Raw genomic sequence first — 124,824 nt, forward strand, 5'->3', positions numbered from 1 at the left:
CAATTACACAAGGTGTGAATGCCAGGAGATGGGGGTCATTGGAAGCATCTGAAAGCTAGCATGTCACACCTCAGACCTAGAGTGACAGATAAAATCAAGGTTCAAAACAACCTTCAGAGTGGGGTCCAATCACTCAGGAGCAGGGCTCTATTAAGACTGACTGTGGCCAAGAGGTGAACTGGGTACAACAAAAGGCCTCTTAGACAACCTCCACTAATCTGACTAGCTGAACTCACAGATACTTTCCAGCCTCTGTGGATGTGCTCACTAATGCCTGAATTGTCGCCTACAGGAGTCACCTGCCTGTGGAAGGCTTCCCACCGGTCAACCCTGAGCACTCCCACCTCATCCACTGGGGTGGTATACCTTCCACAAGTCAGTTCAGTCTGTCCCTCTTTTGGATCATTCAGGCTGCTATAACAAAATATCACAGATTGGGTGGCTTATAAACAATGAATTTTTCCTCACACTTCTGGAAATTGGAAGTCCAATGTGAATGAGCCAGAACAGTCTCATTCTATTGAAGGCCCTTTTCTAGGTTGCAGACTGCTAGCTTCTCACTGTATCCTCACATGGTGAAAGGGGTGAGTGAGCTCTCTGGAGCTCCTTGTGAGTGAAAGTCACTCAGTTGTGTCCAACTCTTTGAGACCCCATGGACTATATAGTCCATGGAATTCTCTAGGCCAGAATACTGGAGTGGGAGCTCCTTGTATAAGAGCACTAATTTCATTCAAGAGGGTTCCAACCTCATGACATAGTCACCTCCTAATATCATCACCTTAGGGGTAAGAATGTCAATACATGAATTTTGGAGGGACAGATTCAGACCAAAGCAGTCCCCTAACCCCTAATAACACTATTTATTGTAATTATAACTAAATATTACATAAATTGAATAGATATGGCTGTAAAAACATTTTATAAAAGCTAAGTTTAATGATTATAGAAACTGTTAAAAGACTCAAATAGCTAAAATATCATTGTCAGTTTAGTTGTGGTTGAGATATCAGTAAAGATGGGAAAACATATGAAAATCTAGAAATATTCTGCTCTCAGATTTCACTACCCATATCTCTAAGTCCTTTATTTATTTTGCTGCATAAATGTGCTGTTTAAACAAGAAGGATCAGGAGAAAAGCCCATCAGCATATTCATGTTCGGGGGAAAAAATATTGGCCTTAAATCAATAGATTGGTGAGCAAGTGTACAGGTTTTAAGATAGGATAAAATGTTCATGTATCTTTTTTCCTTTTTTGGAATGATTTTGTAGTTAGCATATATTGATCTCTATCAGAACTGGCTGTTGACAGTCTCCTCGTGTATTCCATGGGCATCTCAAGGGAGAGCTGGCTTCCCACCCACCTTCTGTTGTGTTCTTCTTCCAAGTGGTACTTGCTTGGGCCTCTGACTTCCATTTCCCCCAAGTGGCTGGTGTTCCCTGCCATATAAGTGATTACATTCACGCATAGGCATAGGTAGCTGGAGATCCGGCTAACTGCTATGCAGATCAAGAATCCTGCTTCTCTCAGCTCATGATGTTTCTCTAGGTCTGTGACTGATTGGAGCCTTTCAGGTGCTTGGCAAACCACAGCTGTGGCTCCTTCCAAAACCCAAGAGTCTGAGAACAGAAACTCGAGGGACTTCACATCTAGTTGTGTTCACCTGAATCTGCCAGGGAGACCTGCTACCCTCCCCTTATCTGTCCTAATTGCTGCTTTCTTTTTTGTTGACAGTTTTATTCATATAACTTTCCAATACATATAATTCGCTCATTTAATATGTACAATCCAGTGATTTTTACTATATTCATAGGCTTGTGCAAACACCAGTTCAGTTCAGTTCAGTCGCTCAGTCATGTCTGACTCTTTGCGACCCCATGAATCGCAGCACGCCAGGCCTCCCTGTCCATCACCAACTCCCGGAGTTTACTCAAACTCATGTCCACTGAGTCGGTGATGCCATCCAGCCATCTCATCCTCTGTCGTCCCCTTCTCCTCCTGCCCCTAATCCCTCCCAGCATCAGGGTCTTTTCCAGTGAGTCAACTCTTTGCATGAGGTGGCCAAAGTATTGGAGTTTCAGCTTCAGCATCAGTCCTTTCAATGAACACCTAGGACTGATCTCCTTTAGGATGGACTGATCGGATCTCCTTGCAGTCCATCACCACCATCTAATTTTAGAACATTTTCATCATCCCAAAAGCAAAACTTGTACTGATTAAGCAGTAGTTTTCCATTTCCCTATCCCCTACCTCCAAGCAAATACCAATCTTCTTTGTCTCTACTGATTTGCCTATTCTGGATATGTTATGTCAATGGAAACATTGTTTTCTTTCACTGCACATGTTTTCGAGGCTCATCTAGATTGTAGCATGTATTAGTACTTCATTCTTTTTATGGCTGAGTAATATCTCCAGTGTATGGATATATCACTTTTTGTTCATCTGTTCATCTGTTGTGAACATTGTATAGTTTCCACTTTTTTGGCTATTATGAATAATGCTGCTATGAACATTCATGTACAGGTTTCTATGAGGACGTATGCTCTCGTTTCTCTAGAAGGAGAATTGCTAGGTCATGTGGCAACTCTAACTTGTCGAGGAACTGAGGATGTGTTTCATAGAAAATTGATTATTAACTCTCAGCATGTAAATTTTTTACTTCATGGATTAGTCACCAGCCAGTTTAATCTCACACTTGCATCTCTGTTATTCATATGTTCCATGATCATTTGGTGTCTTCTCAGGGAATAAAAGTAAATTTAATTATTGGTCTAATCACAAATAGAATTAGGCAACTGAAAACAACAGAAAATATATATGAATTTTGGTTAATTAGTCACCATTACTACTTAATTTATCCACTGTCCTTTTTGTATTTAGGTCAAACATTTTTACTCTAATCAATTTGAAAAATGATGAAAAATTGAGTACACTACTTATATCTCACTAATTGTATTCCTGTTGTTATTTTAGAAAGATGGTGAAAGGAAGTAGTTGAATTTGAAATTTAACATTGGGTAGATGCACCATAATTTAACCAAGCCCTTACTGATGGACACTTAGACTCTTTTTAATCTTTTAAATGATTTAGAATGTTTTGAATAGAAGACCATGAGACCTGGAAACTTTGGGGATATGACTTTGGCCATTTACTTTTAAAAAATTGCTTTCAGGAAGAGACAAAGGGAGTAAGGAACTCCCAGACAGAAGTTAACCAGATATACCTGGTACGATCTAAGATTTCTCCCGTAAACCTCTTCAGGAGTAGTTTTGAGATCCATGAATTTGCCGTGTGATACAGGGAGCTCAAATCCAGTGCTCTGTGACAACCTAAAGGTTTGGGATGGGGTGGGACTGGGAGGGAGGTTCAAGAGGGAGGGGACATATGTGTACCTGTGGCTGATTCATGTTGACATATGGCAGAAACCAGCACAATATTGTAAAGCAATTATTGTCCAAAAAATAAATTTAAATTAAATAAGACATAATGGAAAAAACAAAAGAAAATTCTTAAGATTTTTTAAAGAGTAAACTCATTTCAAAATGGCCTATATGTGAATGGAATCTAAAAAAAGTGCATATATGTATAAGTGATGTACTTGGCTGTACAGCAGAAACTAATACATTATTAATAAACTACACTCCAGTAAAAATTAATTTTAAAAAGCTTGATAACATATTTGAAAAGTTGCTTGCATTTTGAAAACAGGAGAAGAAATAGAAACCAGGTAAAATACTCAAAAATATTTTTTGAAAACAAGAGGAGTCAGAAGAACCAAGGGGCCTATAATAGTTAATATATTGAAGAGTTTATCAATTTCATTCAAAACAAGGCTTCATTTGTTGGGTTTTTTAAAATATGTCATTTGGGGTGCTGTTTTCATTTTCAAAAGACCACCACTTTCAAAATATTTAAACAAATCTTGACTGTATTTACCATGATATTTCCAAATAATATTATATGCATATTATTGCTTCTTGATTTGTCCATTTGAGACATTATCTATTCTCTTTTCTTTTTTTGGTAAAAGTATATATTGAAAGTCTATTATATTCATTGTGCTAGAGCTTAAATGTAACATAAAAAAGAAACCATGGTTTATCAAGGTTTTTATAGTTTCAAGGTCTTTATAATTTAGGAGCTGAGTCAAGAATACAAAAGTTAATACATTAAAAATACAATTATTATAATTGAATGTGAGGCATATACATGTTTGCTAGCACTATTCCCTAAGTACCTCTTGCATTATCTTGATTTTTTTTTTTAACAAGGTCTTTGTTTTGGCTGTGCTGGGTCTTTGTCCCTGCATGGGGTTTTCTCTAGTTCTGTCAAGTGGTGGCCATTCTCTAGTTGCAGTGCATAGGCTTTTCATTGCAGTGGCTTCTCTTGTTGTGAAGCACAGGACCTAGGTGCTCGAATTTCAGTAATTGTAGTATGTGGGCTCAGTAGTTGTGGCTCTCGGGCTCTAGAGCACAAGCTCAAAAGTTGCTCTGAGGCATGTGGAGTCTTCCTGGATCAAGAATTGAACCTGTGTCTCCTGCATTGGTAGGCAGATTCTTTACCACTAAACTACCAGGGAAGCCCTGCTTTCTGTTTTTTAAAATAGACTTTATATTTTAGATCCATTTTATGTTCACAGCAATACTAAGCAGTAGGTACAGAGGTTTCCCATATACCTCCTACCTCCATGTATGCATATCTTCTCCCATTATTTACTTCCCCCACCAGAGTGGTACATTTGTTACAAATGATGAACTGACACTGAAATAGAATCATCCAAATACATAGTTTATATTACCATTCACTCTTGATATTGTACATTTTATGAGTTTAGATAAATGGATAATATGTGTCCACCATTATAGAATGATACAGAGTATTTGTGCCTGGGTGCTCAGTTGTTTCAGTTACGTCCAGCTCTTTGCAACCCTATGGACTATATAGTCCACCAGGCTCCTCTGTCCATGGGGTTCTCCAAGCAAGAATACTGGAGTGAGGTTGTCATGCCCTCCCCCAGGGGATCTTCCCGATTCAGGGATCGAACCTGGGTCTCTTGCCTTGCAGGTGGATTCTTTACCCACTGAGCCACCTGAGAAGCCCACAGAGTATTTTCACTGCCCTAAAACTCCACTGTACTCTGCCTGTTCATCTATCTTCCTCTCACCCCTGCCCCAATCCCTGGCAACTACTGATGTTTTTTACTGTCACCTTTTCCAAAATGTCAGATAGTTGCAATTATACATTATGTAACCTCTTAACATTGACTTCTTTCACTTGGTAATATGTATTTAAGCTTCCTTCATATCTAATAATGTTGTTACTCATTAGCGAAATGCAAATCAAAACCACAGTGAAATACCACTTCACACCCACTAAGATGGCAATAAACAAAAAGAAGGATGATAACAAGTATTGGTAAGGATATGGAGAAAATTTGAAACCTCATACATTGCTGGTGTGAAGCAAAATGGTGCAGCTCATTTGGAAAACCATTTGACAGTTCCTCAAAAAGTTAAACATATTTACTATATGACCTAGCAATTCCACTTCTAGGTATGCATCCAAGAGAAATAAAATATACAATCTCACAAGACTTGTCTATGAATGTTCATAGTAACATTATGTATAATAGCCAAAATGTGGAAATAATCTGTGTCCATTGATACATTGATAAAGTGTAGTATATCAGTAAAATGGAATATCAATCAGCCATAAAAGGAATGCAGTACTGATCCATACCACAACATAGATGAACCTTGAAAAAATGATGTTAAATCAAAGAAGCCAGACACAAAAGGCCCCATATGGATAATTCCATTCATTTGAAATATCCAGGATAGACAAATCCATAGAGACAGAAAGTTAATTAGAGGTCAAGGTTGCACAACTTTGTGAATACACTAAAAAGCAATGAACTGTACATTTAAAAATGGTATGTGGCATGTGAATTATATCTTGGGCGGGGGGGGAAGAGGAAGAAAAGGAGGAGGGAAAAAATACCACTACCAAGCAAATGAAATTGCTGATGTTGTCACAGATTCTCCTAAGGTGCCAATTATTTTCTCTATGAAGGGAAGGGGCAGGTTTCTGATAAAGGCAACATCTAATTGGGAATGGCTGTGCTCCAGGACCCTGCAGGACACATTTTAATAACACTCCTCTAATAGTTACTCTGGTAATTTCTCCAGAAATGTGTGCAGTACATTTTCCTTTCCCCAACAATTTCTGTTAAAAGCACAGTGATGTTTTCTGTTCTATGTTTATCCAAAACTTAGATGCACAGGTTGTTCTTGAAAGACATTTTCTTCTCCAGCTGAGCTATGGACATGCCAGGCAGCTGATCATGTCTGATGAGAAGCTGTCTCACTTACACACATTGCTGGCCTATGAAAGAGGACTAATGCAGTGTCAGTTAAGTGACACGCTCTTGTTTGTAGTTTAAATCCCATAAATTTGTGATCAAGGCATTTGTTTTTATACTGAAATGGGAGAATATAAATACTTAGGCTTGTGTGTATTGATTTTGCCACCTAGTTTGCCAGTGAAAAGTTTTTTTTCACTTGTTTGTTGTTAATGCTGCTTGGTTTCCTGCCAGTCCAATAACAATTACCCCACATTGTCATCTTGTCTGAAAGAATTCTACAATAGTAGATTCTGCACAAATGTCTAATGAATGAATGAATGATGTGTTTTTCTTGTTTATTTTTCATGGGGGGGTACAGAATCATAAATAAATGCTTTATGTTGTGAGTCAGCCATAAAGAAATTAGATCCAACTTCATTTAAACGAAAAGTCAAGGGCCAGGAAGCAGATAGACAGTAGTGTGATGGGATCTGTTATGAACGTGGATCACTCTGTCCCCAGCCAATAGCATGATTCCTAGGAGTCCAGGAAAGAGCCAGGAAAGAGTGAGGGTTAGGCCATAAAAGAAGGTAGGTCTCCCTGTGCACAGTCTCTTTACTTCCTCTTCCAAGCAATTGATCTCCCCTTAACTCTAGTTACTGAATGAAGGTTTCATATTGGCATGGAGTGCAGTTTCTTAAAAGACCCCCAAAGATTGGGTTTGTTGAGCCTAAAGTGAAAAAAAGTGAAAGTTAGTCACACAGTCATGTCCGACTCTGCGATTCCATGGACTGCAGCCTGTCCCACTCTTCTGTCCATGGAATTCTCCAGGCAAGAGTACTGGAGTGGGTTGCAATTTCCTTCTCCAGGGGATCTTCCCAACCCGAGGATCGAACCCCTGTCTCCCACATTGCAGGCAGGTTCTTTACCAGTTGAACCACTCGGGAAGCCCTTGGGAACACTTAATGCTCTCTGTTGCCCCTTGTGGGTGCTCGAAAGGCTTACAACCTGATAAACTGATAACAAGGAACAGATAGCTTCATCATGGAAGATTAAATAATCAGAAGTTATGAAATAATCAGAAAAGTCTTAGCCAACAGTTGTCAATGATTAAGGACAACCCCTGTGTTAAGGTTGAAAGTCGCTTTGACTGCTCACTTACGGATGATAACGCTCAGGTCACAGAAGTCCTTGCTCGCCCTGTTCCTAAACCATTCGCCAGCCCTGTTTTTCTCCCCTTCTTTGAAAGTGTCTTAAAAGGTCTGTAAGCTCCAACCTGAACACCACCCACACTTAGACAACAGTGGTATCCCTGGTAATTACTCAGGGAATTACTGAATTAACTGGCAAGTCCAAATTCCTTTCTTGCTGCAAAAGTCTTCCTGCTGTCTCAATTTCTCAACTGAATTTGGAAGTTTGCATGGACTTTTATCATTACAATTTGGTCCCAGACCCCTACTGCTACCAAGCTCATATGTAACTTTTATCCCTATCTTTCAGACCTAGTCCACCTCTATGCCTACTTTTCACCAATCCTTTCTGAACATGTCTTGTTTCTGTCAAAAGGTGTGTTCTAAGCACTGGGGTCACATCATTTCCATGCTGGCCAGCATACAACTTTGAACATAGGAAATATTTAAGAAATTTATCTGAAGAAAATGAAAACACTAATTCGAAAAGATACAAGCACCCTTTTGTTCATTGCAACATTTTTTGCAATAACCAAGATAGGAAAACAACCTAAGTGTCCATCAATGATTAAATTGGTAAAGAAATTGTGGTATATATATGCAATGGAATATTATTCAGTCATTGGGTAGATTCTTATTTTCCACAACATGGATGGACCTTAAAGGCATTATGCTAAGTGAAATAAGTCGAACAGAGAAAGAAAACTACTGTATGATCTCTCTCTCTCCCTCTCTCTCTTTTTTTCTTTTTTGGCCATTTACCATGGCATGCAGGAACTTAGTTCTCTGCATAAGGATGAAACCTCACCCCCTGCAGTGGAAATGCAGAGTCTTAATCACTAGACTGCCAGGGAAGTCCCTGTATGATCTCTCTTATATGTGGAATCTAAGGGAAAAAAGCCAAGTTCATAAATACAGTTCATATGATACAAGTTCATAGGTACAGAGAACAGATTGGTAGTTGTAAGAGACAGGGAGTAGAGGGTGGGAGAAATGGGTGAACTGTTTTGGCAGATGTTTTTCATTAGATAAATTGAATGATTTTTTTTTTAATTTAAAAAGGTAGGGATTAGGGGATAGTAGACACAATCCTGGGGCTTCCCTGGCTCAGAAGTAAAGAATCTGCCTCCAATGTAGGAGACCTGGGTTCAGTCCCTGAGTTGGTAAGATCCCCTGGAGGAGGGCATGGCAACCCACTCTAGTATTCTTGCCTGGAGAATTCCAAGAGCAGAGGAGCTGGGCAGGCTACAACCCATAGGGTTGCACAGAGTCAGACACAACTGAAGCGACTAAGCAGCAGCAGCAGACACAATCCTAGCACCTTTCCTCTGCCTGTCTTTGCAAGACAGCTATCTCCATACTTTGAACTGAAGAAACCTCTACACTTAACAGTAATAACAAAAAGAACAATGGCCCAAAAAAGAAGAAGAAGAACAACGGCTAGCATTTACTGAATGGGCACTAGGGGCTAAGTATTTGAGGGAGGACTCATCAGCCTGATTTTAATGTTGAAGGACACGAAGCTCAAAGAGGATACAATGCTTGGGTCAGCTCACACAGCCAGCTGGCTTGTGGCCGAGCAGGGATTCAAAGCTAGGTCTACCTGACTCAAGGAGCCTATGTTCCTTTAACCATAGCGTACTGCGTCATTTTTGGTGCTAATATAAGGAAGAGGTGAGGGGAACTGATTGAGGGGAAAGGGATGTAATTTGACCCTTAGAATATACATTTTACTTACTTTGATTATCCTTCTTATGATCAACTATATAGTCAGGAAATATGTCCCACCCACTAGATCTGTATTATACTTCTGGGAAAAGGTATTTTTATACAAATTCAAATCGTAGAAAATAACAAAACATGGTTTTCTTTCTCTCCCTATTCTCTCTTGGATTCCATTTACCTTCATGAGAATTTTCAAAGGCAAACTTTCGGGTTAATTTTCTTTTTTTTTTTAAATTTTCTTTTGAAGTAAAATCTATATACTACATAAAGTACATAGATCTTAAGTGCATAGCCCAGTGAATTGTCACAAAGTGAACACAGTCGTGTCCTCATCACCCAGATGAAAATGAAGAACAGGGACTTCCCTGTTGGTCCAGTGGCTAAGACTCGGTGCTTCCAATGCAAGGGATGAGTTTGGTCCCTGGTTGGGGAACTGGGATCTCACATGGTACACTGTGCAGCCAAAAATTGTTTTTAATTAAAAAAAAAGAATATGTCTGATATCACAGAAGCCTGCCTCATGCCCTTTTCCAAGTCACTAACTGGCTATCAATAATTATGACTTTCAGTTCTACTATTATTGATTACCTATGACTGTTTTTGAACTTTATGTAAATAGAGTAATAGAGTATACTCTTTTGTGTTAGCCTTCTTTGTTTCAACCTTGTATCTTTGAAGTCAATCCACATTATTATTTGAGCATAACTTTAAAAAACACATAAAGGTGTATATATACACATATATATTATTTATGTGTATATACATATATGTATATAAATTTATATATTTGTAATTTATACTTATGTTTTTATAAAATTCTTTTGTATAAATATCAAATATATTTATTCATTCTACAGTTGAGAGATATTTGGGTGGTTTCAAGTTTGGGGAAATTCTGAATAATACTGCTGTGAAAATTCTTACAGATGTATTTTGGTGGACATATTTCCTTAATTCCCTTGGGTATTTATTGATTCATTTATTATTAAAATTTATTTTATTGAAGTAGAGCTGATTTACAATGTTGTATTAATTTTTGTATTGGGTATATATTTGGAACCCTGATTACTAGGTTATAGGAAAAACATGGTCAGCTCGGCAGATACTGTCAAACAGTTTTCCCAAATGGTTCTATCAATTTTTACTACAATGAATAGAGTATAAGAATTACTCCACAAACTTGCCAAATCTTCCATCATCAGGCTTTTAAATTTTAGATTTTTCAGATAGATTTGCTATCACATTATGGATTTAATTTGATAATATGTTAAGCACTTTTGTATGTGGTAATTGGCCATCTGTAGATAATATTTTTGAAATATCAGTTAAGCCCTTTTATTCATTAAAAAAATGAACTTTCTTTTTCTTGATATGTAACAATTCTTTATATAGTCATAGAACCCACCTGCCAATGCAGGTGACATAAAAGACACAGGTTCAATCCCTGGCTTGGGAAGATCCCCTGGAGATGGCCTTGGCAACCCATTCCAGTAATCTTGCCTGGAGAACCCCATGGACAGAGAAGCCTGGTGGGCTATAGTCCATAGGGTCGCAAAGAGTCAGACATGACTGAAGCAACTTAGCATGCACACCACACAGAAGTCTTTCACTGGATAAATGGATTTCAAATCTTATCTATCTCTTGCCTTTCCACTTTTTAAATGGTATCTTTTGGTGTACAGAAATTCTTCACTTTAAGGAAGATCGATTTATTAATCTTTATCTTTTCTGTTGCTGTTGTTTAGTCGCTAACTCATTTTCTACTCCTTGTGACCCCATGGACTGTAGCCCACCAGGCTTCTCTGTCTATAGGATTTCCCAGGCAAGAATACTGGAGTGTGCTGCCATTTCCTTTTCCAGAGAATCTTCCCGACCCAGGGATCGAACCTGTGTCTCCTGCTTTGACAGGCAGGTTCTTTACCACTGAGCCACCTTGCAAGCACAATATGGGTCCTGTAACCAGAATATATAAAGCACTTTTTATTTTTTTATTTTTTAAAGCACTTTTTAAACTCAGCAACAGAAAGACAAATGATCCAATTTAAAAATGGAAAAAGGATCTGAATAGACATTTCTCCAAAGATGTACTAATGGACAAGAAGCATAAGAAAAGATGCTCAGCAAGATTAGGCATCAGAGACATGCAATTCAAATTCACAATGGGATACAGCTCATATACATTTCAAACCCACTAGGATGATTATTTTAAAAAAGCATTTAAAAAAGTGTAGGCGAGGATGTGGAGAAACTAAAACTTTTAAACAGTTCTGGTGGATTTGTAAACGGGGCAACCACATTAGAAACAGTCTGAAAGTTTCTAAAAACAATAAATATAGAATCACTAAATGACTCAGCAAGTCCACTCCTAGGGAGATATGCAAAAGAATTGAAAATAGGTATGAAAATGTTCTAGTCACCAATTGCAATGTGTATATGTGTTGGGGGTGGTTGGCTTCACACACCACCAAACAATTCTTTGAGTGTCCTATGATTCAGCTCAATTCTGACACTATCTACCTGGAAATAGTTGTGAGTCCACCAATTAAGGTCTCAGTCCCACAAGACTGACCCCTCCCCACCAAGACACACTTTAAGTACAGATGTTATCTTTTCTTCTTATCTACTGGCTAAAAATCAGACATCTATTTTTACTTGTTTAAGTATTTAAGACTTGTACACAAAATGTTCATAACAGCACTATTCCCAATTGCTGATAGTTTGAAATAACTCAAATACATAAATTCATGCATGAATGAGTAAAATGTGATACATCCATATAATGGAACATTATTGAGTTATAAAAAGGAATGAAGTAGTAATACATAATGCATTCTGGGTGAAACTTAGAAACATGCGAAGTAAAAAAAGTCAGACATAAAAGGCCACATTCATATGAAGTACCCAGAACAGGCAAATCCACAGAAACAGGAAGTAAAATACTGGTTGTCAAGGTCTGAGGGGAGGAGGGAATGAGGAATGACTGCTTAAAGGGTGCAGGATTTCTTTTTGTAGTAATGAAACTGTTTTGAAACTAGATAGAGGTATACAATATTATGAATGTGCCACTAAATTGTATAATTTAAAATTGTTAACTTTATATGAATTCTACTTCAATAAAAAAGAGAAAATGAACAATGAGAAATAAGTAACAAAATGGAAACCATAAGCCTTAATATGGCAATATTTCATTAAAAGTAAATGTAAGCACATTTGTTGAAAAACAGTGACTGGAAGAGTGGATAAACGAATACGGTTCAATTAGATGCTGTCTACACAAACTCACTTCAAATATAACGATATAAGGAAGTTGAAAGCAAAAGAATGAAAATACATATAAACTGTAAACATTAATCAAAAGAAAGTGTTGCAGGAAGGGGCACCCCTTCCAGGGCCCCAGAGTGGGCTCCTGTCTAACATTCAGAAATGAATTGTCTGAGGAGACACGCGTGCTGACAAAGCAAGAGACTTTATTGCGAAGGGGCACCTGGGTAGCCAGCAGCAGGGTGAGGGAACCCAGGGGAACTGCTCTGCCATGTGCCTCACAGTCTCAGGTTTTATCGTAATGGGCTTACGTTCTGGGTTGTCTCTGGTCAGTCATCATGCTTGTGCCCACATTTGGTCTGACTCACGGTCCTTCCTGGTGGTGCGTACATCTCACAGCCAAGATGGATTCCAGTGAAAAGGATTCTGGGAGGTTGGCAGGATAATATTATGGGATGGCATCTCCTACCTCCTTTTAACCCCTCCCAAATACTTCCGGTTAGTTGTTGTTGTTGTTTTTCCCGGTTAGTTTTATAAGACATATTATGGGCCGGTGTCTCCTCCCTCTTTTTGGCCCCTCCCAAATTCTCATAATTAGCTTTTGGTGGCAGCACCATGTTCCTTATTGGGACCTACTGTTGTAAGACAACTCATGCAAGTGGTTATCATTGTGCCTGGCGAAGGTGGATGGTTTGGGAATTAAGGCCAGTGCTGTCAAATGAATTTTGGGGGGATGTAAACATTCAGTTCATAAAATTGATGATAAAAACTCTTTCCCAACTAAGGATAGAGGGGAACTTGATCAACTTAATAAAGATCATCCTACTAAAAAGCCCTATAACTAACATTATAATTAATGGTGCAATAGTGAATGCTTTCCCCAGAAAACAAGCAAAAGGCAAGGATGCCTCCTACTCTCTCTACTCTTATTCATCATGGTACTAAAACTCCTAAACAGTACAAGAAGGCAAGAAAAAGATATGCAAATTAGAAAGGAGGAAATAAAACTGTCCTTATTTGCAGATGTCATTTTGTCTAAGTAGAAAATCCCAATAATCTACCAGAAAGCACTAAAATAAGTGAATTCAGCAAGGCCAAAGGTCACTGGGTCCAGGATAACATACAGATATCAACTGTATTTTTATATGCTGGCATTGAACAGGTGAAAACCAGAATTAAAAACAATACTGTTTTCAATCATGAAATAAAATAATTAGGTAAAATGTTAAAACATGTACAAGATCTAAGTGCTGAAAGACTACAAATAAGCACATGAAAAGATGTTCAACATCATTAGCCACTAGAGAAATGTAAATGGAAACCACAATGAGATATTAATACACACCTGGGCTTCCCCAGTGGCTCAGACGGTTAAGAATCTGCCAGAAAAAGCAGGAGACCAAGGTTTGATCCCTGGGTTGGGAAAATCCCCTGGAGAAAGGAATAGCAACCCCCTCCAGTATTCTTGCCTGGAGAATGCCACGGACAGAGGAGCCTGGTGGGCTACAGTCCATGAAGTGGTAAAGAGTCAGACACAACTGAGCAACTAACACTTTCACTTTCACCAAAATAGCTAAAATTAAAAATACTGATGCTAGCAAATGCTGGTGAAGATGTGGAGAAACTGGATCTCTCATACATTGCTGGTGGCAATCTAAAATGGTACAGACATTCTAGAAATAGTTTGTCAGTTTCTTGCCATGCATTCCAGCAACTGTATGCCTGGTATTTATTCCAGAGAAATAAAACTTTATGTTCACACAAAAACCCATATGCAAATGTTTATAGAGGCTTCAATCACAATCTCTAAAAACTAGAAACTACCCAAGAGACCTTCAGTGGATGAATGGATAAGCAAACTGCTATATTCATGCCATGAAACACTACATAGCAATATAAAGGAAAGAACTTCTCATATACACAATGACTTGAATGGGTCTGAAAGACATTATGTTGAGTGATAAAAATCCAGTCTCAGAAGGTTACATACTGTATGATTCAATTTATTTAACATGATAAAAATGACAAAATTATAAAGATGGAGAATAGATCAGTGTTTTTTAACTTTTTTTTCATTTTTGGCCCTCCTGAGAAGAGTTTTTAGACATTTTTTTCTAATAGCTTCCTTCCAAATGAAATACCAAGGAAGAAGATTTTATCAGGTAGGACTAAGGTTTGGAAAGCGACAAATTATTGTTATGGCTAAGGTTCTTTTTCATGGAGGAGTGGGCAGGGGCATGTTGAAAAGGATGGAGAGGGAGTCACACTTCTCTGAGGATACCTTTTTGCAGTTTTAGCTTTTGAAATTGGGCCAATGTTCTACATTTTCAAAAATAAAATTGAATCAACAGGAGGGGAGAAGAAACTTAAAACTGAATGCAAACAGAAACAAATGAACCCAACTGTATTTCAAATGAATAACATCACCACATGGAAAATAACTAATCCAAATAACTTTCAAACAAAGTATTCCCCAGTGGTCCAGTGCTTAAGACCCCTTTTCCAATGCAGGAAGTGAGAGTTTGATCCCTGGTCAGGGAAGTAAGATCCCATATGCCACAAGGTGTGCCAAAAACAATTGTTTTTAATGAAATGATCCCAGATTGGGATTGACATATACACATTACTATATTTGAAACAGATAACTGAATAAGGACTTACTGTATAGCACAGGGAACTCTACTCAATAGTCTATAAAGGCCCAAATGGAAAAAGAATCTAAAAAAGAGTGTGTATATGTTTATGTATAACTGATTCACTTTGCAGTACACCTAAAACTAACATAAAATTGTAAATTAACTATATACTCCAATAAAAATTAAAAGAACTGATCTTAAAAAGTTTTCAAAGTAACCCGGAATTTGTGTTCCTGCTTTCATTCTTTTTTTTAACCTTTAAAATATCCTTTTCTTTTTGAAGTCATATACGATTTCATACTTCTTTTATGTTAGAAGTAATGTAGTTCTGATTAATAGAATGAGGTTTGAAGTCAGAGCATCTGTGTTTAAATCCCAGCTTTTTCAGTTATTAACTATGTGATCTCAATCAAGTTATTTAATCTCTGTGAAACTTGGATACTCAATCTCTAAACTGAGAGTAATAGATATGTTACTCATGGGGTTGTGTACATAGACTGCCCAGTACACTGTAGATACCCAATATCTGAGTGACCCAAGCAATACAGTTCTGGTATATTGCTTCTTTACAAGTAAGAAAAATAAACAGAGTTTTGTGTCTAATTCAGGTACCCAGATGAAACAGTCACATAACTTATCTATTCTGATATTACATATTCATACACTTTCTTGGAAGTCTCGACATTGTCAGAATACTTAAAACTTGTAACACTTGCTGTAATTCTTCCCAAAGGAGAGAAACAACATAAGAAATGCTTTTAATCAGAGTGGTTTAGTTACTAACGGAGCAACAAGTTGTCACTTCTAGGCTGAATGTATCCTTCAGGAGATAAAGGATGACTGCTTTGGAGCACAGAGCCAGCCATCCTGAGTTTGAATTCTAGAACTGCCTTTCTCATTGTAAGACCTTGAGCAAATCAATTACAGTCTTTAAATATCAGTTTCCTCATCTGCAAGATTTGGATAATATTGTCTATTCATAAAACTGTTATGAATTTACTCAAATGAGAAGGGGTGTGAACATGCTTTTGTACACAGTGAGGTGCTACACAAGTGTATCAGATGGTATTAGATATTTTGTGGCACAGTTCTAGTGCCACAAAATAGTTCTAGTGTACCTTGACTTGGTTTTATAAGCTATGATTTTATTACTGACTGAATTCCAATAGTTATTCTCTGTAGCTATTTGAAAATAGATTTATGAGATATCAATGTAGTTCATGAACTGTAGAGTGCTTTTGACACCTACTATGGTATGTGTTCTATTTTTAACTTTTCCCTGAGTAGCCTCTTGAAAATGAATTATCTTTGGGTAAGACAATAATTACTGTGACAAAAAAAGTCCCACAAACAAAATCTACTAAGATGTTTGTTGTCACTTGAAAAGCAATTAACTTACAAATAAAGATGAGTGTAGCCAAACCAGTATATATTTCTATGGGCTCCAGAATTATTGATACTATCCATTACTGTCTAATCCAGAAATGGAAATAAAGTCTGTATTGTTGGCTTACATTTCAAATTTTTCTTTGTATATTTTAAGACACTATCTCAAAGTGCCAACAAAACTGGCTGTGAAGTTTTTAAATGCACTTATCAACCTCTTTTTTTAATGTATGTCAGATGAATCATGTCACAGATTCATGTAAATTGTCTGGTCATTTATGTATTTTGTGGATAAATGCTAGCTGTCTCCTCTAAATAACAAAGTCTTCTTATAATTTATTCATTTATTTAGTAGATTTACCTAGTGCCTTTTTTCTCTAGCTCATCCTTATCTATTTAGGAGGTAATGAAAAATAATGCATAATACATTTTTCTATGTAACTTTCTGTTTTAGTTCATCCTGTTTCACATTTTAATTTAGATGACAAATAAAGAGCATGTTTGAGCCACTTGCTAAGTCAAACTTCCCTGATTCAAATTTTCTTATGACAACAGTTATGGTTTATGAATTCCTAAACTCTAGTCTATAAAAATAACAAGCTTTATTTTTCATTCTCAACTCTTCAGAAAACTCTACCAAACCTCAGTTGTTCTCAGATGATATTCCTGAATCTATGGTTGAAATTTTAAATATACATCTTCCCCACACTTCCACCAAATAACACTTATTCTAGTAAACACTTAGGAACATTTCAATTGTTTCATTAAAAATTCGTCAGACATCCCTCAGCCTCTGTATCCCAGGAGTCTGGACTACCATTTTTCTCCGTAATTCCAAACAGGAGTTGGGGTAGTGGTTGGGGGCTCTGAGTGATGTGGTTCCAAAAGAATCACTTGTAAACTAGAAACCACTAAAATTTCCCAGGTCGACCTGCATTTGACTTCAAGTCATTCTGTCTAGGTCCAAATGTGATTTGACAAAAAAATTGGAAGCAGGTAGAAGGTGTGCAGACCTTATACAATCCCACAGTCAAGAAAGAGCAAAAGTGTTTTCATATCATCATAGACTCTTCAGATCTGGAAGGATTAATGGACATCAAAGGTCATATACTCAAATCACCCATGTGATACTAGAATCTCCTTTACAGTACCTTGCCAAATCTTTGTCTAGCTTCTGCTTGGATATTTGCAATGACAGTTAACTCATTATCTCAGAAGGCAGAGAATTCCATCTTCCTTACATTGATCCAAAATCTGTAGCTTCCACCCACTGGTTTTAGTTCTACTCCAGGAGGCCATTCAAAAAAAAGTCTAATGCCTCTTCCACGTGACAGTCCTTCAAAGATTTAAAGACAGCTCTCATACCCCCCATGTTATGTCTTCTCTAGGCTGAACATCCCTAGTTTCTTCAAGTGTTCCTCCTATAACCATGCAGGAGCTTAATAAATATTTGTGGATTGAAAAGTAAGTGATTCCTTTTCTTTGACTATATTAATACTCTGTTTTGACCACATCATTTTAAACATTAATATTTATGGAGTACTTACTATGTGTCACTTCATTTAATTTTCACAATATCCTCATTATTACCTCTATCTGACAGTTGAAGAAACACAGAAGTTAAGTGACTTGCTCAACGTCACACAACTAAAAATAAATGAAAAGTGACAAGTGGAATTAAAAGTGACAAAACTGGAATGTGGGATAGGGCAGTTGTGACAGTAAAGCCCACATCACACTATTCTGCATTCTTAAGAGTGTTGCTCACAAATGAACACCAATACCTTAGGTGTGGCACAAAGTAAGTATGGCTATGATTGCCTTTTTAGATATTATATTTTCTTGAATGTAGCCTAGCATCAGTTGAATGTTTGGAGGGGACAATTTATATTATTGGCACACATTAAGTTTATGCTTTCAAAGTGACAGCATACCTAAACTGTACTCATGCAGTTGGTTTTTTGAACTCAAATATATGACCTTATATTTTGCCCCTGTAAACTTTCATCTTTCTTAATTCATTCAGTGTCTGTAACTTGCCAATATCTCTTTGAGTTCTAATCTTTCTATATGATATGGTTATCATTCCCCCAAGTTTGTATTTACTGCAACACAAGGAGCCAGTCTTATGTTCTATATTTTTTTGAAAAGACTGATGAACAGAGGAAAGCTGCAGAAAAGAACCCTGTGGCAAACCACTAGAAACTTCCTTCAAGGGTGCCATCACTTAGCAGCATCCTTTGAGTACAACTGTATCAACCAGTCGCTAATTCATCAAATTGTTTAAACAGCTTATTCACAGCAGCATTGTTCACAATAGCCAAAAGTTGGAAACAATAAGAATGTCCATGAATAGATGAATGGATAAGCAAAACATGGTATATACATGAAATGGAATATAATTTAGGGCTTCTCTGGTGCTCCAGTGGTTAATAATCTGCCTGCCAATGCAGGGGACATCTGTTTGATCCCTGGTCCAGGAAGATCCCACATGCCATGAGGCAACTAAGCCTGTGCACCACAATTGCTGAGCCCACGTGCCATAAATAAACAAATCTTTTTAAAAAAATGGAATATAATTTAGCCTTGAAATGAAATTCTGATACTGTCAACAGGGAACCTTAAAAACATTATGCTGAATGAAATAAGCCAGACACAGAAGGACAAATATTATGACTCCACTTATAACAAGTATCTAGAGTGGTCAAATTTATAAAGACAGAAAAAGAAGAAAAATTAGCAGGAGCTCAGAGGAGGGGAAAAGTGAGTGATTATTTAACAGATAAAGAATTTCTATTTAGGAGGCTAAAAAAAAGTTCTGGAAATGGATAGAGGTGATGAATTTACGACATTATGAATATAGTCAAGGTCACTGAATTACACACTTAAAATGGTTAAAATGGTAAATTTCATGTTATGTATGTAATTTGAATTCCTGGACACAATTTCCAGCATGTGGAGTGGAGACTCACCCACATATCCACCAAATGATTCTTGAATGCCACCAGGTGAATCGTTCCAGTAAACTGTCTTGTGCTATGCTGTGCCATGCTCAGGCGCTTCAGTCACATCTGACTCTTTGCTGCCCCATGGACTGCAGCCTGGTAGGCTCCTCTGTCTGTGGAATTTTCCAGACAAGAATACTGGAGTGGGTTGCCATTTCCTCCTCCAGGGAAGAACTTCTTTTTCCAGGCAAGAATACTAGAGTGGGTTGCCATTTCCTACTTCCTGACCCAGGGATTGAACCCTGGTCTCCTATGTCTCCTGCATTGCAGGATTCTTTACCACTGAGCCACCTGGGAAGCCTCCAAGTTGTCCTATAGTTCAACTCAATTTTGATGCTATCTACCCTGAGATAGCATGAGATTCCACAGGTGAAGGGTTAAGTTCTACAAGATTGTCCCCCAGCTTCCACCCCCAGTCCCACTTCAGATACCAGTCACAAGCCAAGTTATCACCTGCGCTTCTGACAGAGCAGCTATAGATCAGAGGTTCCTACAACTCTCCTGATTAATTTGTTAGAGCAGCTCATGAACTCAGAAACATTTTACTTACTAGATCTCCAGTGTATTATAAAAGGATAGACCTCAGGAACAGCAGATGGAAGAGATGCAGAGGGCAAGGTATAGGGTAAGGGCACAGAATGTCCATGCTCTGTCCCAGCCCTCCACAGGTTCACCAGCTTATGCTTAGTCACTCAGTCATGTCTGACTCTTTGTGACCCCATGGACTGTAGCCCTCCAGGCTCCTCTGTCCATGGGATTCTTCAGGCAAGAATACTGGAGTGGATTGCCATGCCCTCCTCCGGGGGATCTTCCCAACCCAGGAATCAAACGCAGATTTCCCACATTGCAGGTAGATTCTTTACCGTCCGCACCACCAGGGAAGCCCATGAATACTGGAGCCCATGAATACCCTATCCCTTCCCCCGGGGATCTTCCCGACCCAGGAATTGAACCAGGATCTCCTGCGTTGAAGGCAGATTCTTTACCAGCTGAGTTACCAGGAAAGCCCATTATAAAAGGATAGACTTAGGGAACAGCGATGGAAGAGATGCAGAGGGCAAGGTATGGGGTGAGGGCATGGAGCATCCATGCTCTGTCCCAGCCCTCCACAGGTTCACCAACCTGGAAGCTCCCTGAACACTATCCTTTTGGATTGTTATGACAGTTTCATTATGTATGCATGACTGATTAAATCATTAAATCATTAGCTGTTGCTGACTTATTCAACCTCCAGCCCCTTTTAATTTCATGGCTGCAGTCACTATATGCAGTGATTTTTGGAGCCCAAGAAAATAAAGTCTGTCACTGTTTCCATTGTTTCCCCTCTATTTGCATTGAAGTGATGGGACCAAATGTCATGATCTTAGTTTTCTGAATGTTGAGTTTTAAGCCAGCTCTTTCACTCTCTCACTTTCATCAAGAGGCTCTTTAGTTCCTCTTTACTTTCTGACATAAGGTTGGTGTCAGCTGCACATCTGAGGTTATTGATTAACATACAAAAGATACCTTTATGGTTCTTATCACTTAGGAAATACAAAAGGTTTTAGGAGCTCTGTGCTAGAGATGGAGATGAAGACCAAATATATATTTCTTATTATTAATCACAATATCACAGAATATTTTACCATAATTTAAAAAACTGTCCACCTGTATTTCTGCACTTAAAGAACCCTTTTCAAATGCCTTGCTGAATTCTGGAGAGGCTGTATGTCATTTTATGATCAATTTGGTAATCCAATTCAACCTTTCTAAATTACTCTATCAAAGAAAGAAATCAAGTTAGTTTAATATCTGTATCTCTAACTATGTAGAAGTATGTACATATATCCTCTTGGTCTCCAAAATCACTGTGGATGGTGACTGCAATCATGAAATTAAAAGATGCTTGCTCCTTGGAAGAAAAGCTATGACCATCCTAGACAGCACATTAAAAAGCCGAGACATTACTTTGCTGACAAAGGTCCGTCTAGTCAAAGCTATGGCTTTTCCAGTAGCCACATTTGGATGTGAGAGGTGGACCATAAGGAAAGCTGAACATCGAAGAATTGATGCTTTTGAACTGTGGTGTTGGAGAAGACTCTTGAGAGTCCCTTGGACTGCAAGGAGATCAAACCAGTCAGTCCTAAAGGAAATCAGTCCTAAATATTCATTGGAAGCACTGATGCTAAAACTGAAGCTCCAATACTCTGGCCACCTGATGGGAAGAACTGACTCATTGGAAAAGATCCTGATGCTGGGAAAGATTGAAGGCGGGAGGAGAACGGGATGACAGAGGATGAGATGGTTGGATGGCATCACCGAATCAATGGACATTAGTTTGAGCAAGCTCTGGGAATTGGTGATGGACAGGAAAGCCTGGTATGCTGCAGTCCACGGGGTCACAGAGTAGGACACGACTGAGCTACTGAACTGAACTGAACTGATCCTCTTCTCCTCCCCTATATATAAATATAATTAGATCATATATAAACATATCATGTCAGTTGGTCTCTTCTTTATCCAAATACTCCAGAACATTCTCCTTTAATAATCCTTGCCAGAGTTAACTGTTATATTAATAACAAGTAATTTTTAAGGAATCTACCTTCTCTTTGAGGAGAAAGCTCTATGGTATATTAAGCATTAAAGATATAACATTTACTATTCAAATCCTTACCTTGTCCAATAATTATAACTTCATTTTACATATGGGAAAAACTGAGGCTCTGAGAATTATTTATGTGATTTAACCAAGGCTAATGCCAGAGCCAGAATTCATTGCACTGTTGTCTAGTTCTAATGTCCACATCTATTCCTCTAAGCTCCTTTGCCTACTTCCACTCTTGCAGAACATCTCTTTTCTCCAACAATTCCTCAATCAAAGCAGAAATAAACACAGTGAGAGTTGGAGTTATTCATTTTCTGTGTCATCCATCAAATTTAATCATTAGCCCTAAGCATCAGGTATATACCTTTCTTAATCTTCCCTCTCCTTCTCTGAATATAAGTTCCCTAAGAGGTCTTTTTGTTATTGTTTGTTTTAGCTTTGGGCTTTTTGTGTATTTTCTTCATTTTCAACATTTACTGCAAGTCTCAGTTCCTTCTTGTTAATAGTTCATTAATAATCAATAAACTAATTAACATAATTAATGTAATTATGTGACAAAGTTAATTGGTTAATTAATTCATAATTAACTAGTTAATCAACTAATCCATAATAGTTAATTCATAGTTAACTATGACACCCTCTTGTGTATTTTTCCTTGCATGTGTGTCCCCTTGCCTTCTTGTTTTCATCCACTCACTCATTCAATTAGTAAACATTAACTGAGTACCATATGGGTTAAACTTTGAGACTATGGTGGTAAACATGATGGGCAGGGTTCTTTTCCTCGTGGAGTTTATAGTCAAATGAGAAAGACAGTTGGGGGACTTCCCTGGTCATCCAGTGATCAAGATTCCACACCTCCAGTGCAGGGGCCCAGGTTTGATCCCAGGTTAAGGAAGTAGATCCCACATGCCACAACTGAGACCTGGTGCAGTCAAATAAATAAATAAACATTTTAAAAAATAAATAAATATCAAAGGCATACAAACAGAGATCAAATTGATGGTTACCAGGGCTGGGGTGGTAGAGAAATGGGAAGATGTTGATGAAAAGATACTATGAGTAAATCTTAAGTATTCTTGCCATAACAACAGCAACAACAAAATGGTCAATGTGTGAGGTTGATGCGTTAACCTAATCATAGCAAACATTTTGTAATATATACATGTGTCAAATCATCACATTGTATACCTTAAACCTGCACCATATTTTATGTCAATGATATTTCAATAAAGCTGGGAAAAAGAATCAAATGGAAATTATAGAACAGAAAACTATATCTGAAATTAAGAACTAGCTAGAAACATTTAACAGCAAAACAGACCTGGCAGAAGACAGGATCAGTGAGTTGAGAGTTAAATACATAACACTTAAATTCTAGTGCTGAAAGAAAAAAGAATAAAAAATAGAGAGAACAAAAAGACGTGTGGGACACATTGAAAATGCCTAATATAAATGTCCTTTAAGTTCCAGAAGGACAGGAGTGAGAACAACTGGGGGAGAAGTAATATTTGAAGAGATCATAGATGAGCATTTTCCAAAATCAAGTAAAGACATTAACACACAGATGGAACCACATACAGGCTAAGTACACACACAAAAAAACACTTATAGGGATGTCAGAGTAAAATTGCAGAAGTCAGAGACAAAGTCTTAGAAGCAACCAAAGAGAAAAAGCCAAATTACCTTAAAAAAAAAAAAAAAGCAAAAGAGTCTTAAAAATGACTTTGCAATCTGGAACATTTGGAAATCGACTTCCCTAAAATCAAGGTACATTTATGGGTATGCCTTTAGTTCTTTTTCTGACAATTGCAACTTGCTGTCAACCCAGTCACTTTCTTTCTTTGTTACTGACATTTCCATATTATTAGCAGATTCTCTAGAAAGAGGTCCATGCTCAGTGGGAGGCACTGTGGTATGGTGGAAATAGTAGGGCTCTGTCTCCAACAAGCATTGTGAACTTGGGCAAATTGGTGAACTAAGCTCTTTAAAACTTGGTGATAGTTCTTATCTGTAAAATTCTGTCCATGCTGCTGTCCATTGGGTCACAAAGAGTCTGACATGACTTAGAGACTGAACAATGGCAACAATACATCTTGTGGGAGTTATGGGAGTTATGTGGCATGAGAAATGCTTTTAGCACAGTACCTGTAATAACATAGGAGTTCTGTGAAAGGCAGCCAATATCTTCTTTCAAGACAGAACATTTTCAGCAGAGCAGGTAAAGAATTTACCAAATGTTTCACTTTCAGCAGAAGCAACTGCAACCATCTGATGATAAAGAAGGTGATGGTGATAACGATGATGACTCTACCTACTATTTATTGAAGCACTAACTATGTGCCCATTTACCTTTATTTACTCCTTACAGCAACCCTATAAAACCAGTACTATTATCATTCCCATTTTACAGTTGGAGCAACTGGGGCTTAAGGAGGTTAAGCAACATGCTTAAAGTGAAAATGGCAGAGCCTACATCCAAACCAATATGTCCTCACCTTTGAAGTTGTGCTTGAGATCTTAGGTGATCCACACCACTCATTTATGCCAGGCTGGCCAAGTTTCTTGGCAAGACCATCTACACAATTCATCTGGAAGGCCTGTGTCACACCCCACAGTGATACTGCTCCCGTGCCTCCTTCCATTGGCCTGGCCCAGTTTTCTCTGTAGTTCCTTCACTCTCTGTCTTTTGGACTTGTCCACAACTGGATACCTTTGAAGTTTCAAAATATGACATTTCCTTAGGATTTTTTTTTACTGTGGTGACCATCCTACTAGGTTGAAATTCCCTTTCTTTCTTTTCATTTGTTTCAATGACATCTTGGTCCAATCCCAAGAGTTTCCAACCCCTTCCATGAGTGTCATTTTAGTAATTAAGATCCAGTTATGCTGATTTCTTTTTTTAATATTTATTTTTATTTATTTGGCTGCATAGAGTCTTAGTTGTGGCACGTGGGATCTAGTTCCTCGACCAGGGATTGAACCCAGCTCCCCTGTATCGGGAGTGCAGAGTCTTAGCCACTGGACCACCAGGGAATTCTCCAGTTATGCTGATTTCTGACCTTCAGTCTTTGAGTTCATTCAAAACTTTTTCTCAGGGCAAGGAGGAGTTCCCAACATGGGTCTAGAAGAGAGTAGGGGGTTTCCTTCTCTTTTGCTCTCTCTTCCCTCTTCTGCACTGAGAACTTTAGGGTTGAGACAGAAAAGAGGAAGAAAAATGTACACTGTTGTTTGCCTGACTTTCTGTAGTGAGATTCTGTTACTTATGGGTCATCATTTCAGGACAGTAGATAGTAATGATCCCCAATGGGGTGTATATCCCCAGGGGAGGTGCAAGATGCACCATTGGGTACTGTAAGAAAATATTAGAGCTTATAGTGATAGTTTTTTTTCAATCCAAAGAAAATTTTAAAAGTCAGCTTCACTAATGTTTAATATACAAGTTGACATCAGCACCTTCTCTGGATCCGTATTTCAGATGGTCACAAACAAGGCCTGGGGGGTTCATGGGTCCGAGAGGAGTTACACAAAGCAAATGATTTGCTCATGGTGTTCTCCCACATTCCTTGGCCCTTTAGTCTTGCAGTTTACCTGTGGAGGGTTAAATATGTTTATGCATAATGTTATCTAATTTGAGCTAAACCAACTCTAATACAATGGACAAACTATTTCAGAAGATCTTTGCAAAGAAGCCATGGGTTGAAGAGAATGCTAATGACACAAGCACAAAACAAGCAAAGAAAATGGAAGATCAGAGGTCTCCCATCATCCTAATATAAATGCTTCTTCATCTCTATTTCAAGGCGAAGACTGAGACACTCTAAGCAGATATAACAAAAAGTCAGGCAAAAGTTTTTCTAATTATCAAGAAGACAATTTGAAATATGGATTTACATTCACATCTTACATCGTTTGCTTTATTACATAGTCCCATTCTACACATTTCGAGATAAATAGCTAAAACATAAGCATCTCTCCTGATGCATTTCTGTTGCCTGCCTCCTTTATTCTGTGATATAATATAAATAGACGGAGGAAAGAAAGGATTCCAAGAAGATTCAAAGTTTCTCTCCTCAGTGAGTGAATGAGTTGTGATGTGGAAAGTTGATAATGAAATGGTAGATGATGATGTTTTTGAGCAAGTGAAATCTGAGATCAGAAAAAGACATTTAAGAAAAAAAAGAATAAAACAAACACAGAGAGAGACACACAGTGCATTTAGAGATATATGCTTAAAACATTTCATTTCATTTTGAAGAACTTTGAAAAATTAGATTTATAAATTTAAATATCTATAAATGGAAGCATATTGCCACAACAAACTAAAGCAGTATACTATTATGCCTTGAAAAATACAGCTATTCAATCTAGAGGGCATTTATAAACAATAACACATTTTAAGGGAAATGTACAGTTCCAAATAGGTGATACATGTAAAGTATAAACACTATGCCATTTTAATTATGTAATTTGCAAATAAAATACTGCATTAAAGAAAACTAACTTCTCAACAGGAACCATAGAAGCCAGAACACAATGGTGTTATTATAGCATGAAGGAAAGTGACTCACAAAAGTAAAAATCCACAGTCAGTAAAAATATTCTTGAAAAACGAAGGTGCCATACTTATTTTATGTCAGACACACAAAATCTGAGTGAATTTATAGTCAGCAAACCTACACTAAAAGGAATTCTTTAGGCAGAAGGAAACGATCCCAGATGGATACTAAAAATGCAGGAAAAAATGAAGAGTTATAGAGAACTAAATATTGGAATAAAAACAGATTGATTTAATTGTACAAAACAGTAATAGTAATGCTTAGTAGGGTGTAAAATATAAAGAGAATTTAAATGCATAACAACACCATGGAGTTTGGGTGGAGTTCATTCCAATCTCTAACTTCAGGGTTAGGCATGTGATACAGATGTGGTCAATAAAATACCATGATGATTGGTTGTGTGTAGGGTATTTGATCAAAGATGAACCCATAACAAGCCAGCAAGCACCAACCCTGAAACTTCAGCTGGAAGTATTATGGTACAGGCATTTTTCCCCACTGGGGTTGCTAAGCAGCAGGTTGCATACCTTGAGATTCCAAGGCTTAATATAACAGTGGGATGGCCTATCTGAAATGAATCCAGAACAGAAGGAAGCAGAGATGGTAGATGGACAGAGGTCTATTTTGGATGTAAGATCCTGAGTCCACTCATCCCTGAAAGCTAGCCTATCTCTGAAATCTGCAATTCTGTGAATTAAGTTCCTTTTTAAAGTATGAAGACAATAATGCAAAATGGGAGTGTAAATGGAGTTAAAGAACTTTAAGGTTATGTAAAATTATTGGTAAAGAAGAAAAGCAATACTTTGTATTAGGCTGCAATAAGCTAAGGATATACGTGTAATCTCCAGGGTAATCACTAAAAGAATAACAAAAGAATGTACAAGCCACAGGCTAGAAGAGAAAATCTGAATAGCAACAAAGGTTAATGTAAAAGAAAGCAAAAAAGAGAAATGAACATAAAACAGCTGAATCAAATAGAAGAAAAACAGTGGGAGTTAAAAACCCAAACATGTTTCTAATTTCATTAAAAGTGAATGAACTGGTAATGAAAGTGTTGAAAATTTGATTGTGGTAATGGTTGTACAACTCGATGAATTTACTAAAAGTCACTGAGTTCTACAGTTTAATGGGTGAATTGTGTAGTATATGAATCATATCTCAAGAAAGTTGTTTTTTAAAAAGTGAATGGATGAAATATACCAATCAAAAGGTCAAACTTGTCAGACTAGATAAAAATAAAACTCAACTACAAATGGCTTACAAAAGATACACCTTAAATATAAGTTGAAAGTTAAAGAAGGAAAAAAGATATATTCTGCAGACACTAGCCACAAGAAAGCTGATGCAGCTGTACTAATCACAGACAAAACATGATCAGAGATAGAGAATATTTTGTAAAAATAAAAGAATCAGTCGACTTGGAGAATATTACAAATTCTAAAGCCATACACACCCATACTAGATAAAAAGCAAAAACTGACGGAACTCAAAGGTGAAATAGACAAATTTGCAGCCACAGTAAGAATGATCCAATGGATGGAGAGCAAATCTTTAAAAATACAACATTCATTCATAATTAGGAAAAAATTAACTCATGGCACATTAGTAATAGAAACTCTTAATCATATAAAGTGTACCTATAAAAATACCCTCTAGATCAAACATCATGATGTATTATTGAAAAAATTCTCCCTAAGATCAGGACTAAGACAAGGAAGTCTGTTATCACAACTTCTATTCAACGAAGCTTGGAGTCCAGTGGCAATAACACCGGGAAAAGCTATAAAGAGTATATGGTAGGAAAGGAAGAAATAAACTGTCATTATTTATGACATGATTTGCACCCAGAAAAAGATCGAAAAGAATCTACAGAAAATCTATTAGAATTAATAAGCAAATTTAGCAAATCTACTGGATAGTTTATATATAAAAATATAAAAAATCAATAGTATTTTTATATACTCGCATCAAGTAAATAGAAATGAAATTTTCTTTCAAAATGAAAATTTTAAAGATACCATTTATAATAGTATCAAACAACATCAAGCAATAAGGAATAAATCTAACCAAAAGATGCCCAAGAGCTGTAAACTGAAAACTAAAGTATATTGAGAAAATTCAGAAAAAAATAAAAAAATAGTGATATGTCATGTTTATGTTTTATGTGACTCAATACAGTGAAAGTATCTATTTTCACCAAATTGATCTGTAAACTGAAAGCAATAGTAATCAAAATACTATGGGAGAAGACGAGGGTGGGATGATCTGAGAGAACAGCATCGAAACGTGTATATTATCAACTGTGAAACAGATCATCAGCCCAGGTTGGACAAGTGCATGAGACAAGTGCTCAGGGCTGGTGCACTGGGATGACCCAGAGGGATGGGATGGGGAGGGAGGTGGGTGCGAGGTTCAGGATAGGGAACACGTGTAAATCCATGGCTGATTCATGTCAGTCTATGGCAAAAACCACTACAATATTGTAAAGTAATTAGCCTCCAACTAATAAAAATAAAAAAAATTAAAAAAACTATCAATGAAGTGAAGTGAAGTGAAAGTCACTCAGTCGTGTCTGACTCTTTGTGACCCTATGGACTATGTAGTCCATGGAATTCTCCAGGCCAGAATACTGTTCCCTTCTCCAGGGGATCTTCCCAACCCAGGGATCAAACCCAGGTCTCCAGCATTGCAGGCAGATTCTTTAGCAGCATAGGTTATTTTTATTCCACTAAAAAAATGGACACACTGATTATAATATTTATATGGTAATGCAAAGGGTCAAAAATAGTCCAGACATGTTTCGGGATGGGGAACACATGTAAATCCATGGCTGATTCATGTCAATGTATGACAAAAACCACTACAATATTGTAAAGTAATTAGCCTCCAACTAACAAAAATAAATGAAAAAAAATAGTCCAGACATATCCATGCGAACAGCTGACTCATTGGAAAAGACCCTTATGCTGGAAAGACTGAAGGGAGAAGGAGAAGAGGGAGACAGAGGTTAAGATTGTTGGATGGCATCACCAATTCAATGGATATGAACTTGGGCAAACTCCGGGAGATAGTGAGGGACAGGGAGGCCTGGCGTGCTGTAGTGCATGGAGTCATGAAGAGTCAGACACTATTTGGCAACTGAATAACAACAGCAAAAATTGTGGCTCTAAATGAGAATGCTATGTCAACAAAACTTTTACAAAAAAGGAAAGAAGACTATCTTTATGACCCTGGCAAAAGCAGTGATTTCCTGAAGACAACCAAAGGCACTGACCATAAAATAAACAATACGGAAATGGGTGTGCCTCTATTCCAATAAAATTTTATGGATACTGAACTGTGAATTTCATGTTATTTTTTACAAATCATTATTAATGTATAAGATTAAACTTACAAATTATTTTATAAAATAAAATTTACAAAAATTTTTACCAAGTAAAATTTTACAAAATATTTTTAAAAAGGAAAATGTTGATAAACTGGGCTCAATTAAATTTAAGAAATTGTGTTAAGAGACACTCTTAAGAGTAAAAAGCAAGGCACCAACTGGGAAACGATATTTGTATATTGTATAATTGACAAAGGGCTTGCTTTTATCCAAAATATATAAAGAATTCCTACAAATAATTACGAAGGCAGGAGACAACTTTAAAGAAAAATGGAGAAAAGACTTGAAGAGGTGTTTCCCTTTTAGCACTGCTTTAGCTACATCCCATGGATTTTGATATATTGTAATTTTCATTGTAATTCATTCAAAATATCTTCTAATTTACCTCCTGATTTTCACCTAGACCTATGGATTATATGGAAATCTGTTGCTAAGTTTCTAAGAGCTTGGAAGGTTTTCTTTTGTTGTTGTTTTCTTGGTTTCTAGTTTTATTCTGTTATGGTCAGAGAAATTTTCAATTCTATCAAGTTTGTTTTGTTTTATCAACTAAGGTATAGTCTAGCAGGCTCGCCTTATCAGAAATACTAAAGGAGTTCTTTGGACTGAAAGCAAGTGACCCCAGAAGTTAGTTCAAATCCACATGAAAAAACAAAGAGCTCTAGTCAAGGTAATTAAGTAACTACAAAAGACAGTACAAATCTATGCTTCATCTCCTTTCTTCTCTTCATTAATTTAAAAAGCAATTATATTAATATATGTATAATTGTATTGTTTTAGCACAGAAAAATGTAATATACTATATTTGCCAATAAAAGCACAAAAGAGGTAGGTGGGAGCAAGTTGTATCGGGGTAAAGAAATGATACCAGGTAGTTACCCAAATCCACAGGAATAAATGAAGAGGACTAGAAATAGTAAATGATTAGAAGGTAAATATAAAAACCTTTATAAACATATACTTTGTCTCTTTTCTCAGGTTCTATACTAGATATAAATTGTAGATAATTGTAACATGTATGTTTGGGTTGGTAACATATGTAAATATAATATGTATAAGAATAATAGCACAAAATGAGGAAGAGGGAACAGAGCCATATAGGAGTACTTCTATATGTCGCTGGAATTAAGTTAGTATAAATGTAGCTTCTGGTAAGTTCAGATGTACATGAGAAGCCATAGGGCAACCACTAAGAAAGTAACTTTAAAAACAGAATAAAAAATCATTAACAGTATTCAATTGTTATATTAGAAAATGCTTAATGCAAAAGAAAGTAGTAAGGAAGAATAGAGGAATATAAAAGGCATGAGATTACAGTTGACCTTTGAGCATCATGGGGCCCCAACTCTCTCACTTCTGCAGATGAAAATACAAGTATAATTTATAGTCAGCCCTCCATAGATGCTGTTCATTTGTATTCACAGTTCTGCATTGGAGGGTTCAACCAACCAGGGATTGTGTAAAACTGTAGTATGCATTTATTGAGAAGAATCCATGTATAAGTGGACCCACACAGTTCAAATCTATGTTGTTCAGAGGTCAACTGTATACAGTAAACAAAAAGGGAAATATCAATGCAAGTACTCCATCAATAATAAAATCAAAAGTGAATGGATTAAACAATCCAATCAAAATGCAGAGAATATCAGACTTGATAAAAGAAGACAAGATCCAAATGTATGCTGTTTACTGGAGGAGTCACACTTTAGATTCAAAGATACAAACAGGTTAAAAATAAAAAAATGGAATAAGATACATAATGCAAATTGCAACCATAAGAAAGCTGGAGTGGCTCTATTAGTATCAGACAAAGTGGACACCAAATGAGAAATCATTACTAGACACAAAGAAAAACATGATATATTGATAGTCATTCCACCAAGATCATATATGAAGTATAAACATATACACCTACAACAGAGCCCCAAAATACATGAAGCAAAAACTGACTTAAGTGAAACAAGAAATTAGAGAATTCGACAACAATAATTGAAGATTTCAATACCTTACTTTTGATAATGGACAGAAAAACTATGCAGAAGATGAAAAGGAAATAAAAGCCTTTTTTCTTCCAGTTTTACTGAGATATAATTGATATATTACACTGTATAAATTAAAGGTGAACAGCATAATGATTTGACTTACATATGTCATGAAATGATGACATAGTAGGTTTAGTGAATATCCATCATCCCATATAGATACAAAATTAAAGGAAAAGAAAAATTACTTTTTCCTTGTGATGAGAACTCTTAAGATTTACTTTCTTAACAACTTTCATATATAACATGCAGCAGTGTTAATTATACTTATGTTGTTCATTACGTACCTAGTACTTGCTTGTCTTATAATTGGAAATTTGTACCTTTTGACCACCTTTATCTAATTCCCCTTCCCCCTAACCCCTGTATCTGGTAACCACAAATCTGATCTCTTTTTCTACTTGTTTGTTTTTGAAGTATAATTGACCCAAAACCATATGTTAGTCCTTATTATACAACATAGTGATTTGACATTTCTAACATTTCAAAATAATCACCATGATAAGTCTAGTTACCATCTGTCACCATACGAAGATATTACATTATTATTGACTATATTCCCCATACTATACATTTCATCCTTGTGACTCATTTATTTTATAACTGGAAGTTTGTACCTCTTAATCTCCCTTACCTATTTCTGTCCTCTCCCCACTCCCTCCCCTCTGGCAACCACCGTTTATTCGCTATATCTCTATTTCTGTTTTGCTATGTTTGTTCATTTATTTTGTTTCAGATTCCACATATAAGTGAAATCATACAGTATTTGTCTTTCTCTGACTTATTTCATGTAGCATAATATCATCTAGGTCCATTCATGTTGTCACAAATGGCAAGATTTCATTTTTTGTATGGCTGAGTAATGTTTCATCGTATATATCTTCTTTATCCATTCATCCATTGATGGGCACTTAGATTGTTCTATATCTTGGCTATTATAAATAATGTTGCAATAAACATAGGTGTGCATATAAGAAATAGATGTCAAATATGTGGAAATTAAACAACATATCAGAGAAAGCAATGGCAACCCACTCTGGTACTCTTGCCTGGAAAATCCCATGGACGGAGGAGCCTGGTAGGCTGCAGTCCATGGGGTCACAAAGAGTCGGACACGACTGAGCAACTTCACTTTCACTTTTCACTTTCATGCATTGGAGAAGGAAATGGCACCCCACTCCAGTGTTCTTGCCTGGAGAATCCCAGGGATGGCAGAGCCTGGTGGGCTGCCGTCTATGGGGTCACACAGAGTTGGACACGACTGAAGCGACTTAGCAGCAGCAGCAAACAACGTATTCCTAAATAAACAATGGGTCAAAGACATCACAAGAGTGATTACAGAATACTTTGAGAGAAATGAAAATGTAGACACAACATACAAAATTTATGTGATGCAGCTACAGTATTGTTTACAGAGAAATGTATAGCTGCAAACCACCTACATTAAAAAAAGAAGAAAGATTCAAATCAATAGCCTAACTTTCCCCCTTAAGAAACTAAAAAACAAACAAAAAACTGAACTCGAAACCCAAAGCAATTAGAAGGGAATAATAAAGAGTAGGGTGGAAAATAATAAAGTAGAGAATAGGAAAAAATAGAAAAAAATTAATGTAACCAAAAGTTGGTTCTTTGAAAAGTTCAAGGAAATTGAAAAACATTTAACTAGACTATCCAAGAAAAAATTTACTAAAAACAAGAATGAAATAGAGGACATTACTACCAACCTTGCAGAAATAAAAAGGATTATAAGCATATACTATGAACAGTTGTGTGCTAAGTCACTTCGGTCATGTCCAACTTTTGTGACTCTATGGATTGTAACCTGCCAGACTCCTCTGTTCATGGGATTCTCCAGGCAAGAATACTGGAGTGGCTTGCCATTTCCTACTCCAGGGAATCTTCCTGAACCACAGATTGAACCCATGTCTCTGATATCTCCTGCATTGGCAGGCGGGTTCTTTACCACTAGCACCACCTGGACACCTATATGCCAACAAATTAGATAACTTAGATAAAATGAATAAATTACTAGAAAGACACAAACTACTGTACTGGACAGAAAAGGAAATAGAAAATTATGAATAGAACTATAATAAGCAAAGAGACTGAATTAGTCATTTTAATAGATAGCCAATGGGAATTTGTTGTCTGGCTCAGGAAACACGAACAGGGGCTCTGTATCAACCTAGATGGGTGGAGTGGGGAGGGAGATGGGAGGGAGTTTCAAAAGGGAGGGTATACATGTATACCTATGGCTGGTTTATGCTGAGATTTGACAGAAAACAGCAAAATTCTGTAAAGCAATTATCCTTCAATAAAAAAACACATTAATTTAAAAAACTACCCACACACAAAAAAGACTTCACTGGTGAATTCTACCAAATATTTAAAGAAGAATTAATAGCACTTTTCCACAAACTCTTCCAAAAAATAGAAGAGGAGGGAACACTTCCTAACTCATTTTATGAGGCCAAACACCAAAATCAGACAAAAATACAGCAAATAAAGAAAGCTAAAGACCAGTATCTCTTATGAAAACAGAAACGAAAATTGTCAATCAAATACTGGCAAATAGAATCCCACAACATATAAAAAGAATTACACACCATGACCAAGTGGGATTCATCCCAGGATTCCAAAGTTGTTTTAATATCCACAAGTCAATTAATGTATTAATAATATACCATACAAATAGAAGAAGGGACAAAGGTAACATAATCATCTCAATAGATGCCGAAAAAGTATTTGATGAAATTTGCCATCCCTTAATGATAAAAGGGGTCAATAAACTAAGAATTGAAGGAAACTTTCTCGACCTAATGAAGAATATCTTTGAAAAACCCACAACTAACATCATACTTCATGATGAAAGATTAAAAGTTTTTCCCTAAGATCAGGAATGAAACATGGATGTCTGCTCAAGTCAGTAGTAGTCAACCACATGTTTCAACAATTTTTATTGAAATATATTTGCCGTAGGGACTCCACTCGTGGTCCAGTGGCTAAGACTCTACACTCCCAATGCAGGGGGCCCAGGATGGATCCCTGGTCAAGGAATTGGATACTATGTGCCACAACTAAGCTAAATAAATAAATATTTTTTAAAAAGAAATATATTTGATATATAACACTGCGCTATACATATATACATAGTAATATGATTGTCATTGTAGGGATAGTTAGCACCTCTATTACATCACATAATTATCATTTCTTTTTTTGTGGTGGGAATAATTAAGATCTAGTCTCTTTGCAAGTTTGATGATCATAATACAATATTGTTGTCCATATTCACTATACTGTGTATTAGATTTCTAGGTTTTATTTACCTACAAGTTGCAAGTTTTCATCCATAAACAACATCTCTTCTATTCAATATTGTACTGGTGATTCTAACCAGGGCTTTAGCAAGGAAACTAGGCCTCCAGATAGGAAATGAAAACGTAAACAAAATTATCTCTGCAGATAATTTGATCTTATGAAGGGAATGGCAAACCACTTCAGTATTCTTGCCTTGAGAACCCCATGAACAGTATGAAAAGGCAAAAAGATAGGACACTGAAAGATGAACTCCCCAGGTCAGTAGGTGCCCAATATGCTACTGGAGATCACTGGAGAAGTAACTCCAGAAAGAATGAAGGGATGGAGCCACAGCCAAAACAACACCCAGTTGTGGATGTGATTGGTGATGGAAGCAAGGTCCGATGCTGTAAAGAGCAATATTGCATAGGAACCTGGAAAGTTAGGTCCCTGAATCAAGGCAAAATGGAAGTGGTCAAACAGGAGATGGCAAGAGTGAACATTGACATATTAGGATTCAGCGAACTAAAATGGACTGGAATGGGTGAATTTAACTCAGATGACCATTATATCTACTACTGTGGGCAGGAATCCCTTAGAAGAAGTGGGGTAGCCATCATAGTCAACAGAAGGGTCTGAAATGCAGTAGTTGGATGCAATCTCTAAAATCACAGAATGATCTCTGTTCGTTTCCAAGTCAAACCATTCAATATCGCAGCAATCCAAGTCTCTGCCCCGACCAGTAATGCTGAAGAAGCTGAAGTTGAACAGTTCTATGAAGACCTACAAGACCTTCTAGAACTAACACCCAAAGATGTCCTTTTCATTATAGGGGACTGGAATGCAAAAGTAGGAAGTCAAGAAACACCTGGAGTAACAGGCAAATTTGACCTTGGAGTACAGAATGAAGCAGGGTGAAGGCTAATAGAGTTTTGTCAAGAGAACGCACTGGTAATAACAAACACCCTATTCCAACAACACAAGAGGAGACTCTACACATGGACATCACCAGATGGTCAATACCAAAATCAGATTGATTATATTCTTTGCAGCCAAACATGCAGAAGCTTTATACAGTCAGCAAAAACAAGACTGGGAGCTGACTGTGGCTCAGATCATGAACTCCTTATTGCCAAATTCAGGGTTAAATTGAAGAAAGTAGGGAAAACCACTAGACCATTCAGGTATGACCTAAATCAAATCCCTTATGACTATACAGTGGAAATGAGAAATAGATTTAAGGGAAGAACTAAAGAGCCTCTTAATGAAAGTGAAAGAGGAGAGTGAAAAAGTTGGCTTAAAGCTCAACATTCAGAAAACTAAGATCATGGCATCTGGTCACATCACTTCATGGCAAATAGATGGAGAAACAGTGGAAACAGTGGCAGATTTTATTTTTTTGGGCTCCAAAATCATTGCAGATGGTGACTGCAGCCATGAAATTAAAAAATGCTTGCTCCTTGGAAGGAAAGTTATGACCAACCAAGACAGCATATTAAAAAGCAGAGACATTACTTTGCCATCAAAGGTCAGTCTAGTCAAAGCTATGGTTTTTCCAGAAGTCATGTATGGATGTGAGAGTTGGACTATAAAGAAAGCTGAGTGCTGAAGAATTGATGCTTTTGAACTGTAGTGTTGGAGAAGACTCTTGAGAGTCTCTTGGACTGCAAGGAGATCCAACCAGTCCATACTAAAGGAAATCAGTCCTGAATATCCATTGGAACGACTGATGTTGAAACTGAAACTCCAATATTTTGACCACCTGATGCGAAGAACTCCCTCATTTTAAAAGACCCTGATACTGGGAAAGATTGAAGGTGGGAGGAAAAAGGGACGACAGAGGATGAGATGGGTGGATGGCATCACCTACTCAATGGACATGAGTTTGAGTAAATTCTGGGAGTTGGTGATGGACAGGGAGGCCTGGTGTGCTGCAGTTCATGGGGTCACAAACAGTTGGACACAACTGAGTGACTGAAATGAACTGAACTGAACTGATCTTATATATAGCATATTCTAACAAACACATTAAAAACCTACTAGAAATAATAAATGAGTTCAGCAAAGTCATGGACACAGATCCAAGATACAAAAATCACATGTATTTCTACATACTAGCAATGATCAAATAGAAAGTGAAATTAAGAAAACAATTCCATAAGATGCAAAGTATTATATATAGAATGGATAAAAACAAGGTCCTACTGTATAGCAAGGGAACTATATTCAATATCCTGTGATAAACCATAATGGAAAATAATATAAAAAAGAATGCATATATATGCATAATGGAACCACTTTGCTGTACAGCTGAAATTAACACAACTCTGTAAATCAACTGTACTTAAATTAAAAAAATAAAATGATTCCATTCACAATGGCATCAAAAAGAATAAAATACCTAGGAAAAAATTTAACAAAAAATGTGCTGACTTGTACACTGAAAACTGTGGTTCGATGCACGAGACAGGGTGCTCAGGGCTGGTGCACTGGGATGACCCTGAAAGGTGGGATGGGGAGTGAGTTGGGAGGGAGGGTCAGGATGGGGAACACATGTACACCCATGGCTGATTCATGTGAATGTATGGCAAAAATGACCACAATATTGTAAAGTAATTAGCCTCCAATTAAAATTTAAAAAATGGTAAATAAAATAAATTGGATTAAAAAAAGAAATGAAAAAACCTAAAATATTAAAAATGGCCCCATGCTCATAGATCAGAAGACTTAATATTGCAAAGATAGAAATACCTCCCAAATTGATTTACAGATTCAACACAATCTTATATTAAGAACACAGCTGGTTTTGTTGCAGAATTTGATAAGCTGATCCTAAAATTCAACTGTAAATTCAAAGGACCCAGAATAGCCAAAATAACCTTGCAAAAGAAGAACAAAGTTGGAGGATTCACATTTCCTAATTTCAAAACTTTCTGCAAATCTCTAATAATGAAGACAGTGAGAATAACAAAAGAATAAACATATTGATCAATGGAAGAGCATTGAGAGTCCAGAAATAAACTCTCACATTTATGGTCAATTGATTTCCAACAAGGGTGCCAAGACCATTCAATGCAGAAAGAATGGCATTTTCAACAAATGGTGTTGGGACAACAGGATATCCACATGCAAAAGAATCAAGTTAGAACCCTACCTCTCATCATATGCAAAAATTAACCAAAAATTGATCAAAGACTTAACTGTAAGAGCTAAAATAATCTCAACAAAAGTGTTGAGCACAGAATACACAGATTTTACTAAGTGGAAACAGGTTGCTAGACTTGCAGGAATTATTTTCCAACTCTCCAAAAATGTACATTCATTCACTTTGTATCTTCAAGCTACTTTTGTTAGACTAGCTGTTTGCCAATCAGGTCTTTTGCATCTATAAATTCATTGTATGGGCTTATCCATGCCTAAAATGTCTATAATTTTTTACTCATAAGTTAACCCTTGTTCTCAGGGTAAAAAAAGTACAGAGGAAATTTGAAATTGTGAAATCAAAATTGGATTCCAAATAAGTTAGAATTCTCATAAGAAATTGAGGAAGCACTGTTTAACTTGACTGCCTTTTACTGGGTGACATTTTATTTTTAGTTCTAAAACCATCTGCTTTCCAAAATTTACATTGGCACTGTCTACTGAATATGCAGAACAATGATCAAAGATAGATATCAACAATCTTTTATTTTTATTATTTTTTGAAGCTTCATTATGATCTTCAAAGAAGTCAAGAAGATGATTTGAAATCCTCCTTTTCAAATCAAAGTACCTAAAAGCTAGGAGGAACATTTTTCAGTTGCCATGATTTGATACATCATTTGATTTACTGTACAAAGCATGATCCTTGGTAAGATCCTCGGTAAAATAAACTCCAGACTGCTAGGAGCCAAACATCTTATACCAAAATTTCCCCTTTTGTTCACCCACAGGACATTTTAGTTGCTGTCTTAGAATCAGGAAATGTAACTTTATTCAAAGAGCAATGATAGGAATGATAGACTAACATACACTTGTTATGATATGCCTAGGGTAAATTAGCGGCCACCAATTTCAACCAAACATTAGTGTCCTTTGACTGATCTATAAGCACTTGTCTGTCTTACCCTTCACCTGTGAGATTCAATCTCCATATGTGCTTACACATTTCCTTCTCTGCCATGCTCAGTTCCAAATTCTTTTCAGTTTATTATCCAGTATGTTGTTTTCATTGTTTACCTCCCTAATCCATTTGTATGTGTCCTTCCATCTGTCATCAAAATAATATAGTCATTTATTTAGTTTTCCTTTTCGGCAATTTCTGGGTCAAGCTACAGTTGGTATTGTAATTGTTCTCATTTTCTTTATCTGAACACTTGGAACACAATGTTCATAAAGTTTAAAATTAAAGTACCACTACACTGCTATTTTAAAGGACCTACTGAATAGCATATAGAACTCTGCTCAATGTTACATGGCAGCCTGGATGGGAGGGGAGTTTGAGGGAGAATAGTGAGTGAAAGTCGCTCAGTCATGTCCATTTCTGTGACTTTCTCCAGGCCAGAATACTGGAGTGGGTAGCCTTTCCTTTCTCCAGAGGATCTTCCTAACCCAGGGACTGAACCCAGGTCTCCCGCATTGCAGGCAGATTCTTTACCAGCTGAGCCACAAGGGAAGCCCAAGAATACTGGAGTGGATAGCCTATCCCTTCTCCAGCAGATCTTCCTGACCCAGGAATCAAACTGGGGTCTCCAGCATTGCAGGTGGATTTTTTTACCAACTGAGCTATGAGGAAAGCCCATTGTGGGGAGAATGGATAAATGTATATGTATGGCTGAGTCCCTTCACTGTTCACTTGAGACTATCACAACACTGGCTATACCCCAATACAAAATAAAAAATTAAAAAAAAAATTACAGTACCACTATCTCCATACAAATCACAACAGTTAATCCACAGGCAAATTCAAAGAGAATATTACAAACCATGACTACAATGTATATAAGTTGCAAATGTAAAGTTACATCTCTCTGATACAACAATGAATAATGGGATATTATGAACAGTGAATCATGGTTGTTAACATCAGTGGTCAGGATTAAAAACAGCAACAGTGACTAGGGGTAGATAATTGATACCATATTCATTGGACACTGAAAATAGCATTGCTTTCAGCCCCTGTATTTGGAGCCATAGTATGAGTTTGGTACCTTTCCCTCAAACCTGAGCAGCCATTGCTGAAAACTGATTTTGCATACTGGAGAAGAGTTTCCTGGGATGCAGGACTTTCAGTGCTGAAACTGGGACAGAACCAAGAAGATCAGGATAATTGGTCACCGTGTTATGTGTTTGGCAGCTTTCCAGAGCACTGAAAGGGCTGTTTTTGATAGTTTTGTAAAGCTTCATAGTTGCTTTGGGCGGAGAAGACTTGTTAACTTTCTTAATTCATCATGCTGGAAGTAAATTCCCCATACTATGTATTCTCCATATTATTTTTATTTTTTAAAATCTTTTATTGAATTGTTACAATGTTATTTCTGTTTATATCTTAGCTCCCTGACCAGGGATTGAACCTGTAACCCCTGCACTGGAAGAGGAAGTCTCAACCACTGGACTGCCAGGGAAGTCCCTAGATATTATTTTTAGTGTGTGTCTCTTTTACTAAAATGCAAACTCCATGAAAACAGGGATTTTTGCTTGTTTTCTACACTGCTATATCCTGAGTGCTTGGCACATCATTTGTAGGTACTCAATAAATATTTTTTTCTTTTTTTTTTTTAATAAATATTTTTTGGTGAATAAATGAATTAATGACACTTGCAGGAGTGTTGGAGATAGATTAGAAGAGAAAATTAAATCAGATAGCCAAGTCAGTAAACTGGTGGAGTGGTCCAGGTTGGAAATGGTAGAGGCAGTCGAGATAACAAATAGTAGGCTGATTTTAGAGATCATTAGGAGTCAAAATTACCATGATTATTGATAGACTAGAGATGAGTGTGAGGAGTGAAATAGAGGGAGGTGTCAAGGATGACTTCTTGATCTCTAGCCTGCAGAACCGGTGGACAGTGGTACCAGTCAGTGAGTTAGCAAACAGTGGACCAGTACCAAGGTTATATGGAGAAGATAACGAGTTCTGTGTCAGACATACTGAGTCTGAGATGCTTTTGAGGTAACTAAGAAATTTCAAATAGGCAGTTGGATATATGGCCCTAGAATTCAGAGGAGAGATGTTTTGGCTAGAGAGCTAAATGAGTGTGCTGTCAATCCCAGTGGGTGGTAAATAAAGTGGTGGGGGTGGATGATTACCAAGTAAGAGAGAGAACAGAGTCTAAGATCAAGCTGTAATTGTACCCCACATGCACTCAAGTTTTCACTTGGATTAAGGAAAGGAAATCACTTGATTGTCAACTGGAGCCTAAATTAGGATTTCAAATCATAAATATTTTATTGATTTTGCAATGCAATAATTCAGGTTTCCAGGTTTTCTCCTACATTTTTTAGGTCCCATTTTTAGAGATGAGGCATGTTTCATGGCATACTTGGAGTCCATCGGTTGTGCTTTCAAAAAAAAATATCTTGGTAAAAAAAATATCTTGGTGAAGTTTCTGACTTTGAGTATTTCTCAAGTCCTCCTGTGTGCTCACCAGTGTGCTAGGTGCTATGGAGAAGGTAAGAGGTAATATCTACCAGGTTTACCCTTGAGGAGCCTAACTATTGGGCAGAAGAACTGCATATTAAAACTAGAAGAGATGTTAAAGATAATCTAGTCTGATTTCATATTTTTTAGAACAAGAAAAGGTGTCCCAGGAAGATGTAGTGACTTTTCAAGTTCAAGATGAAGTGACAGAAATCTGATTGGAAGCCAGGGCTCCTGATTTCTAGTCTAATCAACTACACTACTGTTTTTCACAAAATTGCTCATTCATTTAACAAATACTGAGTGCCTAAGTGTTCTAGGCACTTGTGGTAAATTATGATACTTTTTCATTTGCACTCACCTCTGGTGATTGATAGTATCATCCAGGATATCCTGGGCATTCAATAAGCAGACTTGACTGACAACTGGGTGTGGCTTCCAGCTAGATTATCCACTTCCCATTTATAGCCCTGTCTTCTCTTAATGCCTGAGGGAAGAGGAAATAAGCGGTAGATTAACATATGAAGCAATTAAAATAGCATAGTGTATACAGTATATAATTAATTGCTAAATTGCATTGAATGATTCTCAGCACAACAGAAAGGTGTAGGAGCCAAGGCCCAGAGTACAAGATAGCAGTCTCAGAGACTTCTCTGGTGGTCCAGCGGCTAAGACTGCACTCCCAATGCAGGGGGCCTGGGTTCAATCCCTGGTCGGGGAGCTAGATCCCACGTGTCACAACTAAAGATCTGCATGCCCCAACTAAGACCCAGTGCAGCCAAATAAATAAATAAAATAATAAAGACAGCAGTCTCAGACAGGAAAAAGTCTTTCAAAAGTAGTAACCATTGGCTCCCTAGCATGTTCCTCTGAGAAAGTTCAGCAAACATTTATGGGGCAAGCACTGTGCTAGGTGCAAAGGGTAGAAAAATGAATAGGACATGGCCTGTTCTCCCAAAGAGCTCACTGTCTAGTGGGAGAGACAGAAGTACGAATAACTCCAATACAAGGTGGAAAATGACGAGATCAAGGTCTGGCCAGGATGCTGTGGAAACAGGGGATGGGAGCTTTGCCCAGTGGAAGGGTAATTAAAGCTTCGGGAAGCTAAGGGCTGACAACTGAAACAGAGTTTGAAGGCTGCTAGGTCCCAGCAAGTCCAAGAAAGCTGTCAAAGGAGTCGTAGGAAGCAAATACAGCAGAAAGAAAGAAACAAAAGCCTTTTGTCTCTCCATTCCACTTATCAGAAAAACTGAAGACAACTACAGCTGCTCTTTAAGTGGAACACTCCATACTGCTGCCCATAAAGCTAGCTCTAATGCTTATTGAGCTCTGTGGGCCAGCAACTGTGCCAGCTGCTATATGTGGATTATCTCCAGCCATCCTAAAGAAAAATCCTTGAGACAGGCACTTCCATCATCTTCAGTGTACAGATGAGGAAACTAAGGCCCTGAAAAGTTAACCTCAAACCAGAATTTTTGTCCAGACCATTTGGTTTTTGTCTCCGGGCTCAGACTATATCTCATTGTGAATATTAGCTCCCCACAAATCTTATTCATATACAATTCTTCTTGTTTTAAAACATTATTACATGAGATTAGTGTAGACTTGTCTGATCATGCTATTTAGCCAATAGCCAAAATAGGGCCAGAGAACCAACGATGTTCAAGATCACCTGGGACCCAATGGCAAAGCCAGTTATAAGCACGTGTCCTCACTAACATCTATGTCTAAGAATGATATTTATCAGAATGAAATCTCTTGGGCGGTCAGGTGAAACTGATGAATTGCCCAAGTGATTTTTTTTTCCCTTGCTTTCAGCTTGATGGCTATAGGTCAGTCATTGTCAAACTTTTATATCTATCACAGTTTTTTACCTGGGGAGCTTGCTAAAAATACAGTTGTTGGACCTCGTTTCATACCTATGCCAGAATTATTGGGGTAGGGACTTGGGCTGCTGTATTATTATTATTATTTGTTTTGTTTTGTTTTGTGGGCTGCTATATTATTAACAAACTCTTGAAATGATGTCATCCCATTCCAATTTCACTTCTTCCCGTCCTTCATTACAGTCTCTTTCCCATTCTCCATTTTTCTACTCTCTTTTCCCTTGCCCATTCTCCACACTCAGCTTCAAATTGCTAAACTAGGGAAAGAGATCTATACAAATTCCCTCAAGGCACCCCTCCTCCTCACTTAGGTACCAGAATAGCTCCATAGGCTGGAGAGAGTTAACAATATTAGAAAGGCTCATCAACACACTAAGTGGAAGTTGAAACAACAACACCAACAAAAACTAAGTAGAAGAGTATAGTGGCCAAATGCTGGGAGCCTCCGCTAGCAGGTAGATCAAGCAGATGATACGGCAGTTAAGGGATACAAAATCGTCCTTCATATTTATTGGGCAAGAACATTCATGTACCTCATTATCTGTCCTTGCAAGTAACCTGCAATCAATTTTTCAAGTAACAGTAATCTCACCTGACTGATGTGTAAACAAAGCCAAATGAATAACTTGAGGTAATTCTGCTAGTTAGCGGCAGGCCAGCAATTCAAACTCAGGTCTTCTGACTCTTATGCAGCATCTCACACAAATACATAGCATTGCATTTTTTTCACAGAAACATTTAAAATGCTTAATCCATCGACTTTAAAAAATAAAGAATAAAAAATTATGTATCCAACATACGAAATGCAAATAGACTTCAGTTTCATATAAGGGACATTGGCTTCTTTTTGAACAAGTTGTGCAAAATTTGTCATAATTATAATTTTACATTAGTTTATGTGATTAACTGATTACTGGCTGTCTCCCCCACTCGACCCAAATGGACCATGTCCATATTTATCTAACAATGTAGTAGGTAATCAATAGGTAATGAATGAATGAATGCATAATCCACCGGTGTTGATTACGGCTAGAAGGGAGGTCACGGCACTAGGTGAATTTAGCCTTTGGTTTAGGCAGGAGCAGAAATGCTAGTGGTATCTTACACAAAAACACTGAAGATGGAAGAAAAAGTACTTTGTAGTTGCTGGAGAGGATGAATTTGCTTGTACTGGACTTAGTGATTTAAGCTCAAGGACAGGGCTGATCTAAGCAGAGCAAGCGCAGTTGCTAAGTGGTTGTTTACAGAGGAGTGAAAGTCAAGAGATTGTATCTGTTCTACACAAAAAGAATGCAGGCAAGTTTCTTAATATGTGATCCCCAGCATATTCACATCAGATTATCTGGCCAGTTTAAGAACACAGATTCCTGGACTCAAACCTTCAGAATCTTCAGAGGAGGGGTGCCAAAAACTCTGCATTTTTAACAAATTCTTCAGGTAATTCTCACCTCCAAAGTTTAAGACTGGCTGGGCTGATAGAGGGCTTCTCTGATAGCTCAGATGGTAAAGAATCTGCCTGCAATGCACGAGACCCGAGTTCAATTCCTGGGTCGGGAAGATTCACTGGAGAAGGGATAGGCTACCCACTCCAGTATTCTTGGGCTTCCCTTGTGGCTCAGCTGGTAAAGAATCTGCCTGCAATGTGGGAGACCTGGGTTCAACCCAGGTGGCGCTAGTGGTAAAGAACCTGCCTGCCAGTACAGGAGACATAAAAGATGCAGGTTCAATCCCTGGGTTGGGAAGAGCCCCTGGAGAAGGAAATGGCAACCCACTCCAGTATTCCTGCCTGGAGAATCCCATGGACAGAGAAGCCTGTCGGGCTACAGTCCACAGGGTTGCAAAGAGTTGCACACGACTGAAGCGACTAAGCACGCACATGGGCTTATAGAACAGTAGACCAGGGGAGGGTATAGGATTCTGCCTAAGGAGAAGCCTGCATTTAAAAAGAGAAGAATGGAAACCTACAAAAGAGACTGAAATAACAGCCAGAAAGCCAGAGTCAAAGTCCATGTTACAAGACAAGGAAGGTGAAAGTTTCAGAACAAGTAAATGGCCTAAAGAGTCAGATGTAACAAAGATGTAAAGAATGAAGACAGAAGAGTCATGAAGATGGGATCCAGATTTTTCTAGACCAGGACCTGTCTTTCAAGACTCAACTCAAAACATTTCCTCTGCAGGGATGTATTTCCTGCTCCACTGGACAGAGTCCATAAATCTTGGAGGTATGTAATTCTATTGTAGCATTTCACCTACAGACAGAAAGAAATTCTGTCCTCATTAGACTGAGAATTCCTTGAAGGCAGGAGCTGTGTCTTATTCCTTTTCAAACATGCAATGTCTGGCATAATACCTGGCATACAGAAAATATCTGCAAATGCCTGCTGAATGAGTGATTGGAGAGCAATTTGAGGGAAATAACACAGTCTACCAGTGAAGGTAGAGTCTGACAGTGAAGGTAAATGAGAGCAGGGCAATTGATGCTGCTGAAGCAGAAAATAAGTAGGGAATCAGTTCCTCCAGAGTACAGAAACAATGTGATTAAAACTACAGCTTTAACTTTAAAAAGCAGGAAGGACGATTCTCTCTCTGCCTCTTGAAGGAAGCCGGAGAGGATGGGTGTACAAGATAAAGTAGCATAGCTCAGATGGCCCTACACTAAATAAGTCAGGAAGTTAAAGACTTTACTGAGAATCAGGTACAAAAAACCAGACCTAGAGCCTGAAGAAAAAGTGAAAGGAAAAGAGTATTGGGTGGGAGTGAGCTGGTGAATCAGTAAGAGATTAAGAGATCCAATGTTCCATCCTCAGGCATTGTCAAGAGCAAGTTATCACCATCTTACTCCTTTCTGTAGCCCTTGAAATAACAGGGTGCATCTATCAGTCAGGCTAACTGGAACTAGTTACCAGACCTGGGACCTGAAACTAACTGGGGTCACTGATCTCTTCTTCTCCTCAACTCTCCCTGCACTTCCTTTCCACTGTAAAGGCACTTGCTATAGTCTATCCCCTATCGCAGCTACTCATCTTAACCTTGTTACACTGTTAAGAGTTGAGGGCAAAGACTGTGTCTTATTCACAGTTGCAAGTTGTACCTTAGCATAATACTTTGTACATAATAGAGGATGTCTGTAGGAGGCACACACCTAACATAGCATATTTCACATCATGTTTTTGTTTGCTTGTCTGTCTCCCTTTTTAGACCATGAGTTCAAGGTCAGGGACTGAGTTGATCTATGTCTCTTCTTGTGTTTGGAACTTAGTAGCTGTGCAGATGTTTACTCAACCAAATTGTGTTAGAAGGAATGCATGGATGAGAGAATGAATAAAAGAGAGCAAAATACAGGGATCTGTGAGGAAATCTAAAATGATGGCATACTGCACAGGCACTACATTTTGACACTTACACAATCATCAGTCTCATCCTCACATCAGTAAGTGTGTGAAGTTGGTGGAAAATGATGCTAGGGGTTGGGGGGGGGGGCGGGGCTGGGACCTGTTTTCAAACACACTGTAAATATTTGGAATACACGTTCTGGATCTTATGTAAATCTCTAGTCTCTCCCTTTCAAGGGTACAGGGCCTGGATGAAAGGACAAAGGGTCCTGCTTTGTCCACCCTTATTGGGTACATGTTCAGCGGGTAAAGAATCCGTCTGCAACGCAGGAAAAACGGGTTCGATTCCTGGGTCAGGAAGATCCCCTGGAGAAGAAAATGGCAACCCACTCCCGTGTTCTTGCCTGTAAAATCCCAAGGACAGAGGAGCCTGACAGGCGTAAGTCCATGTGATCCCAAAGAGTCGGACAGGACTGCGCGACTAACACTTTCAAACGGGATACAATATTACATCAAACGCGGTTACTGTTTTCTTGAGGATTACAATTTAACGCTGCCATTGAGGTCAGGGGTGGGGGGGTGGGGAAAGGTGAAACAGCATTGAAACGGTAGCAGATCAAAACAATGGAAATCCACTGCTCCCCCCTCTTTTTTTTTTAAGACGGGAAAAAGAGCTACTTGAAGGACATCTTTAAATTTTCATCGGTTTATTAGGGCTTTTTGTTGTTGTTGTTGTTCTTTTAAACCACTAGTTAGCAGTCTGTGAGCCCAGGAGAAAAATAACAAAAGCTGACCCTATGGCATACTATGTGCGCAAGCACTATTCTATGTGATTTACATATATCAATCCATTTCTCTTAACAACCCTATAAGATGGATACCACTGTGATCTCCATTTTCGATGTCTCGAAACTGAGGGAACATAGGTAATCCAACGTGCTCAAGGTCATTGAACTAGAAGTGGGGGGAGCTGAGATTCAAACCCACGCAGTCTGGCATCATACATTAAAGAGGAAAGTGCTCAGTTTAGGTGTCGGGTTCACCTGGGCGAATTATGAAGAAAATCACTTATCTTTTCTGAGTGTGAAAATCTCAGAACTTATACAGGGCCTGGTATACGTCAGGGACGCTAATACACGGCTTACTGGCATTATTTCATTTCTACCTCACAATAAACCCGTGAGCTACTATTTTGATCCCCATTTTAAAGATACACACAGATTTAAGGCACAGAGGTGAAACATGATTCGCCCACAGACTGAAATCCAGGCAGAATGACTCCACTACCAGCTTCTCAGTTTTTCCTGGCAGTAAAACGAGAGAATGGAGGACCTAAAAGAGATGCCACGAGAGTACAATGAAATAATGGATGTGAAAAGGCCTCAGCGAACAAGTGCAAGGGATAAGGCCTACCCACTTGAATCACTGTTGAAAACTGGTTACCCAGGGCCCCTGGCCAACGGTTTCTAGTCCCAGCCCAGTCCCTTCTCCGCCCAACCCACAGCGATATCTTTGAATCTCTTTCTCCATCTCCTAGGATCCTGCCCCCAAACACTTGGCTGAGCGGTGGACCGGAGAATAGAAGGTACGCGCGCGAGCAGGAGGTGGGGCCTGCTGCCCGGATCCATCCTGGGGGTGGCTTCTACACATGCGTCCTGGCTGGGCGGCTTCAGCTGTCCCCTCTGCAGCCAATCAGGGCCCGCGGCGCGCTCGAGACGTATTAACGCCGAGTGTGTCGTTGCGTGCGAGGGGGGCGACGTAAGGGCGCTCCGCGAGCCCGTCTCTCCTCGAATGAAAGGAAACAACCTCCGGCGACAGAGCCCCGCTCTCAGGCGCTGCCGGAGAACCGAGATCGACTTCTTTCTCTTTCCCCTTACTGGCGCTTCTCCCCTTCCCTTCGCCTCTGGGCCCCGCCGGTGAGTCCCCACGGTACCCTGGGGCCCCCCATTCTCTGCCCAGCGGGGAAAGACAAGGAGGATGGCGGTGGCCAGGCCGCCGCCCCTGCCCGTTGTTAAGGGGGACTCTTGGTGGTCTCGCTTTATTGTCAGGGACCCCAGAAGCGCCACTCATTGAAGGCGCTTGGCGAAGAGGCTGCTGAGAAAAGTGCTTCGGAGGAGCGGAGGGAGACGTTAGGCTTAAGCCGAGACTTCGGGGGAGGGGGCGCAACATTTAAGGAGGACAAAATACAGGGAATTTTTAGTCTTTTCCATCGCTTAGGACATATTTGGGGAGGAGGGGGACTCCCAGTCTGGGAAGAGTGAGAGGAAGAATTGTTAGGATGACAAGAAGGTTAGCTTTTCGGAATGAGGAAAAACTCTGGGGTGGGGGGAATTGGGGGTGAAACTGAGATACGAAACGAAGACTGTTAGAGGGCGAACTCCTGGGGGGAGGAGGGTTCAAGAAAGTGGTAGGGTGGTCTTTTCCTGGATCCAGGAGGATTGGAAAAGGACAATTAGGGGACCCTGACTTCACGACCGAAAGGAACCCGCTAAAGTGTTTTAGTGGAAGATAGTTTTGCGAGTTTATCTAGCGCTTGATTAGAGGGAGATCTTGGAGTCTAGTGTGTATTGAGGAATAAATAACGGAGAGGATCCAGTACGTTCTGTGTACCATCCTTTATTATATGGACGAGCAGCTCGGCATTCTTTTGAAATTTCTTCGTTTCAATATTCTGCGTGGAAGTTGAAAAATCCTTTATTTTTGAAATGCCTTTTCTTTTCATCGGCTTCCTACGTAATATCAGGTCTTCTTCATACAGTTCAAATTCTTTCTCTACCCTTGGGTTTGAAACAACTGGAAAATTCCTTCAGTTTCCTTTTGAATAACCGCAAAAACAGTGCGAAGCATGTAATAATATCGTGCAACCAAATTCAGGTGCCCTTCCGGTTCGTCTCTTACTCGTTAATTTCTCTCCAGTGTAACTGATAGAAATACTGCTTCTTGGGTCATGTTTATATATATTTTGATCTGTATATTTCAACTTGCTTGCGTGTGGAATTGTTCGATCTTCCGGAACTGCAGTTTTTGTTTTGTTTTTCTATGAAAATGGTCTTTCAGATACCAGACATTGAATGAGCTCTCGAGTTGGTTCTTGAAGGCTCTCCTTGATGTTTCAGGTTTGCCACCTTGGTGCTTTACAGCATCTTGGAAAATTAGAAATGCACTGATTGCTTCAGCCTAACTAATCAGGCTTTTCTGTTTTTCAGACAGTGTTTCTCAGGCTGGTATCTTTGCCTATTTATTTCTGCTTCATAACATTATTCATAATGCTGTATTTCTTGTAAGGAAAAGGTTTCATTGTTGGGCGAAAGCATCAAAGTTTGATCTCTGCATGCCCGGAAAAGCCTTTTAGACTAGAATTAAAATGCCATGTATTGTATGGATCATTATGAACTTAATATTGGTCCTTGGAATGCCCTTTTTCTCCTTAAGTAGAAACCACAAATGTGACAGCATTAGATAGAAATCTATATTTTTATGATAAAGACATTTTTTGCTAGGAGTCATTGTTTCCATGATGTTCTCCACTTCATGTTTTACAAGGAGGTTGTAAAAAAAATTAGCAAGATATGCACAGATGCATTATTTGAATTTTAGTGGAAAAATCCATTTAGTCATTGCACGTTGGGGAAAGTTTTTAATTGGTTTGGTGCACTTTTGTGTGCGTTTCTGTTCACTTAACAAATTCTATTTAGACTGATTATAGAAAAGATACACTAGAATATTTTGGAATGCAAAATAAAGTGTACCTTTTTTTCTCTTTTAGATTTTGGGGTCTTTGATATCTAGTAAAGTAGGTTCTCAAAATTAGGATGAGACATTTATCTGTTTATAAACGGAAAGAGGTAGAATTCAATATGGGTAGAATTTTGGGGACACCATTTTCAGAATTAATTTTAAGAATAAAGAGTAATTTTCGAATCTAGGAATTTATCTTAAGCTGATTTTATAGCTTATGCTGGGGTTGTACAGAAATTACACATTAAGATGTCTCTATAGATTGGATTCGTAGTGGTGCCATCCTTTCAACTGGCCAAGGATGACCGGAAAAAATGCTGAATACATTACAGTGCTTTCAGAGTGTTTACTGTTCATTGCACAGTAGTAAAGAAAGCTAATTTAGAACTCAAGTAGCAAATTCTGGTGCTATTTATGAATTTTGGTGTTTTGCATATTTAATTCTAAAGATGTTGGCAGCTATATTCTTGATAAAGCAACTGAACACATATTTGCCTGAGCAAATGCAAACACACTTCCCCTTTTGTTTCTTTTGTTTCTGTTATGTTCTTTTTTTTTTCTTTAATCCTAAAAGTATTTGCTGCCTGTTTTCAATCAGTTTCACAGTTTATAGCCAGTGCTGTGAATACAGTACTGTTGTAAAGTATCCGATGCCATTTGAAAGAGGGAGGTATTTAAAATTGTTGATAGCATTAAGAGTTTGTTAAACCCATCAATGCAGAGACTGTCAGGGCCTGTGAAGTTTCGTTACACAGAAAAACCTAGATATAAATGGATGAGAAGACCTGTTTCTTTGTGACTTTATGTTCAGTTTTAAGTGTTTGTGTTTTTGTATTGTGGAGCACTGAATGGTTTGCAGCTACCACCTTGCTGGCATCCAGCTGCTGCTGTTCTGTGGGTGAACAAGTGCTCCTCAGAAAGCCCCCGTGTAGTGTTACTGAGTCCATCTTTTCAGCATTTTATGAAAAGGTTCAAATATATGAAATAATGGAAAGAATTTAGTAAGTTTTAAGATAAAAATTGGAGATTTCATTGGTTGTAATGTGTGTTACGGTAACCTGGGTCCTGAACTGCTTAGTCCTATTGATTTGGGAAAACGGCACAATTCAAATAACTGATTTTACATTTGTTTTTGTTCTTCTGAAGAATCCATGTTGAGACTGATGATCTAAATCTGAAACCTTCCATGTTAGAACTTTTCTTCCCTTTTTTTGTTTGACTATACTACCTATAATTGTAATTTTGACTAAACTGAAGTCTCATTCAGAAAAATTTCCCATCCTTTATATACAGTATTACTAATTTAAGTATGAAAGTTACTGCATATAGAACACCCCTGTCAGTTTGGAACTTTAATAAGCAGACTTTTGGAGTCAATCTCAGAGTCAGATAACATAGTTGTTTTTATAAATGATTGGTTCTTAAAGTCTATGTTTTTTAATAGATTGCTGTAAAACTTAAGTTTTCCTTTACTTGCAAAAGGAATACAAGAGCAAAAACGAATAAAGATGTATAAATGATTTTTTAAAACTTGAAAAGAACTCAAATTTTAAAAATAAGTGTTCCAAAGTCGTGGTTCTGTAAAATTAATTTCTCATTTGTTGTATTATAAATATGTGAGCTTTACAGAATTGTGCAATTAAAGAAATCTGTTCACTCTGGATATTGTGTAGTTCTCAGTGGATTTTGCTCTGCTCTTAGATATATAATTCTTTGTCTCTTTGAAGGGGCACCCCAGTATACATGAAAAATGTTTTCATTAATTATGTCAGTAGATGATTATTTTAATTTCACACCTTGTTCATGTTTTCTTTATCCATGCAGAAGTAGTTCTAATTATTTCACATGTCCCTTAATTTGAGAGCAGTTTGATTTTTCCCAGTTACTTCATTAATTTATCTTTATGCATAGATAGTACACTTTTTAAAATTACAGAGGTTTCAATGTTAATTTGTCTATACTAAGTAGCTATTTTTAGTTATATATATTAAAACCTAGGTCAAATATTAAACAATTTACATGAATGTGTAAATTGATTTTTAAAATAAATTAACCATTTTGTTGCCCTTCTTATCCTCTGTAGCTTTTCTTGAGGCATAAAGTGGCATTCTAAAGGCAATTTAAAAATCATGTCAAGCTCTGTTGAACAGAAAAAAGGGCCTACAAGACAGCGCAAATGTGGCTTTTGTAAGTCAAATAGAGACAAGGAATGTGGACAGTTACTAATATCTGAAAACCAGAAGGTGGCAGCACACCATAAGTGCATGGTAAGTATGCTCGCAGCAACCAAGAGACCTGAAACCAGGAGAATCTTAACAATGAATATTCCTGAATACCAAACAAAACAACAACAAAACTAGTTAAACATCTAAGAAATGGTTCCTCATTAATGTTGTGTCATTTTTTACTTTAATATTTCCTCTTAAATTTAGCATCTTAGTCACTGTAAATTATGTTTCACTGTAATTTCTTTTTATATGAACCTTAATTTCTTTTAAATGTAATTTATAGCTCTTTTCATCTGCATTGGTGTCATCGCACTCTGATAATGAAAGTCTTGGTGGATTTTCTATTGAAGATGTCCAAAAGGAAATTAAAAGAGGCACGAAGCTGGTAAGTTGCTATTTCTGCCTCTTGAGAATAAAACTTATTTTAAGCTCATTAAGGAGGAAATTGCTTATTTTAAAGTGTATTGCCTTATTAACTGAGTGTAATTTTTTTTAAATTGCAGTCTTATTTTTCCCCCAAATCAGCAAATTGCAAGGCTAGTTTTAACTTGTCTGCCAATGAACAAAAAAGGAGTAAATCAATATGTATATTTATATATTTTTTTCCAAAAAGTATTAAAATCTTTTTGGGGGCTGTGTTGACTTAGAAACAAGCAGTTTGCTTAATTTGAATGTTTCATGTTAAAGTCATCATTCAAGTTTATTTTCATAATTAAAATTCTGAAATGTTTTTACTTTACATGATAAAGTAATTGTGATCATTACAAATGAAGATGACAGAACCCTTTCGACAAGAAAATGTTAGCAGTGTCTGAACAGCATATTTTACTGTGATTCAGTTATACAACACAGTATTTATGACTTTGGATAACTTTTGGTGAATTTTCCAGTTTTTCTGAAACTTCACCAGTGTAATGTTCCTGCAGTTGTCTTCACTACCAAGTAACCAGTTTGGCAAGATACTGTATTGTTCTGGTGGAAAAGTAGTATTGTCTCACGTGGTATTTGATACATTATAGTTTACATTGCAACAATTTCTTATTTGGTTATTTTTCTCTTCTGAGCTCTTTATTGAATCCGTAAATGTACCTTCGGTAGCTTCACTATCAGGTGTTTCATTATTTTAAAGATGGGTTTGGCAGAACATATATCTATGTCCTTAGACACTGAGTAATCTCATTTCATAAAGAATCTGATGGGAAGGACGGCTGTCATTTTTATATCGGGAATAATCTATTTTGAAAAGTAGTCAGTTTTCTATAGTTTAAAAATAAAAGCAGTATGAAGAAGTTCAAAGAGAATATTTGAGATTTGTTTTTAGGATAGTCTTAAACTCTAGAGTCACTATAGGCAGAAATGGGAATTCAGAGGTCAGACATTTTTGTTGTTGTTGCAGTGAGACCTTAACCATGACAATGTTTATCTTTCCCATCCCCCAAACTACAGATAACAATAGAATGCTCCATTTAAAAAAATGTAATCTTTTTTTCATTTGGTGGTTTGAGATTTCTTCATGTTACTGTGCTTGCTGAGTTTTGAGAACCGGAGCAGGATGTTTTTATTTCCGAGTCCTTAAAAATCAGTTTGGATATGAAGAAAGAATACTATTTACTTGAAACTAGTTGTATTGTAACCCTTATCACCCGTTGTTTTTTCCTTGGCATGATGAATATTCATGGAAAATGTGTCTACACCCTGACTTGTTAGCATTGTTGTTATTCTACACTGGCTGCTCTAGTCAGAACAGGAGTAGTTTTAGTCCCTGATGTTACTGTGTTACTAACAAATGCGATGCCTATTTTTATAAGCAGCAGTAACATACATCTATCAGTATTGCTAAATTCAGTGGAGATTTAATTTATTTAAATTAGGTAAAATTTCCCCTTTGTGCAGAAAGCATCAGAACTTTGTACAAATTTCACTGTTACAAATTGTCTTGATTAATTTTTAATGGCAAGATGTAGGGAGTTAATTTTTTTGCCCTAGTGAGTTATAAATAACTAAGCTTATTCCTTGATCTAGGAAGTAGAATAGTACTAGAAGTTAAGACCACAAGCTATAGTAACAGACTGGGATTTGAATCCCAGCTCTCTTACTGACTAGCTGGGTGACCCTGCACAAGTTATTTACTTCTCTCTGCCATGTCTTCTTCACCTGCCTAAAGGAGATAACGATAGTCCCTGCTTCCCAGGGATATTGTGAGAATTAAAAAGAAACTCTACAGGACTTAGCATGGTGCATGGCACATAGTTAAGACTTGAAAAATGCAGCCCTGTTGTAGTTATTGTTCATAAGTAATAATAAGATCCTGCTAATATTGTTGTAGGCTAATGAAAAGCCTACTGGGTTGAGAATTCATGAGGCCTGTTTTGTTAATAGCAGCCACCGATACATTATGTAACTTTAGACAAGTCATTGTCTTATTTGTATTTTTACCAGCAGTATAAATGGATAATGCTGTATCACTGCTTGCTATCCAGTGATGTTGCATAACTAAAACGTGCTATAAAAGATGTAAAGAGTTACCTTAGGGAAGGTTTTTTCTTTTCTTTTTTGACACTCCCCGACCAGGGATTGAACCCGCTCCCTTGGCAGTGATATAGCGGAGTCTTAGCCACTGGACTGTCGGGGAAGTTCCTTAGAAAAGGTGTTTTGTAGCCAAAATTTTGAGGCTGTGGGCATCCAGCCTTCAGTAATAGTGGCAGAAGGAGAGAACTTTTGAGCCAGGTATATAATTTTGCTCCCTTTCCTTCTCTTAAAATGTCAGAATTTAAATAATTTACATATGGCCTAGGACTAGAGTAGCATTTATATGTTAATTTTTTTGAAATAATTTTTAAGTCTCCTTTTAGCCCTTAGTTTTGGCCCTTCCACTATCATTTTTACATGAAATATTACCAAGTAACCAAAATTCCAGATTTTGGTTTTCTTCTTTACTTTTCCCTGTGTAGATTTATCTAAGCAATTAAAAGGGTATAAATCAGAAAGAAAGACAAAAAGTGAAGAGTTTCATGTAAGTAGGTAAACTGTATGAAAACTAGATAATCAGCTTTCCTAATTAACTTTTTGGGCTTCCCTGGTGGCTCAGATGGTAAAGAATCCACCTGCCATATGGCAGAATCCCCTGGACGAAGGCATGGCAACCCACTCCAGTATTCTTGATTGGAGAATTCCTATGGACAGAGGAGTTTGGTGGACTACAGTCCATGGGATCACAAAGAGTTGGACACAACTGAGCAACTAAGCACAATTCACTTTTTAAGGCGTTTTATCTTGTGAGTCTCTTTGCCCTGGATCTTGTTCATCTAGATTTCTAGGTGAGAAGTGGGTCAATACCCACTGAAAATAATGAAAAGCAAGGGTGCTGGTCCATAGGTGCTTTTAAGGCAGGTTCAAGTCTGTATCTCGTGCTTGCCCGAAAGCAAACCATAAAGAGAAGAGGCTGGGATGTAAGGTGTAAATATATAGGTGGTCAGGTGCGTCAGAGTCTTGAGAGGATGGGAAGCCACAAAAAAAGAAGTGGGTACAGGTGGCTAGTTTCTGTGTTCTTGCTGCCATAGTCCATTTTCCAAGATTATCATGTCAGCCACAAGAATTGGAGAGAAAAGCCATTCTGCATGAACATGTTTATCTCTTTTTACATCAAGACATTTGCCAGCATATAAGGTTTTTATAATTTGAAAGTCTTTTTGCATTTAAGACAGACTTTTTTTCCAGAATGGTTTCTAGTTCCTGTTGAATCCATATGTGGAGATACAACATCTGTACCATTTATTCTTGTTCTCCAGCTATCTAGCCAAGAAATGCAAATTTCCAAGTAAAATTATGAGTTATTGTTGCTGTTTTCATTTTGTTTAAGGAGACACTTGGGAGGAATATTGAAGAACAGACTCTTGATGAATGAAGCTAGGTGGTGAGATCCTTAAGAGTATCTATGGGGGAATTCCCTGGCAGCCCAGTGATCAGAACTCACTTTCACTGCTGGGCCCAGGTTTGAGCCCTGGTTAGGGAACTAAAATCCACCCCACCCTCTCAAAAAAAAAGATATCTAGATCGAATAATTAACTGTTTTAATTGGTACCTGTGTCAAATATATCAAGGACTCTTTTTTTTCCCAATTATTTTTATTAGTTGGAGGCTAATTACTTTACAATATTGTAGTCGTTTTTGCCATACATTGACATGAATCAGCCATGGAATCAAGGACTCTTTAAGACTGAAAGGGGTTAAGAAGCCATTTAGTTCGCTTTCCTTCCCCTTAGGCAAGATTACCTACAAGCCATGTGACAGATATTTTTTGTCTATTTTATGTTTAAATATATTAAGAAATTGTGATTTCTACCCAAGCAAGCTGAAACAAGACCAGTATTATATAACACTCTTCACAATTGAGAAATTTGTCCTTCTATATAAATCAAATATCTCATTTAATTTAGAATCATTTATTCTAGGTCTGTCTCTTTCCATTAAGGGAAGTATTTTTTTTCTTGTGTTAAGAATGAAAAGTCCTTCATATACTTGATGACTATCCTCAGATCATTCCTAAACTTTCCCCTTTTTAAACTAAAGTTTTCTCATGTCTTGAGAAATCCTCTGAAAATTTTTCCTGTTTTCTTGTTCAGTAGCAGAAATAGCTAACATTTATTGAACCTTTAGATGTGCTAGGGACTTGCCTAAGTACTTTAAATACCTGATCCTTTTTAATCCTCACAGTCATATTGTGAGATAGGAAGGTATTTATTCTCACTTTACAGATTAGGAACCTGAGGCTCAGAGAAGTAACCTATGATCATATAGCTGGTAAATGGCAGGGCTAGAATTTGAATCCAGGGCCAGTTAACTCCAAAGCCAGAACTCTTAATCACTAGGCTATACTAGACTGTTTTTTAAGCTCCCTAACCCAAAATCACATTTTAAAATTAAAGCTTAATAGTTTTCTAATAAAGGTGGAAATAATACTGAATTTAGGACATTATCAGGCTGCTATTAATATAGTCTGTTAATAGCATTGTTAGTTTTTAGAACAAAAATCCTACCTACATACTATCTAAGAATATTCTGAGTCTCTGTTACCTGCAAGATATTTTTAGCAGCCCCTGAAAATAAAAAGACCAATTCAACAATTCTACATATTGACTTTGTTATTTACTCACTACCAGTTGAGTGCTTGGCTCCCCAGAGAAACAGGATATCTGGTTTTGAGAGATCATAATCTAGATATGATCTGCGTATGTGAATCTGCAGTATGACAATTTATAGATACTCCTTTTTATTTTGTGTGGGAGGAGTCATGCCAATTTAGGCAGCTAAGACTACATCCCAGAGATGGTAAGATTTAAAAGGGAAAAAAAGTATGAGTCCATGAAATAGGTTAACTATACGATAATGGGCCATTGAGACTGGCAATAATGGATTAGAATTGAGAAAGGTGGGATGATTGCAGTGTCTTTAAACATTAGACAGGAATTTCAACTCAGGTAAGAAGGGAAGGGAAGGGCAAAGCAGGATTTTTCAGGAGACAAGTGATATACATTGTGGAAAATGAAATACAATAGTGGCAGCATACTTGTCTGCTATACCTAGATGTCCTGCAGGCATCTTAAACTCAACATGTCTATTCCATTGTTCATCATCTCCCTGCCCTGAAACCCGATTCTCTTTCTGAATCCTTTACCTTCCTTCTTCCGTTATCACTCACATCGATTCTATTTCTGTGATGTCTCAGCCTTCTTTCTTATTGCGACCCTATATCCAGTCTTCCTCTTTCCATCCTTCCAGCATACTGCTGGTAATTACTTGATCTCTACCTTTATAACCTAATATCACTCACTCCCTGACTCTAAACCTTTACTGATTCCTTTCTGCCTATAGAATATCTACCCTTCAGAAGTCATAACTTAACCCATCATTTCCATTGTTTATCTCGTCCCCTATCTCATTCTAGCTGTTTCCTGAATATCCTCCACTTGTCCCCCACTGCTGTGCATGTACTGACGTTATTCATCTCCTAGCTGCCTCTCAGAACTTCGGTTTTTGAGTCCAACTCAACCTTCATCTCTGACATAGGGTTTAACGCCCTGCATTGTATTTGTTACACGTGGGCAAGCCTTTCTTCTCCACTGTGTTGTGAGCTCTGGGAGAGCAGAGACTGCTTTCTTTTTGCCCAGCATAGGATTAAGAGGGGGTAGGGGCTGGGGAATGCCTGGAAAACACTTAGCACGGTGCTTGACATCTCATTTGTGCTCAATTGTACTCTAGTAAGTGGGCACTCCTTAACTGTTGGCTGAATTTGAAGGAGGGAAGGGCTTCAATAGGACAATAGTGTGAAGCTTTAATAATGGGCTAGGTGTAAATTGACCATGGAGATAAGAGTATAGGCATAAAATTCTTCTGTTTTGCCTAATCAGTGTTTTAGTGTTGTTTGCAATTCTAGCTGTTTGAAGAGGAATGGGAGAAATCTAGAGGGAAAGATCAGGTTGCTTATTTGTTCTGGATGGTGAAGAGCTGTGTATGCCTCAGACAAGGGCATTTCCATGTTTCTTCAACCGTCACTCTCCCAGTGGGGTGTTAAATTTTTGTTGTTTTCCTTAGGCATTATATTCATCAAGGCCTCTAGAAATCATCTGTCTGTCCATTTATCAGATACTTAATTGAGCACCTACTTTGTACCAAGCACAGTGCTAGACACTTTGTATGCCATCATGAATAAATGTACTTTAGCCTTAGAATGTAAAGAATGCCACAGGAGATCTGGGAGAGAGGACCATAATTAATTCTACCTGAGAAATCAGAAGACTTCAGAGAGAGTGACATTTGAAGTGTGTTCCTTTGGGAAAATGATACTGTAGAACTCAAAGAGGGAAGAGTTTCAAGGAGGAGGAAGTACTTTTGACAAGTATAGAGTAGTAAATGCCAGTGCTATTTTTAAAATTTATTTTTTAATTGGAAGAAAATTGCTTTACAATGTTGTGTTGGTTTCTGCCATACAACAACGCAAATCAGCCATAATTATACATATATCACCTCCAGTGCTGTTTAGAGTATGTGGCTTATTTGGCATTCAGTAAGGGTAAAATGAAGCACCCAAAGTGTATAGAATGGTACCACTGCTTACTACATACAAAGAAGCAGAAAATGCCCAGTGACTTAATGGTGCTACTAAATCCTTAGATCAGGGATACTTAACCAGCAATCAGAAAGGAGGGTGGGTAGGTTGAAAAAGGTTCCCAAATGATTTTTGATCAGCACTCAGTTATGGATCATTTCCTTAGGACAGGGGTTGATGCACTTTGTATAAAGGATTAGATAATTAATATTTAAGGTTTTGCTAGCCATATTGTTTCAGTTGCAGTATAGACAGTACTCAAAGAAGTGAGTGTGACTGTGTTCCAGTAAAACTTCTTTGTGAAGACAGGTGATGGGCCAAATTGGGCTTGGCAGGATCCCTGCCGTAGAGTATTTTGGGGGGAAAACAGGTACATTTTTTCCAGAAGATCTCCCTGGCTTCATTGTCATCTGTGTAACTAAGTGAACATGCAACATGAAGGTATTCGTATAAATGTGAATTATTTTCAAAGCTCAGATTATGGCATGCAGATTAAATGTGCACAGATATTTTACCTGTCATTTATTTAAAAAATGAACTTTGTTTTACTTTGGAGGTGATTAAAGAGAATAAATGTGAGGCCAAAGAGAAACTTCAAGTCTAATGATGGAGAAAATCAGGTCTTTGGCTATTACTGAATAAATTAATTTTTAAAAAATGCGAGTTTTTTCTTCTTTGCCTTCATTTAATACTTCATTGCAATTGAGAATACTGTAAATTTATGTCATTATGTAATTACTTGTGGTAATGGAAGATAACCCAACCAATAATATAAAATAATCTATGTCTGATTTGGGGGGGATGTCTTGGTACTTATTTGAGCATGGATTTTTGGTATTCACAGATTAAATATAGCAAGCAGTATGGCACTTTAGAGTACCCTCAGCCTGTAAGACCTATATCTTAGAAGAGCTTAAACATAAAGATATGAGCTCCGAAAAACTCTGAATCTGAATCTTTCAGATAAATAAAACAAATTTCAAAAGCTCCAATAAGAGAATTTATATTCCTCATAATGATGATTCATAAAGTTGGATGGAGTTGGAGTATGTGATATTGAGAGCAAGGTCAGGAGACTAGCTTAAGTAAGAGCTTGATAGGCTTATTTATTAGTTCCTGGCCCTCTGATTTCTAAAAGACTTCTGAAATTATTTATTCAGTAACTGCTTAGATTTAGTCTGTCACTCTAGTAAAGTACTTTTCAGTGGCCCTGTTTTTTTTTTAGAAGCACTTGGAGAATTTAAGGTCCTAATCTATCAAGTCATTTTTTAAATGACTTAGACAACTTTAAGAGTTCAGTTTTGCTTTCTAGCTTTCCATTTAGACCTAATTATTTTATTATTAATAACTAGAGGTAGTGTTTTGTGTTATTAAAAAAAATACAAAGTGACAAACACCAGTGTAAGGTAAGCTGCTCTCATTTAATTTTTGTCTCATCTCCTGTGAAAATATCTTAGGTACCCTAGTCCCAACTCCAAGTGCTTTTGGTATTTTTTTTTCCTTACAGATTTTTTGGTTTTTGAAATCTCTTGCATTCTCTGTACATTCATAGCAGTTTTCTTGGAACAAGTGACTTGAGAGTAGTAACTACTTGGCTGTGAGAATTTATACCTATACACTTGTGGTCAGTTACTCACATACATAGTAGATACACAGCAGTTGAGCTAGGCAAACTGTCTTAGAACTTTTCTTCAAGAGCCTTTTCTTCCTACGTGTCCTAGAAGTTGGCATCTCACTCGTTTTGCCTTGTCTCTGTCTATGGTCTTAATTGAGTTTTTCCCTGAGTTTCCCCCATAGCTACTAACAAAGCAGTATTTTTCCTTTTATTACTTAAGACTTCTTCCTTCTGTAGAGTGAATATCAGTCCTGGCCTCGATCAGTTGACTGAGGAGCAGATAAGTTCCAACCTCAGGCTCCTGCAGGACTTTAGCTAAGTCATAGTCCTTTCAGTTCTGTTCATCTCCTCTCATGCATGACTTCGTTCCTCTTTTGTTTGTGGACTAGCTCCTTGACACTGTTTGTATGGCTCAACTTAATATAGTATAGCTTCCCAGAGAGTAGAACCCTGGTTACCAGGGACAGGAGGAGTTGGGGAAATGGGAGATGTTTGTCAAAAGGTACAAAGCTGCACTTAATGTAGGATGAATAAATCTAGAGATCTGTTGTACAACATGATGACCATAGTTAATGATACTCTGTGGTATCCTGGAAATTTGCTGACAGTAGACTTCTGGGGCTTTTACCAATGCAGCAAAAAATGGCATCTATATTGGAGAGATGGGCATGTTAATTAGCTCAACTATAGTAATTATTTCACTATTTTTACATTTTTATTTTACATTTACATTTTATTTATATTTTACATTAAAACATGCTGTATATCCTGAATATATGTAATTTTTAAAATTTTTAAGAAAGATACTGTGTTATGCAAACATCTGTTGAGTCTTGTTTTCTAATCTCCCTAATTTGGAAAACAAATTGTTGAATTTATTAGGTCTACTAGATAGCAAACTGAATAGAGGGATAAAAGTAAAAGAAAAATCATTAACAACAAAGATATTTTCACCTCTATTTAAAGAACTTGAAATCAGGGTATAGGCAGGATAAGCTGAGAATTGACATTATACCTATCCTGAAGACAGGAAGTTGGCCTTCAACAGAATGTTTGACATTTGTATTTGATATGTGGGAAAAGACCTTTCTTCAAGGAGGAAGAAGTCCACCATTGTCCTTGAAAAATGTGTTCCCATCAGGTTAACTTTTATTTCTCCACATTTGAGAGCACTCTGACTGCAGTGCAAGCATGATGTTAAATGGCAGGTTAACACTCTTCTGATGAAGGCCCAATAGAGCCTATAACTGATTGAAGGGCAAATCAATGTTTTGTGTAAAGAGGAACACAGTATAACATCACTCTGGTCCAACCAGCTAGTGCCTTGCTGTGTCAGGGCAGGGGTTATTTTCCTATTATTCAACTTTTTTTTCCAGTAGAAGTCCTCTTTATTTTCCATAATATTTTTTAAAAGAAAAGTATACTAGCCACCTATCTAGTTTCCAAGCTTTAATTGGGATTTTTATGTCTTTAATTGTCTTTTTATCACTTCCTCATTCTCTCTGCTCATTCTCTGCCCCTTCAGCTGAATTGTTCTCAATTTTACCTTTTCAAATCAGACTTTTAAAATATTTTTAGACTTACTTGGAGATAATTATGTCAAGTCTTCAGGTGTTAAAAACATGAATGAGAAAAAATACGGTATATGATATTAAAATTTTCAGTAACATAGTAAGCTTAAAATCAAAATGTTTATTGAGTACTACTTGGTAGTCACAGTGTTTATCTTTAAGAAAACTTGGTCTAGAAGCAATGGGTGGATAAAATCTGTACATTTATAAAGATAATTAGTCATACAAAGAAGTAAAATGTTAAGAGCCAAAATGAATACTCTATCTTAAGTCCCATAGGAGTTCAAGTATTATTTCAGGGGTTGCAATATAGCAATGATATCTTGAACATAATAGTAGTGTTCCCATTCTGTATTCACAGGTACATAAGCAGATTTACATTTCATATTTAGTTTTATTATGGATAATATTTTGGTATTTTCTTCATACCTTCCCAGAATGTATTTACAAGCAGAAATACCTGCTGGTATATGAATGCTGCATAAAGTCTTGTAAATTCTTTCTTTTTCCTATAAATTCTAATTAAAAATTCCTACTCCTAACCTTGAGAAGAATCTTCCTCTCTCAAAACATTTTTATTGGTGTATCTTCCTCTTTCCTTTCTTCCTTGAGAGAAACTGACAAAATAAAAATGAGAATAAGCTTTTTCTCACTCAAAAAATTTATTTGTCCTGAGTTGCTGTAGTTAACTGGTTATACTTTAGGCAGGTTTGAATTTATGACCAACCAAAACACATTTAGATATATTTTGGTATTTGGTTTCCTTCTCATTCTCAATAAACTGAGAGATGGGGATTGAAATCATTTGCTGGAGTATTCCCCATGGTTTTAAAATAATTTTTCATATATAAAAGTAATGTCCCCATTGTAGAAAAATCAGAAAATGTAGGAAATTATGAGACAGAAAACCAATTAGAGATAGCCACTCAGCATTTCACTATGTTTACTTTCATCTATTTTCAAAGAATAAGGTTATAAACATAATTGGGGTCATAATTTGCATACCTAACTTTGTGTCCTGTTTTTTCACTTAATATTATGCATAAACCTTTTCCCATGCCATTAAAATGTTTTTGAAAAGAGTAAAGAACATTCCTACATATGGTTGTACTATAACTTATTTAAACATTTTTCAATGGCTGTTTTCCACAGGTGGTTTTACATTTGGAGTTATTCTAAATAATTCTTCAGTGAATGTGATTGCATATAAATTAAGTGATTTGTTTTGTAGACTAGGTTAATAGAAGGAAATTTATTGGATCAGAGAGTATATAAACTTTTAATAAGCTCTGTGATAAATAAGGCAAGTTGCTGTCCAGAGAGTATACCAATTTCCAGCAGTATCTGAAAGTGCCCATCTCACTATATGTGTGCCAGTGCTGAGCTGGTACAGGATTTTTAACAGTACCTCTCCTTTTATTTTTGCTTGCTCATTGCATTCAGTATTTTCAAAATGTACCTGTGCAAACCCATTTTCAGTGTAATTTCAAAATGAGCTACTTGCAGTACAGTTCTTAATGTAAGTAGTGGTAATGTTCAATTTATTAAGTTAAAAACCAGGTGACAAAATAATATGTACAGAATTACAGAGAAAAATACTTTCACATAAGCATTGCAACACTGTAATGGTGTCTACACTTGGTTGGTATGAATGATTTTTTAATTTTCTTTGTGCTCTTTTGTGTTTTCTGCAATTTCTATAATAAGTCTATTTTTTTAAATTAGAAGTATAATTTACTAAAATAATAGAACCTCGTAAGTAAGCTGAGTACAAATGTTGCATGTCCTTAACAATTTATAAGCCACCCAAAAGGATTTAACAACTTTCCCTGCTTGATAATTTGGCACAGTATTTCTTTTTACAGTATTGCTTTGAAGTTTCTGTATTTATTTAAGGAAGTGGTGTATTTCTTTAGCATTAATAATGGGCACTGGCCCTCATGTTTTCTGGGAAGTACCTGTATTGAGAATGTTTCTGTTTCTGACTTATATGGGAGTCTTTTTTAAATGATAGCTTGAATGAAAGGTTGAGTGTTTGACTTGCTTAGAGAAATAGAAGGTATTTTATTAGAATTTACATTAGCCTCTTGGTACACCAAAATTACTTAGGGGCCAAGTAAAGAGGAATGAGAACAGTTCCCAATGAGGCATCCCTACCAAGAAACAAGTGAACAGTTTTTTAAGATTTACCTTACTGTGAATTTATTTTGGCATGGCATTTATAGCTTAGGAGAGAGCCTCATTAGAAGTCCACTCAGTATGGACTTCCCTTGTAGCTCAGTCGATAAAGAATCTGCCTGCAATGCAGGAGACCCGGGTTTGATTCCTGGGTAGGGAAGATCCCCTGGAGAAGGAAATGGCAACCCACTCCAATATTCTTGCCTGGAGAATTCTGTGGACAGAGGATCCTGCCAGGCTACAGTCCATGGGATCACAAGAGTTGGACACGACTTAGCAAGTAAACCACCACCATAGTACAGTATACTATGATACGTTAATCAAAACCACTAACAGTCATCATTATGTACTTTTCTTAAAGAATTTTTTTCTAAATTTAGATTTGAGCTAGTTAAACAGTATGAATTATCCAGTAAAGTCAGAGGTAAATTATATTAAAATATTTTGAAAGCATCTGTTTTATCTATTTGCTTGAATTCATAATGTGAGAGGTAAGTAACAGATTAAATTAAAATAGATGAGCATGTTTTCACAATCAGTTTGACATCACAGAATATTTTTAGGGCTCGAGGGATTTAAAAATCTACCTAATTCTTTTATCTTCTTTCCCTCCCTCACTTGAAATTGATTTTGCCAGGTTCCCAAATAGTTTGTGAGATTTCTTTTCTAAAAATTCTCACTGATAAGTGGAAATGTGAAGGACAGTTTTTTTCTGGTTTGAGCCATTTTTCCCGGTTACTCATTTCCAGGAAGATCTGGATTGTGAAAAGGTCTACAGTTTACATTCCTGCAACATTTCAGATCTTCTCTTGACCACAGTAAAACATTAGACATCAATAATATTCCTTTAATTTTGTCATTGTTTAACATGGGACAAAATACTCCCAGTGGAATGTTATTTAAATTATTTCTAGGTGAGAAAAATAAGAAAAATAACAATATTAGTTACAGAACTTTTCTCTTTTTTTTAACTGTAATTTTATTTTTTTTTCATTTATTTATATTAGTTGGAGGCTAATTGCTTTACAATATTGTAGTGTTTTTTGCCATACATTGAGAACTTTTCAGTAACCAGTTTCTTTTCCTTGACAGAGATTTGCTGTGCCCCTAACGTGATATCATAGCTGGTAGCAAAACCACGCACTGACAGTGATATTTCATTGTTTCTGTAGATGTGTTCTTTGTGCCATTGTCCTGGAGCGACGATTGGATGCGATGTGAAAACTTGTCACAGGACATACCACTACCACTGTGCATTGCATGATAAAGCTCAAATACGAGAGAAACCTTCACAAGGAATATACATGTAATTATTTAACTTCTCTTAGCTCTTTTAAAAGTCATACTTTCTTTAGGTCTTTGTAAAAAACTTTTGCCTGATTCCAAGCGTCTCATCATCCGTTGTAAAGGGTGTTTTTTGGTAGGGAATTGACTGCTTTGAGAAATGGCATAGAAAGTTGAATGATAAGCTTTTTGGAATCTAGTGAATGGGGTGAAGTATACTGCTCATTCTTAATTTGAAAAATGAGTTGGTTTGTTCACTTGGTAATTTTTAAATTTTTTCATTTTTTGTAGGGTTTATTGTCGAAAACACAAGAAAACTGCACATAATTCTGAAGGTACGTCATTTTGCCACTTTTTAATTTCAAGAGGAAATTTGAGTGAAATATGAGCGAATTATACTATATTAATTTTCACCACAAGAGGTGTCTTAAAATTGAATGCTATTTGAGGAATTAAGAAAAGCACTCAGGTGCTTGCTTTAGCAGCACATATACTAAAATTGGAACAATACAGAGAAGATTAGCATAGCCCCTGTGCAAGCATGACATGCAAATTCATGAAGCATTCCATATTTTTCGCAACATTGTAAATCAACTATACTTCACTTATTTTTATTTATTTATTTATTTTTTCAGTTATTTTTTTTAAAGAAAGAATACTTAACCCAGTTCCTACAGAGGTTCAAAGCCTTTTGAGAGCAGTTTTATTATATCTGCAAGTGAATTTTTGTTCCTATTATTAAGATTTATAATGAAGATATTTAAGTATAAAGAACACGTTTGTTCATTTTTAATTAAGTTAAGGCACTATAAAAATTACTCAAGTTATGAATGAACCAGAACAGTGGGGAAAAAAGACAGAGAAAAGCATTCAGATAAACTAATGTGAAAAGTTTACATTAAACTAATAGTGAAAAAGATCTGAGTTTTTAAAGAAAACTTTTACCTTAAAATTCCTGTAAAGAGTACATGGAGAATATATTTATCTTTAGGGGGAAATGATGCTAGTGGTTATGGGTTTCTGTGTTCAGGTAACTATGTTAGTGGATTGTAAAGGTAATAATTATAGAGTCCTTGCTACTGTCAGATAAGGAAAACATGGACTAGAAATACTGGTAAATTTTGTGATAAACAAGCTATCTGTTGAATTTTTATTCACATTGCAGTACTTTCACCCCTCTTAATACAGACATGTTCATAAGAAGTAATCAATTTTAAATACAAACCTTTAAAATTATTTTATGGTTTGTTTTCACTTAAATTTGTACAAAACCAGGACAGTCATGTTTATAGTTGGCCAAGCTGTATAGTTGGTCTTTAAAAGGTATAGGAAAGTTCTGAAACTGAATTCTGACTTGTTTCAGATTTCTCATACAGATGGTTTTGATACTCTTACTAGCAATATGAAAAGCTCAGATTTAATCTGAGATTGTTCTATCCTTCCAGTTAGAGATCTTTCAAGTTTTTGTTAGCTTCTGAGAGCATGTTGCTTAGAATTAAGAATGATTTGAGCCTGTTGTTTTAGGAAGTTGTCTCTTTTATAAAGACTTACCTAATTATCAGTGTTAGCACATTAAAATTTGTGGCCCTTTTTGATTTCTTAGGTCTTGGTTTTATAATACAAAATAGTATTGTTTTCTCTTTAGTACCAGCTTAATCTAAATACTTTAGAAGTGCTGGTTAAAGATTATCTTTAGCAAAAACTTATCATTGAGATAAACATATTGGACAAATATAAGAACAGAATGTTTTTTAATTGATAAAGTGCAACTGATAAACTTTATAGTGTTTTCCTTCAGTTTTTTCATTTAGTTCTGGAATTGAGTTGAAAAACCTTTAGTGAAAGCTTTCTCACCTTTTATTGCTTCAGATTTTGACAATGTATTTATTTGATTCTCTTCAAAATTTTAGTGAGCATATGTAGTAAACCAAGGATTGAGACTTAATGATCTGACAAATGCAAGTCTATCAGCATACTGGGGCAGGATATTTAAGGGTGGCAACAATGAGTCATATAGACATCGCCCCTTTTATTCCCTCAGTTTCTGAAGCTGATAGTACCATCTAGTGGTGGAGATAAGTCACTGCAGGCTACACAAAGTGAAATAATTTTAACCACCGTTTTGTTTTGAGAAACTTTTTAATGAGGAAGATTTAAGTTCATACTTTTCTAGAGGACTTTTCTTTTAATAGAACTGGCAGGAATACTACAATTCAAACTTATGATACAATTGATTTGAAATTTGGGTTCGGTGTATACTTTGATAGCACATTGGGGTTCCCTGCATTATTGACATATGTAGTGTGTGTATATACTCATATTGTAGAACTTGAGAGCATAACTGTGCAATTTAAAAATATGGCAATTTCTATTTATTGAACTTAGATCTTTGTCACATTTATCTAGCTTGAATTTATTAGATATTGGGTGCTTTGTCAGAAACAGAACTTCCACGTATTTCATTATTCTAATGGGAAACACATGTTCTACTTTATGATTGTAATTTATGGTGGGGGGTTATAGGATTGTATTTCAGGGACTGTCTTTGAGAACTGTACAGCACTAGTCTATAGAGCAAAGAGGCATTGATACCTTTGGCAGTTTCTTGATCATTTGCCATCTGTGGCTCAGTACCTACTTTGCTAATACTTAAAGTGATAAATACTATAATTCAGTCTGTTATGTTAGCTTGATATAACATGAACTGTGTTTTGAAATATTAAATTTGAGAATCTCTGTACCATCTTCCATACTTTTGCCTTTTCCAGAATGTTGTATACTTGGAATCATACAATATGTAGCCTTTTCAGATTGGTTTCTTTGACTTAGTTGGCCTTTGCGGGGAGGGGGATTAGTTGTTAATGCTTACGAGAAAGGATTCAATGGACAAGAAGAGGTTGAAGGTACAAGGAGGAGGATTGAGTGCCCAGGTGGAACAATTGCCCTGTGATAAGGAGAACCTTTCCACTGTAATAGGAGAGGAGGAAGATAGGTGGTTCCTATTAGGTCTGTTTGTGAGAGAAAGTGTAGGGAGATGGGTGAGGGTTGGCAGTTGAAGGAGAGAGTTTTGAAATACTAGTTGTGAAGACCAGGGGAGAAAGTTTACCTAAAGAAATTTAAAGTTTACAGACCTTATTGGAACAGTTGAGGTTAGTAACCCTGAATTTATAAAATGAATAAAAAAGGTTGTGTGACATTTCCTCCAGCAATTCGGGATCCTGGGTGTAGCACAGAGAAAGTGACTAGTTGCTTCATTCAGAATCAGGATTTTTGGCAACCCACTCCCAGTATTCTTGGCTGGAAAATCCCATCGACGGAGGAGCCTGGTAGGCTACAGTCCATGGGGTCACAAAGAGTCAGACCGACTGAGCGACTTCACTTTCTTTATACCAACAGATAAATCATACTGGATGAAATGAATGGCAATTTAATTTCTGATTAGCTCCTTAAAAAAAAAAGAATCAGGATTTTTTCCAAGTGAGTTCAACAAAGAAGTAAAGGGATAGGAAGTTTAGAATGTTTGCTAGAGAGAAATAAACTGACAGGAATTAATAGACTGGAGGTCCTGGTAAGACTGAAGAACAATGAGAATGAAACTACGTAGGAAAGCAATCATCTGTGGTCCCACAGTATAAGGCAGTGATTTCAGAGATAGAATCCTTTTAGGTGATTATGAGGTATCTGGGTGTGATTATAGGGATTAGGTGGTTGATGGAGGACATTAGTGAAGATTAAGGAACTGAATGACTACGTGTTGCTTGGATTGTCCATGTGGACAGTGAAATCACCCAGGATGATGGCAATTTCCAGTCTTCGTTACTTTTATTCAGTGGAAATTTAGGGAGATCTTAATGTGGTATCAAGGTCTTTAAAAGCCTTTTAAATTTAGGTGCATAGAATAGATTTACTAAGTACTAGAAAGGCAGCTCTCCTCTCATCCTTGTCCTTGTTTCTCAGTTTCCAAATTTTTTCGCTGAAGGCAACATCTAGGATCAGTTTCTTTTTTGTCCTTCAAGAGCATTAATATGCATACATTAAGCATATGTATAGCTATCAGTTTTCTACCTTGCAGGAGCATATGAAAATGTTTATTTCCTTGATAGTCGGTGTTAATACTTCTATAGCATATAGTCACTCACTGACACGTGTCTGTCCCAGCTCTGCTCTTCCCCAGCTTTGTGATCTTGGGCAAAATAATTTTAACTTTTCTGAATTTACTTTTCTTATCTGTAAAATGGGGAATGGGGATGATGACTGACATAACCTCATGGGGCTGTTTTGAGACTCAAATGAAATAATGCATGTAAACTGCATAGCACATCTGGCATAGTAAAAACTCAAATGTTAGGTCTTATATTTTGGGTATTTGCATTTATATATTAAATGGAAAAGGGCAAGATGTAGAGCAGTATGCTTGGATTTGCATATGCATAGAAAATAACAGCTGACATTTATTGAGAGTGTCTATGTGCCAGGCCCCGTTCTAGATTAAGTACCTTAACTCTTTTAATTCAAGAACCCTCTGAGGTAGGTCTCAGGTCCAAGGACATCTGTGACAACAGATCCAGGATTCAAAACCAAGCTCTCTACCCTTGAGATTGAGAAAAGAAGCCCTAACAGTAGTACCTTGAGAAGGGAGGGAGCGAATATGAAGAAAGGGAAGCAAGAAAATTAGGTCAAGAGCTGGGAGTGCAGAGCAGTTGGAATTGGAAGGTGGAAAGGAAGATTTTCCCTTCTTTCATGCAGATAATTTTTTACAATTATTATTAAAAATGATAACTTTAAAAAATGTTAAAGTATTCTCACAGTTTTGAATAGGAAAAAAACCAGTAAGCAACCATGAAAAATTTAAACAAAGGTGCTGTGACTAGCTTCCTACTCACATTTTCATGTGCAAATAATTTTCAGAATAAATTCCCCAAAATAATATTGCTGGGGTCAAAAGGTTTAATCTTTTTAAGGTTCTCAATCCACACTGCTGTGCTACTTTCTAGAAAGATTGTGCTAGATTATATTCCCATCAGCAGTGGCTGACTTTACCCCCTCCTTTCACCACATTGTATGTTATGAATTCTTGTAAATGCAAAGGTAGTATACTGCCCATTGTTAAAAAGAATTTAAATAGTACAATAGTACTATTAAAGTAATTCAGAAAGCCCCCTCTACACCCCAGAATCACACTCTTTGAGTAGCTACTAATAATGGTTTGTGTATCTTCTCAGAACCTTTCTTACATACATACAATCTTACATATGTATCCATATATGCACTATTCATAATACAATGGCATCATAGTATATATACAGGTGATATTGTGCAACTTGTTTTTTTCTTTCTGTGATATATCAGATACCCTTCTCTGTCTGCATACAAATCAACCTCATTCTTTTTAATAGTTGTGTTATATCCCATAGAATAAATAGAACTGTAATTTACTTATAGATTTCTCTACTTTAAAAAATCACCTTGGGACTTCCCTGATGCTCCAGTGGTTGAGACTCTGTGCTCCCAATGCAAGGGCCCTGGGTTTGATCCCTGGTGAGGGAACTAGATCCCACATTCTGCAACTAAGACCCAGTACAACCAAATAAATACAAATAAACTGTTTTAAAAACTCACCTGTATCTGTTTTTTCCACATACAAATAAAACTGCATTGATCTTCCCTATACATATATGCTTATGTACTTATGCAAGTGATTCTATAGGATAAAATCTTAGAAATGGGGATGGCAGGTGAGAGTCTATGCATTTAACATTGGAAATAAGTACTATAATATGTATCAACGTTGTATGAGAGTTTTCAGTTCCCTATACCTCTGCTGGATATTATCAGCCTTGTAACTTTTACCCATCTGATTATCTCATTTAATTTCCATTTCTCTTATCACTAATAAGGTTGTGCTTCTGCCCATTTTTTTGGTCATTTATATTTCTTCTGTGAACTGTCAGTTCTATCTTTTACATGTTTTTCTTTCTAGGTTTATCTTTTCAAAATTGATTTGAAGTGCTCTCTGTAAAGTATAGATATTAATTCCCTGCCACTAAATGGCTTCTTAGGTGTCCTAACCCTAAAATTCTCTTCCATTTTCTTCTATTACATTTATAGTTTGTTATTTTACTAGATTTTTTGGCTCCATCTCTAATTTTTTAATATGGTAGGAGAATAGGAATCTCAGTGTTTAGAAAATAGGTAGCCATTTGTGCCGTTATGTCTCTCCCCAACTCATTTGAAATGCCACCATTATCATACTCTGATTTCCCGTATCCATATGAGTTAGTTTTCACCCTAGCTTTCTCTTCTGCTGATACGTGTCTATTCCTATGCCAGTGTTTTTAAGTACTGTTGCTTTATGGTATATTTTGATATCTTTTTAAAAAAGATAGTATTATACATTTACTGTTCCAGAAAACTGGGGAATCAACTTAAGTTCTGTCTTTTCACAACATTTCATTAAATAAGGTTAGCAAGAACTGATACCATTCTAATCTTGATCCGGTTCATCCAGAAGCATCATTTATCTCAGTGTAGTTGTGGGGTTTCTTTTATGTTTGTATTTCTAACCCATTTCTTGTTGGATTTATTGTTTTTATAAATAAAGATTGCTATTTTGATAGGTGAAAATGATATATCACTTAATTTACACTTTGACTCTAGAGAAGTCAAATTTTCTCAAAGTATATTTAACTATTTATGCTCTTTGAATTATTTGATCACATTTTATTTTGATCATATTTTTCTGTTAGGTTCTTAATCTTTTATGAGCTTATCAGATCATAAAGATACTAATCCTTTTTCATAAGTACAGAAGATATTTTTCCAGTTTATTGTTTGCCTTTTAAATTTATCACATATTTTTTTACTTTCAGAAGTTTATGAGTCTAATATAGTTAAATTTTGTCAATCTTTTGCGATTTTTTTTTTTACTATTGCTATTAAAGTCCCCTGAAATTTTATACTGAATTATGATTTCATATTTAGGACAGACAGATATGCCATGTAGAAAGCTAGACATGTTGGCCTGATAATGAAATCAGTTAAGTAATTTCTTTATAGGTATTTAACAATGTAGTGTTATTATAGTGCTAATGATTTTTGTTTTCATTGTAAATGACAGAATATTATGTATTTTACATATATGATATAGTATGTACCAGGATGATTGAAACATTTGGTTATGATATTTCATTTTAATTTTTGGTACATACAAACAAGTAAGTCTAATAGCTTTAATGAAATTGTCTTAAGAATTCTCAGATTAAATGTTTTAAAGAAAGTAGGTGGTGTGTTCTGATGTTAAATTTGCTATAGTGTTAAGATTAGAATATATCTTTAATTGACTTGTCTGTCTTCACAGGGAGAGTTATCTAGATTTTTGCCTGTAAAACTCTCCCCCTCCCCTTTTTCTTCTCTCAGATTCTACCATAGTTAGGTGAAGTTACATTGATAGAAGTTTTAGTAACTGTTTTGCAAATGATCTAATGCTCTCAGTTCCTGGAGTTTATATGTGCAAGTACACTACTTAAATAACCCTTTTCTTATCATAATGAATATGCTTTTCTTGCTTTAGAAAAACCCCTTAAATATTTATTACGAAAGATCAGCATCTGAGAATAGGAGTTAATACGCTTTCTCATGGAGAAATTAGTCTATGGAATTATAGTCAATAATTTATGGTAAAAGAAAAATCAAAATAGGTATTAGAACTTTACCTAAAACTTTCTGTAGTTTGACTCTAAGACTGAATATTTGGCTTTTATATCTTTTGAATACTAAATACATTGTCTTATATACTGTATGCCCTCGATGAATAAAATATTTGTGGTGAATAACCAAATGAAACACCTCTATTAATGGTACAAATTCTTCTAAAATTTCTGGAAAGTACAGTTCTTAAACTTCTACATTAATTTTGTTTAATCCATTAAAGTATATACAGACAGCCTGCAACATAGCTTTCCTACCACTTACGTTAGAAATTCCTTTTATACTTTGGAAGTGAAAGTGTTAGTTGCTCAGTCGTGTCTGACTCTTGTGATCCCATGGACTGTAGCATGCCAGGGTCCTCTGTCCCCGGAATTCACCAGGCAAAAATACTGGCGTGGGTTGCCATTTCCTTCTTCAGGGGATCTTCCTAATCCGGGAATTGAACCCAGGTCTCCTGTATCGCCTGCATTGCAAGCATATTCTTGACCATCTGAGAGCCACCAGGGCTTAATATTTGTTTACTTGATCAGTTGGTTGGGTCATTTGTAAATGACTTCTTTGTTGAATTAGGTCTTTTGATTTTCATGTTAGTTTAAAGAGCTATCTATAACAGTGCTGTCCAATAGAACTTTTCTGCTATGATAGAAACATTCTGTATCTGTGATGTCCAGTAAAGACTCATCTTACTGCATGTGACTAATAAATACTTAAATGTGGTCAGTCAGACTGAGAAACTGATGGTTTAATCTTATTTAATTATAAATGACTTAAATTTTTAAAAATGCATGTTGCCAGTGGCTGCTATATTGGACAGCACAGATATACCATGGGCTTTCCAGGTGGCACAGTGGTAAAGAATCCACCTGCCAATGCAGGAGACACAGGTTCAATCCCTGGATTGAGAAGATCCCCTGGAGTAGGTGACTGAGCTCCCCTGGTAGCTCAGTCAGTAAAGAATCCGCCTGTAGTACAGGAGACCCAGGTTTGATACCTGGGTTAGGAAGATCCCCTGGAAAAGGAAATGACAAACCACTCCAGTATTCTTGTCTGGAAAATTCCAAGGACAGAGGAGACTGGCAGGCTACAGTCCATGGGGTCACAAAGAGTCAGACATGACTGAGGGACTGAGCACACATGCATGTTATATCTACTTTATTTTCATTTAGTTTTCCAAGTTATGGTAAGTTTATTTTTTGGGTAATTTTTCTGATTTCACCAATAGTGTGAGGGAAAACTCTTTGAAGCCTATGGTTAAAAAAAAAAACAAAAACAACACAAGATCTAATTCTTTTTTAAAAAAATTATTTATTTTATTATTATTATTATTTTGGCTGCACTGAGTCTTTGTTGCTTTGCATGGGATTTCCTTAGTTGTGGCAAGCGGGGCCTATACTCTAGTTGTGGTGTGTGGGCTTCTCACTGTAATGGCTTCTCTTGTGGAGCACAGGCTCTAGAGTGTGTAGGCTTCAGTATTTGCAGCTCATGGGCTCTAAATTGTGGGCTCAATAGCTGTGGCTCATGGTCTTACTTGCTTCATGGCATGTGGAATCTTCTTAGACCAGAGATCAAACCTGTATCCCCTGCATTGGCAGGCGATTCCTATCCACTGCGCCACGAAGGAAGTCCAACAAAATCTAACTCTAAAATTTCCCTTATTAGTATTTGGAAATGTTTACTGAATTATGTGCACAGTCGGGATCACAAAACTCATTTGCATAGAATTATAAATTTGATGGAAATAATTAATATACAATGCTTGTAATAAAACTTTTTTTGTATTTGATTTTCATTGCATTTGTGTGAAATGTTAGGTATCAAACATACCATAGACCATTTCTCCTCATATCCTGAGGTGATATTCTGAGAAGAAACATATGTTCTAAGGACCCAAGAACTAATGCTCATTTTAAGATTGGTTCATGTGAATAAAGTTTTTGTTCATTTTTAAGCAGCTGATTTAGAAGAAAGTTTTAATGAACATGAACTGGAGCCTTCATCACCTAAAAGTAAAAAGAAAAGCCGCAAAGGAAGGCCACGAAAAACTAATTTTAAAGGACTGTCAGAAGATACCAGGTCCACATCCTCCCATGGAACAGATGAAATGGAAAGTAGTTCCTATGTAAGTAGAAAAATGTTGGATTCTTACTTTTGTGGCAACATGAGTATACCTGTGTTTATAGGTAAAGTTAATCATTTGAAGTGTTAACTAAGCTTGAGGTACTAGTAGCATATTTTTTAATGGATTTTTTTCAAGTTTTTCTTTTTCTTTCACATTTGCAGAGAGATCGGTCTCCACATAGAAGCAGCCCTAGTGACACCAGGCCTAAATGTGGATTTTGTCATGTAGGGGAGGAAGAAAATGAAGCAAGAGGAAAACTGCATATATTCAATGCCAAGAAGGCAGCTGCACATTATAAGTGCATGGTAAGTATGGTTCTTTTTATATGCTTTTAAATCCAAGTTTTGGAAAGGCATTTAGCTAGTAACCAAATATAGAACTTCCCTCCACAGTATTGGTGTTTTAGAATTAGGAATAGCATATCCTGTGTTCCCAAATCTTTTTTAAAAGTATAATTGACTTACAATATTACATGTTTCAGACATACACCATAGCAATTCATTGTTTTTATATATTACAAAATGATCACAATAAGATTAGTTACCATGTATCATACAAAGTTACTACAGTATTATTGACTAGGTCTCCTATGCTGTACATTATATCCCCAGTTCAGTTGCTCAGTCATTTCCGACTCTTTGTGACCCCATGGACTGCAGCATGCCAGGCCTCCCTGTCTGTCACTGACTCCTGGAGTTTACTCAGACTCATGTCCATTGAGTCAGTGATGCCATCCAACCATCTCATCCTCTGTCATCCCCTTCTCCTCCTGCATTCAATCTTCCCCAGCATCAAGTTCTTTTCAAATGAGTCAGTTCTTTGCATCAATGGCCAAAGTTTTGGAATTTCAGCTTCAACATCAGTCCTTCCAATGAATATTCAGGACTGATCTCCTTTAGGATGGACTGGTTGGATCTCCTTGCAGTCTGAGGGATTCTCAAGAGTCTTCTCCAACACCACAGTTCAAAAGCATCAGTTCTTTGGCGCTCAGCTTTCTTTATAGTCCAAACTTCACATCCACACATGAGTACTGGAAAAACCATAGCTAGATGGACCTTTGCTGGCAAAGTAATGTCTCTGCTTTTTAATATGCTCTCTAGGTTGGTCATAACTTTTCTTCCAAGGAGTAAGCGTCTTTTAATTTCATGGCTGCAGTCACCATCTGCACTGATTTTGGAGCCCCAGAAAATAAAATCACTCACTATTTCCATTGCTTCCCTATCTATTTGCCATGAAGTGATGGGACCAGATGCCATGATCTTAGTTTTATGAATGTTGAGTTTTGAGCCAACTTTTTCACTCTCTTCTTTCACTTTCATCAAGAGGCTCTTTAGTTCTTCGCTTTCTGCCATAAGGGTGGTGTCATCTGCATATCTGAGGTTATTGATATTACTCCCCATAATCTTGATTCCAGTTTGTGTTTCCTCCAGCCCATGATGTACTTCTCATGATGTACTCTGCATATGAGTTGAATAAGCAGGGTGACAATATACAGCCTTGACGTACTCCTTTACCCATTTGGAACCAGTCTCTTGTACCATGTCCAGTTCTAACTGTTTCTTCCTGACTTGCATACAGATTTCTCAGGATGCAGGTCAGGTGGTCTGGTATTCCCATCTCTTTCAGAATTTTCCAGTTTGTTGTAAGCCACACAATCAAAGGCTTTGGCATAGTCAATAAAGCAGTAGTACATGTTTTTCTGGAACTCTCTTGCTTTTTCGATGATACAAGGGATGTTGGCAATTTGATCTATGGTTCCTCTGCCTTTTGTAAATCCAGCTTGAACATCTGGAAGTTCATGGTTCACGTATTGCTGAAGCCTGGCTTGGAGAGTTTTGAGCATTACTTTCCTAGTGTGAGATGAGTGCAGTTGTGCGGTAGTTTGAGCATTCTTTGGCATTGCCTTTCTTTGGGATTGGAATGAAAATTGACGTTTTCCATTCCTGCTGAGTTTGCCAAATTTGCTGGCATATTGAGTGCAGCACTTTCACAAAATCATCTTTTAGGATTTGAAATAGCTGAACTGGAATTCTGTCACCTCCACTAGCTTTGTTTGTAGTGATGCTTCCTAAAACCCACTTGACTTCACATTTCAGAATGTCTGGATGTTGGTGAGTGATTGCACCATCGTAATTATCTGGGTTGTAAAGATCTTTTTTGTATAGTTCTTCTGTATATTCTTGCCACCTCTTCTTAATATCTTCTGCTTCTGTTAGGTCCTTATCATTTCTGTCCTTTATTGTGCCCATCTTTGCAAGAAATGTTCCCTTGGTATCTCTAATTTTCTTGAAGAGATCTCTAGTCTTTCCCATTCTATTTCCTCTATTCCTTTGCATTGATTGCTGAGGAAGGCTTTCTTATCTCTCCTTGCTATTCTTGGGAACTCTGCATTCAGATGGGTATATCTTTCCTTTTCTCCTTTGCTTTTCGCTTCTCTTCTCTTCACAGCTATTTGTAAGGCCTCCTCAGACAGCCATTTTGCCTTTTTGCATTTCTTTTTCTTGGGGATGGTCTTGATCCCTGCCTCCTGTACAGTGTCGTAAACCTCCGTCCATAGTTCTTCAGGCATTCTGTCTATGAGATCTAATCCCTTGAATCTATTTTTCACTTCTACTGTATATTCAGAAGGGATTTGATTTAGGTCATACCTGAATGGTCTAGTGGTTTTCCCTACTTTCTTCAATTTAAGTTTGAATTTGGCAATAAGGAGTTCATGATCTGAGCCACAGTCAGCTTGCAATCTTGTTTTTGCTGACTGTATAGAGCTTCTCCATCTTGGCTGCAAAGAATATAATCAGTCTGATTTCAGTGTTGACCATCTGGTGATGTCCATGTGTAGAGTCTTCTCTTGTGTTGTTGGAAGAGAGTGTTTGCTATGACCAATGTGTTCTCTTGGCAGAACTCTATTAGCCTTTGCCCTGCTTCATTCTGTACTCCAAGGTCAAATTTGTCTGTTACTCCAGGTATTTCTTGACTTCCTACTTTGGCATTCTGGTCCCTTATAATAAAAAGGACATTTTTTTGGGGGGGGGGGGTGTTAGTTCTAGAAGGTCTTGTAGGTCTTCATAGAACTGTTCAACTTCAGCTTCTTCAGTATTACTGGTCGGGGCATAGACTTGGATTACTGTAACATTGAATGGTTTGCCTTGGAAGCGAACAGAGATCATTCTGTCATTTTTGAGATTGCATCCAAGTACTGCATTTCGGACTCTTTTGTTGACTATGATGGCTCCTCCGTTTCTTGTAAGGGATACCTGCCCACAGTAGGAGATATAATGGTCATCTGAGTTAAATTCACCCATTCTAATCCATTTTAGTTCACTGATTCCTAAAATGTTGATGTTAACTCTTTTCATCTTCTGTTTGACCACCTCCATTTTGCCTTGATTCAGGGACCCAAGATTCCAGGTTCCCATGCAATATTGCCCTTTACAGCATTGGTCTTGACTTCCATCACCAATCACATCCACAACTGGGTGTTGTTTTTGCTGTGGCTCCATCTCTTCATTCTTTCTGGAGTTACTTCTCCAGTGATCTCCAGTAGCATTTTGGGCACCTACCGACCTGAGGAGTTCATCTTTCAGTGTCCTATCTTTTTGCCTTTTCATACTGTTCATGGGGTTCTCAAGGCAAGAATACCTTGCTTTGGTTTGCCATTCCCTTCTCTAGTGGACAACGTTTTGTCAGAACTCTCCCTCATAACCCATCCATTTTGGGTCGCCCTACACGGCATGGCTCATTTTTCATTGAGTTAGCCAAGGCTGTGGTCCACGTGATCAGATTGGTTAGTTTTCTGTGATTGTTTTCAGTCTGTCTGCCCTCTGATAGAGAAGGATAAGAAGCTTATGGAAGCTTCCTGATGGGAGAGACTGACTGAGGGGGAAACTAGGTCTTGTCCTGATGGGTGGGGCCATGCTCAGTAAATCTTTAATCCAATTTTCTGTTAATGGGTTGGGCTGTGTTCCCTCCCTGTTATTTAGTTTCTTAGTTAGTTAGTTCAGTTGCTCAGTCTGTCCGACTCTTTGCCACCCCATGAACCGCAGCACACCAGGCCTCCCTGTCCATCACAAACTCCCGGAGTTCACTCAAACTCACGCCCATCAAGTCGGTGATGCCATCAAGCCATCTCATCCTCTGTCGTCCCCTTCTCCTCCTGCCCCCAATCCCTCCCAGCATCAGGGTCTTTTCCAATGAGTTAGCTCTTCGCATGAGGTGGCCAAAGTATTGGAGTTTCAGCTTCAGCATCAGTCCCTCCAATGAACACCCAGGACCTATCTTCTTCAGGCCAAACTATGGTGGAGGTACTGAAGATAATGGCGACCTCCTTCAAAATGTCCCATGCACACACTGCTACACCCCAAAACCTGAAGTAGGCCATTGCTGACCCATGCCTCTGCCAAGACTCCTGGACACTCACAGCCAAGTCTGGGTCAGTCTCTTGTGGGGTCACTGCTCCTTTCTCCTGGGTCCTGGTGCACAAGGTTCTGCTTGTGCCCTCCAGGAGTCTGTTTCCCCAGTCCTCTGTAAGTTCTGGCAGCTCTATGGTGGGGTTAATGGCGGCCTCTTCCAAGAAGGCTTATGCCATACCCAGGTCTGCTGCACCTAAAGCCCCTGCCCCTGCAGCAGTCCACTGCTGACCTGTACCTCCGCAGGAGACACTCAAACACAGTTCTATCTCAGTCTCTGTGGGTCTCTGGGTCCTGGTGCCCACAAAGTTTGTTTGAGCCCTCTGAGCGTCTCTTTTAGATTATGTTCTATAATCCTATATCTTCATAAAGTCTAGATTTTAAAATATATAGTGTTTATGATTTTAGTGGGATTTAAAGTAATCCTGATTGTAGTTACTATGTTCCAGATAATCTATAATTAACAGTCTTAGAACTAAAAACATCACCTTTATAAACTTGTCTTGGAAGCTATGTTTAGACTCCACTATAACCTGGAAAAATCTCTCTTATTGTACTTCTTACACTGTATTGCAGTTATTCATTTATGAGTCTTAATTCCTTGAGGGTAAAAACTATATCTTATCTTTGCATCCTTAGATACAGGTCTGACATATAGTATATGTAAGCATATTTGAAATAGGTTGTATTGAAATACTCATCCCATTGATGATTAGGTTCTAAAAATTATATTATTTATAGAATTCCCTAGTGGTCCAGTGGTTGGGACTCTACACTTTCACTGCTAAGGGGCTGGGTTCAATCCCTGGTTAGGGAAGGAAGATCCCACAAGTCGTGTGACATGGCCAAAATTTTTTTTTAAATTATATTACTTATTTCAGGAGTTCTTAATCAGAGATGCATATCAAATTTACCTGGGGAGGTTTTTCCAAAATATATATCCCTGGAGTAGATCCCAAACATGTCTAGTTTGAAAAAAAAAATCTCTGGGTGATTCTGATCTGTATCTGTGGTTGAAATTTGTCATTTGAAACTATTTTTTTAAACTTTGTGGAAATGTAAAATAGTTGAGATGACAGGATGACACTGCTGAACTCTTCTTGTTTAATGAAGCATTTAATATTGTTTCTATACTGGCAACATTAGTTTTATTCAATTGTTCTTATTTTGAGTTATATTTTAATCAGACATGTGGATAGATTAAAAAAAAATTTGAGTCAGTACTTGATTAAGGAAAAGTCATCTTTCTCAGGATATTAAAATAATATAACATGTTCTTGCACACATTGTTTAATTTTTTTCCCACAGGGATTCTGAATATTACATGTTTTTGCATTTTTCTTCTCTAGTTATTTTCTTCTGGCACCGTTCAGCTTACCACGACTTCAAGGGCAGAATTTGGAGATTTTGATATTAAAACTGTACTTCAGGAGATTAAACGAGGCAAAAGAATGGTCTGTGCTTTTATGTTTATGCTATGCAACGTTACTCTTCTGACTTTGTGCTTTAAATTTAGAACACATCTTAAATTCATGCAGTCTCCAAAAATTTTAATATAAAGTAGTTCGTGTTAAAGCAAAGTATATATTTGACTCATTTGTAATATAATAAAGGATGCTGATGTTACTGAAAGTTATTCTTCTTTCTATGTAACTTCATTACTTAAGAGAATTATACAGAGATTTATATTTCAGGGTATTTTGAGAGTCTTTTAATAAAATAAATGAAGATGTGAATGTGACACACCTTATTAAGTTTAAAATGTTAAATTGTTTTAAGTTCGCTTTTAAGAAAAATTTCATGACCCCAATAGAGTATTGAGAACCTCCCCATGTTGTTATTCATTTTTTTTTTAAATAAAAGGAATAGATTTTTTTCAGAGCTTTCTGTTTAAAGTTCACATACATAGTTGTCTCTTAATATGTTTATCATAGCTTTAAAGTTTCCTTTATAAAATGTGCCTAAGTCTCATGTTTTTAAACATACTGAATTACTAATAAATAGCTTTAAGAAATATTGGCATCTTTATTTGATCACTTACTCCTTTACAGTTTATGAATATTATAAAATGTCCTAGGAATGCAAAATATTTAAGACAGCAGTTGTCTCTAGAAATGATTTTATTTAAAAAAATTTTTTTGTGAAAATTTTCAAACATCAAAATTAGAAAGACTAGTAACACACACGTCTATCCATCACCTTGACTCATCAGTTATCAAGAATTTGCGGCACTCGTTTCATCTATGCTTTTTATTCTTGTTGCTTCAAGTATTTTAAAGCAGAACTGAGACTTCATATCATTTCACCTCTACATATTTCAGTATGTATCTCTTAAAAGTTGGGCATTTTCTTACCTAACCACGATGTTATTACAACTTACAAATTAACAGTGAGTCTTCAGTATCATTTAATACCTAGTTTGTATTTGTATTTCCCCAGTTGTCTTAAAGCTATCTTTTTAAAGTTGGCTTGTGTGAATCAGAGGAGGTTCACACATTACATTTGGTTGTTACATATCCCTTAAGTAATTTAGGGCACTTCGTCCTCCCTGTCTTTATTGTTTCTGTTTTGTTGTATGCCATTGACTTGTTGAAGAAAATGAATTAATTGTCCTATAGAACATCCCACATGTTTTATTTGTCTGTTTGCTTTTTCACAATGCCATTTAACTTGTCCCTCTATCTGCCAGATTTTCTTTTAAAGTGGAAGTTAGATGTAAAAAACTGATTAGATTCAGTTTTCAACATTTTGGGGGGTAAACTCTTCACAGGTGGGACTATATCATCCATATTTTATCACATCAGACAGGTCATAATGTCTGATCCTTGGATTCAGGTGGTGAGTCAATCTCTCCATTGTGAAGTTCCCTTTCGATCTGTTTCAGACATTGCTGATCTTTGTCTGAATTGATTAGAAATGACTTTTTCTCTGTGGAACTGCATTTTTGGAGGTATAAAGATTATTGATATCATCTGTTCCATTTAAATCCAGTTCATTTTCTTGATACTTTGATTATTCTTTTAAAAAAGGAAACTCCTTTAAAACAGAATGTGGAGTACTAAAAAAAAATAAAGGGGAAAACAATCACATTATGTTGAGCAATGTTGTTACGTCATATATCTGAAGTCAAATAGGTGACTAGGATAACAATTCAGTTCTCTTGATCAGCTTGCTTACTTCTACATTGTTGACTGTTAGTGTCAGCACTAACCTAGCATTTTCCCATGTGTGCTCCAAAGGAAATCACTCTATCAAGATGCTCTCCCACTGCTCCAAAATTAAAAGGGCATCTGGAATTCAATAAACTTGGAAACTGTTTACTGTACCCTCCTTCTTGGAGGAAAGGCTGTCAGAAGTTCTGCAATCAAGTAATCTGTTTAAAACTAGCATTTCTCAAACTTCTTTGACTATGAAAGTCTTTTGCCAACAATCACCTTAAGTCTTACAAGAATTTCAGCCCCTTAGTCCCTTTCTGCCCTTTTGCCTACTTGGTAGCAATCCCTCTCTGGGGGGCATTGCTTTCCTATCTTCTCATTCTTCCCCCTGGTCATAATAAGAAAGGGATTGATTGCAGGGAAGAGAAGCCAACCACTAAAATATAGAATATATTTTTTATGTGTGTTTACCAGTATTAAGGAGTGTTCCCTTTGTGTTTCAGTATCAGATTGCTGATGGTTAGTAGAGTTAAATAATGGAAACATCAGGGGTGCCTACATACTAGAAAGTCAAAGTATGAATTAGATTGCAACATTATTTAATATATATGCTATGCTATAAGTTCAGTGCACTCTCCTTCAATAGAAAAACTGGCTGTTTTCTTTGTAACATGGAATGTCTTGTTGAAATATGGCTAAAATAGAAAAACTAAGATTGCATAAACTTAGAAATACTGCTTATAATTATTCTTTCTCTCCCCCTAAACAGAAATGTACACTTTGCAGTCAGCCCGGTGCTACTATTGGATGTGAAATAAAAGCCTGTGTTAAGACTTACCATTACCACTGTGGAGTACAAGACAAAGCTAAATACATTGAAAATATGTCACGAGGAATTTACAAGTAAGAGAACAACAATTGTCCATTTTCCTAAACTTGTCAGTAAGTAACTGCCCTTAAATAGATGACATTAATTTACTTGCTCACTCTTCTTAGGTGATGTTTAGCCAAGTATAGAATACTGAGGACTCTGTATTACAGAGTACTGCAATGGCATTTTCCTCTGCCTAGACATCGCTGGATTAGCATTTGTTTATCCAGTGTTTGTTATGCTTCTTATGTGCCTGGCATTGGGCATAGAACAGTGATCAAAATGGACACAGACTGTTTCTTCATGGAAGCTCACAATTCTAGTGGGAGAAACATATCAATCAAATGGCCACATAAATAACTATACAATCACAAACTTCATAAATGGTATAAAACATTGGTCCTCAACTTTTTTGGCACCAGGTTTCCGGTTCTGAACCAGAAGACAATTTTCCCATGGACTGGGGGTGGGGGTGGGGGAATGGTTTCAGGATGATTCAAGCCCATTACATTTATCGTGCTAATGATAATCTTTATTTGCAGCCACTCCCCAACAATAGCATCACCACCTCATCTCCACCTCCAACCATCAGGCATTAGATTCTCATAAGGAGTGTGCAACCTAGATCCCTTGCACGTGCAGTTCACAGTAGAGTTCGCCCTTCTATGAGAATTCAGTGCCGCCACTAATCTGACAGGAGGCGGAGCTCAGGCGGTAATGCAAGCGATGGGGAGCAGCTGTAAATACTGATGAAGCTTGGTTTCCTCGTTCACCTCTCACCTCCTGCTGTGCGGCCTGGTTCCTCACAGGCCATGGACTGGTACTGGTGGGGGTTAGGACCCCTGATGTAAAAGTTCTGTTACAAAGTGCTGTGACAGCATATAACAAGGAAGAGCTAACCTAGTCTGTAGTGGAGGAGTGTCTAGGAATATCCTTAAGGCAATAGTGCTTGAGCTGAGATATGAAAGACAAAATGGATGTGGATGTTGGGAAGGTGTTCTAGGCAGAGAAAACAGCGTGTGCAAGGCCCTAAGATGGTACACAAGCCAGGGTGCAAATGGTGGGCAGGGGGTTGGTAGGAGGCTACTGCTGAAAGTCCAGGTGAGAATTGCTGGTAGATTAGAATAGTAGTTGTGAAGATAGAAGTCTAAACGTACTCTTGGAAGACTGATGAAAGAGTAAGGTTTGGAGATTTGGAATTACATGTTACCTTTTTTTATGGTCTTCTCCTTACCTTGTGCTGCATTGGGCTAGTGGTATCAATATGAATCTATAATGGTTCCCATTGTTTAATCAAATGGAGAGTAAGTTGATAGGGATCCTTGAATATTTATTTGGTTTGTCTTTGCAAGTTGTAAAGGACTTCTTTGGTCTCACATTCCCAGTGTGCAATAAACCAGTGACCCAGAGTCAACTAATTCATGGACAGAGCAGTTTGTGTCAGCAGTTACCAAGCCATTTGGGTGACTGCATGAGGTGCTAATGCTGTATTATAAACTTGGCCAAACTTTGCTTAATAATAAAGGCACATGTTTTTCGAATGAATTCTATCAAGGCTTTAAGGAACAGATAATTCCAATGTTATTTTTAAAAGTCCAGCATGTAGCAAAAAATGGAAAACTTCTTGATTCATTCTGTAACACTTGCATAGTTGTGACACTAAACCTGACAAAGATAACATTTAACAACAGAAATTTAAAAACTAGAGACTAATCTTACTTTTATAAATATATGTACCAAAATCCAAAATAAAATATTAGAAAATCAAATCCAGGGCTGTAGTCTAACAATTTCAAGATTATTCAAAATTAGGAATGTGACCCATTATAATTAATAAAGAAAAATCCTAGCGCTTTCCTAGTGGAAACTGGAAAGGCATTTGATATCATTCAACATCCATTTCTGAATTTTAAAGTAAGGTAGCAAAAGTACTGTTGGTTGTAAGCTAGGAGTGTTAAGAGGAAAAAACAGCTGCCTTGGCATTTACTTTAAAGGACCATGGTTCTTAACCAGAACTGAGCCTTCAGTTCTGGAGGTAGAGAGAGCCCTCTTTAAAAATGGTCATGCCTGGGCCCTATCCTCACAGTAGGTTAAGGCCCAAACCATGTATTTTATGACTTGCCAAGTGATTCTCAAGTTCATCTCTAATTGAGAACCACTCAAAGGCAATGGCACCCCACTCCAGTACTCTTGCCTGTAAAATCCCATGGGCGGAGGGGCCTGGTGGGCTGCCGTCAATGGGGTGGCAACGAGTCGGACACAACTGAGTGACTTCACTTTCACTTTTCACTTTCATGCATTGGAAAAGGAAATGGCAACCCATTCCTGTGTTCTTGCCTGGAGAATCCCAGGGATGGGGGAGCCTGGTGGGCTGCCGTCTGTGGGGTCGCACAGAGTCGGACACGACTGAAGCAACTTAGCAGCATCAGCAGCAGCATACCAATACACTTTCATGCAGATCAGCAACAAGACAAGGGTGCCAACTACCAACGTCACTTTCACTGTTCTTCTGGAGGGTTAAGCTGGTAGAAGTAGGAAAGGAAGGAAAATGTATAGTAAATATTGTGAAGGAGAAAAAATTGTCAATATTACTGATTTCATTGTCTACCAAGAAAATCCAAAGAAATCAACTCTGAACTTATTAAAAATTTATAAGAGCTCACTCAGTAAGGCTGCTGAATATGAGATGAATTTTTAAAAAGAATTCCATGACAAAAAAACCCCCACAGTTCCGTGGCAACACACTCCAGTACACTTGCCTGGAGAATCCCATGAACAGAGAAGCCTGGCAGGCTATAGTCCATGGGGTTACATGAGACTCAGATACGACTTAGCAGCTAAACAACAAATAGCTAGTTAAAAAATGTAAAGGAAAACTGTCTCCCACTCCCCACCCCCAACTCTTACCCCTCTTCACACACACACACATATACCAAAGGTTAACTTTGTTTTAAAAAAAATAGCATCTTACACAGGACCCCAATGAATGACAAAGTATATTATGATCCTTGATAGACTCAACTTTGAAAGACACCTGTTCTTCCCAAGTTATATATTTTAATACCATTTTAATTAAATCCAACTTTTTGACAGTTTTATCTAAAAAAGTAAATGTAGTATTACTGTTAGTAATGATTGTTACCTTATATAACTGGAAAAAGAAATAGAAACTTAAACAAGATAGAAGTTTGTTTCTCTCCTGAAAGACGTCCAGGGGAAAGCAATACAGGTGTGGTAGGCAGCTTTTCAGTGTTATCACTGGTCCCCATTTCCTTCTTCCCATTGCCTTCTGCTTCAGAAAGCAGAAGGAAGCAGGGGCAAAGGAAGATGAAAGGACAAAGTTGCTGTTGCTCTACCTGAGTCAGGCTTTAATCAGCCTTCCTAAAATTTCCATACACTCAGCATCTCATTTGCCAGAATTTAGTCACATGTCCAAAGGAATCTGGGAAATATACTTAGTGGACACATTGCTACCCAAAGAAAATATGGTTTAGTACTATGTAGGTAAGGGCAGGGATAAATACTGGAGTAGCCAACTAATCTTTGTCACATGAAGCCAAGAAAATTTTTAATGCAATTGAGAAGAGAAATCGTCCTGTTATATATCAAAGCCAATCATATAGTATAGTAGTGAAAATAGTATGGTACTGGCCCAGGGATAAATATCACTGAAGATAGATCCATATCTTTGTTGGAATCTTAGAACCTAAGAAGATGCCTTAGTGGATATTGCTGCTATCGCTAACAATGCAATGAAACTTTTTGCACATACATGTTCTTACACTGTTGTCCACTCAGTCCTCACAAGCAGACTAGTAGTAAAATATTTATATTAAGGTTTAGGTCTCCAATGATAAACTGCTCTCCATTTTCTATCTGTGGTTCTTTAGAGAATTTAAATATTTTGCTTTTATTTGGGGAGAGGCAGAGTTTACAGAGGAAGTTTCATCTCCTGGTTAACCTGTCTCCATTGCCAGTAAGGACTTCAGTTCAGTTGCTCAGTCGTGTCTGACTCTTTGCGACCCCATGAACCGCAGCAGGCCAGGCCTCCCTGTCCATCACCAACTCCCGGAGTCCACCCAAACCCATGTCCATCAAGTTGGTGATGCCATCTAACCATCTCATCCTCTGTCCTCCCCTTCTCCTCCTGCCCTTAATCTTTCCCAGCATCAGGGTCTTTTCAAATGAGTCAGTTCTTCACATGAGGTGGCCAAAGTATTGGAGTTTCAGCTTCAACATGAGTCCTTCCAATGAACACCCAGGACTGATCTCCTTTAGGATGGACTGGTTGGATCTCCTTGCAGTCCAAGGGACTCTCAAGAGTCTTCTCCAACACCACAGTTCAAAAGCATCAATTCTTTGGCACTCAGCTTTCTTTATAGTCCAGCTCTCATATCTATACATGACTACTGGAAAAACCATAGCCTTGACTAGACAGACCTTTGTTATCAAGGTAATGTCTCTGCTTTTTAATATGCTGTCTAGGTTGGTCATGACTTTCCTTCCAAGGAGTAAGCGTCTTTTAATTTCATTGCTGCAATCACCATCTGCAATGATTTTGGAGCCCAGAAAAATAAAGTCAGCCACTGTTTCCACTGTTTCCCCATTTATTTGCCATGAAGTGATGGGACTGGATGCCATGATCTTAATTTTCTGAATGTTGAGCTTTAAGCCAACTTTTTCACTCTCCTCTTTCACTTTCATCAAGAGGCTCTTTAGTTCTTCTTCGCTTTCTGCCATAAGGGTGGTGTCATCTGCATATCTGAAGTTATTGATATTTCTCCAGGCAATCTTGACTGCAGCTTGTGTTTCCTCCAGCCCACCGTTTCTCATGATGTACTCTGCATATAAATTAAATAAGCAGGGTGACAATATACAGCCTTGACGTACTCCTTTTCCTATTTGGAACCAGTCTGTTGTTCCATGTCCAGTTCTAACTTGCTTCCTGACCTGCATACAGGTTTCTCAAGAGGCAGGTCAGGTGGTCTGGTATTCCCATCTCTTTCAGAATTTTCCACAGTTTATTGTGATCCAAACAGTCACAGGCTTTGGCATAGTCAATAAAGCAGAAATAGATGTTTTTCTGGAACTCTCTTGCTTTTTCGATGATCCAGCAAATGTTGGTTGATCTCTGGTTCCTGTGCCTTTTCTAAAACCAGTTTGAACATCTGGAAGTTCACAGTTCACGTATTGCTGAAGCCTGGCTTGAAGAATTTTAAACATTACTTTACCAGTGTGTGAAATGAGTGCAATTGTGCGGTAGTTTGAGCATTCTTTGGCATTGCCTTTCTTTGGGATTGGAATGAAAACTGACCTTTTCCAGTCCTGTGGCCACTGCTGAGTTTTACAAATTTGCTGGCATATTGAGTGCAGCACTTTCACAGAATTATCTGTTAGGAGTTGAAGTAGCTCAACTGGAATTCCATCACCTCCACCAGCTTTGTTCGTAGTGATGCTTCCTTAGGCCCTTTTGACTTCACATGCCAGGATGTCTGGCTCTAGGTGAGTGATCACACCATCGTGATTATCTGGGTCATGAAGATCTTTTTTGTACAGTTCTTCTGTATATTCTTGCCATCTCTTCTTAATATATTCTGCTTCTGTTGGGTCCTTATCATTTCTGTCCTTTATTGTGCCCATCTTTGCAAGAAATGTTCCCTTGGTATCTCTAATTTTCTTGAAGAAATCTCTAGTCTTTCGCATTCTATTGTTTTCCTCTATTTCTTTGCATTGATCGCTGAGGAAGGCTTTCTTATCTCTCCTTGCTATTCTTTGGAACTCTGTATTCACATGGGTATATCTTTCCTTTTCTTCTTTGCTTTTCGCTTCCCTTCTTTTCACAGCTATTTGTAAGGCCTCCTCAGACAGCCATTTTGCTTTTTTGCATTTCTTTTTCTTGGGGATGGTCTTGATTCCTGTCTCCTGTATAATGTCACAAACCTCCATCCATAGTCTTCAGGCACTGTCTATCAGATCTAGTCCCTTAAATCTATTTCTCACTTTCACTGTATAGTAAGCGATTTGATTCAGGTCATACTTGAATGGTCTAGTGGTTTTCCCTACTTTCTTCAATTTAAGTCTGAATTTGGCAATAAGGAGTTGACGATCTGAGCCACAGTCAGCTCCTGGTCTTGTTTTTGCTGACTGTATAGAGCTTCGCCATCTTGGCTGCAAAGAATATAATCAATTTGATTTCAGTGTCGACCATCTGGTGATGTCCATGTGTAGAGTCTTCTCTTGTGTTGTTGTAAGAGGGTGTTTGCTATGACCAGTGTGTTCTCTTGGCAGAGCTCTATTAGCCTTTTCCCTGCTTCATTCTGTACTCCAAGGCCAAATTTGCCTGTTACTCCAGGTGTTTCTTGACTTCCTACTTTTGCATTCCAGTCCCCTATAATGAAAAGGACATCTTTGGGTGTTAGTTCTAGAAGGTCTTGTAGGTCTTCATAGAACTGTTTAACTTCAGCTTCTTCAGCATTACTGGTCGGGGCAGAGACTTGGATTATGGTGATATTGAATGGTTTGCCTTGGAAACGAACAGAGATCATTCTGTCCTTTTTATATTGCATCCAAGTACTGCATTTCGGACTCTCTTGTTGATGATGATGGCTACTCCATTTCTTGTAAGGGATTCCTGCCCACAGTAGTAGATATAATGGTCATCTGAGTTAAATTCACCCATTCCAGTCCATCTTAGTTCACTGATTCCTAGAATGTCGATGTTCACTCATGTCATCTCCTGTTTGACCACTTCCAATTTGCCTTAATTCATGGACCTAACATTTCAGGTTCCTATGCAATATTGCTCTTTACAGCATCGAACCTTGCTTATATCACCAGTCACATCCACAACTGGGTGTTGTTTTTGCTTTGGCTCCATCCCTTCATTCTTTCTGGAGTTATTTCTCCACTGATCTCCAGTAGCATATTGGGCACTTATCGACCTGGGGAGTTCATCTTTCAGTGTCTTATCTTTTTGCCTTTTCATACTGTTCATGGGGTTCTCAAGGCAAGAATTCTGAAGTGGTTTGCCATTCCCTTCTCCAATGGACCACATTCTGTCAGACCTCTCCACCATGACCCCACCATCTTGGGTGGCCCCATATGGCATGGCTTAGTTTCATTGAGTTAGACAAGGCTGTGGTTCATGTGATCAGATTGGCTAGTTTTCTGTGATTGTAGTTTCAGTGTGTCTGCCCTCTGATCCCCTCTCTCAGTGCCTGCCGTCTTACTTGGGTTTCTCTTACCTTGGACGTGGGGTCTCTCTTCACGGCTGCTCCAGCAAAGCGCAGGTGCCGCTCCTTACCTTGGACGTGGGGTAGCTCCTCTCTCCACCACCCCTGACCTTGGGTGCGGGGTAGCTCCTCTCGCCACCACCCCTGACCTTGGGCGCGGGGTAGCTCCTCTCCGCCACGCTCGTCCAAGTAAGGACTTGGATGCCATTAAAGCTAATTTTAGAAAGGGAAATGTTCACAGAGTTGGAGGCTTTCTGCTTAGAGAAGTTGTAATGTTTCAGTGATGTGCTTAGTCACTCAGTCGTGTCCTACTCTTTGTGAGCCTGCCAGGCTCCTTTGTCCATGGGATTTATTTTTCAGGCAAGAATACTGAAGTGGGTTGCCATTTTCTTCTCTAGGGGATCTTCCTGACCCAGGGACTGAACCTGTGTCTCCTCTGTCTCCTGCATTGCAGGCAGATTCTTTACCTGCTGAGCCATCGGGGAAGTCCCCAGTCCAGATATAGTCTACCCACTGGGGGATAACATAAATTAGTAAAATAGTGACACAGTAATGTTTGTTAAGTTGCCAAGGGAACAAAGCTAAAGAGTTAACCAAAGGTGAAATTCTCATGTAGAAAGGGGAAATATTTTTATTAACTTTTCACCTACAATAGCAAGAAGAAAAGAAAGAAAGAAAGAAAAAATCAGAATTCCATCAAGAGACTTAGTAAATGAATTTTAGTACATACAAGCATCTAGTGGAATGCTATGCAGCAGTTAAAGAGTAAAGTAGAGCCATGTGTAGAGTTGTTAAAGAGGTATTTCCAGTCAGGGGGAAAAAGTTGCATAATTCTATTTTAGCATATGAAAAGTACATGCATACAAGATATGTGTATACATGTATACAAGATATGTGGATTATTTAAATCCTATTTGTCCAAATTATATTTGGATCCTATCACATTATAGGATTGTTTTTGGCCACACTGCACAGCATGTGGGATCTTAACTTCCTGACCAGGGATCAAACTCATGCTCCCTGCATTTGAAGCACAGAGTCTTAACCACTGGACCACCAGGGAAGTCGCATGGTTTTTATACATAGAAAAATTTCTAGGGGCGTAGTCAGCAAATGTACTAGTTGTTACCTCTTATTCATTGCATAGGGAAGGAGAAGAGACAATTTTATATTCTCCTTTATATAGTTCATGAGCAATACATTATTTTTTGAAGTAGCCAATAATATTTTATTTTTAATTTTATTTCCTTATTTATTTTATTTGGCAGGACTGGGTCTTAGTTGTGGCATATGAAACCTAGTTCCTTGACCAGGGATTGAACCCCAGACCCCTGCATTGGGAGCATGGAGTCTTAGCCACTGGACCACCAGGGAGTCCCCCAAAAATATTTTAAAATAACAAGCTCATTTAACATATTTAAAATCAAATATATGGAGAATTATTGTATTTAAATTTTAACTTTATTTAGATATTATTTTCACAATAGTTATCCATTTTCATTTCAGAAAGGAAATGGAAACTATAGATAAAAATAAAACTTAGTATCAACTTTAATTCTAGCATCAAAGATAACTTTTAAATCTTTTGGAATGTTTTCTTCTGGACATTTATGTGATTATTTACATGTATACATTTATAAAAACAAAACTTCCTTATATATAATATTTTATAACCTGTTTTCCACTTCCTGTATCTTTATTTTCTTTCATTTATTTTTATTAGTTGGAGGCTAATTACTTTACGATATTGTAGTGGGTTTTGTCACACATTGACATGAATCAGCCATGGAGTTACATGTATTCCCCATCCCGATCCCCGCTCCCACCTCCCTCTCCACCCGATTCCTCTGGGTCTTCCCAGTGCACCAGGCCCGAGCACTTGTCTCATGCATCCAACCTGGGCTGGTGATCTGTTTCACTATAGATAATATACATGTTTCGATGCTGTTCTCTTGAAACATCCCACCCTCGCCTTCTCCCACAGAGTCCAAAAGTCTGTTCTGTACATCTGTGTCTCTTTTTCTGTTTTGCAAATAGGGTTATCATTACCATCTTTCTAAATTCCATATATATGTATTAGTATGCTGTAATGTTCTTTATCTTTCTGGCTTACTTCACTCTGTATAATGGGCTCCAGTTTCATCCATATCATTATAACAGATTCAAATGTATTCTTTTTAATGGCTGAGTAATATTCCATGGTGTATATGTACCACAGCTTTCTTATCCATTCGTCTGCTGATGGGCATCTAGGTTGCTTCCATGTCCTGGCTATTATAAACAGTGCTGCGATGAACATTGGGATGCACGTGTCTCTTTCAGATCTGGTTTCCTCAGTGTGTATGCTCAGAAGTGGTATTGCTGGGTCATATGGCAGTTCTATTTCCAATTTTTTAAGAAATCTCCACACTGTTCTCCATAGCGGCTGTACTAGTTTACATTCCCACCAACAGTGTAAGAGAGTTCCCTTTTCTCTACAACCTCTCCAGCATTTATTGCTTGTAGACTTTTGGAGAGCAGCCATCCTGACTGGTGTGTAATGGTACCTCATTGTGGTTTTGATTTGCATTTCTCTAATAATGAGTGATGTTGAGCATCTTTTCATGTGTTTGTTAGCCATCTGTATGTCTTCTTTGGAGAAATGTCTGTTTAGTTCTTTGGCCCATTTTTTGATTGGGTCATTTATTTTTCTGGAATTGAGCTGCAGGAGTTGCTTGTATATTTTTGAGATGAATCCTTTGTCTGTTGCTTCGTTTGCTATTATTTTCTCCCAATCTGAGGGCTGTCTTTTCACCTTACTTGTAGTTTCCTTTGTAGTGCAAAAGCTTTTAAGTTTCATTAGGTCCCATTTGTTTATTTTTGCTTTTATTTCCAGTATTCTGGGAGGTGGGTCATAGAGGATCTTGCTGTGATTTATGTCGGAGAGTGTTTTGCCTATGTTCTCCTCTAGGAGTTTTATAGTTTCTGGTCTTACATTTAGATCTTTAATCCATTTTGAGTTTATTTTTGTGTATGGTGTTAGAAAGTGTTCTGGTTTCATTCTTTTACAAGTGGTTGACCAGTTTTCCCAGCACCACTTGTTAAAGAGTTTGTGTTTTTTCCATTGTATATCCTTGCCTCCTTTGTCAAAGATAAGGTGTCCATAGATTTGTGGATTTATCTCTGGGCTTTCTATTCTGTTCCATTGATCTATATTTCTGTCTTTGTGCCAGTACCATACTGTCTTGATGACTGTGGCTTTGTAGTAGAGTCTGAAGTCAGGCAGGTTGATTCCTCCAGTTCCATTCTTCTTTCTCACGATTACTTTGGCTATTCGAGGTTTTTTGTATTTCCATACAAATTGTGAAATTCTTTGGTCTAGTTCTGTGAAAAATACCGTTGGTAGCTTGATAGGGATTGCATTGAATTTATAGATTGCTTTGGGTAGAATAGCCATTTTGACAATATTGATTCTTCCAATCCATGAACACGGTATGTTTCTCCATCTGTTTGTGTCTGCTTTGATTTCTTTCATCAGTGTTTTATAGTTTTCTATATATAGGTCTTTTGTTTCTTTAGGTAGATATACTCCTAAGTATTTTATTCTTTTCATTGCAATGGTGAATGGTATTGTTTCCTTAATTTCTCTTTCTGTTTTCTCATTGTTAGTGTATAGGAATGCAAGGGATTTCTGTGTGTTAATTTTATATCCTGCAACTTTGCTATATTCGTTGATTAGCTCTAGTAATTTTCTGGAAGAGTCTTTAGGGTTTTCTATGTAGAGGATCATGTCATCTGCAAACAGTGAGAGTTTCACTTCTTCTTTTCCTATCTGGATTCCTTTTACTTCTTTTTCTGCTCTGATTGCTGTGGCCAGAACTTCCAACACTATGTTGAATAGTAGTGGTGAGAGTGGGCACCCTTGTCTTGTTCCTGATTTCAGGGGAAATGCTTTGAATTTTTCACCATTGAGGGTAATGTTTGCCGAGGGTTTGACATATATAGCTTTTATTATGTTGAGGTATGTTCCTTCTATTCCTGCTTTCTGGAGAGTTTTAATCATAAATGGGTGTTGAATTTTGTCAAAGGCTTTCTCTGCATCTATTGAGATAATCATATGGTTTTTATCTTTCAATTTGTTAATGTGGTGTATTACATTGATTGATTTGTGGATATTAAAGAATCCTTGCATTCCTGGGATAAAGCCCACTTGGTCATGGTGTATGATTTTTTTAATATGTTGTTGGATTCTGTTTGCTAGAATTTTGTTAAGGATTTTTGCATCTATGTTCATCAGTGATATTGGCCTGTAGTTTTCTTTTTTTGTGGCATCTTTGTCTGGTTTTGGAATTAGGGTGATGGTGGCCTCATAGAATGAGTTTGGAAGTTTACCTTCTTCTGCAATTTTCTGGAAGAGTTTGAGTAAGATAGGTGTTAGCTCTTCTCCAAATTTTTGGTAGAATTCAGCTGTGAAGCCATCTGGTCCTGGGCTTTTGTTTGCTGGAAGATTTCTGATTACAGTTTCGATTTCCTTGCTTGTGATGGGTCTGTTAAGATCTTCTGTTTATTCCTGGTTCAGTTTTGGAAAGTTATACTTTTCTAGGAATTTTTCCATTTCTTTCAAGTTGTCCATTTTATTGACATAGAGCTGCTGGTAGTAGTCTCTTATGATCCTTTGTACTTCAGTGTTGTCTGTTGTGATCTCTCCATTTTCATTTCTAATTTTGTTAATTTGGCTCTTCTCTCTTTGTTTCTTAATGAGTCTTGCTAATGGTTTGTCAATTTTGTTTATTTTTTCAAAAAACCAGCTTTTAGCTTTGTTGATTTTTGCTATGGTCTCTCTTGTTTCTTTTGCATTTATTTCTGCCCTAATTTTTAAGATTTCTTTCCTTCTGCTAACCCTGGGGTTCTTCATTTTTTCCTTCTCTGATTGCTTTAGGTGTAGAGTTATTTATTTGACTTTTTTCTTGTTTCTTGATGTAACCCTGTAATGTTATGAACCTTCCCCTTAGCACTGCTTTTACAGTATCCCATAGGTTTTGGGTTGTTGTGTTTTCATTTTCATTCATTTCTATTCATATTTTGATTTCTTTTTTGATTTCTTCTATGATTTGTTGGTTATTCAGAAGTGTGTTATTTAGCCTCCATATGTTTGAATTTTTAACAATTTTTTTCCTGTAATTGAGATCTAATCTTACTGCACTGTGGTCAGAAAAGATGACTGGAATGATTTCAATGTTTTTGAATTTTCCAAGACCAGATTTATGGCCCAGGATGTGATCTATTCTGGAGAAGGTTCCGTGTGCACTTGAGAAAAAGGTGAAGTTGATTGTTTTGGGGTGAAATGTCCTATAGATATCAATTAGGTCTAGCTGGTCCATTGTGTCATTTAAAGTTTGTGTTTCCTTGTTAATTTTCTGTTTAGTTGATCTATCCATAGTTGTGAGTGGGTTATTAAAGTCTCCCACTAGTATTGTGTTACTGTTAATTTCCTCTTTCATACTCATTAGCGTTTGCCTTACATATTGCGGTGCTCCTATGTTGGGTGCATATATATTTATAATTGTTATATCTTCTTCTTGGATTGATCCTTTGATCATTATGTAGTGTCCTTCTTTGTCTCTTTTCACATCCTTTATTTGAAAGTCTATTTTATCTGATATGAGTATTGCGACTCCTGCTTTCTTTTGGTCTCCGTTTGCGTGACATATTTTTTTCCAGCCCTTCACTTTTAGTCTGTATGTGTCTCTTGTTTTGAGGTGGGTCTCTTGTAGACAGCATATATAGGGGTCTTATTTTTGTATCCATTCAGCCAATCTTTGTCTTTTGGTTGGGGCATTCAACCTATTTACATTTAAGGTAATTATTGATAGGTGTGGTCCTGTTGCCATTTACTTTGCTGTTTTGGGTTCATGTTTATACAACCTTTCTGTGTTTCCTGTCTAGAGAAGATCCTTTAGCATTTGTTGAAGAGCTGGTTTGGTGGTGCTGAATTCTCTTAGCTTTTGCTTGTCTGTAAAGCTTTTGAATTCTCCTTCATATCTGAATGAGATCCTTGCTGGGTACAGTAATCTAGGTTGTAGGTTATTCTCTTTCATTACTTTCAGTATGTCCTGCCATTCCCTTCTGGCCTGGAGGGTTTCTATTGATAGATCAGCTGTTATCCTTATGGGAATCCCTTTGTGTGTTATTTGTTGTTTCTCCCTTGCTGCTTTTAGTATTTGTTCTTTGTGTTTGATCTTTGTTAATTTGATTAATATGTGTCTTGGGGTGTTTCGTCTTGGGTTTATCCTGTTTGGGACTCTCTGGGTTTCTTGGACTTGGGTGGCTATTTCCTTCCCCATTTTAGGGAAGTTTTCAGCTATTATCTCCTCGAGTATTTTCTCATGGCCTTTCTCCTCCTGTATCTTTAGCAGAGGCATTTTTTCTGTGATGTTAAACAGTAGTACATCACCATTTTAATGGTTGTCTAATATTCCATTGAATGGGTGTATTAGCTTGTTTAATCAGTTCTTTTAGACATTTAGATGGTTTTTTTAGTTGTTAGAACACCATGTTGCAGTGGTCATCTCTGAACAAAAATATTTGGACTGGGTCTATGATGATTTGAAATGTTCTTTTTATTTTTTCACTTTGAAATTTGTTTCTAAAATTAGAAGGTGGAGTCTAGCTTTTTTCATGGAGACCATTGAGTTCAAATAAATCCATAACCGAGTAGTTTGGGGAGAGAAGAATGGTCAGATAGGAGGAAATGAAAGGAGGAATATTTCTGCATGAAATGGCTTCCTTCCCTTCTTTCTTTACCAACCCTCTCTGGATCATGGATCAGTTCAGTTCAGTCGCTCAGTCGTGTCTGGACCCCATGGACTACAGCACACCAGGCCTCCCTGTCCATCACCAACTCCCGGAGTTTACTCAAACTCATGTGCGTTGAGTCGATGATGCCATCTAGCCATCTCATCCTCTGTTGTCCCCTTCTCCTCCCGCCTTCAATCTTTCCCAGCATCAGGTTCTTTTCAAATGAGTCAGTTCTTTGCATCAGGTGGCCAAAGTATTGGAGTTTCAGCTTCAGCATCAGTCCTTCCAATGACTATTCAGGACTGATTTCCTTTAGGATGGATATATCGTGAATATATTCATATTAAAAAGGCCAGAGAAGATTATACAGTGATCTCTGTATCCTGTTTTATTATATTTCTAAACTATATAAATATATAGTTTTCTAAAATTTCAGCTTCCCACCATAAAACAGTAAGTTCTGCAACAGCAGAGATCTTCTTTGACTGGTTGACACCTGTGGCCTGGGTGTCCACACGGGGGAAAGACACATAATAGGCCTACGGGAAATAGTCCTTGAGTGAAAAATAATCCCAGAAAAGATTAATATTTTTCTAACAAAGAAAGAGCTCATCTTTTATTTTTTTATTTTTTTGAGCTCATCTTTTAGATAAAATTCTGTTATAAAAATTTCTAAAACTACACAACTCCTAGTCTCAGCAGGTACCAAGTTATTGCCACAGTTGTTTCATCTACATTTTTTTCTTTTTGAGGTATGTCTAAGCAGAATCCCAGATCTTCTGTCATTTTATCCTTATATACTTTAGTATCACTATATGATTATTATCACACTTTTAAAAATTAACTGTAAATTCTTAGTATCATTTTGTACCCAGTCCACTTGCACCTTTCCCCAGTTGTCTTGAAAATGTTCTTTTGGCCTTGATTTGTTCAAATTTCAGTACATTCACAGTCCTTACATAGTATTTAATGGAAGTCTCTTAAGTCTGTCAATAAAGAGCAGTCCCCACTCCACCCTTGCCTTTTCCTCCTACTTATTGAAGAACCCTGATAAGTTGTCCTGGGAAAGCCCCATGTTCTAGATTTTATCTATTTGCTTGTTCATGGTTTCATATACCTCATTTTCTACCCCTCTGTATTACCTGTATTTATAACTTGGTTCAAAGGCTTAATTAGATTCAGGTTGTATTTTGGAGGATGATACTTCATAGGTACACTATATAGAAGTCTCGCTCTTGATATTTGAAGTCATCATTTAAAAAGTGATTCCTAATGTGCAGTGTTTGAAGAGTAGAGATTCTCCATAGTTCTTTGAAAATTATTGAAAATGTTTTAAGAATAAAAAGTGATGAGCAAAACTATGTCATAAGTCAATTATCCTTGTTGTCCCACCAACCACACCTCTGCTGTTTATTCTACTCACTTGTTAGAAATTTTCATGCTAAAGCTACTCTTACATTGTCTGTGGCAGATGAATTCTTACGTGATCATCTTTTATCCATTGCTGCCCACAAGAGGACATCTACTGAACATTTTTAAAGCATTGTTCCATCTTGTCATCTTGTGTATAATTGACCTATAACTAAGCTCAGATCATCCCCCACCCTTCTTTGACTATGGTGGAGATGATTGATTATGCAAAATATATTGGTGCGTATATAGTAAAGCACCAATAGTAAAGCTTCCTTGGTGGCTCAGATGGTAAAGAATCCGCCTGCCAATGCAGGAGACCTGGGTTCGGTCCCTGGGTTGGGAACATCCCCTGGAGAAAGCAATGGCCACCCACTCCCATATTCTTGCCTGGAGAATTCCATGGGCAGAGGAACTTGGTGGGCTACAGTCCATGGGGTCACAAAGAGTCAGACAAAACTGAGCAACTGACACTTTCACATATATACTGAAAATTGATATTTTTATGTTGGCTGAAAACCTTTTTCAGGGGCAAAGTGAGGAATTGCCTTATATTTGGACATATGTGGTAACTTTCATTCTAAACCAGAGGTTTTATTTCAGATGAACTTTTTGTATCTAATTAATAGAGTGCTTTCCTTTCTATTAAATAGAAATGAACCTTTACCTAATTGTGGAGTGTTTTTAAGCATGGATGAGGAGACCATATTTTAAATGGGCATCAACCTCATCCACCAATGATGTAAATATGTTCTCATCAATAATGACAAACATTTTGAGATTTTTATCTTTCATCATTGTAGACTATATTGTAAAAATCATAGTGGAAATGATGAGAGAGATGAAGAAGATGAAGAACGAGAGAGTAAAAGCCGAGGAAAAGTAGAAATTGATCAGCAACAACTAACTCAGCAGCAGCTTAATGGAAACTAGGTATGAAAGTTAACTATATTGGCTGTGTTGTCAGAATACAATACACACTGATAAATATATATTGAACTAATAATGTGCAGTTTGGTTTTTTTTTAATGCTACTATATTTAGTTAAGCATGTTACTAGAATGCTGAGGATGTGTAGGCTTGCATAGTTTTTTTTCTTTTAACTAGCTGATTTTGTAACTGTAAAAACAAGCTATCCACTTTATCAATAAATGTAGTTGTAGTGTCAAACAAATAAGATATTCTTACTCCTCAATAACATTTTATTTATTGTGCTCCCCTCAAGCATCATATTTTACATTTTTTTATCATCTTTTAAACAGGTTCATGGGACAGAGTTAGAAAACTGGGAATGAATAAGACATCCATAACTACTATTCTTTTTTCACTGTTTTCTAAAATCAAAAAGGGTTTGTAACTTTTTACTGCCCAACTCTTAGATTCTTCATTGAACTGCCTAAAAGCATCTTGTTTGTTTTATGAGCCTTCACTAGATGGCAGAGTTTGACATGTTGATATCACGTAGCTGTAGTTTGCAGTTTCTGGGAAGCAATTGAAACACTATTAACCCTGTGTATAGTGTCAACAGTTAAAGCAGACATTGAAATGAAGTAAGCTATATTTCTGGACTGAACAAAGTTCTACTGTTTAGAGTGTCTAAGTTTGTTTAGTGGATTCATACTCAAGGGAAAACGTAAGCAAATTTCACTTTACAGTGCACACACGCCTCTGGTGGCAACACATGGGAATTTTTGGATTTTTTTTTCCACGCTCAAGTAACGGAGGCTAGAAATGAAGAGAACCTTCTTTTTCTCTTGGCTTTGACAGCACATGCTAAAAAATCTCTTCCAAGAAGTGTGCTAAAGCTTTTCATTTGGTTCCTGTTAAAGTTGTTCTCACTGACCAGCATGGACTCAGGCAACTGGTTATTATAAGCTTTGAGCTCCAGTGCTTATGCCAAAATTCTCTTGACAGTAAACCTCTTCTCTTTTCATGTCATACAAAGAGCTTCTAGCAAAATGATTGGATCCTTTCAAGTTTAAACTAACATTTGGCAACAGCAAATGAAACCTCTTTAAGATTTAAGGGGTTACCACTTACTAAGGACTTTAGCCACCATGTCTGAAACTTGTTCCTCTCAAGTGCCGTGTTTTTGTGGAACACTTCATATATTGGCCCAAAGTATGTAAGGAGGTCTCATGTGCTGTAGAAGTAAAAAAAAAAAAAACAGTCTTTGCATAAAACAGTATTTATTTTTAATTTTGTGACCACTATTTTAGAAACTTTATTTAATATTTTTAATGTTTTCATTCATTGCTTTGCTTATCTATAAAATAGGCTTCTGTGACCTATTTTCCTTCTGGTAACGTTCGGTATTGTTTTATTGATCATCAGAATTGTTTCTCAAAGCCTAAGAACCCAGCTTTTTAGAAAGGATTTTCACACTGGCATTTCTAGCTAGTGACATTTTCTTCCACTTACCTGCTGAAGCACATTTATCTATTTCTTTGTGGCAAAACCAAAAAACTTTAGTTGTGTTCTGCCTAATATTACCATAGCACCTCAGTATCAAGGGTAGGGATTCTGATTTCTGATTTATTAGTTAACCTACCACATTAAAGCAGATTAGCCAACAAAAAATAAACATGTTAACTTGACTGTACATTGAGATGTTCTGCAGCTTATGGAAAAGCATTTTAAAAATGTAACAGGTGGAAAATTACACTGTGCTTAATGACTGATTTTTTTTAACTGCTAGTCCCTTAAAGTCACATTTGTCAAGTGTGTATTCACACATTTACTTAAATCAAGGGACTCAATGATTGCTTTATTTTAACCATCTTTTATTATTTTTAGAAGGAAACTAGCTTTAGTAGTGGATTGCCCTATACGTTGTTCTCCTTTTGCTCTAAATATACCATTGGATTTTTTTGTGTATGTATGTGATGAATTTTCAAAATTCACCATGACTTGAAGTGCAACAACAGATCTAGATGTTTGTTTACCAAGCTATGTGACTTTTCCCAAAGGATCTGTACTTTATTTCCTTACAGCAGCTTGAAACCCATTATTTTAAATCTTTGAATCACTGTGTCTAGATCATTTTTACATTGTGTGCCATAGACTTACCCATGGAATAATAGAGCACCTTCATTTTTGGACAACTACTGTAATGATATTTTTAGGAAAAATGGAAGGTGCCAAGGGGTAATAATGGCCAGTCAATAATCATGTAACGGACTTCAAATACTATAGCTGTCAGTTAACGAATTTGTTATGTAATAAAGTGTATGACTTTGTATGGGTTTCTTCAACCCTTTCTCTGCCACTAGCAACCAGAATAGCACTTTACCATTTGGTTGGCTAGATAAGTGGCTGGCTACCTATTTTTCTCACTGTGGTGTCATTGGCTAAACAGTCTTTCATTAAAAATTAAAATGTAAATTGAAGTCACATGAAAAATCACCTTTGGTTGTAAACTTCCAATATTTTGATTCTCTATCCATGTTTTCGTCACATGCTGAGTAAAAGTGCCTTACAATGTAAAAATTGTACAGTACTTATGTTCCCAAGTAGCATCATCATCTTTTGGGTAGTAATTACATTGTGGTATGAATATTTAGAAAAATGGACCTCAGCAGTGTATTTACTGTTCATCTCTTAAGTCCTTAACTGTAGTTTTAATAAGCATGACATTATTTGATAAGTATATAACATTTACATCATTTCAAAAAATACTGCCATGACTGTCCTTTATGCATATTTTAGCTTAAAATTTTGAAGCATTTTTTTCTTTTTTCCTTTTTTCCATTTTTTTTGTTTTGTTTTTGTTATCGATATTAAACAGTGTAATCTTTGCAAGCATATATTGAAGATTATTCTGGAGCATTTATTGCCTTACCAGAAATGTTAGTAAGAAATGTTCTTTAGAGTAGAAAGATAGACTTGAGTTTCTATACTTTAATAAGAGCTCTTTGTTCCTGGGGGGAGGAGGGGTGGGAAGGGTGAGTTTTACTTTCATCTCAATTTATTAAAAACCCACAACTGAAGTACATTTTATTTCAAGGATCAGCAGTTTTAGAATTTCAGATCGTACTTGCTCAGGAGTACATGTTACTCAAGATATTAAGAGAATAACAAGATATGTAGATCTACTGTTGAATCAGAATCTATGTACTTGAACAAATGTGTGAATCTTAAATATCTCAAAGCAAAAGAAAAGTGTTCTAGAATGTTGTTGCTTTTTTAAGAAGCACTAAAGTTAGACCAAGGTATACAGTTTTGTTCTAACAGACATTTAGGTTATTGTAAAGATAAGGAATGCATTATGGGTCAAAATCAAACATTCCTCTCATATTATGTATATTTTGTTCCTGTTATATTGGCTTTATTTTCAAAATTGTAGTTTGTAGTATTAGTTTCCTTTTATTGGTATTCTTGCATATACTATTCATTCAATAAATGAGTTATGACTTTGATGTTTGTACTTATGTCTTTTTTGTGCAAGGGTATGGTGAAGCTTATCTGTAACTGCAATAGTATTATGTTCCTTTTAGTCTTGCTATTGTTTCAAGGTGAAATGCCTAATTTGTTTAATAACTTTGTGGTTATATAAGTATGAGAGAGAGATAAATGTGAATTTGAGTTAATTTCAATGTTTCATACATAAGGCTTTATCAGGGAGAGAAACAGCAAATCTTTCAAAAGTATGATAGAACTGCATTGCATCTTGTTTCTTTTATCATTACATGATTCAGATACCTATGATTTACATCAGATCCTCTGAAACCTAGTTAGAAGGTGATTTTAAAGATAAACCCAAACTCCTAGTATAGTTTATCAGCTTGCTCATAAGGGTGCAAGGTTAATATCCTTGTCATAAAGGAATTCCACCTTAAAGATTTAAATGTACTCCCTTTACTGTGGACAACTTACTTCTAGCAGTAGTGCTCATATATTGAGATGGTCCTATTGAGGGCAGAAATCAAAGTTTTAGTTGGTAGAATATGCTCATTCCATACATATAATTTCTAACCTGCATGCTTGCATCCATACTCAAGAGGAAAAAGAAATCAAGTAAGAGATTTCTGATTAATGCTGGAACTAGAACTATAGTATGCTTTATTGCAAATGTTACCTGTCATGTTTGAGTGAGTGAGTGAGTGTGTGTGTGCGTGCACATTGGAAATCCATTACTTAGCTTCATTTAATTACCCAATAAAAATATGGAGAAGAGAATTATGTGGTTTTTCTTTAGCTAATTGAAACTATTTACAGCTGGGGTTTGGGATTGGGGTGTTTTTTTGTTTTCTTTTTTCAGCATTGCTGAGGTCATTCCAAAGCATAAATGTGGTAGAATTTCCTAGGAAAATTCTTTGGCCAGCCCATGTTTTTAAGAGAAAAACCCAGTCCCTGTGACAGTGCTGCTTTATGTATCAACGAGTATCACATAATTTTGCCTTGTTCAGATAATGAGGTAACCAAACTTGAAGGACAAGGCAAAAATACAGTCTTGATTTTTATTCAGAAGATGAAAGCTATAAAAATACCTATGGAAGTTAATAATAAGTTACTATGGAAGTTAATGATAGCATTTTACTTTGTTACACTGTAGCAGACATTTCTGCCTGTGGTCAATGTACTGAAGTCAACCAGACCTGGGTCCTTGTCAAAATAGCGAGGCCATAAACTCCCAAATTCTACCTTTGCCTATACACGTCTGTAGACTTACAAATATGTTTTATGTTGGGGGTGGGGCCAGTGGTGGGGAGATAGGGAAGGTACACCTGGGCAAAAAGCATTCTGCTGTGTGAATGATAATAGTCTAATAGATTTATGTGAAAACGAGTACTGTTTGAAGAGGCAACCTTTTAAATGGGACCTGAGAGAGTAAATATTCAAGGGAGTATTAGGAGCAGGGAGTTAGAAATAAACTGTATTTTAATATGGACACTGGATTTAGAGCTGTTGAGTTTCTATAAAGTCATTTGTACAAAAGGGTAAGGTTTTTCTGTTTATTTGAGTAGCTTTAAAATCAGAGCTATTTACAGATTTTTTATTTATTAAAGTCATATATAGCCATAAGAAGAAATGAAGTGCTGATTCATACTAAACATGGATGAAGCCAGCTTACTACACTATGATCATCATAGTGTAGGATTCCATTTATATGAAATGTCCAGAAGAGGCAAATTCATAGAGACGGAATGCAGATTAGTGGGTGCAGGAGCTGTGGAGGGGAGTGCGGGTAAGAAATAACTGGCATGGAGTTTCTTTTGGGAGTGATGAAAATGTGTGAAATTAAATAATCGTGGTGGTTATACAACTTTGTGACTACACTAAAAACCACAAATTATATACTTCAAAGGGTGAATTTTATGTTATGTAGTCTTTGTACAACATGAAAATATACAGATGTATAAAGCAAAATGCTAAAATCCCCCCTTTTCTACCAGCCTATTCCCCTGTACTTGATGTGTATTCTGCCAAATGCTTATGTTAAGATATAACTTAGCATAAATAGTCTCATGCTGTACTTCCAGTTCTGCACCTTGTCTTTTTCACTTGAACAACACTACAAAGTGTCAGCACAACTAGATTTCTCACATTCTGTTTAGCAGCACCATGGCATTGGAGTATATGGATGAACTGGAGTTCTGTCCAGTCTCACGTACATCTTCATGTTCTTAAGCAAGTAATTTCTTAGGCTATATTTCAGAAGTGGAACTTCTAAGTAAAGGGTATGTACATTTAAAGTTTTGATAAAAAAATCACCATCCAAAAACTTTGTACCAATTTAAAAGTCCACCTATAGGGACTAAGCTTCCCTGCTTTGCTACTCCAAAGGAGTGCTTTTTAATGAAAAAGAGGTGTGGTGCCTTTAAAAAAAATCATACATGCTCTATAGAGAATTCTGTGGAGTTTTAATTTTGTTGTAAAGACCAAATAGACTATATCTCAAAGTGGAATATGAATTATCTTTGGGAAATTGTATTTCATTTGTGAAAAGATTAAGTCAAAAGGTTTTGTTTCGTATGTATTATCAACAGTTTTGTATGCATTATTATTCATATTAATTATTGGTGAATTGTTTCCCTTCATTCTGCTTTCTGAAAAGTAACAGCTTGCTCATAGCTGTTCATTGCTGCCAGATGGATCTTCTCTGTGTGTCCAGGGTCAGATGTGACTCAGTTCCGTGTACTTGAAGGGGTTGTGTACTATTTTGTTGAAGAATTCCTATGACCTTTTTCTGTTGAGATGGTTCCTACTCCCCAAACACTGTCTTAACAACTGGTCAATTATGTAAAAAACAAGGTAGAATCACTTGACCTTTTCAACTAGTTGGTTTGTCCTTGTATATTTTTTTTTGGTTTGTCCTTGTATGAATAAAATCTAAGACTAACTAGAAAAAATGACTTGATATACATATCATGCTTTTAGCTTATCTGCTAGAAATTTTTTTTTTTTTTAGAAATTTTTTTTTTCATTTAAGAATTTCAAGCACCTGTTACCTGCATGTCTGAATATAAAATAAGAAATAAGAGTGAAAATAACGTGAATAGGGGCCTCCCTGGTAGCTCAGTGGTAGAGAATCCACTTGTGAATGCAGGAGACATGGGTTTGATCCCTGGTCTGGAAAGATCCCACATGGCATGGAGCAACGAAGCCCATAAGCCACAACTATTGAGCTTGTGCTCTAGAGCCCGGGAGCCACAACTACTGAGCCCAGGTGTTGCAAATACTGAAGCCCAAGTGCCCTAGAGCCTGTGCTTCAAAAAGAGAAGCCACAGAATGAGAAGCCTGTACACTGCAACTAGAGAGGAGCCCCTGCTCGCCACAACTAGAGACAGGCCTGAGCAGCAAGAAAGACCCAGCATAGCCTTAAGTAAATAAATAAATTAGGGGAAAAAACAACATGAATACTTGGTTATCAAGAAAGTTTCTAAAGAATAAATTGAATGTAGTCAAGAATGAATTGATGACATTCTGTCAGTTCAGTTCAGTCACTCAGTCGTGTCCAACTCTTTGCAACCCCATGGACTACAGCACGCCAGGCCTTCCTGTCCACCAACTCCCGGAGTTTACTCAAACTCATGTCCATTGAGTCAGTGATGCTATCCAACCATCTCATCCTCTGTTGTCCCCTTCTTCTCCCGCCTTCAATCTTTCCCAGCATCAGGGTCTTTTCAAATGAGTCAGTTCTTCGTATCAGGTGGCCAAAGTATTGAAGTTTCAGCTTTAGCATCAGTCCTTCCAATGAATATTCAGGACTGATTTCCTTTAGGATGGACTGGTTGGATCTCCTTGCTGTCCAAGGAATTCAAGTCTTCTCCAACACCACATTTCAAAAGCATCAATTCTTCAGCACTCAGCTTTCTTTCTTTCTTTTTTTTATTAGTTGGAGGCCAATCACTTCACAACATTTCAGTGGGTTTTGTCATACATTGATATGAATCAGCCATGGATTTACACGTATTCCCCATCCCGATCCCCGCTCCCACCTCCCTCTCCACCCGATTCCTCTGGGTCTTCCCAGTGCACCAGGCCCGAGCACTTGTCTCATGCATCCCACCTGGGCTGGTGATCTGTTTCACCATAGATAGTATACATGCTGTTCTTTTGAAATATCCCACCCTCACATTCTCCCACAGAGTTCAAAAGTCTGTTCTGTATTTCTGTGTCTCTTTTTCTGTTTTGCATATAGGATTATCGTTACCATCTTTCTAAATTCCATATATATGTGTTAGTATGCTGTAATGTTCTTTATCTTTCTGGCTTACTTCACTCTGTATAATGGGCTCCAGCTTCATCCATCTCATTAGGACTGGTTCAAATGAATTCTTTTTAATGGCTGAGTAATATTCCATGGTATATGTGTACCACAGCTTCCTTATCCATTCATCTGCTGATGGGCATCTAGGTTGCTTCCATGTCCTGGCTATTATAAACAGTGCTGCAATGAACATTGGGGTACACGTGTCTCTTTCAATTCTCGTTTCCTCAGTGTGTATGCCCAGAAGTGGGATTGCTGGGTCATATGGCAGTTCTATTTCCAGTTTTTTAAGAAATCTCCACACTGTTTTCCATAGCGGCTGTACTAGTTTGCATTCCCACCAACAGTGTAAGAGGGTTCCCTTTTCTCCACACCCTCTCCAGCATTTATTGCTTGTAGACTTTTGGATAGCAGCCATCCTGACTGGCGTGTAATGGTACCTCATTGTGGTTTTGATTTGCATTTCTCTAATAATGAGTGATGTTGAGCATCTTTTCATGTGTTTGTTAGCCATCTGTATGTCTTCTTTGGAGAAATGTCTGTTTAGTTCTTTGGCCCATTTTTTGATTGGGTCATTTATTTTTCTGGAATTGAGCTGCAGGAGTTGCTTGTATATTTTTGAGATTAATCCTTTGTCTGTTTCTTCATTTGCTATTATTTTCTCCCAATCTGAGGGCTGTCTTTTCACCTTACTTATAGTTTCCTTTGTTTTGCAGAAGCTTTTAAGTTTCATTAGGTCCCATTTGTTTAGTTTTGCTTTTATTTCCAATATTCTGGGAGGTGGGTCATAGAGGATCTTGCTGTGATTTATGTCGGAGAGTGTTTTGCCTATGTTCTCCTCTAGGAGTTTTATAGTTTCTGGTCTTACATTTAGATCTTTAATCCATTTTGAGTTTATTTTTGTGTATGGTGTTAGAAAGTGTTCTGGTTTCATTCTTTTACAAGTGGTTGACCAGTTTTCCCAGCACCACTTGTTAAAGAGTTTGTGTTTTTTCCATTGTATATCCTTGCCTCCTTTGTCAAAGATAAGGTGTCCATAGGTTCGTGGATTTATCTCTGGGCTTTCTATTCTGTTCCATTGATCTATATTTCTGTCTTTGTGCCAGTACCATACTGTCTTGATGACTGTGGCTTTGTAGTAGAGTCTGAAGTCAGGCAGGTTGATTCCTCCAGTTCCATTCTTCTTTCTCAAGATTACTTTGGCTATTCGAGGTTTTTTGTATTTCCATACAAATTGTGAAATTCTTTGGTCTAGTTCTGTGAAAAATACCGTTGGTAGCTTGATAGGGATTGCATTGAATCTATAGACTGCTTTGGGTAGAATAGCCATTTTGACAATATTGATTCTTCCAATCCATGAACACGGTATGTTTCTCCATCTGTTTGTGTCCTCTTTGATTTCTTTCATCAGTGTTTTATAGTTTTCTATACATAGGTCTTTTGTTTCTTTAGGTAGATATACTCCTAAGTATTTTATTCTTTTTGTTGCAATGGTGAATGGTATTGTTTCCTTAATTTCTCTTTCTGTTTTCTCATTGTTAGTATATAGGAATGCAAGGGATTTCTGTGTGTTAATTTTATATCCTGCAACTTTACTATATTCATTGATTAGCTCTAGTAATTTTCTGGAAGAGTCTTTAGGGTTTTCTATGTAGAGGATCATGTCATTTGCAAACAGTGAGAGTTTCACTTCTTCTTTTCCTATCTGGATTCCTTTTACTTCTTTTTCTGCTCTGATTGCTGTGGCCAGAACTTCCAGCACTATGTTGAATAGTAGTGGTGAGAGTGGGCACCCTTGTCTTGTTCCTGATTTCAGGGGAAATGCTTTCAATTTTTCACCATTGAGGGTGATGCTTGCTGTGGGTTTGACATATATAGCTTTTATTATGTTGAGGTATGTTCCTTCTATTCCTGCTTTTTGGAGAGTTTTAATCATAAATGAGTGTTGAATTTTGTCAAAGGCTTTCTCTGCATCTATTGAGATAATCATATGGTTTTTATCTTTCAATTTGTTGTAATACACCACATCAGCTTTCTTTATAGCCCAACTCTCATATCCATATACATAACTACTGGAAAAACCATAGCTTTGACTAGACTGACCTTTGTTGGCAAAGTAATGTCTGCTTTTTAATATGCTTTCTAGGTTGGTCATAACTTTTCTTCCAAGGAGCAAGCGTCTTTTAATTTCATGGCTGCAGTCACCATCTGCAGTGATTTTGGAGCCCCCCAAAATAGTCTCTCACTGTTTCCATTGTTTCCCCATCTATTTGCCATGAAGTGATGGGACCTGATGCCGTGGTCTTAGTTTTCTGAATGTTGAGTTTTAAGCCAACTTTTTCACTCTCCTCTCTTTCACTTTCATTAAGAGGCTCTTTAGTTCTTCACTTTCTGCCATAAGGGTGGTGTCCTCTGCATATCTGAGGTTATTGATATTTTTCCCAGAAATCTTGATTCCAGCTTGTGCTTCATCCAGCCCAGCATTTCTCATGATATACTCTGCATATAAGTTAAATAAGCAGGGTCACAATATACAGCCTTGACGTACTCCTTTCCTGATTTGGAACCATGACTTGATGCCATTAGTTTAACATTTTGTCCTAATTGGGTATTTATGGCTTTAGCCAAACAAATATTTTACTTAAATAGATTTAAGTCAGATGTATAATATTACAAATAGCTTTTCTTTTTTCTTTTTTTTTTTTACAAACAATTTTTTTAAAAATTTACCAATAACTTGACCTTTGGTCATGTTTCCTTCCCTTTTTTTCATATGCTTATGAAATAATTAAGTCTTTAAGGAGGAGCCAAAAACAGGATAACTTCACTAGAGGGTTCATTTTTGTAACTTCAAACTTCAGTGATAATGAAGACTGGTATTTTCATTTCAGAGTTTAGCCAGATAACTTAACAGAAAGGCTTATTTTCAAATGTTCCTGATCCTTAAGCCCAATAGGCTTATGTTCTGTATTTAGTATTGATTTAGTATTACCAGGAAGCAATAATTCTTTGGACCCTGGTCTCAAGTTCTCTGTTAGAGAGCAAGCATAAAAGATAAGCAGTGTCTGAAAGTTTCCAGATCAGAGAGCTGAAATTTTGGCATTATCCTCAAATACAATAGTCTTCTCAGACCTCCCTTGGAAGAATGGTTCTTAAGTGATTCAGCTCATCCCATGTGTCCAAGAAGCCTAGGGCAGGTATCCAGTATGCTGGGGATGCAGATGGAGGGGGCAGGGGGCAGGGAAAGGCGTTAAAGAAAACATATGTTGCTTAGGAAAAAGGCTTGACAGGTTTTTCTTTTTCCCTGGGAAAGAAGCAAGGTAGGAAAGGATTTAGGCTGCCTTTACTGCATTTAATAACTAGAGTCACTCCATTTCATGAAACTTGGAAATGCAGCCAACTATTTGTAGGCCATTTCCTAGAAAGGTGGTTGACATAAAACTTTAAAATGTTCCTATCTTTTTTCCTTTGATGCCCTCCTGGAAACTCTCTTACCTTAATTTCCATGATCTATACCACCCATTCAAGACTACTCCTTTCCTGACTCTTCCTCCTACCCTGATCTAAGTGTTCCATGGTGTCCTGGTCTTTGCCCTCTTGTACTGTCACCACAATCAACTGATCAAACTGTCAACCTGTGTGGTCTGCTGATTAGTTCCAGTCCTTATCCACAGTCTGCTCCACTCACTGAAGCTGAGTCTCAAATGGGACACTATGCTATTCTTCTGGACATTTTTACCCAATGTGCTGGCTACTCAAGCATGAGTGTCACATCAGATTGTCCTGACCTGAATTTTATCTGCCTGTTAATGATACCATCAGTCATAGTGATAAAATTGATCTGCTTTGATTTCCACATACACTCCTTTAGAATCTCATTCTGTCTTTTGGATCTATTTTTACCACTGATAAACTAGTTTGGATTCTACTAGGTTTTGTTTGTATGTTTTTCTTTTGAACTTTTTGCCAAGATTCCTAACTTCTACTCTGTGCCCATTTTCACCAGACTCTTAGTTCCTTCATTTCCTTTGGTCTTGCTTCCTTAACTACCCAGTTTGGATAAGATGGTTATGACCTCCATTACCCCTTGACACCACTGGCCTCAGCTTCTCACTTCTTGTAATTCTCTTCCACTGTTTGCTTCTCCTCTGCCTAGAGTTTACCGTACTCTTACTTTGGTGGAAGATGACCTGCTAGAGGAAATCACAATGCGGACTGATGCCCCATAAATACTGATGTTTAGTCTCAGATTCTTCACATCAGCCTGCAGTCCTTTGTACTTACAGATGGACTCCGGATTTCGGTGGCCTTGATGAGGTTGCTAACTCTCCACTTCCATTATCTCTCATCTTTTAAATGCAGTTGAAACTAGTACTCCATGCATAGAGCTGTGAGAATTAGAGGAGAGAACACAGACTGAAGATCTCCATCCCCAATACACTGTCCCTTGTTACTGTGCTCCCTTCTAGTTTTACTTTCCCTTCTCTTTTCATATAATTTTCTTGAAAGTCAAGTCTTCACTGATATTTCCACTTCAATATTTTCATTATACACTCTTTAGCTTACTGTGCTCACTTCTGTCTACATCTCTCCATTTCTCTCAACTACACTGAAACCACTTGGGCTCAGTTCACCAGTGACTGTTGCTAAAGCCAATTTGTGCTTTTGAGTTCCTGTTTTACTTGACTTCCTTGACTCTATTTAGTGTCCATGATAGTCCACGCACCATCACACGGTTCTCTGCCAATGTGCTTTTGTAGATGACCCAAAGAGAAGAGTAATCCACTAGATGACAAGACCAATACTGAAAAGTCCTTCTGTTGGTTGGGACTGTGCGTGAACTGTCTACCTAGCCCCTTCCCAATAGCAGAGATTGAATAGGTGCCTGTGCGAAGTCACCATCTGGTTTCCTTTCCTTGGCAGAGGATCTACAAATACAGAGTGGAGGGAACTGTAGTTACCTGAGAGGTAAAATGGTGGAAGGGAAAGTTGAGAGAAGGAAGATGTTGAGGCCAGCGGTGTCATGAGGTAATGAAGTTGATTAGCCACCTTGCTTGGGAAAATGCCACATAATAAAGATAACTCAAAGCTTGAGGCACATCAGAAAGCAAAATCATTTAATGTACATAGATGCCCAGTCACTCAGTTGTGTCAAACTCTTTGTGACCCCATGGGCTGAAGCCCACCAGGCTCCTCTGTCCATGGGATTTTTCCAGGCAAGACTATACTAGAGTGGGTTGCCATTTCCTCCTCCAATGTGCATAGATACACATATATAAATCTTGCTTAGTAGAAAAAATAAAAGTTAAGGTATGTGCCTACTTATGAAACCTATGGAAATCATCAGAGGTATGATGCTAACACCAAAATCTGGGAAACTATCAAAATTCTAAGCCCATTATGCAGATAGAGTCAGGCAGCAGACACCTGAAAAAGAGCCACACAAGAGCAGAGTGAGGTGGATAAATTAGGAACTTTATGGTCTGAAGGTCCTGGGTCTGAGTCCTAGCTTTGTGTCCAGTATAAACTCTGAGCAAGGTACCTTACTCCTCTCAGTCTCAGCCCCTACACCTCTGTCAAAATAGTATCCATGTTATATGTAATATATATCCCTTAAACCACTGGGTTGTCGTAAAGGGCAAATAAGATGAAGTGATTTTAAGTAAAATTAGCTGGTCATGGTACAGAAAAGTAATAAGTATTTCCTTTTCCACATGGTGATCCTTCAGACATAAAAGTGAAGCTATCCTGTTACTTTTTAAAGTTTTTAAAAGATATTTTCACTATTCACAGATTACCTGATGCTCATATGACAGAATTAGAAAATGCAGATAATTTTTTAAGTTTCTAAAAAATTTTTAAATTGAAGTATAATTGCTTTACAGAATTCTGTGGTTTTCTGTCATACATCAACAAGAATTAGCCATAGGTACACCCATGTCCCCTCCCTCCCCATCCCACCCTTCAGCCTGTCACAGAGCCCCTGTTTGAGTTCCCTGAGTCATACAGAAAATTCCCATTGGCTATCTATTTTACATATGGTATTATAAATTTCCATATTATTTTCTCCATACATCTCCCCTTCTCCCTCCTCTCCTACCCCCATGTCCTTAGGTCTGTACTCTATGTCTGTTCCTCCACTGCTGCCCTGAAAATAAATTAATCAGTGCCATTTTTTTTTAGATTCCATATATATGTGTCAGTATACGATATTTGTATTTCTCTCTCTGACTTACTTCACTCTGTATATTAGGCTGTAGGTTCAGCCACCTCATTAGAACTGATTCAAATGTGTTCTTTTTTTATGGCTGAGTAATATTCCATTGTGGATATGTACCACAACTTCTTTTTCCATTCTTCTGTCAGTGGACATCTAGGTTGCTTCCATGTTCTAGGTATTGTAAATAGTGCTGCAGCAAACATTGGGGTACATGTGTCTTTTTCAATTTTGGTTACCTCAGGGTATATGCCTAGGAGTGGGATTGCTGGGTAATATGGTGGTTTTATTCCTAGCTTTTTAAGGAATCTCCATACCGTCTTCCATAGTGGCTATATCAGTTTACATTCCAGTTTACCAGTTTACATCCATCAGTTTACCAGCAATGCAAGAGTGTTCCCTTTTCTCCACACCCTCTCTAGCATTTATTGTTTGTAGACTTTTTGATGATGGCCATTCTGACCGGTGTGAGGCATATCTCATTGTAGTTGTGATTTGCATTTCTCTAATAATGAGTGATGCTGAGCATCTTTTCATGTGCCTGTTAGCCATCTGTATGTCTGTTTTGGAGAAATGTCTCTTCAGGTCCCTTTCCCACTTTTTAATTGGGTTGTTTGCTTTTTTGGTATTGAGTTGTATGAACTGCTTGTGTATTTTGCAAATTATTTGTCAGTTGTTTCCTTTACCAGTATTTTCTCCCATTCTGAGGGTTGTCTTTTCACCTTGTTTGTAGTTTCCTTTGCTGTGCAAAAGCTTTTTAAGTTTAATTAGGTCCCACTTGTTTATTTTTGTTTTTATTTCCATTACTCTAGGAGGTGGGTCATAGAAGATCTTGCTTTGATTTATGTCATTGAGTGTTTTGCCTATGTTTTCCTCTAAGAGATTTATAGTTTCTGGTCTTACTTTTAGGTCTTCAATCCATTTTGAGTTTATCTTTGTGTATGGCATTAGGTAGTGTTCTAATTTCATCCTTTGCCTGTAGCTGTCCAGTTTTCCCAGCACCATTTATTGAAGAGGCTATCTTTGCCCCATTGTATATTTGTGCCTCTTTTGTCAAAAATAAGGTACCCACAGGTGCATGGGTTTATCTGTGGGTTCTCTATCTTGTTTCATTGGTCTATATTTCTGTTTTGTGCCAGTACCATACTGTCTTGATGACTGCAGCTTTGTAGTATAGTCTGAAGTCAAGAAGGTTGATTTCTCCAGCTCCATTCTGATTTCTCACGGCTGCTTTGGCTATTTGGAGTCTTTTGTGTTTCCATATGAATTGTGAAATTTTTTGTTCTAGTTCTGTGAAAAATGTCATTAATAATTTGATAGGGATCACATTGAGTCTATAGATTGCGTTTGGTAGTATAGTCATAGAAAATACAGATAAATTTTTAAAAATTTAATCCATCATCTCAGTCATGGCACCAAAAAAAGAAAAAAATAATTTAATCCATCATATTCCTGTTGACCATAGGTCACCATTATATTTTTTGGTAAAATCTTCAGGGTTTCTATGCATATATGTAATTATATAAAATGGGCTCATGTGGTAACTATTGAGTTGTATTCTGCTTTTTTCAATTAAAAATTGAAAATTTCTTCACAGCTCAGTAAACACACTCTATCATTTTTGTTGGTTACATGATAGTACATTTTGTGGTTGTATAACAGTTTATTTAACCATTTCCCTATCACCAGACAGTTAAGTTGTTTACAGGTTTTGCTGTTGCCATTATTTTGCAAGTGCAAAAAGGGTTGACCTAATCATGAAGAGACAACAGGGAACTCTAGGTTGAAGAATATTTTACAGAACAACTGGCCTGTACTGTTCGGAAAAGTCAACGTCTTGAAAAACAAAGGCAGAGGAACTGTTTCAAGTTAAAAGTGACCAAAGAGACGTGACAACTAAAAGCAATGTGCTATCCTGAGTTGGATCCTGGTTCAGAAAAAGAATTCTTGCTATGAAGGACATTTGGGGGACTGTTAAATGTAAATATGGATTGAATATTAGATAATATTGTATAAATGTTAATTTTCTGATTGTGATTATTGTTGTTATATAAGAGAATATCCTTGCTCTTAGAAAATACATACTGAAGTGTTTAGGAGTAAAGGTGTGTCATGTCTGCATTTTAACTGGTTTAAAAAGTAATCCATGTGTGTGTATGTATAAAAAGACATAAAACAAATAGGGCAAAATGTCACAGGTTGTTAAGTCTTGGTAAAGGATGTATTGGAGTTCTTTGTATTATTGTAACTTATCTGTAATTTTGAAATTATTATTTACTTTAAAAGTTAAACACACCAGCAGAAACAGCAGCTCTTATTAAGGGAGCCTGAAGAAGGCCCAATCTCAGGAAACAGGAGTAAACCTTGGTGAGTCATCAGGATGTTTTACTAAGGAACCACATCTGGAGGAAAGGGTATAAATTGTATTTGGATCAGGTGGCCTAGAGAGGACTCTCCTTTCCCATTTAGGAATCAGGGAACCAAGAATCAGAGGATTCTCTAACTTTTCTACTGGCATACATCCAAAATAGAGGAAATTGATCTTTTGAGCTGTTTTGACCCTTCACCTGCCACTGTTTTGCTTTGTATTTCATGTCTTCATCTTAGATTCCTTTTTCATTTTGTTAAAGTAACATTTCTTTTTTTCTTATAGGATACATGAGTAAAATATATTTAAAAATAATGCTGAGATGAACATTCTTAAACATACAGCTTTCTGCCCTGTCTGGTTATCTCCTTAAGGTAAATTTCTAAACAGAAACTCCCACGTCAAAGTTCTGTGCACATTTTTTAAAGACCCTTAATTCACATAACTAAGTGCCCTGCAGAAAATTTTTATTGTGTATCCGCAAATCAATCAATGTAATACACCACATTAACAAATTGAAAAATAAAAACCACATGATTATCTCAATAGATGCAGAGAAAGCCTTTGACAAAATTCAACATCCATTTATGATAAAAACCCTCCAGAAAGCAGGAATAGAAGGAACATACCTCAACATAATAAAAGCTATATATGACAAACCCTCAGCAAACATTATCCTCAATGGTGAAAAATTGAAAGCATTTCCCCTAAAGTCAGGAACAAGACAGGGGTGCCCACTCTCACCACTACTATTCAACATAGTTTTGGAAGTTTTGGAAGCAATCAGAGCAGAAAAAGAAATAAAAGGAATCCAGATTGCAAAAGAAGAAGTAAAACTCTCACTGTTTGCAGGTGACATGATCCTCTACATAGAAAACCCTAAAGACTCCACCAGAAAATTACTAATCAATGGATATAGTAAAGTTGCAGGATATAAAATTAACACACAGAAATCCCTTGCATTCCTATACGCTAACAATGAGAAAACAGAGAAATTAAGGAAACAATTCCATTCACCATTGCAATGAAAAGAATAAAATACTTAGGAGTATATCTACCTAAAGAAACAAAAGACCTATGTATAGAAAACTATAAAACACTGGTGAAAGAAATCAAAGAGGACACAAATAGATGGAGAAATATACTGTGTTCATGGATCAGAAGAATCAATAAAGTGAAAATGAATATACTCCCCAAAGCAATCTATAGAATCAATGCAATCCCTATCGAGCTACCAACAGTATTTTTCAGATAACTAGAACAAATAATTTCACAATTTGTATGGAAATACAAAAAACCTCGAATAGCCAAAGCAATCTTGAGAAAAAAGAATGGAACTGGAGGAATCAACCTGCCTGACTTCAGGCTCTACTACAAAGCCACAGTCATCAAGACAGTATGGTACTGGCACAAAGACAGATATATAGATCAATGGAACAAAATAGAAAGCCCAGAGATAAATCCACACACCTATGGACACCTTATCTTTGACAAAGGAGGCAAGGATATACAATGGAGAAAAGACAATCTCTTTAACAAGGGGTACTGGGAAAACTGGTCAACCACTTGTAAAAGAATGAAACCAGAACACTTTCTAACACCATATACAAAAATAAACTCAAAATGGATTAAAGATCTAAATGTAAGACCAGAAACTATAAAACTCCTAGAGGAAAACATAGGCAAAACACTCTCCAACATAAACCACAGCAGGCTCCTCTATGACCCACCTCCCAGAATATTGGAAATAAAAGCAAAAATAAACAAATGGGACCTAATTAAAATTAAAAGCTTCTGCAAAACAAAGGAAACTATAAGCAAGGTGAAAAGACAGCCTTCAGAATGGGAGAAAATAATAGCAAATGAAGCAACAGACAAAGGATTAATCTCAAAAATATATAAGCAACTCCTGCAGCTCAATTTCAGAAAAATAAAAGACCCAATCAAAAAGTGGGCCAAAGAACTAAACAGACATTTCTTCAAAGAAGACTTATAGATGGCTAACACATGAAAAGATGCTCAACATCACTCATTATCAGAGAAATGCAAATCAAAACCACAATGAGGTACCATTACATGCCAGTCAAATGGCTGCTATCCAAAAGTCTACAGGTAATAAATGCTGGAGAGGGTGTGGAGAAAAGGGAACCCTCTTACACTGTTGGTGGGAATGCACACTAATACAGCCACTATGGAGAACAGTGTGGAGATTCCTTAAAAAACTGGAAATAGAACTGCCATATGACCCAGCAGTCCCACTGCTGGGCATACACACTGAGGAAACCAGAATTGAAAGAGACGCCTGTACCCCAATATTCATCACAGCACTGTTTATAATAGCCAGGATATGGAAGCAACCTAGATGTCCATTGGCAGATGAATGTAGAAGAAAGCTGTGGTACATATACACAATGGAGTAATACTCAGCCATTAAAAAGAATACATTGGAATTAGTTCTAATGAGGTGGATCAAACTGGAACCTATTATACAGAGTGAAGTAAGCCAGAAAGAAAAACCACCAATACAGTATACTAATGCATATATATGGAATTTAGAAAGATGGTAATGATAACCCAGTATGCGAGACAGCAAAAGAGACACAGGTGTATAGAACAGTCTTTTGGACTCTGTGGGAGAGGGCGAGGGCGGGATGATATGGGAGAATGGCATTGAAACATGTAAATTATCATGTGTGAAACAAATCGCCAGTCCAGGTTCAATGCATGATACAGGGTGCTTGGGGCTGGTACACTGGGATGACCCTGAGGGATGGGATGGGGAGGGAGGTGGGAGGGGGGTTCAGGATGGGGAACACATGTACACCCATGGTGGAATCAAGTCAGTGTATGGCAAAACCAATACAATGTTGTAAAGTAAAATAAATTAATTAATTAAAAAGAAAAAAAGAAAATTTTTATTGTGAACACAGTAGCCAAATACAACAATTACTAATTTCCAATCTTGTTTCATATACACCCCTACTTATTCCTCTCCCACACTCCATGGTTTATTTTTAATCAAATCCCATTATTATATATATATATATACACACAAATATATATAGCACATGAAGACTAAAAAATATAATCACAATAGTATTATTGAACCCCTCCAGTGTTTAAATTTCTCCAATGGTAAGCACTATTTAAGTGTTTGCTATTATCTGAATTTCCACAGATTTGAGGAGGAAGAAGCAAACACAAGTTCTTGAGGTTTTGTTTGAAATCATCTTAAAGGTCAAAATTCACTTACATATAAGTACCCCTATATTATGTGTTATATAGGTATATGTTACAGGCAATTCTGGTAGATATATAAAATCAAGTGCTTATTCATCTAGTTTAATGCTAATTTAAACTCCCCAAAGATACTTAAGAATATTAGGAGGTACAATCAACATAATAGAGGCAAAATACAATTGCTAAATAATTATCACAAACGTCTGTCAGATAGTATGCCTTTAAAAGTTCACACACAAAGTTGAGTGGAAACATTTCTATATATTCATGAAAATTACAGAATTTTACCTGGATTCAGCCAAACTTAAATTATTTTGCAATAGCTACTGGTGAAAATGAGTTATTTTAAAAAGCAGCTGCTTTTTAAACTTCTAATAAATGGTGGAAATTAGGCATAGTCTTATTATATAGTGACAAAGTCATTATTAGCATTATTTTTAGTCATGCTGATAATATTCCTTCAAACTCGTTTCCTATATTAGGAAGGTGTTTCCGAGGAAAATCCCATGATACTTCATTTCCACTGGTAGCTATTTTGTGTAGCGTATGACTCTGTACTGGCAGTGCCCTGCCAGGCCCCTTTACTAGCTATGCCCCCATCCCGCATTAGCTTTAAGTGTACCTTACACAGGGACGTCTGGTTTCTTGCAGTTGACTGATAGGAGCTTGAGAGGGTCCACTCCCCATCTTCCCAGGTAGAATACAAAATCCTTGTCATCTGGGCTTGAGGGCAGGACTCCTGCAGGGGATCAGTCTGAGGCTCTGTATCCTTGCCCACATCTCTCACTCCTGTTTCTATTCCTCCCTCAGATAATGGAAATAATGTATCAGTCGGAGTAAGAATTTATGCTTTTGTTTTAGGAATGTTTCAGTTGGAAGTCCACTAATAGTGATTTTTGAGCAAATGTGTTCATTTCAAGGGCATTGATGCCACCTGCTAAACTGAGGGTTACAAATGGAGCAGAAAAGAAAGAATGGGACCTTTGTTGGAAAATAGAATATTGAAAGCAATTCTGATAAGAGTCTAAAACAATCACAACTAGATTTCTCATTCATGTTACTCAGTCCTATTTGGTTTTCCACTTGGAGTAGTCATCTACTCTTTAAAAAATTAGTTAATTTATTTTAATTGGAGGATACTTACAGTATTGTGATGGTTTTTGCCATACGTCAACATGAATCACCTACAGGTATACATATGTTCCCCCAATAGTCATCTGCTTTTGTGAACTCATCTCTCTCTACACTAAAATAGTCCTGGAAATTGTGAGTCTTTGGTACACTGGAACAGTCTGTCAGTTTTATGCACCTGGGATCAGTATCCGCTTACACTGAGAAGCCTGCTTCCTTCCTCCTCAGGCTCTGAGGCTGTTCTTTGGCATTCCTTCCAGAAGACCCATTCTACTTTCTACAGTGATGGAAATGTTCTGGGTCTGCACTAATACAGTAGCCACTAGCTGCAAATGGCTATTGAGCATTTGAAATGTGGCTAAATATATATGGAATCTAGAACAATGGTACCGATAAACCTATTTGCAATGCAGGATTCTTTATCAACTGAGCTATCAGGGAAGCCCGAATAGAGGCACAGAGGCTGAGAACAGACTTGGGGAAGGAGCAGGTGGAAGGAATTGAGAGTAGCTTTGACGTATGTACACTACCATGTGTTAAATAGCTGGAGGGAACCTGTTGTATAACACAGGGAGCTTAGGCTGATGCTCTGTGATGACCTAGAGGGAACTCATTGCGGGCGGGGGGGTGCTGTGTTAGTCACTTGGTTGTGTCTGACTCTTCGATCCCATAGACTGTAACCCGCCAGGCTCCTCTGTCCATGGAATTCTCCAGGCAAGAATACTGGAGTGGGTTGCCATTCCCTTCTCCAGGGGATCTTCCCAACCCAGGGATCAAACCTGGGTCTCCTGCATTGCAGGCAGATTCTTTACCAGCTGAGTCACCAGGAGGGAGGTCTAAGAGGAATGGGACATATGTATACATATGGCTGATTCATGTTGTACAGCAGAAACCAACACAACTTATTGTGCTTTACACAATAAGTGTAAAGCAATTATACTCCAATTTAAAATTTTTTTAAAGAAATGTGGCTAAGTAGGACTGAGGAACCAATTTTTAAATTTGATTTTATTTTAGTTCATTTAAATTAGATCTAAAGAGCCACATGTGGTTAGTGGCTGCTCTCTTAGCACAGCTCTATCTTATTTATAGCAGGGCCCTTTAAGTAAGCATGAAGGGAGAGCAGAGACTACTGTGCTGAATGATGGAATGATTGCTTCATTTGAGTAACCAAAAGTATCAGAATGGAGGAAAATGGAATGTCTGGTTAGAGAATAATACACAAAAAAAATGGACCTACTTGTAACTTTTTATTTACTTAGTGTGTGATAACCCTGAGGCAAGAATATATCATGAGCAGAGGAAGCCTTGATAAATCTTCAGTGTTAAAATCTGTCCTGTACAATATGTACTGTATAATCACTTTCAAACAACAGAGGTATTTTAAACTCAGCAATAAAATCTTTTTTTGGAAGTCAATTTCTTATCTGTCTCCCTGTTACTGCCCAGCTTGAAGAGACATACAATTTCCTATAGTAGTATTTGGCCTATACAAAATTACCTGAGTTTCTTTGACTTACAACTTTCCCTACCATGGGAGCCTGAACTGTATAAGATAGTTTACTGTTGAACTCATTAAAAATACATGAAGCATATCTATTAAACCTAATAATTTCTAACACACACCCCTCAAGCCTGTTGTTTGTGATACCACATTGTGGGTCAGGAGATGAAGGAGTAAGCCTTTGGTGCTAGCAGCCATCTAAGAAGGTGTTAAAGATAGTCTGGTGTAAAATACCCTGTCCGTTTTTAATATTCTGAATTTTGAGCCTGATCCTGGAGAACAGCACCATCAGAAAGAGATGTCATGTTAGCATACAGATACCTGAGAACGTCAAGTAGCCACAGCTTTAACTGTATTCATAACCAGAGTAACAGTGCTTTCTGAAAACCAAAACAGAAGGTAACATAACCTTAGGGATTTTAACCTCTCTAGAAGCAAGGAACCCTTATTATTATTTCTGTCTCATTTGCTGATTTTTCTACAATTTTCTATAGCAGAAACACTCAAATGCAGCACAGAAGCATGAAAGGTATACCTTTTAAGAGTACACATTTATGTTGGGTGAGAACTCTATCTTCATGTAGGAATTAATTCTTTTATTGCCTCACCTTGAGAACAAACTGTATACTCAGTATATAGCCCATTTTTATTTTTGTGAGCTACTAATTCTATTTTATGTAAGGTTCTCTTTTCAAAAAAAATTTAACATTCCTTAAAATGTACATGTATCAGTATTTAAATGTACAAACTTAAGTATACATACACATACTCAGGGCTCAAAAAAGAATTTAACATACCTCAAAATGTACATATATCAGTATTTAAATGTACAAACTTAAGTATACATACACATACCCAGGTGGCTCAGTGGTAACGAATCTGCCTGCCAATGCAGGAGACACAGGAGATGCAGGTTCGATCCCTGGGTCCAGAAGATTCCCCTGGAGGAGGGCATGGCAACCCACTCCAGTATTCTTGCCTGGAAAATTGCATGGACAGAGG

General features: G+C 37.3%; 1 protein-coding gene and 1 non-coding gene across 4 annotated transcripts; both read left to right on the forward strand.

The window, feature by feature from the left end:
* The first annotated feature begins 48,991 nt into the window (after window positions 1-48,991).
* On the forward strand, window positions 48,992-105,067 carry PHF6 (PHD finger protein 6). 3 transcript variants are annotated; one of them, XM_061138053.1, is made up of 11 exons: window positions 48,992-49,169; window positions 53,075-53,258; window positions 53,503-53,604; window positions 66,861-66,994; window positions 67,264-67,307; window positions 76,629-76,798; window positions 76,960-77,103; window positions 82,554-82,658; window positions 85,129-85,262; window positions 101,453-101,582; window positions 101,912-105,067. In XM_061138053.1, exons 2-10 carry the CDS (start codon window positions 53,121-53,123, stop codon window positions 101,580-101,582), a joined length of 1,101 nt encoding a protein of 366 aa, XP_060994036.1. In that variant the 5' UTR covers window positions 48,992-49,169; window positions 53,075-53,120; the 3' UTR covers window positions 101,912-105,067. The 3 variants fall into 3 exon arrangements, with proteins under 3 accessions (XP_060994036.1, XP_060994037.1, XP_060994038.1); XM_061138054.1 differs by having other exon boundaries at window positions 102,595-105,067; XM_061138055.1 differs by having other exon boundaries at window positions 76,632-76,798; window positions 101,453-105,067.
* LOC133053219 (U6 spliceosomal RNA) lies at window positions 67,442-67,548 on the forward strand. Its single transcript, XR_009692153.1, has one exon. It is a non-coding gene; the product is annotated as a U6 spliceosomal RNA (small nuclear RNA).
* Window positions 105,068-124,824: the final 19,757 nt, after the last annotated feature.

The sequence above is a fragment of the Dama dama genome, chromosome X, assembly GCF_033118175.1.
Source record: "Dama dama isolate Ldn47 chromosome X, ASM3311817v1, whole genome shotgun sequence".
In the NCBI taxonomy this organism is placed as follows: Eukaryota; Metazoa; Chordata; class Mammalia; order Artiodactyla; family Cervidae; genus Dama; species Dama dama.

Bases quoted from the DNA above. Each gene is read 5' to 3' on its own strand.
- PHF6 (XM_061138053.1), top strand. From the start codon at position 53,121: ATGTCAAGCTCTGTTGAACAGAAAAAAGGGCCTACAAGACAGCGCAAA. The intron at 66,995-67,263 runs GTAATTATTTAA...CATTTTTTGTAG, and splicing joins CCTTCACAAGGAATATACAT to GGTTTATTGTCGAAAACACA. The intron at 76,799-76,959 runs GTAAGTAGAAAA...TCACATTTGCAG, and splicing joins AAATGGAAAGTAGTTCCTAT to AGAGATCGGTCTCCACATAG.